At 41.3% G+C, this 144,179-nt stretch overlaps 1 protein-coding gene and 1 pseudogene across 2 annotated transcripts; one reads left to right on the forward strand and one right to left on the reverse strand.

Moving 5' to 3' along the window:
- Positions 1-43,483: 43,483 nt before the first annotated feature.
- Positions 43,484-91,750, forward strand: LOC306793999 (dual specificity calcium/calmodulin-dependent 3',5'-cyclic nucleotide phosphodiesterase 1A-like). The gene is made up of 17 exons (XM_079291845.1): positions 43,484-43,589; positions 46,691-46,741; positions 47,360-47,519; positions 49,949-50,062; positions 51,590-51,772; positions 53,873-53,939; positions 57,798-57,914; positions 75,228-75,368; positions 76,320-76,420; positions 76,613-76,741; positions 77,284-77,385; positions 81,226-81,346; positions 83,205-83,286; positions 86,431-86,551; positions 87,825-87,988; positions 88,437-88,721; positions 90,881-91,750. Exons 1-17 carry the CDS (start codon positions 43,505-43,507, stop codon positions 91,039-91,041), a joined length of 2,184 nt encoding a protein of 727 aa, XP_079147971.1. The 5' UTR covers positions 43,484-43,504; the 3' UTR covers positions 91,042-91,750.
- A 1,368-nt stretch (positions 91,751-93,118) lies between these two features.
- LOC306794282 (tripartite motif-containing protein 16-like) lies at positions 93,119-95,931 on the reverse strand (annotated as a pseudogene). Its single transcript has one exon. The product of its transcript is annotated as a tripartite motif-containing protein 16-like (transcript).
- Between the last annotated feature and the right edge of the window lie 48,248 nt (positions 95,932-144,179).

A 144,179-nucleotide genomic window follows, 5' to 3' on the forward strand; every position in this document is an offset into this window, starting at 1 on the left:
TGATAGTGTAGTTACAGCCCTATACTGTCCTTTACCTTTACAGATACAGCCACCGGCAGTTATTTATACTGAAAGATACTTTTTTATTTTATGCGGACAAAAATCTTAAATTTTTACTGACTCCAAAGGCCCACTGCTCTGTTTCTGTATGACCTGCAGGTTTTCTGACACTTTTGATGCATATAGTCAGAGTGGTTCAGAAGCTACAGCCATTTTAATTTGGGTCTGTCATTTTAGGCGGTTTTGCTCCAAAATAGGGGTGAAGTTGAACAGGTAACAACTATTGAATACAAATCAAACCAAGAGTGAGATCAATTAGTTAAACTAATGGTGTTAATATTTGAATGGGCCCCGGGTCACTTTGTACTTGAAAAGTTGGGCCCCGAGGTCAAAAAGGTTAAGAACCCCTGGTCTACAGTGTCGAATGCAGAACTGAGGTCCAGAAGAACTAACACAGAGCAGTCACCTGCATCAGCACACATGAGAATGTCATTTGAAACCCTCAGGAGAGCGGTTTCAGTGGAGTGTTGCTTATGAAACACAGACTGGAATTCGTCGTACATGTTGTTCCTCTCCAGTGCAGCAGTGAGTTGTTTGGCCACCACTTTCTCTAACATTTTGGACAAGAAAGGCAGTTTTGATATGGGCCTGTAGTTCATGGGCAAAGCTGGATCTAAGTTAGGTTTCTTTAATATGGGCTGGATCGTGTCATGTTTGAAATAGGAAGGGACAATTCCTGTAGATAATGAGGTATTGACAATAGATGTTACTGCAGGGCCAATAGTTAGCAGAACTTTCTTAAATAGAGAGGATGGAATTATATCCAGAGGGCAAGATGATGGCTTTGTTTTGTTAATTAAGTCCATCAGGTCTTGAAGGCTGATAGGCTGGAAAGAGTCCAGAACAGCAGGAGATTGCGAGGAGCTACAAGTAGATGAACAAATCCCAGGCTGAATGCCAGACCTAATACCTGTTACCTTATCATTAAAATAGGTAAGGAATTTGTTGCAATTGTCAACAGAACAGCATGGTAATGTAGAGACAGACGGTGAAACAATTCTTTTAATTGTGTCAAACAGAATCTTGGGATTTCTCTTTGAGGAAGAGATTAAGTTGGCAAAATAAGCAGTACTAGCTTCCTTTACTCCAGTATTAAAGGAAACTCTGAGGTCCTTGAGATATGAGCGATGCACTTCTAGCCCAGTAGCTTTCCAGAGCCGCTCTGTCCTGCAACACTTCTGTCTCAGGCTGCACACAGCGTCCGTCATCCACGGAGTAGTGTTGTAGGCAGCCCTGGTCCTTTCCTTAAGAGGTGCCACTTTATCCAGCAAAGTGGTGCAATGTTCATTAACTGACTGTATCAAGTGTTCAACATCATTGAGATTTGTGTTAATATCACAGCAGAAGTGCACAGAGAAATGATCAGCTGTACTCTGAGTAATAATGCGGGAGTAGAATGTTTGTTTCAGACACAAGGGGTCAGCATTGACAGAAAGATCAAAGAAAATACATTTATGGTCACTGATCAGTAGGTCCTCACAACGGGTATTATCAATATCAAGACCCAGAGAGAACACAAGGTCCAAGGTGTGACCACCCCTGTAAGTGGTGCCAGAAACAATACCGGCTTTAATCCCAATTAAGTGACAAAAAAGCCTTAGAATTTTAATGCCAGCGTCATGATTAAAGTTTACAAGCATGCAATTTGGTTTAGCCCTAGGATTGTCTTATCGTGATGAGTTCCATATTCTATTTCCTGATTAGAAGGGAACTCTGTGTACTATTTGTCGCTGTCCATTGAACGGGGGTGATGAATTAATGCTGTTGTGGAATATTGAGAAGGGAGAAAAGTGGTCCTTGGCTGGTGGACACTCTGCGTCCGCCATTTCCCAATTCCCTGTCCCATCAGCAACTCCATTTCACTGCATATGAGTGATACACTGAAAAGTGTTGCTGTGTGTACCAAGCAGACATGCATCGTGAACTCGCTTATGTAGGCTAGGCGCATCTTGCTATCTAAATAATGCATCCTTTTAAAGCAGGAAAATACTTGTCTTGACTTTAAACTAAGTTTTGTTGGTCAATGGCACAATCCCTTTCTGCTGCCTCAAGAAAACAATGCACCAACAAGGGGCCTGAACAAGCCTAATTGTAAGACCAATATGCCCATGAGCACCACATAGGCGCAAGTATATTTTGTACTTACACAACCTGGGGGCTGGGCAAAAAAATGACAAGTGTATAGGTCTGAAACTATCAATGACAGTTGTACTGCGCTGTGTGCAGCTTGTGGGCAGTGAGATAGGGCCCAAAATGTCAAAAACCCTTTAAACCCTTTTGTGCCCCTTTAAAACTGCAATGTCTATTAGATCCAGCAATATAAAAAGACAAAAAAATGGCAAATGGTGTTTTAGCAGGTGCCTTACATTTGTGGCGAGAGGTGGACGGGCCGTCGTTCAAAGTTACGTGAACAGCCAATAGTTTAGAGAGCACAACAACGCCACCCTAGGAGTTGCACCTAAGGATTCACTTTTCCCCACACAGTATCAGGTCTCCTAAGACACTCAGGTTCACGATACAAATTAGCATGAGACGTGGTTCCAATACAAAAATAATCTTTATTCTATTAAAAATTTACCGTTACGGTTTATACACAAAATACTAAAAGAGCCGTTATACATTTATTATCCATTGAAATCAAACAAAAGAAAATCAAACAAAAGGGAAAATAAGCAAAAGAGAAAACAACAAAAATAGCTCGGGTTGGCTGATCAGCCAGGGGGGGTGATCAGTAACCCAATTTATACAAACTAAAGGCCAGAGTGGGCCTTAACATCCCTGGTCAGAATACACAGAATGAATGGCTCAGGCTAAAAAGAGGTTGTTAAAACAAGGGTGCTGCAAACAGCAACCAGCACAAGACAGGGGCGCAGTGCTGACAATAGCAGCGTCAGACCCTGTGGGCGACACAGCGCAGGTCAGAGTAGACGAACCCGTAGGCCAAAGCCGTTACTTGAGCAAGGCCGTAGGTAAAACACCGGTAAACAAAACAGCAGCGTCCTTCATGTATGCAGAGTTATCTGTAGCCGCTTTCTGGCGGTGTTCCGCTCGCACCCAACCAAAAGTCCCCTGTGATAACGGGACAACATAGAATTAATATAAGGATAACGAACACAAAGTATATAAACTAACAGAATAAAATCACCTTACCGATCAGGCAATGTGCGTCGGCTCCAGAAGGGGGGAGGAGGGCATGTAGCGTAGCTACCGGCAGCTATACAAGCAAAACACGGTCACTAACAGAACACCAGAGTATACTTAAATCAGGACCCAATTGAGACTCACCGACAGATCCGCAGGTGAATCACCTGTGCAGGACGAGGGGAGCCCCAGAGATCGTCTAAAAAAGAATGAAAGCCAATATAACGCCAGAACAGTATGAACGGGAGAAACAATGCTGCTGCATTCCTGCGTACCTGCGCAGCGGCGGATGTCCGGCAAACCGGAAGCGGGACACGGAAGGGGATCTACGGATAAGACGGGGAAAATCCAGCAGAATGAGGCAGGGTAGGCAGATGGGAAACCCGGGAACAAGACGAGCAAAACAAGCAGGTAGACATGAAAATGATATGGCAGTGAGTGTGTGTGAGACTGGGGTTTAAATAGTGAATGCAGCAGAGTGAGCAGGTGAGCGTAATGAGCTGACGAGGTGGGTGTGACTGGCAGGTGCACTGAATGAACTGATTAGGTGAGAGATGGAAAAAACAGGATAATGGAAGCAGAGCTGTGACAACTGGAATCTATTTTTGATTGAATTACAGTACTTTCATTTTAGATTTAGATATTTATTTTATTTTTAACCACATTTTGGGAGTAGTGCAAGTGGCAATACTAATTTGAATTCATTTTTAAGCTGATTCCATGTTCTTTGTGAATTCTGCAGGCTCTTTCCATGTCAATGGGGTCTCCGGCTTCCTCCCACTGTACTGTAGGCACTGCAGGCTGCTGAAAAAGACCATTACAAGGAATGATAGCGTTTTTTTGAAGCTGAGGAAATATATAAATAAATGCTTGATATAAATAAATAAAGTGGCTGACACATAAAATGTGGTGCCATTAGCCAGTGATCAATATTCAGCTTAAAAGTTAAGATTTAAAGCAGCATAATGGTGTTAATCTCAATTTTTTTTAATATCACCCAGGTTCCTACGACCTAAACTTCGAGGAAATTATCCAGTCTGAAAGATAATCCAGTTGCATGTTTTTTGAATACTCCCTCAATGTAACCCCACATTAATCTCATCACACGTGTTTCAGAAATAAGGGATGGCTCCCTCAATCAGAGACAATAACTGTTCTACACTGGCCCAGACAGCAGTTTGTAAAATTACTGTTACTGAATTTTAAAGGTGTTAAACAGGTGTTAAAGGTGAGTTATTCTTTTTTTTTCTTTTTTTACAAAAACAATCAGACATTGCAATTTGAATGGGAAATACATTTACATTTAATTTAAAAAGTCAGTAACAAATTCCCTGCTATGATGTGATGATATGATATCAACCGTCAACACACAGTAATACATTTTACAGTAACCATTGGTCTTGACCAATATGAAATGGGGGCGGATGATGGCATCTTTTATTGAAGAACCATTTAAAACCATGCAACCCAATTGGGTGTCCCTTTACTGTCAGCTCAGTCTACTTGCTCTTCCTTTTCTCCAACTGTCAACCCATTGACAGGGGCTGGACATGTTGGATGAGCACAGAATCCAGCTGTGACAACCATTTATGTGTGATTAATGATCAAGCCACAGCCCGATGTGGGTGACTAAAGGTCAAAGTGACGTAAAAAAATGTGTAAATCACGGCACTTTGTCCTTGACCATAAGTCATCTATTTTCTGATGGAGATCCAGGGATTCTGATTGCCCACCTAGTCAAATTGACATTACATATGTTTTACAAAAAGATTATTTTATGACGTAACAACAGCTTATACAAAGCATAAATCATGGCTAGAATTTATGCTTTATGATTCTTTATGTGATGCAATTTGTTTCTACTGTATCATACTCCTCTAATGATTATTTATTTGTTATCACTTCTTACCTCTTTGTTTTGGTCGTTATTAGTGTCCAGCAGCAGCAGCAGGCAGATATTTAAAGCAAACAAGCTCGAATAGACCCACAGTACACCAGCTACTCAGCGTCCTGAAAAGAAACTCAAAGTCAAGTTTTCTCTTACTTTTCAACAGCTGGCAAAGAAAACAAAGAGCTAAAAGCAGAGTGAATGTTAAACTTGTATTATTATTATTTATTATCCTCCATCGCAAATGAGCCGAATGAGGCTCGAGCATGAATTCAGACAGGAAGACAATACTCTTGCATGCCTAAGCCCGTAGTTTATCTTCCATACGTCTGCCATCACTCCTCATGCAGGCACACTCATTCCGTCCTTGCTGTTATTGTTTGGGGCTGTCAACCATGATCAGCTGTCTAGATCAGCTGGTCTCTCTAGCCAGCAGCACAACAACACAAGGACATCGTTAGCCTATCATCTTGCTGCTGTCTCTCTTAAATATGACTGTCTCTCTACCTTCAGTACGATCATGCTGCTAACATGGAACCCTCCACCACCCCATCTCCGCCCAACCTTCACAGATTCATCAACTCATCATTCCATCAACCACCATCACCACCAGCGTCTGGACTCCACGAGGGGATTTATATTGTTGCCGCTCAGTACAATCACAACTCGATCACAAATCTCCTCGTTGAGTTCAAGCGCCAAAGAACTTCTGTGTAACTCATTAACGCCGCATCCGTCATAATAAGTGTTACCTACTAATCATTCACTTGTCTCTCCTGATTGAACTACATTTGCTAGTAAAAACTGAGATGTAGTTAAAAGCTGCAAAAAGAATAAGTAAGTAGACCAGAATGGGATTCATTTTGTTCTTTAATAAAAACTAGTGCTGGGCAACGATTCCAATTTTGAATCGCGATTAAAAAATTTTAATCGCATGGAGTTTTTGCGATTAATCGCGATTAATCACATTGTTATGGGAAAGTTCAATAATGAATTCAAAAGTAGTGTATTGTGCACTTTTATTTTGAAAGTACTGCTATATGAACAAAAGGGCAATAACATTTGGTTTGTAAACACTTTAAACAAATAAGGTGCTTTTTAACAGCAGTATTCTCTTTACACAGCAGCAGTTCTATCTCTTCACTATCTGTGCTCAGTGTGTGACTGTATGTGAAACGTTCCACTGCTGTGCAACATGAATACAATGTTTCAGCAAAAATGTCTGTCTTCATGACAGTCAGAGCATGTGAATGCAGCTCTACTGTTCATCACTATAATGCTGTAACTCAGAGGTGATGATGGTTACCCAGCGATCAAAGAATAAAGACACTTTACCCACAATTTAGGTGCATTTTCCCTTTAAATAACTCATGAGATGCAGGTAGCATGTTTTATACTTAATGTGAATATAATTCATACTTTGAAAACCGGATGTTCGTCTGAAGAAACCGGACGTTGTCTCACGTTACTCTTTCCGCTAACTTTCAAAGTCCTTCGCTCGCTCCAGATCTGTGCGTTTAAATGCGTTTACGGTGAATGTCAGCATATAGGCGCACTAACATGTAAGTGTCTGCTGACTTGACCACGGAGATCTGAGTGTCTGCTGACTTTACCGCAGCAATGTCCAGTAGTCTCCATTCCTCCACCGCTGCCAGTGAGCAACGCACTTTCAAAATAAAAAAAAATGAAAAAATGCATTGACGCGATAATAACGCGTTAACTTGCCCAGCACTAATAGAAACACAAACAATTGTTGGATCACAAACCATCCAACGCAAAAGCTGAATCACAAATGGCTTTATTGCCAAGAAGGTTTTTACATACAGGGAATTTGCCACTGTGGTTGGTGCATAACAACAAACATAGTAGACTTTACGTTAATGGAACGTGTGGTGTCTATGGGGCGGGATAGGAATCCGTGTCAGTGGGGGTCCCGGGCAGTGTGCAAAATACTCAGTGGCAATTGGGGGTTGCCCCCCCTCCATGCCCCACCCCTCACTGAGCGCTCCTCCCAACTAACCCTCTAGTATTATGCTGAAGTTAAACAGACTCAATATGCAATATACTAGATTTCATGGATGCAAACCAAAGCAAGTAAGCTGTACACACTTTGCACACATCACAAAGGCTAATATAAATAAGGCCACTCACACAACTACACAACAACTAATCCCTGCAAAATAATTTTCTATTTAGGCTTTCAAGGGGTCTGAAGTGTCAATCAACCCATATTTCACACACAGTTCCAGATCCTTGTTGATAAGGCCAGCTGCAGATGTGAAGAAATTGTTTTTGTGGCATGAGTTTTTGGTCCTGATGATGGTCCTTCAGGCATGATGGTCTGTTTGTCTGGTATGGGAGCCATAGGGAAGGGCAAGCCCTAAGATCCAGTGTTAAGCACTGCCTTTTTAGTAATCCAGAACTCAAAGAACCATAGTCAAATGCTGTATGTTACTCTCATTTTGCTTTATTTTAGAGAGTTAGGTTTAGCAAATATCATTTAGCTTTTTTTGTTTCACCTTGAGCTAGTCAGCACTTTGAGAATACAGGCTATTTTGTTGTTTTGGCCTTGGATCACCTTGTACTATAATTAGTACAATTTCAACAACAGTTTCACTACAATACGTTATTTCACTTCAGTGTTCAGACTTCTGCCTGGGGACTGGGGAGGGTATGACATTTAAAGTTTTATGTAGGGCTGCCCTTAAACAGGGGTTAGTTATGCTTGTTAGTAATCTGACTGTAGTAACATAATAATAATAAAATGAGCAGATAAATGATGTGTGTGTGTATGTATGAAGTGCAGGTGGTAATGCAGAGCAGGAGTGGACTGATCGAAGGTTTAACCAGACTGTTAGCATCGCTGCTCAACACGTTCTATATTGTACATGCTATACCCTCCAACAGGTTTTACCATTGGATAACCCTTCCAACGCTGTGCCTCTGTAAACCCTACACTTTGCCCTCACTGCCCAATCAAGAGGTAGCAACCACCCACTATAAAACACTAGCGCATCGCTCATCCCCCTTGAATACAGACACAGCACTTAGCAAATCATTTGTAACCTCGGATGTCACTGAGTTGTCGCTAACTGCTAGCCCACCAATAAGGCAGCAACACTAGCTAACACTCTGTGACAAAGTGGGTGAGAACACACCATTTGTCCCATCGTGAAGTCATCTATAAATCTGACCATGCTTGTCAATTGTTTGCTTACCATACCCACCATGTGTTCCAGAGGCTAAAAGGGGAGGCACCCATCCATTTCCTCTTTTTATACACTGGATGATGTCATTTGTGAGGTCATTGGGTCAGACCAAGTATGGGGGGGGAAAGTAGAGTACGTACCGGTAGAGTTGTAGGTGGGTTATGATTTGTTTTACATTGTTATTAGTGTATAGCAAAATGTAAACCATAAACAAGTGTTGGCTATCTAAAGGGGTGCTGTAAATTATAAGTTTTGTCTGTTAACTAGTGAGTCAGTAATTGGTGTCACCTGCACTCATGGTAGGAACTATATCCTGCTGATAGGAGGCTCTATATAAGGAGAGGACTTTGACTGAACAAGGGGAAGACCAGTGGGTAGCTGTGTGCATGGGATTATGGTACTGGAATAAGGGTTAAGGGTTAAGGGTTAAGGGTTAAGGGTTAAGGGTTATTCAATTAAGTTAAGGTAAGGTAAATGTTTGTATATATGTTTGGTAACACCTAGTGATGGCGAGATGAAGCCTCATGAGGCATCGCTAGTGATGGCGAGATGAAGCCTCATGAGGCATCGCAACACTTCAGCCAATTGGTTCGAGAAAGGGTTAATTTCTCGAAGCTTCATGTGCACACGATACCACCTACTGGCCAAGTGTATAATCACAGGCAGCTGTATCTCAACCACATAATGTGATGCATTGAATTTTTGTGTCTGTTATGGCTGTTGGGAATGACTATGAATTACAAAAATGTATGACCAAATAATTTCTGTACATAAATGATCACATATGTGCATAATAAAATATTTTTTGAATGTATTCTGTGTGTAAATTTTCCCAAAATGGTAGTATCATGATATGGCAGGTTGTGTAATGATGTTATTATGTCACTTTAGGAAAATGGCATGGGCTTAAGCAGGCAGAGGACAGTGAAAGTGCTTGTGGAACTAGGAAGAGGGGACTGAATATGCTTGTGGAACTTGGACAGTGATGTACAGGACACGGGACATTTTATTCATTTTTATTCAGAAATAACAGTTTCTCAACAGTTTTTGGTTTTAAACAATTCCTTTTTTTTGACACAACCTCTCCGGCCTTTGAAAACACCCTTTCACAGGCTACAGAAGATGCTGGCGTGCACAAAAACGCAAGAGCAAGTCTATATAAATTTGCATACAGGATTTTTTTCCTCTCCCAGTACTCCAGAGGCTTTTCCAGCCTGCTTATATTTGGCTCGGAAAGGTAGCGCTGGACCTCCACAGTGGCATCTGCTGTTACATTTTGAGTCTTCCGTGCCTCCATGACGCTGGTGTCTAAACGATGCCACAGTTTGCTACCTAAGAGGAAACCACAGATCACGTTACTAAGTGTTCTCATCGGAATAATTGATCTCAAAATGTAAAATAATAGATTACCTCCTGTGACATCATGAGAGGTGGAAGCCTGGGGGATTTCCTCTCTGCTTTGTTTTGACCGTATAATGGTGGCACACTTGGAGGTCAGTCGTTTTATTGCTTCGGTGGCTTTTGTTTGGCTGAAAAATCCTATTACTTTAAATCGGGATCCAGTTTGGACACAAACGCCCTGAATCCAACATCATCCACAATACTGAAGGGCTGTGTGTCCTTCACTATCATGGAGACGAGGGCTTCATCCAGCTCTTGTTTTCTGGTGGCTGGTTAAAAGAGAATAAATACAGTGTCTGTTACCTGTCTTTATTTGCACAATAAACAAAAGTGAACAGGGAAAAATTGTGATGGTGCATTTGTAATATTGTAATGACTTACAATGGCTGGGTGAAGCTCCAGTTTCCTCCTTATTCTCATGCAAGGTACGGTGATGCCTTAGCATGGATGAGGTGTTATTATTGTACCCCAACTCCTTGGAGCACAATAAACACCTCACCTTTGAATAAAATAAGAAACTGTGAAAAATACAGTTCTTGATAAGCAAACCTAATGTGTCTGAAATAGAGTTAGATGTAGCTTACCTTATTAGGAGTTATCAAATCAAAGTGTTCCCACACAGGAGAAATCCTCCTCTTCCTAGCTGGCTCCATCTTATCACCTATCCTTCTCTCCTCACTCTAACTCTCCAAACTATCTCTCTCTCTCTAAACTCTCCAAACTATCTAAACTCTCAACTAACCGCAACTCTCCACCAACAACCCACATTTTGAATGGAGCCTGAGGGGTTTATATTGCTGTCAAACCTCCCGGCAAAATCTGAACCACTTCCCGAAGCAGTCACGTGGTACAGCCGGGCAGCGAGGCTTCGGACGTCATCATTTGTGGCTCCTCCCCTAAATGAAGCAAGCCTCGATACGCGCTTCGAGGAAACGCCCCCTCCATTACTCGACACACGCTTCGAAGCGTCGGCACATCTCGTAACATCACTAGTAACACGTGTCGCAGGGCACTTTTTATAAATAAAACACCTTTTGATATTGGAACAAAGTCTCTCGTGTCTGCCTCCTACCACTTCAGAAGCCACTCAGGTCAGGTTTCACCACACTCTCATGTGGCTCAGTGAAGAGCAAAGTGGAGGTCTTCCTTCAATCAGAGGATCGGCGGTTCGACCCATTTACCATGGTAGTCCATTTACCATTTAATCCATCCCAATATTAGGAACTACTGCTATACATGGCCCGGGTAGCAGTTTTGGGCCAGTGCCTTTCTCATGGCACTTGTGCGGTGCCCAGAAGGCAAACTGTTACGCTCCATACTTGGAGATGTTACAACAGCCAGTGAGTGTTAGCCAGTGATGCTCCCTGAGCTGACTGAGCAGTCGCCCACAAATACAGACTTAATTTCACTCTGTGTTGTGTACATGTGTGACAATAAAAAGTTGATTTAATTTTGATGTGATTTGACTTGCTAGCGTTTGCTAATCACACAACCATGGTCAAGGTGGTTGGCCTCTAGTGTTTATTTCATCCATCTTATTTTTCTGCGACCGAACATCAGACAGCCAGCAGTAGACTGGGTAGTGGAGTAGCCTCAGTTCCAGCTGGGTTAACTTAGCTTCCATCTCGGCTCTCCTCCCTCTCCTCTCTGGAGCGGTTTGCTGGCTTTTGGTCCGTCTGGCTGGTTGGTCGGCCGTGGGTGGTGATAGTCTCAAAGTCCGCTGCACTTAATCCAATCCCTATGCTTTATTTTCCAATGTTGAATAATGTATTCATATGCCATTGTGCTCCAGTAATAAACAAAACAAAAAATGTAGCGATATTCATAAGAGATTTTTCATCCATGCATCCATGAAAGTTAAACACACACACACACAAGGCAGTGAGCATTGAGCCTGAGTAGAGTGCAGATCTCCGCCAGGTGTGTCTGCAACAACCACTGCTGTATAGTGTGATTGAATGAATACAACCAGTGCTGTAAAGAGTAGTCAAACAGACTTCATTCAAACTCCAAAGTAAGACACAGATTCACAGACTCGCACGGCCACACAATCAACCACATAACCAGGGATTGTTCGGCTAAGCAGTTTACTTTGGAAAGTGCATTATGGATGAATGTGTGAAAGCATTCAAATTTCAATGCAGTGAAGTTGTCTCTCTACATTTAGCATATTAATATTCAGCACATCTCAAGCACACACAAGTAGACACACACTTGCAGAGACCACATGTGCACGCACACACACACACACACACACACACACACTGTCTGGTTATTACCATCTCCCTCCACTCATTCCCACACCATCTGAACATTGTTGTTTAAAGCCCTGCCTCAAATCCAGCCCTCTTTCATGTGAAGGGGAATTACAATAATTTGTCTTTGTAATCTGCTGGGTGGCATATGGGGGAGCAGGGGGTATGAGGAGGCAATCAAACAGGAGGAGAGACATTGGAAAGAGAACAAGTCAAGGATTTTGATTCATTGCTTTGTCCCTACAACAGAGATTGATATTTGAATGTAATTATGCCTTCCCTAGCTATTACTGACCATACTAAATTAAATCATCTGAGTTATTGAGGAAAACACAGGTATTTCATTAAAGCTTCAACAGAACTGGAGGAGGTGGTATCACTTACTGGCCAAATGAAAGAATGATTGGATATGTTGACGCGGTGAGGATAAGGAGGTACTGAGCATCCTAATGAGGACAAATGTCATCATCTTGAGCAGGTGCTTTTCCTGTGATTCATTTGGCCAGTCTGTTATCATTTGGCTGATATCAAATGAGGCATAAAATAATGGCAAAGTGGAAGATTGTTTTGTGTGATTGAATTGGGTTTCACACAATCACTTCAATCACTTTCCAAAGCTCAAAACAAACACAAATGATGAGAAAGTGAAAATGTTTCAATTGATCATTCTCAGAAATCTTTTGGATTCCTGGAGCAATTGCCATTGTTGAAACCATATGCACAAAGCTATTCAGTTTTGCCAGAAAGATATGTCTTAACAGTTGCACTGCTTTTGATTGTCTTGACCTTAAGAATAAGATAACCTGCTTGGATTGACCATAGACCTTCCAAGCTCCACATATTATTAAAGTATTTGTGCGTACACCACGTACATGGTAGTTGGGGTTTGTTCTTAAACCCATGCCCTTGGAGATGATTTTAAGTACCTTATTGATTATTTTAATCTTAGACAGCACATGTGCAGACTTTTCAGCTGTCATCGAATCGTCACCGTCCAGGTGTCCTAGTCATTGTCAATATGAGCAATGACCTCTACCAGTAGGCCTTTGGAGTGAGTAGATAGAGCCCTTCTTCTTTAGACAACTTTGGCTGAGCGGTAGAGTGAGTCGTCGGTCAATCAGAGGATTGTCTCAATCCCCTGCTCTGCTAGTCCATGTCGATGTGTCCTTGTGCACAACACTTAACCCCAAATTGCTCCCGTAGGCTGTGCCTGCGGTCAATGAATGGGTATGAATGACTAGTTAGTCCTGATGGGCTTCCTTTTTCCAAGAAGAGCAAATACTCCAAAATGCAGCTAGGAGAATACACACAAACAACTGTCAGAGCATTCTTCTTGGCAACAACTTAATGTGATAATGGTGTTAAAGTTACAATTTCATGACACTGAAAAGGGCCATTGTTCTCTGTCTCAGCTGAATGAGAATGTACTGCTGCAGATGTCAAAATAAAAGTCTTCATGGGGTCTACATCTTTGCATAACCACTAAAGAAGCCATAATCACAAATGGTTACACCGGATTCATCAATGTGAGCATTTGAAATATCTCCTGAGTACAAAGGGACAAAATGAATTATCTGAAATGCTGGTTAAGCAACAACAATTATCTCTTTTTCCAACAATTTCAATTCCTGTATTTGATGACGATGCTCTTCTGTACAGATCATTTATCACATATTTTGAGCACGGAATAGAGTAAAGTAATGTGGACAATGTGCAAAATAAATTGTTCTATTTACAGCAACACACAAAAGCACGACCCAGACCAGATCTCGGTTCTGGTGAGTATGTTGGAGCTTGAAGACGCCCCACAGTGAGAGGAAGCCTGTACGCACGCGGTGCTGAAGTCTTCAGCAGCGCCGCTTCTTAATAAATCTACCAAAACTGGTTTACAATTAAAAGGAATTTAATCCTACTGAAGCAAATACAATTATACAGTGAAGTACACTTCTAACAGAATATAAAACAAAAGAAAAACCCAGCGCAAAAAAACTCCTCACTAACGCCTCAGCCCATAGACATGTGTTTCAGCTGAGGGCCAGAGCAAGAAGAAAAAAGCTTGTAGTTGGTTATCTGTCTGAGGCCTAGTCCACACTGCTCCAGTTTTACTCCATCTTTGCTACGTTTACACTGAGCAGCCACACTACGCCGGAGTTTTGGAGCACCCTAAACGCTAAATTCACCCTAAATTCATCTCTGCTTCAGTGAATGTGTTGGAAAGAGTCAGATCTCAGGTTTGGTATCAAAGGACCTTTTATTACAGTAGAATACAATAAAATACAATAAAATAACAATACAAATAAAATACAATAGAAAATAAACACTCTAGAAAAGTCAAACAGTAACATAATAAACCTAACTAAAAATAACAACTATAAAGTGTCGTAAACAAGTGTGCAAACCTTGCATTGTGCAACTAAGTAAAAAAATTAAGTAAAAAAACAAATGCTTGAAAGTGCACTACTGTGCAGTAGCTCTTTCATAGCTGGGTGTAGTCTCTGTGCATTGGTGTGCTGTTGTGCTGGAAATGCACAGGTGAGTGGTAGTGTGGCTGTGTGGATCTTCTAGGTGCCTGGTTGTGCAATGAGTGTGGGGTCATAGGCCGTGATCCCACGATGTGCTGCATCAGCACCTCAATGTTGGTGTTGAGGCGGTCCATGGAGGATGACCACCGGCCCATTATCTCCAAAAACGCGGCGTCTGTGGCTTCTACACGCTGAAGGAGCCCCCTCTTGATATCCAGATCCTCCTATGCCACTGAGGCCATGGAGAGTTTCCTCTTCAGCCTTTCCCTCCTGTGGCCACCTAGGGACGCATCCAGTCTCTGGCGGCAACTTGCCACCGTCTCCGCAGACGTCGCATTCTCTGTCCCTCTGTCATCACCCGACACGGAAGGTCATGGTAATGTCCCCTCCAGACTAAAGAGAAGGTCGTCAACAGGCTGTATGAAAGACAGCACCCCTACAAAGCAGCCGGCCCAGACTCTGCTTCTCCCTATGCCTCGAAGCACTGTGCTAATCAGCTGTCTCCAGTATTTTGACATTTTTAACACCTCACTGGAGACATGCCACACAAAAGCCTACTTTAAAATCTACACCATCATCCCTGTTCCTAAATATTATATGCAAATATAAGACATAAATATATATGATCACTCATCGTAACATGTAGCCAACATATGAAACTGAGGACATTTCAGATTATTCTGTAACAACAGAGACGTCAGGTCTCCCGAGGACAGATAAGTTGCAACGGATAACTGGTTCCATTTTAAAGGACGACTCCCACCCTTTGCACAGGGTTAAGTTGATGAGGCACTGGTGGTGGAATTAACAAGTCACGGGTAATCAAATTAGTTGGTGGTAGAAGCATGGTCTTTGTTCCTGAACATTATTTACCATAACTTTATATATGACAAACCCTGGATGCCACTCCTGAGGGCAAACATTTTATATTGTAATTCAGATGAACAATTCTACTGCTATTTATATTTTGCCACTCGCACATGTCACGCAACAGGTACACTCTCATTTTAATATCCAGCTGTCTGCAGCAGCTAAACTGTAGTTCACGGTGTTACGCTTCATGCTATTAGTTATTAGCTGTGTTCATTGACTCCTATATACTGTATATAGAGGAGGCTTTTCAACTCGCAATTGCTGTGTGAGATTGTATCACATGCAGTTGTCTGGTTATTAACCTCAGTCTTACACCTATTACTTATACTAGAAAAATACAACTGTACATACATTCATACATAAATACACGCAAATGTCTTATCTTGGTGTGCAAATCAAGAGAGGAACAATTTGTAATCCACAGCAGAAGAGTGGACAAGAGTCCACACTGAAGCAGTTGTTGATCACTTGCAGGCCCTACCAGCCAGTTAAGAGCAGTGAACAGTCAATGAAGATATACAATTGTCAATAAAGTATGTTGTCAACAAAATGTTTTCAAAAAGTGTGAATCACTGCAACCAAGTGAGGTCATTAAGCATACAGTCATAAATGAGCACAAATAATTCCAGTCTGATAGGTCTAGCAGTCTGCAAGATTATCCGTGAACAGAGAGATAGACGGACAGACACAGAGATGCACACGCACACACACACGCACACATACACACACACACACACACACACACACACACACACACACACACACACACACACACACACACTGTCACAGCATGTATGCACTAGTGGAAATGTGGACACATACATACACAATCATCATCATTCCCAAACAGAAGAAATGACAGTATTCAGTCTTCTCAGTACAGCGCTACTGTCACTCAGGAACACACACAAACACTAATGGCATCCAGCATGCTACTGTGAACACAGAGGCAGACACTGGGTCAAAATGGAACCTCATCCCTCACTTCCTGCCCTCCTTGGCTGAGCTCATGTTCTGTCAAGATTAATGAGCTTGTTGAGGGTTGAGTGATGGATCAGAGGAGTGCTGCAGGGAGCCTGGTGGATCCAGCTCCAACACTTACAGCCGCTAAAGGACTTCTGAATAATGGACAGAAATTCAATTTCACTTTTGTTTGATATATGCTGATTGAACAGGCTATAAGTCCACACCTTCAAAATAACTGTTCTTTGCCAGTTAAATTCAACAATTGCTCTTGTGTATCATAACTTCCTCACAGTTATGGTTAGGTATTGTACGGAGGGAAATGTTCCCAGATGTAAATCTGTGGCCATTTGTCATTTGGTTTGTTGCTTCACGGCCAAACAAGCAGCATGTGAAGCTGGGAAAACACGTCTCAGCCTCCCGGACCATCAGCACCGGTTCCTCCCAAGGCTGCGTTCTTTCCCCTCTTCTCTTCTCCCTGTACACCAACAGCTGCACCTCCACTCACCAGTCCGTCAAACTCCTGAAGTTCGCGAATGACACCACCCTCATTTGACTCATCTCTGGTGGGGATGAGTCCGCCTACAGGTGGGAGATTGACCATTTGGTGACCTGGTGCAATCGGAACAACTTAGAGCTCAACGCTCTAAAGACAGTGGAGATGGTTGTGGATTTCCAGAAAAATGCACCCAAACCTGCCCCTATCACCCTGTGTGACTCCCCGGTCGACGCTATGGAGTCCTTCCGCTTCCTGGGCTCCACCATAACCCAGGACCTCAAGTGGAAGCTTAACATCAGCTCCATCACTAAGAGGGCTCAGCAGAGGATGTACGACTGAGGCAGCTGAAGAAATTCAACCTGCCAAAGACAATGATGGTGCACTTCTAAACAGCCATAGTTGAGTCCATCCTCTGCTCCTCCATCACCGTCTGGTACGCTGCAGCCACAGCCAAGGACAAGGGCAGACTGCAGCGCATCATTCGCTCTGCTGAGAAGGTGATTGGCTGCAATCTGCCGTCCCTCCAGGACCTGTTCGCTTCAAGGACCCTGAAGCGAGCAAGAAAGATTGTAAGCGACCCCTCTCACTCTGGACACCAACTGTTCGTGTCACTTCCATCTGGCAGGAGGCTGCGGTCCATCAGGACCAAGACCTCACGCCACATGAACAGTTTTTCCTGTCTTCAGTTGGGCTCATCAACAAAGCCTGGGACCCCCACTGACTGACTGACTGTCATCCCCAGGGAAATGTTCCTACTCCCCTGCACATCCCTTCTATGTTTCTTATTTAAATACACTCGACACTTTACATTACACCTACTGTACAATTCACTTGTTTATAGTCCTGTTATCTGTTAGTTTATTCACTTTATTTTATATTTGACTGTACATTTTAATATGTTTCTACTTTTTGCACTGTGTTGATTGTTGTTGATTGTTTCATGCTATGCACCACCCGTCATGTCAAATTCCTTGTATGTGCAACGTACCTTGGCAATAAACGGTTCTGATTCTGATTCTGACTCCCTGGTCATTTCTATGTCCAAAATGCTCTCAGATTGCTGAGTTGAGGCTCTTTTTGGCGGGTATAAGGCTGGAGTGTTGGTTCCCTCTGAAATGTTTTCAGCAGTGCTTCAGGTGATTGACACGACTCTCCAACACACAAAACAAACCGATGTACCTACACGTGTTGTGTGACTCGTGTGAAAGGAGATGCAAGAATCAAGACATCGTAGATTTCATAGCTTCTTCAATTCTTTTGGTTATGAAACCGTGACTTATATAACCGTAGTCATGGTTAAGCGCGTAATTCCCAATTACAATAGTTTATTGATAGTTTTATATAATAAAAGGTCGATACTTGTCTTGATACAATTTTGTCACGCAAAATATCGTAATACTATGCTGTATCAATTCCCCCCCCCCACCCCTGCTATATATATATATAAATATAAATATATATATTTATATATATATATATATATTAATATAAATATATATATTTATATATATATATATATATTAATATAAATATATATATATAGTGTATATTGTATGTTTGATACATATCACAGTAGGATAATGGTTGTCTATAATAGGGCTGGGCGATATGGACAAATCTTATATGGCGATATAAAACAGTCATATTTCGATAATGCTATATATCACACTGCCGCATGTTTTCTGCTAAATTCATTCAATAGTCTACATGAAATGATCACATGGTAAAGCCTGTTTTTGTTGTTTTTCTCCTGACAAATATTTTCTAATTTTATTAAAAACTTTAGTTGAAAATGAACACAACAATTTCAAGTGAACTTATAGAGACACAATATATATTTCCAGCTATATGAAGCTTAGCAGAAGTTCAGTTCGGAAGACTCTCTTTACACTCTCATTCATTCACAAATCTCTCCTCTCTGTCTCTGCGGCTTCGACTCAATCAGCTGATAGTGGGCGTTCACTCTTAAGTTAAGCAACCAGATTCTGCCATGATCTCATGAAACCAATCCCTTTGTTGCTGTCAAATTTGAAAAGTGTTCTCTTTGCTTCTGTTAGTTGTCATTGCAGTATGAAGCGATGCCACCCTCCACCTCCCCATTCACCTTCATCATTTCATATCGTGATCATATCCGGTGCCCAGTCCTACTCCTCATCCCATCATCAGATCTTCAGCAACTCCTTTCATCACCAGAGTCTGGACTCCAGGGGGAAAATCCGGATCCAATCACAGCATCACTTTCCCTTTACTATACTTTGTCACTTTTCATCTCATAATGCTTGTGTAATAAATAATTGTTTCACTCTAAATTAAGTATTTCCTGATTGAAACATCGAAAGACAGTGAATTTGATCATTTTGCCATCACCCAGCCCTAGCCTATAAATCAGGCTGTCTCTGTAAATTGTAGACAATGATACAGTAGTGCAATGGTGCACATATGCTGGAATATATATTAATTATAATTGTAATTGTAAGAGTTTGCTTTACACATATGATGAAATGTAATCTGAAAAGGTGATTGTCAGACTGCAGCAGGAGGTGGGCAGTGACTCTGCTCTCCTGACATCAGTGGGGAGTTCAGTCCACCACTGTGGAACACTTTAAACTGAGATGAGCGACCGCTGAGTGATTGGTCGGCTACATGTCTTGAAGCTGAGGAGTGATATGGTATTTAGAACTATTTGCTGTCAATAAACTGGCAGGAAAGACACCTATTGTATTATCCAGTAGAGTTATTTGTTACAATGTGGAACATTGACGTGAGGATATCATTGAAAGAAAATCGCACGTTACCCACTTTGCAACTATGAAAACCAACCAGCCTGTCTATGTTGAACGTTTTAGAAAGATAGATGTAAAAGATTGTGTGAGATTGCCAACTCATCCCAGTGATTTTGGGAACATGCATACTTGTGTACATTTGTTCGGGCCCCCGCTCTTCTGTGATTTTGTACATGTGTTTCCTGCTCCTTTAACCAGCAACTATTCTTGTCGTCCCATATCAAACAAGTCAATGTCCATTCACTGTTCCAGGGCTGATTTATGGCCTGCTGTTGTTGTTCTGATATTGTTGAATACTGCAGACTGTGATTGCCTCTTCAGACCCCTTGCCACTCCGTACCCTGTACTGTCACCGCAGGGGCCCCCTGAGGACCTTACATACACTTTAATTGGTTTGGGAAGGATTTGGCAGCCTTTGAACTAAAGAGAGACGGAGAAGAAAGTGGAGAGTGAGGCAGAGAGATGGAAAGAAAGAGAAAGAGCAAGAAAAAGGGAGGAGGTGGCGACAGTGTTTGTGTGGATAGGTTTGTATTTTCTGGGCGGTTCTTTGTCCACATTCCTGTTGTGAACAACAACACATGCAGCAACAACACTAACAATTTAAAACAGTATGTATTTTATTCTTGGATAAACAATATTGACATGCGCAGTAATGCTTGTCGCATGCAAAGTAGCCCTCAAATTGGACAGATTGGGGTGGAGTGAAAGGCATTCACACACGGACACAGAAGGGGCAGATAAAACGTGTCAACCAGTCAGAAAACTGTCAATTAAAAATGATCTCTGAGAGCGGAAGCTATTTTGAAGTCAGACCTACTACTGCCCTCTCCCAATGCAAGTCTGATGAGCAGAGTTAGTTATGAGACACAAATCTCTGTTTAAAGTATTAAAACAGCACTTTTTAAAAAAGTAACATCACTTCCTAGGGAAATGAGTGGAACTAAGATACATTATTGTCTTTAGGCAGGAGACTTCTAAATCTGTAAGTGGTTTCATAGATGGGGCGTTAGTAAGTCACTTTGAAGGACAAGGCTGGTGAAATGCCACCCAGTCATCTTCACTCTGGGTGTGTCTCACAGTTCCCTGCTTCAGTGAGCAGTGAACTGACCATTCCCTGAATGATCCATCCATCCATCAAATCATCCATCCAACCATCCAACCATCCATCCGACCATCCATCCAACCATCCATCCATCCATCAAACCATCCATCCAACCATCCATCCAACAAATCATCCAACCATCCAGCCACCCATCCAACCATCCATCCATCTATCCAATCATCCATCAAATCATCCATCCATCCAACCATCCATCCATCCAACCATCCAACCATCCATCAAACCATCCATCCAACCATCCATCCATCAAAGCATCCATCCATCAAATCATCCAACCATCCATCCACCCATCCAACCATCCATCCATCCATCCAACCATCCATCAAACCATCCATCCAACCATCCATCCATCAAACCATCCATCCATCAAATCATCCAACCATCCATCCACCCATCCAACCATCCATCCATCCATCCATCCAATCATCCATCTAATCATCCATCCATCAAACCATCCATCCATCAAACCATCCATCCATCATCTTCCGCTTATCCGCGGGGGCTTAGGAGAGTATTCTAGACGTCCCTCTGCCCAGCAAAGCTTTCCAGCTCTTCCTGGGAAACCCTGAGGCGTTCCAAGGCCAGACGAGATGAAACATTTAGAATTCGTATTACCTTGTCATTTGAAAATGCCTTCATCATTTCAAGTGTTTTTTTGTAAAAATAAATGTGAGTTATTGCACTTATGTTAAAGTGTAACTGCAGTTTTATTTCAACCTGGACTCTATTGATGATGTTTTTTGTATTTTTTCCAAAAGAGAAGGTGACGTTTGATTTGATTTTACAAAGCTCACGTTGCATAGCATTGAACTATAAATCATCATTGATCACAGTAGGTGATTACATTCTGTTTTAATAATCTGAATCAGTAAAGAAACTAAAGGTCTTAGATAAATGTAGTTGAGTAAAAAGTGTAATATTTACTTCTGAGATGCAGTGGAGTAGAAGTAGAAAGAAACATTAAATAGAGATACTCAAGAACAAGTACTTCAAAATTGTAGCCTACTTACATACAGTAATTGAGTAAATGTACTTAGTTACATTCCACCACTGTTAGCTTAAATACATTTAATAACTGTTTCCAACTCAAGGCAATACCCTTTTAACTGGATATTTTTTAATTCAATACTACTACTACTGTTACTAACAACTACTAATACTTTTAACATTGCAATTCCGAAACATTTTTGTATTTGTCAATGATTAATACATGCACTTTAAATGGCTATAAGGCACCATGTACATTAAAAAGCATCAAAATAGAGCTTGTTTATAAAAATGACTCATAAATGACTTTCCAGTGTTCTTCCTCTGTGGTTGGAGGGTCACAGCAGCCACAGGAACAACACCATTTACATACGATAAACATGCTTGTTCTATTTCATCCTTACTGACCGCCAGAGGCAGTGCTTCACACTGGATATCTTCCGTCGCGCGCATGCGCAGGTCGAATATGTATATCAACAAAGTCACGTGTGACCTCGGATGACCCCCGTCGTCTATAAGTTCCGGTGTCATCCTGAGCTCAGTCCTTTTTTTCTTCTCGCGACGCAGGTTAGCTACCATGGTAGCATAAACAAGGATGTGTCTACGATCAAGACATATTAGAGCTTGTCGCTGTAGCCTTGTGACTACCGGTCGGAGTTGCGGTTCTCTCGCCCTCCAAAGGCTGCGACGAGCTGTCCCTCTTCGGAGGGAACGGTGTGTTCGCCGTTCGGACATCGAGCCCCGGACTGGTGGACGCCCCTATCATCGGTCGTCACCAGTCTGATAAGGGCCAGCTAAGTCGTGATGACAGCAATCGGTAAGATCGATTAACATTGTTTTCTATAACAGTTGTTTGTTCCACGGTTGGCAGAGCGCTTCCGCTCTAGTTAATCGAGTGGCGCGCCAACGAGAGCGTAGAATTACGCTGTCGGCCCGCCCTTCACAGTGTTACGGCTATCACAGTTAGCAGAGTGTTCCTGCTCAGGCAAACTTTGTGAGACACTAGATCGGCATTGGCGTTGTGTCCATGGAGATTTAATCTTTACATCTGACGTAATTCGCAGTTAGCAGTGTCTTCTCTCAGGCTAACTTGGTGAGATGCTAGCTGGGACTGCGTCCATCAACTTTGTAAACCTTACGGCCGTCACAGTTAACAGAGCATCCCCGCTCAGGTTAACTCAGTGGGAAGCTAGCTAAACAAAGCTGGTACTGGGGCTGTGGCCATCAACTTTGTAGCATTACAACGATCACAGTTAGCGGAATGTGCTCGCTCAGGCTAACTCGGTGAATGCTAGTTATACTAAATCAACATTGAGGTTGTGCCCATTGATGGTTTTTACGCATTACGGCTGTCGAGTTCGCTCCGGCTAACTAGACTAAGCTAATACTCGGATTGTGTCCATTGATTGTTGTAAACATTATGGACATATCGGTAGCGGATATCAGTTAGCAGAGTGCCCTCGCTCAGGCTAACTGGTAGCACACCAAGAGTTACAGCAACTGTCCAAGTGAAGAGTGTCCTCGCTCCCCTCTCACTATGAGGACTGTTTTCCTGACCTGTTCCACAGTGGCAGAGTGCTCTCGCTCAAGCTAACTGGTGGGACACCAATATCTGCAGCAGCTGTCTTAGTGAAGAGAGTGTCCTCGCTCCCCTCTCACTGTAAGGACTGTGTTCTTTTTGTCCGTTTTTCACAGTAGCAGAGTGCTCTCGCTCAAGCTAACTGGTGGGACACCAATATCTACAGCAACTAGCTGAGTGAAGAGAGTGTCCTCGCTCCCCTCTCACTAGAAGGACTTTGCCTGGCCTGTTTCCACAGTGGCAGAGTGCTCTCGCTCAAGCTAACTGGTGGGACACCAATATCTGCAGCAACTATCTTAGTGAAGAGTGTCCTCGCTCCCCTCTCACTGTACGGACTGTGTTCTTTTTGTCCGTTTTTTACGGTAGCAGAGTGCTCTTGCTCAAGCTAACTGGGGGGACACCAATATCTGCAGCAACTAGTTTAGTGAAGAGTGTCCTCGCCCCTCTCACTATAAGGACTTTGCCTGACCTGTTTCCACAGTGGCAGAGTGCTCTCGCTCAAGCTAACTGGTGGGACACTAATATCTGCAGCAACTATCTTAGTGAAGAGAGTGAGCTTAGAGAGTGTCCTCGCCCCTCTCACTATAAGGACTTTGCCTGACCTGTTTCCACAGTAGCAGAGTGCTCTCGCTCAGGCTAACTGGTGGGTCACCAATATCCGCAGCGGCTGGCCAAGGGAAGAGTGTCCGAAGGATCACTCGCCACTGACTGCCCCCTGCCTGTTCTCTCAACATTCAGCAGAGCGCTCCCGCTCGGACTGATTTGGAATTCCGCATAGACTAGTGGGACAAGGGTTCCACCAGAATCGCGGCCATGTTAAACTCTCCCGGCTGTAGGACCTGTATAGCTCCTCTTCAGCCGGAGGACGGCCCTGACCTCTTGCCCTAGCCTCGAGCTTCTGAGGCAGGGCCTCTCGGAGAACCCAGGCAGGACCTGCGGCAGCACGCCTTGAGCAGTAAGGTCTGCTAGGCTGGCCGAAGTGGAACACCTGATGCGGGAGGTCTACCTCCCCCTGTCAGGGCAGCTGAATCCAGCCCAACCTACCCTGGTCATTTGTATGGCGCTTGCACGCCTGGCATACACAGCAGCTGGAACATCCACCTGTGAGTGCCTTCTTCAGGCGCCTTCCCGCCCTCACCACCTTTTCTGTTCCTCCCTCCGAGGAATATCTGAGGGAGTTGCGTGCATGGTGGAGACACCAGGGCTCTCTCCCGCCTTACATCAGACCATGCAGGAGGTGGCAAATCTGGCCTTGCACGTATGCCAGCCAGTTAGACGACTATGGCGTCCATCAGTTTCCCCTGAGGAGACTCTGAGGCCCGATGCCAGGTGCCCTCGACCCAATGTCGGGTCAAAGATGACCTGCTATCCAGGGCTTATGACACAGTGCTGTGCACCATATCGACAACTCCCTCTCCCACCTCATGCTTTCCCTCGCAGATTCTCTGCAGCGGGCTACTTCGACGCTTCTGCTCAGTGATGCTTCATTGCAGGCGTTTGCACTCATATTGAGGGAACGTGGATGTATGATGTCCACCCTGGTTCAGACTCGCCGCCAGGTTTGGCTGCCGCAGTCACCCCTATCTGAGACATGTAGGAGGACCCTCCATACTGTCCCAGTGGAACCTGGTGAGCTGTTCGAGTCAGCTTCTGTACAGGCGCTTCAGCGGACTGTTAGAGCTAGCCAGACCAGGCAGCAGTTATCTGGTCTTTGCAGGGACATGCCTGCACCCCCAGACCTAGGGGTCCCACTTTGGCCCACAAGGCCGTTTTCTCAGCCTCCAGCTTACCCTAGTAGCCGCAACAGGCCTCGGCGTCCTGCTGAGAGGCCGGACCGCTACCTATACAACCCTACTTACGTCCCCGTCCCCCCGGCAGGGGTGCCAGGAGATGTCTCCAGGCCGGCTGTTGGGGTTCTTTCTCCCATCAGCGGATTTCCAAGGGAGAGTGGTTCACGTCTATCGACGCCTGTTCCCATGGTGCATCACCACAACTTTCAGTCCTGGGTGCTTCCATTCGGACTCTCCCATCTCCCCATTGGTGTTCACAGTGTGTTACTGCTGTCCTTTCCCCCTGCAATCGCAGGGCGTGAACATACTGCCGTACTTAGACGACTGGCTGACCTAGGCGCCATCCCGGCTTCAGGCGCCACAGGACACTGCTCGCCTTCTCTCACGTGGCCCGGTGGGCCTCAAGGTGAACATGGAGAGGAGCTACCTGAGCCCTTCTCAGAGCATAACCTTCATTAGTGTGGCCCTAGGAGGGCCTGTCTGTCGCCCCAGCATGTGGCCAACAGCCCCCACAACCTCTCCCTCTTCCGAGGGGGCAGACGGTTGCCCTACATCCTTTTCTCCGACTATTGGGTAAACTGACAGCTGCCTCAACTGTCGTTCCCTTGGGTTTGCGGATGGCTGAACAGCCTTCACTTGGATGCCAAGTGGCACAGATACAGGGCAATAATATTATCGAAACAGTGCCTATTCACTATCCCCATGGAGGGAGTGCATATCTGGCGAATAGTGTCACAGGAACTGAGCCCCAGGGGCTCGGTTCCATTCCACCAGGAGATTGTCACAACAGATACCTGCCTCTCAAGGCGGGGTGCAGTGTGACAGAACAGGACAGCCTGTGGGCAGTTGTCTGCTGAAAGACCGCAGGTCCAGGTTCTAGAGCTAGCACTCGAGCACTTCCTTCCATGTTTGAAGGGAAAGCATGTGCTTGTCCGGTGGACAGCACCTCTGCTGTGATTTCCCATGAACTATCGATGGGGCACCAGATCTGCAGAAGTTGCTACGGGGATCACCGTGGCCTTCTGACTTGGGAGGCCCCTCGCCTGACCAGCCTGTGGGCAATGTACCCACCAGGAGAATGGAACAAGGTTGTGGTTTTCCTGTTCCGTTACAAGCCTCCACCGTGAGAGTGGCGGCTGCATCCAGACGTGTCGACCCACTGCCCCCACTGGGTCTCCCTGATGGAGAGGACCAGCCCTCTGGGTCAAGATGCCCTGGCTCACACGTGGCCAGAGGATCTTCTTTATGCCTTTCCACCATTCCCTCTGCTTTTGCTATAAGCTTGTCAGAGTTCTTCCCCGACAGGAGGGATCTCCTGTCGCAACTAGAGGGTCGGATTTGGCATTCCAATCCCTGCCGCCTTCAATTAGGGGTCACGGGAGGGCCCGACCGGATGCTGAGTGGCTGCATAGAACCAGTCTGACGGACTATTCTGAATGCCAGTGCGCGGTCTACCTGCCTGCAGTACAAGAAACAGGTGGAAGCTGTTCTCCGACTGGTGTGCGGCTCAGAACAAGGTCCCAGTACAGCGCCCCGTGCCTGCTGTACTGAGTTTCTACAGTCCCTCCTGGATAAGGGCCGGTCTCCCCTGCATGGGACCTACCCTTGGTATTGGACACCTTATGCTTGTCTCCTTTTGAACCCCTGGCACAGGCGGAGCCGAGATGGCTATCGGCAAGATGGTTTTCTCCTTGCTGTCAATTCAGCTCAATGTGGGGGCGAGCTGCATGCCCTATCAGTGGAAGAATCATGTCTGATGTGGAACTCAGATGGCTTGGGTGTCACTTTCTGGCCTAAGGCAGTGTTTCTCCCAAGGGGGTGGATACGTTCACATATAAACCGGCCTATCCAGCTGGCAAAGTTGACCCCCCCTCCCCCATCGGGAGAGGAGAGGTCAAGGCTGCTGTGCCCAGTGTGGGCCCTCAGAGCTTATGTGGAAGCCACCGCCTGCATAGTCAGTTATGGTGAGTTAAGAAGGGCTGTGCTCCTTTTTTAAAAAAAGGAAAAAACAGCACCTGTCCCACTGGATAGTAGAGGCCATTGCCGATACATACAAGGCGAGCGGCTGCGCTCGGCCATCCGGGGTGAAGGGTCACTACCAAGAGTGTCTCCACACCGAGGGCAAGCCTGAGTGGTGTGCCTGTGGGGGATATATGTGCGGCGGCCTCATGGGCATCACCAAACACTACAGAGTTAACGTTGCTAACCCTCACCCACTGGGGAGGGTTCTTTGGCCAATTTTCTCTGCCGGAGCTATAAGAGGTAGTTACTGTGCTTCCTCGTGACTCTTTTGGTATAAGTCATCCAGTGTGAAGCACTGCCTCTGGCGGTCAGTAAGGATGAAATAGAACGAAAGTTACGAATGTAACTACGGTTCTATGAATCCTGGATGACCGACAGAGTTCTTGGTCACTCGGAATCCCGTGAACTCGCGAGAAGATTCCATAGGACTGAGCTCAGGATGACACCGGAACTTATAGACGACGGGGGTCATCCGAGGTCACACGTGACTTTGTTGATATAAATATTCGACCTGCGCATGCGCGCGACGGAAGATATCCAGTGTGAAGCACTGCCTCTGGCGGTCATCCAGGATTCATAGAACCGTAGTTACATTCGTAACTTTCGTTTTTGCCACTGACAGATTCGTAAATAACGGTGCCATCTTGCCACAATAGGAGTACATTGCAGCCCATGAGCGGCTGTTTACTACAGCAGTCTGCACATGAGAAATTTGCCTTCTGCCAGGAATCCCCTTAGATTTAGGGAACAAACCTACTCTGTATGGTTTCGGAACAGATCATGGTTTGGGTTCAAATAAACCCTTTCTGGCAGAAAACACTGAAGGAAAACTTCTGCTGTCTGCAGCATTCTCCCTCAACACTGGACCAATTTCAGAAATAAAATAAAAATGATCCAGGTTGAAAAATACCCTTTAACATTGTTGGCAGGTAGTATGGCATAAATGAGCATTAAATGGGGACATTCAATGAAACAAGGCAGCAGAGGTCAATCACACAGCAACTCTGGATTTCAATGTCAAAATGGCAGAAAATATGTTCTAATTTCCATTTCTCAGTGGCAGAGCACGCTATGCCCACGTTAGAGCCTATGTGGGACACACAAAACACGATGTAGCATATAATGTAGTGTAGTGATATCTCATGCATATCAGCCTCACTGTTTACTATTCATTCTCCTACAGCCATATCAAAGCCACACTAACAACCAACTCCCGTTGACTGTGTCCTGTTGTTGAGTGAAATGGCTTGTGCTAGACAAAGGCTAACTACTACGACTTCTTTATTAAACCAACGTACGTTTGTTTGGCTACACTATACACAGTGTCGAGAAGAGTTGAGCTCACAGAGAAAGCCGCCTTGGATACATGCATACACGTTCAGGGGAAAGTCAGGATATAAAAGCACGAAGCATATACTCAGAAATCAATAGTGAAAGTATCATCGAAAGATAAGGTTTATGATCATTATATAACGAATGTTTAATGCATAGAGTGATTTAACAAATGTAAAAACTGATTATAATAATGTTCTGTGTACCGGAGCTGAGATGTGGAAAAAGTGTTTGTCATGGTGTGTCAGCAGACCGAGTGAGTCAGGAACAGATGTTTTGGGCGTAAGTCAGGAAAACAGTCATGGGACTTGGAATTCTGTTGCAAGAGATGACTCATAGAAGCAAGAGGAGAACTCCGGTACTTTACATACATAAGCACACACACACATAAGGGTGGGATGAAGATCATGTGTTCAGAATAGGTGGGGGGGGGGAACAGATAGCCCAAATCAAGGATAAAAGGAGACGCTTGCAAGCCCCAAACTGGGATTTCTGCACGGCCGTCCAGACGCTCTGAGAAGAAGATACGGACGATTGCAACTGAAGTATTCGAGGACTTCGTCTCGGTTCACGGAAAGAAGGCCGCTGTTCGTGGACAAAGAATTGAAAGACGGAGATTTTCCTCTCCCCACTGCTCGACTTTAACAACTGAACAACGGAGGAACACAGCAGCCCTAGAAAGACTTTGTACTGAGCCTTGAGGACTGTTGGCCGAACTCCGCTGCGAGAGCAGGAGGAGTCCGAGGGTCTGGCCAGACCTTCGCTCCTAACAACTCCAAAATAACCTTTTCATCACACCATTGAAGATCCAGCTCCAACCGAGCCGTCTCGGCATCTAAAACCAATGAGTATAACCTAAGAAGAAAATCAAAGTAACGAATCAAGTGTAGTAACATTTTATGTGAGCTGTAGCTTAACCCTTGCTAACTAACTAAATATAACCTGCAATACATATCTAATCTGCATTTAAAGTAAATTTCTCAAGTGCATTTATTTGCTCAAGTAGTAAAAGTTCCTCGTGGCAGTAAAAACTTAAATCCATTGTATGTCTAACAACTGAGTTCTGTAAGGTTATCCTAGAGACCGAATCCACTTAACAATCCCTTACGGTTTTAGAAAGAAGTAATCCTAGCCGTTAAAACCTAACCTGGCATTTACCAAGAGCACGGATCTAGAAGAGGGAAGCTGCCATAACCGACGCGACTGGTAGGAGCGCCCGAGGTCAGGGTGGCCCCTCGGCCGAGTGCACTCAGACCGGAGAAAGCAGGGTAGACGTCGGGAGTAACGGCAGTTAGCAGAGCCAGGCGAGTTCCCTCGCAAGAACACCAGCTCAACAATCTTTTAATAGAGAGCTGAGTTAGTAAGTAGCCCCGTATCGGGCCAGAAGTACCCCAGGATCTAACAACAGATACACCCAATGCTCTGCTGTTGCATTTCTGACAAAGTAGCTACTTAAGGAGTGTTTGCTGCCCTTTAGAACCTGTCCGTCAGCTTATTTTGGGTGGTTGACTTTGAGGAATTATTATTTTTACAATTAATATTTTCCTAAAAAGACACAACAATTGAACATGAATAAACACAAGGCAGTAGGCACAACTTTATGTTGGTAGTGTTGGGAACGTAAAGGAGCGTATTTGGGTTATCAGCGTCTAAGAAACTAAATTCTTGACATCAATAGAATTATTAATGTCAGTAACAATTATTAATGATTATTAATAATAACGGGGCACCACCCTGCGAACAGGAACCAATAACCAAACGATAAAACTAAGTCTCATAATTAGTGTTCACTCACAATGTCAGTAGTCTGAGTACTATTACACATTCAGAGTGAAAGTGAAGGTTTAAGTTAGAGCACAGACCACATATACAGCTATTATCACGATGCATGCACAAAGTAATCACAGACAGCTGCTCTTTAAAATATAAGAGTTTATTTCGTTCTAATACTAATGATCTAGTCAACTAATATCTAAACTAACAACGATACATTCATGAGTACGCTATCTAAAATCAACAGACTATTGAAAAGAGGGGGGGGGGAGTGTGTGTGCAAAGGGGGGGGAGCGAGGGAACAGCTCAGTGACGTGTGACGTAGTTAGGACGTGGTGACGTCTCTCATGCGCGAGACCCAAAATGGCAGATAGCCAACAGGAGACCCGGCGTCTACACGCCGGGTTTGTGTGCGAGTAATTGCAGAATTGCGGCAGTGTATGGTTGATTGCGTACAGCGTAATGTCTCAGGGAGACATCAATTATTGTTTCAATGTATGTTTTAAATCTCCTTTACTTTTTACTACTGAATTTTATTTTATTTCTTACACTGTTTCTTTAATTGTTTTTAAATCTCCTTTTCTTTTGCCTTATGTTTTGATGCTTTTAATGGTTTTATGTGAAGCACTTTGAATTACCTTGTTGTTGAAATGTGCTATACAAATAAACTTGCCTTGCCTTGCCTTGCCTTACACGTGCCGGTAGCCGTTTAGCACGTAGCTACATTAGCTCAAAGCTATATGTGTGTGTGTGGGTTAGTAAAAGAGAAGGGACAAAACAAAATGAAATAAAACAAGCGATTACGATCCTCTGCGCCGCGCGGGAGTACGGAAGATTGCTCTCTCAGCCAGGGGAGCAAGAACAGTGACTCTTTGTCTTAGCCGGCGGTTCTGACCTCCTGAACTGATGAGAAGCAACTTCGACCTCACTAGGCGGCTCGCTCAACACAGATCACGGCAGCATGAAATACACTAGCTTCTCCACATGTTTTAACAGTCAGTGTTCATAGTTCATAGAGGCTCAAGATGTCTGGGCAGACACTAAGGCGGCATCTGGGCAGATGACTAACTAACTACATTAAACATATACACAAATCATAGGTAAGTGTGGTGAGAGACGGACGAACTGTCTTAGAGTGCACAACAACGCCACCCTAGGAGTTGCACCTAAAGATTCACTTTTCCCCTGATCTGTATCAGGGTCCCAAAGACACTCAGGTTCATTATACAAATGAGCAGGAGACGTGGTTCCAATACAAAATAATCTTTATTATACTAAACAATGCACCGTTTACAGTTCATACACGAAATCCTAAAAGAGCCGTTATACATTTAAAAAGAGGAGGACTGCGGCTTACCAGTGGCGAGGTGGACCAGTGCAGGTGAGGATCCCGAAAGAGGAGGCACCCCGATCACCCGTGTAAACAACACTCACACACACAACCACACGTGAGGGTCTCAACCCGGGGCACACCAAACGACACAGCACACAAAGGGAGACACCACCACCTGGAAAGCACCAACCCCACCACCTTGGCTTAGCAGCTCCTACAGGGACAAAGAACACAATTACAAAAAGGCTCTGTTTCTCAGGAAAGGAACACAAAACAGGAACAGGAAAACAAAAATAAGCAAAAAGGAAAACAACAACAATAGCTCGGGTTGGCTGATCAGCCACAGGGGGGAAAAGCATTGAGGTGGGGGCTGCAGGTAATTTTGTAGAACGGTTGCTGAACCACAGGGGTCCTGGGGTGTCTTGGCCCTCGGCCAATGAGATTGCAGCGGTGCTTTCAGGTAACTTCAGTTTTTGGGGGGAGGAAACTCACACCCTAATGTGAAATTCCTTCAGAGGAGGTTTGGTGCTCATCAAACCACAATCAGGATGAAACATTTGCTTTCAAAAAGGAAGACCTGACTCTCTCTTTGTTCCACAGCACATGTTGAAGCCATATAGTCAGATCCCAACAGTAGTAACAAGATGCAATTATATTGTATTTCGCTTATTCGTTAACCCGAGGTTGGTGCAGTATCCATTATTGTAGGAAATCATTTTCATCATCATTTTTTTGTTTGCTAAATTGATAAATGTACAGAAATCAGGATAAAATGTGTATTTTCATTGTAATTAATTCATGTAATTATGGCCTTGCAGACATTATTGTGCATGATACAGTGCAGGTTGACTAGGATGTTCCAGGTGCCTGCCGGTTAGTTCCTCAGACCTGAAAAACACTGGAGTCCACGTGCTCCAGCCACAGTGTGAGGGGGGGGGGGGGGGGGGGGTGTAGGTCTTGGTGATGGATGGCAAAGCCCAGCTGAGCATATTGCTCCCTTAATAAAAGCTGCCCTGCAATCCACATGCAGCTAAGGGTGTATTTTCTCCTGGTGGCTCCCTCCGCTCTCCTCACTCCACCATCATTTTGAAGAGCGAAAACTGGTTTAGGTGTCAGAAAGAATGATGCCCCTCGTCAGACTGCGACTCACCTCTGAGCGGTATCCACGGCTATATTCACACCGAGTGGCTCTCTGTTGGCGCGCGCTGTTTTCTTTTTCGCTCATGTTTTGACCAAGGGTCCAGAATAAACACGAAAGACAGAAGACATCATCAAACTTTCACCTGCTGACTTCAAACCCAGATGATGTTGGTGTCTTTATGTGGCTGTGAGTAGACAGACATAATACATGCAAATAATACATGGTGAGTTGGTGATCATGAACCAGGAAGTTTGATATTCACTGATATAATAATGGATGCTGTTGAGAATGTTATGGACAATCACAATTTATTTTAAACAATGAGAGTTAAAGTTACTGTGAGGAACATTTAACTGGTTATGAAACCTCTCAATTTAATGCTGATGTCTCATCAGCAACAAGATGCAGTCTTCGACCAGCAGTTGGAGCTCCGCGGCAAGGAGCAAAGCTTTGCCACGCTGCTCCACCGGTCCTTGCTGAGAGCTATCCCTGACACCATGCTGCTGGAGACCCAGCTGTACATGGAGGGAGGGGAGGACTGAGCGGGGTTGACTGTCAGACATTGCTGCAGTACAATGAGAGGTTTTCTAAAGGGACTCTGGTGCTCGGAAACAAGAAACACCATCTTTGTCCACAGGGACCGCCAAAATCAACACAAAGTGAAAGTTCCTCCTAGTTGCTTGAAATACAATACATGGTAAATAGGGTATGCAGTAAAACAAAATCAGTCAACTTCAGAAATGATAAGCAAAGGAGATCAATTCAACAAGCTCTTGACTGGTCACAAAGTAAGGGAACCTGAAAACATGGCAATTGATTATATTAACATTTGATGGAGATTTTTCTTTTAAACACTACATTCTATGACAGGTACCTGCTGCATAATCCACTGCTGGTTGATTACTATTCCTTATATCTGACTCAATTTGATGAAATCATAAGGTATTCTAAGGGCCCATCATAAGACTGAATGCCTTTCATCATCTCTGTCAGCAGATTCCATGTCATAGTTGGAATAGGTTTAAGGTGGTCCTTTAGCTTGAATTAACTTGTATGATTAGTGTGTCAAAGACATTCAATCACAATACTAAATAATGTTTCAATGTATTCATTATGTATTTATTCCTCAATGGAAACTCCCAAATGCAACAGTAACCAGCAGCATCAAAACGTCGACACTGTAATAGATTACTGTTGGTATACTTTGATGGTCTTTGGTGATCCTAAATATCCAGTCAGTAGACGGTGCAGTTAGCAGAGGATCGTTGGGTACACAGGAAGTCACTGGTGACCTCATTGTAACCTCTGGCTTCAGTTAGACCACTTCCTGTACAACAAAGGAGACACAGGTATGAGGAGCATCTGTCCACAGAGGAAGACAAGACCGAACTGTGCATCACACTGTATGTTTCAATGCTGTAATATTGTGTAGAGCTCTTTTCATATATGGAATGTGTAACACGTCTAGCACTTGCTGCTCAGAGTCAACTCCTCCAGCAGCAGCGTCTCTCCTCTTTCCTGTGCGCATGCAGGCAGTTACTATGGTTACAGTAATCGCTGTCGCTAAGGCAGTTAATCGAGGATTAATAACGAGTATAGAAATAAAATTGTAAATATATGATAATTCTTTTGTACTCGTGAAATGGCCACGGTACTCCTATTCTATTTCTGTGGCTTTGAGTCGAGCCCCGAATATCAGATCAGTGAAAACTGGAATGCGTATTTACTAGATATAAATAAGAATAATTGTATCATCAGCTTTTTGATATATTTTAAAGCATCCTGGATTCAAATGTTTACATTTACATGTTGACATTGATTGATGTCTGCTTGAATTTGATGTAAATGTTTCTTCTGTCTAGTGAATTTCCAGGTACATTTCCTCAGACGTTTCCTCATTTCATTGATGAATACATGCTTGCATGCATCTAAAGCATTTTGCATGACATTCATTTATTTGTCCATGCAGATACGAGTTAACCAATATAAGGAGACAGCTGGTCGGACAGTTATTGTGGTTGAATAAGTTTTTCTTTGTCTTTGGCTCTTGTTGGTTGCACCACAAGGGGGAAGTGGTTTTTATAGAGTAATCTGACATGAGGAACATCTCCCAAACAACGTTAAAGGAGCTGACTCAGTACATTTGTGACTCTGATTTTATTTCTTTCAAGCATAATACGAATACTTCTGTGTCAGCTGTCCGTTGTTTCATCAGCATACTCTTGTCTGATCTTACCTTCTATGAGGTTGTAGATGTTGCAGTAGTTGGTGCCGTGGTCTTTAATGGCATACCAGGTCTCAGAGATGGACATGGCCTACAGACAGTTACAGCTTTATGTGTTAAAAAAAAGACACGGCTGCACAGAATCAGACTCAAGAGAAAGAGGCGGACGCAGGAATAGGGACAGACACCATGAAAGGAAAAACTTTTCAGTAAGAGGTTGAGATGGAGAAGACGGTGAATGAAGGGAAGAGAAAGTGGTTCGTTTGCAGTGAAAACCTACCGAAACGTGACAGCTAGTGAAGAAGTGACAGGAGACCAGCCGGAAGTTGATATCGTCCACATACCTCTTAAAGGGAGTGGTGTGTTTGGCTGCTATGAAGTGGACAGAGGCTGACTGCAGCTGCAGAGAGAATACATTGTATTTGATTAAAAGCCAGGGACATACAACTTTGTTCATTTTATAAAATGATAAATACATTTTTATTTGATCTTTTCTTTGTTTTTGGTGAAACTTCTCAACCAGCAGGCCTCTATTGAAAATACAAAAATTTAACCATTTCAATATATACCTAGAAAATGCCTTTCCTGCGTGAATGTGAATGCTGACGCTGAAATGAATGGCAAAGCATTGCTGAACATATAGATCTATTAAGGAGCAAATTCATTGCACTGTACTGCTGAAAAACTGAATTGTAAAACTGGAGTTGAACGCTGACAACATTACATAAAGAAACTAACAGCTTAAATCCAAAGCTGGAAAAGCTGGAAGCTAAACTATTATACTGTCAAAGGGGGAAGTCGAAATGTATTTATTCGACAGACAGAAAATAGTATTTGGCTGTAAAAAACCTTTAACACTGTTGGAGTGATTTGGACAGAAAGCAGTTGGGAGGAATGAACCTTTAAAGCAAGTCTTTGACGGTATGAATAAGTAGAGAAAAGCCTGAAAAGGTGCAAGTCCTCAGTGTATGTGTGTGTATGTGTGTGTCTCTAACCGCACTAACAGCTCATATGAACACTCACGTCGGCATTTCGAGTCAGCCGGCCCAGTCACAGGCGGACATGGTGTCACATGCTTCCACGAGGTCGCTGACGGTCAACCACATTAGTCCCATTAGTTAAGCAATGTGCCGTATCGTAGCAACTTAGAAGGAGAATGGCGTCAAACTATAGGTTTCTACAATTACAAAGGTCAGATATATATATATATATATATATATATATATATATATATATATATATATATATATATATATATATATATATATATATATATATATATATATATATATATATATATATATATATATATATATATATATATATATATATATACATACATGTAATGTTAGCCCTTTAATGTTTGTGTACGAGCCAGAGCTAGCTTTGTGTCAATCACTGTTGTTCTCTCACTTCTTTTACACATTCTGCGTTCCTTGTTACTTTAAATGAGTAGGATGAGATTAATCATGATTTGGCTACAATTTTAGCTTTTACCCGTCATTTAGTATAAAAGCTAAAATAGCACTCCATCCCCAATTAGCCTGTCTGCTCGGGGACATGACTATCCTCCCCGAAAACTGGTGGGGAAGCAGATTAAGCTACGGTACATATTGAAATCTATGAAATATTGTGATGCATAGTCATTATTAAGAGTGTTTCCATGTTGTAATAATACAGGATGTGGCCTCTGAAGGTCCTGAACTCCTTTCTCTCCCTCACACTGTAAATTACGTAATTTGTAAAAAGTAGCCACAGTTCAACATGTTGGTGACATGACATTAGCATGATGAAGAGAAAACAGGATGGTAGTGTACTTATTGTTAACAATTTCTGCGAGCCAACCATGACAATCAGGCATCTAAAATACATTTCTTCTTTGAGCAGGAAAGAGAAGGCAAGTCTGTGGGTCCAATGTGACAACTGCCAACATAGACAACCCAACATCCAGCAGGTGGTGGTATGAACATACAATGGAAATGAAGCAGGTTTGACCGCATCATTTTAATTTTAACGTTGTCATGTCATTTCCATGTCATGTTGTAAAGGACGGTCTGGGATGTGTGTTTCCGTTATATGCTGCTTTATACTTTATACTCCACTACATCTCAGAGGGAAATGTTGTACTTTTTACCCCACTACATATATTTGACAGCTTTAGTTATTTACATATTTTACCGCTTGACGTTTGTGATCTGTTGTATATGCATGTCTCTGGATACGGTGCACCACAGCACTCTGAGGTTTGTCACAGGCGGCAAAGCTCTCACCCACATAGAGGATGTGGGTGCACATAGAAGATGCGTTCAGTGGCCTTCATTGGTCTTGGCAGACTCACTCACTGGCACATTTTTTCATTTGGCCTGCTCTCCTCTTTTCTCAGTGAGTATCTCTCCCCCCCAAACTAGAAATTATTGTTTGCGCTCAACTGACACCGTTGTACAGTCTCGAACTGCCTGCAGATCGACTTACAGCGAGGTAGGTTGATCCCATTTAGCTTTGAAAAACTTAGTGACGGGTGTAACTGCTTCCAAAGCTAGATCTGAGTCCCCCTGTCTGTCTTCCTGGGGATATGACTTTAGTTGATACTGTGTGTTCTGTTTTACGCTTCTTGAACTTTTGCATGTTTGTTGTTTGAAATAGTTTAGTTTAATTGTTCGTTTTATGTGTATTAAATATTTGTGTGCATCTCGTTCGAGACACCCTTTTGCTGCTGTCTTAGCTCATCTTTCTGGATCAATAAAGGTAAAATGAAGTTTAATAACAATAAGCTAATATATTTATATGTGTATATATTTTCTATTCTTAATCTGAATCAACTAATACATTATGATAAATAATTGTAGTAAAAGCTGCCCAGTATTAAAAATTTGCCACATCATAACCAGCTGCAATATTTACATGTTTACTGTATGACGATATATACTTTCGATTTTGAATCCAGGATGCTTTAAAATATATCAAAAAGCTGACTTTAAAGTTTATAGCAGAAAGTATGCTAAAGCAGTAGCATTTCTAAGTGGAGTAAGTTTGAGAGGATTTGAATATTTTCTCCATTGAGTTACATTGTTAAAATGAAGATAAATAAAAAAAGCTCCGGATCGCCACAGTCATTAGGATTGACTCTCTATAGGCAACATGATTGTCTGTACAAAAAGTTTGTGGCAATCCATCCAATAGTTTTGACTTGTTTCAGTGAAGACCAAAGCTCGGGACCATTGCTGTCATCCGTAGAGCCATGCTGCTGCCATGCTGCTACTACACACACACACCTTGTACAGGCACTTCTGTCCTCCCATGGTGCAGCCAGCCATGCTTCTCCACTTGTTGATCTGTGAAACCAGGGATTCATAAACCACTCGACATGGTATCCCAAAGTACCTGCACGAGAAAAACATTTCAGTACAATCACTAAATGTGTGTTTATGTCCATGTGAGTACTCTGGCTGTCTTGAAATGACACTGCACATTGTAAATGAAATGGCACCATCCAGTGGACATGACCTATAAGTGTTGTTCTTCTGCTTAATGACAGCTCTCTGTCGTCCTTATTGGGAAGGCTTTGAAAGGCTGACTTAATATAACCGCTTATATGGCAGCAATGTTTTAGTGACAGCAGTACCTTCTTTTTTTGTGCACGACATAATCTCTATATTGTTCATTTGAAATATTTTGTCTTTTATTTGATTGAAATCTCAAATAAAATACAAATTCAAGAAAAACAGCAAAGTAATATCGTTGCATCATTGTGTAATCACAGCTAATATGCTAATCATGTTCTTTCCTAAAATATTCCCAAATACATACAGTACACAGTGGTTTTGACTGGAACATTCAGAAATGTCTAAATATTTGATATAGAAATGAAAGAACGTGTCAAAAACAATATAATGCTATCAAATACCAACAAGGCAAGGCAAGGCAAGTTTATTTGTACAGCACATTTCAACAACAAGGTAATTCAAAGTGCTTCACATAAAACCATTAAAAGCATCAAAACATAAGGCAAAAGAAAAGGAGATTTAAAAACAATTAAGAACATTCATTAAAACATTAAAAAACAGTGCAAGAAATAAAATGCAGTAGTAAAATGCAGAAATGCAGGAAATTGATTAATATATTCATTGAATGTGGTTCAATTAAAGGCAGCAGCAAACAGAAAAGTCTTCAATCTTGATTTAAATGAGCTGAGGGTCTCAGCAGACCTGCAGCTTTCTGGGACTTTGTTCCAGATATGTGGAGCAGAAAAACTGAACGCTGCTTCTCCATGTTTAGTTCTGACTCTGGGAACAGAAAGTAGACCGGTCCCAGACGACCTGAGGGGTCGGGATGGTTCATAAGGTAGCAGCAGATCAGAGATGTATTTTGGCCCTAAACCATTCAGTGCTTTGTAAACCAACAGCAGGATTTTAAAGTCAATTCTTTGTTGGACAGGAAGCCAGTGCAAAGACATCAGAACTGGAGTGATGTGATCCACCCTCCTGGTCTTAGTGAGGACTCGAGCTGCAGCGTTCTGAATCAGCTGCAGCTTTCTGACGGACTTTTTACAGAGACCTGTAAACACACCGTTACAGTAGTCCAGTCTGCTGAAGATAAATGCGTGGACAAGTTTTTCCAAATCCTGTTGAGACATAAGTCCTCTAATCCTTGATATATTCTTCAGGTGACAGGAGGCGATTTTGTAATTGTCTTGATATGGCTGTTCAGGTTGAGATCTGAATCCCAACAGCAAATCCCATCCACGGTCTGTTTTTGTTGGGAAGGTGTCAGAGAGGAGATGATCTCTAGCGTGATTACACTGTAAAAGTTTTCCTTTGATCCATTTAGCTGCTTTAGTAAGTGATAACTTACACGATACTAGTGCTTTGTGCGTCATGAGATGAGATTTACGGGCAATACTTATGGTCCACACATGGCCTCAAGAGCCTTTAGCAGGCCACAGCTTCCAGTTGCACGCAGCTAATATCAACATCTGATGGCAGATTGCCATGAAGTGCTCTGGCTTTGAATGACATCATGCCCCATCCAAGGGACAGCAGCATGAAACAATAGTCTCTTTGTGTTTGGAGTGTGATGACCACTGCAGGCTCAGGCGGGGCTTTTCTTGTTCCTGCCTCACTGGTATTTTGTCCACCCCATCACAATTGTAATAATGCAAGTATTAAATTCAATACAAGTTGATCGTGGCAAGTTGCTACAGGGATGGCAACCATTTAACAATTCACTGTGCAGCATTTATACTGTATTGTAAGGTTTCCTGATGAGTCGTGATGCTAACTGTTGGTGAATTTAGGAGAAAGCTACAGACTTAAATGGAAAAAGTAGTAAAATAAACACATAAATGTGTATTTTGGATGTTTTCTTTCCACGAGTCTGAAAGAAGACATGCTGTGAAAGCAAAATAGTCACAAAATTGAACAATGTATAGAAAAAAAGTTTTTGCCTGTGGTGTCTTCCCTAAATGTAAACTGAACTACCTGGTAGAGAAAGCATCGCTTCAATCCACACCCATACAGAGTGGAGTACAAAGTCATTCTCAATACAGTGGGTCAAATTCATCCGAGCCATAAAATACTGTAGAGGAAAATCTGCATTATAACTGAACTGCCCTTCAATTGAACTAAAAACAAGTTACGTAACGTGTTATTGTGATTCGAAGCACAGTTTTCGGGAAATGATTCTCTCGGACAGATAAAGTGTGATTAATCTCAAAAGCACCAAAACAACCCCTTACATGGAGTTGTTTTCTGTGAACGAAATAGAATCCTGCCCAGATTAGAAGTCCAGATGTGTCCTGTTTTAATTGAACAGACAGGTTTGATTGATGAGCCACACAGCTAAAAGAAGGCGTGTATTTAGACTATAAAGGTGTTCCTCGGACAGTTAGATGGTGAATCTGTTTCCATATGCCAAGTTCGTATGTTGTTAACGAATGTGCATTAAACTAATTCCCGCTGGATTGCAAACTCCGATTCGTCCTGTCTACTCCTCATTTACGCTTCTACAATACGAGAGGAAATTCATACTTTCGTACATTCAATCAGTAATCATCAATCTGCAAATGCTATTTTATAAATCATTCTATGTTAGAGATACTTGAGATTTGCAATATTAAGTGGTTTTGCAATGAAAACAAAATACAACAATAGAGATATATATGGCATACCATTCGACTTTGCACTGGGCATGGAGAGGTCCGGCACAGCACAACTCAGAGGCACCAACTGCCAGGAGCACGAACACGAAGCAAGGAACTGGATGCATTTCACTCCAAACTGACTCTGCAAAGTTCAGCCGGGATTATATGCTCACAGTTCTGACCACAGTTCAGCTGACTGGCAGACATAACATCACAGGATGGTCATGTGAAAAGGAAACAGCCTAAATTCAATTGACTTCAGAGAAAGATTTAATAAAGAGAGGAGACACACACCACGCTCTGCCTCTGTCTGTCCCTCCATGAGTACTACTTCTGCTGTACTACTGTAGTCTCCACCACTGGCAGCATGTCCAGTTGGGTCCAGTTCAAGCCCAAGGGGGCATGGGCTTTTAAGGTTATTTCGTAAATCATGTTACATTTCCACAGCAAAGGTTATTTACAGTGTGCCAACTTCTTTGAAACAAAATCCCCTACTTGAGCAAACAATGAGGAAGTGTAAATAAAGAGTCATTCAGCCTGTTTCACGCGATACACCTCAGCGAGCATGCAGCTTCATTTCGGTTTGGTTTCTCAACACTCGGCAGTCTCGACAAAAGAGAAAATGTCCGACCCCATCTCATTTCTCTCTTAGAAACTGGAAGAAGTAATAATGAAGCAGAGCAGCACTCTTCCTCCCTGTCAGCTCTGAACAGACCATGTCCTACACTCATGGGTAAACACGGACATAAACTGTACAATTTCATATCTACAGTCAATGTATGGATCTCATCTGTCCAGTGCCTTCTTCTGTTTTTAAAGTATTGCTATGGCTGCAACTACCCACGCAAACTGTTATTATTAACAGTAAGAAAGTAAGCACAAATGACTTATTGCTCTCCTGAAGTATTAATAAGATTCCCTTGTTACCACTTGGTGTGCAGTGGGAATGCAAAGGGGAACACTGCTGTACACAGCACCTATAAAGGCTGGGTTACACCCACAAGGATTCATTTCGTCTAAAATTTGTTCTCATCTAAAAAAAATAGATTTAAAATGAGATAATCCAGATTGAATATTAAGTAGAGCTCTGTTGCACAATAAACAACGAATCACCATTTCGTAAGTTTAAATCAACATTAAGTAGAGAATATTAAGATGCTTCCTGAACCCTCAATTAAAATGAGTTATGTTATAATAACAGAAATGTGTTTAAATATCATTTTTCATTTATATAACTGCATGTACAATATTTTTACACTTGAATGAACAATAATCAAATGCAGAGAGAGTTATTTAACAATATGTTAGGAGAAGTTAGTTATACAGTCTTACAGTTGCAACCGGCCCTTTGAGGGCGACCGTGATGCTGATGTGGCTCAGAGTGGAGATGAGTTTGACATCCCTGCTCTATACTATAGGCCCATTGTGAGTAACAATATTCAAAAACATTCCTCCATTTATTCACAAGTCCCATCCTATACAAGTAAATATTGACTGTATGCTTGATGAAAGTATGAGCATGCATTCTTCAGCAAGCTGATAGAAAGATAGAAACATACTGTTACAGCAGCTCAAGAGTCAAAGAAGCAAAGACAAATGTGACTGAGTGATGAATACAAATGAAACAGGATATGTCAGTGGAATCATAATTATTGCTGAAATACTGTTGGACTGATGAAGAAATGCAATTAGTATTGATTCTATTCTCTATCTTTTAACAGAGTCAGCAGGTGCTAGTAATTCATATTTTATAGATTTATTGTCTATATTATGTTGCAGAAGCAGAAAGGGGCAACCGTGGCTAAGTGGAGAGCAGGGCCGTCCTTCAATCAGAGGACCGGCGGTTCGATCTCCGGCTCCGCTTATCGCATGTCGATGTGTCCTTGAGCAAGACACTTAACCCCAACATGCTAGGTGTGATAGAATCTGTGTGATAGAATCTGAACTGTACGTCACTTTGGATAGAAGCGTCTGCTAAATGACTGTCATGTCATTTACATGGTCAGACTTTCATTGTCTCACAGACACAAACTTCAACATTGTATATAATTTACACACCATCGGCCTTTGGCTGCAGCTTTGTGGAGCAGTATGAATAACAATGTTCTCTGGGGAAGAAGTTTCTCCCTTTGGAGAAGGATTTATCGCGATCCACACTGGTTGACACGGCTGTTTCACAACTATGAAGAGAAGATATTTGTCGACAAACAAATAGAGTAGGTGTTGTGAGTGAGAGCTGCTGTTGTGAGCGCTCTTGCAGGATCACACTGGCCTTGAGGGATGCAGAGCAGGGAGGAGGAGGAGGAGGAGGAGGAGGAGGAGGAGGAGGCCAGCATTCACCCTAAACACGATTGCTGAAAGCTCCGCAGCAACTCCAGCCTCCAGCGGGACTACAAGCACTGCCAGGGTTACAGAGGGAACACCCCCCCCCCTCACCCACTGACGGACGGAGTGCACATCAGGAGCCACCATGACAGAACCAATGTCTAAAAAACAGGGATTTAAAAAGTGTCGGAGTGCTACTTTCAGCATTGATGGCTTCAGCTTCACCATCGGTAAGACACTCTTTGTTTCAGTGTGTATGATGCGTGTGTGTGTGTGTGTGTGAGACAGGGAGGCTTTGCTTGGTGCTGTTGCTGAACAGATGGTGTTCTTTACTTCAGGTTTATTGTTTTTGAATTGTAGCTGCTCACCCGTCTGTATGTAGCGTGTGCTTCAAGAGAAACAAACAAATATAAAATATGTTTCTGTACTGACAGCTTTAAAGCCACAGTTAGTAACTTTTATGAAAACAAAGTGTCATTATATCCTGACAGTAGTACAAGAGACAGATAATCTATGTAAAACCTCTTTTATGGCATTTACAAGTTTCCACCACGCCCAATCTACCTGGCTTGACTGTTTCCTACATGGCGGCTTGTCACACATTTTTTCATTTTACAGCTAATCAGTAATTAAAATATGTGTCTGAAATAGGCAACACAGTATTTTGATCAGCGTTGCCTAGTTTGATGGTTTGATCAGAGTTGGCGAGGTTCACGAGCAGTGATTGACAGCTGTGTTAGAGACTCCAGGCTCTGATTGGTCGTTTTCCTTTGGGCGTGGTGAAATCTTGCAAATGCTATCATGAGAGCTAAGAGGAGGCCGAGGATCCTGCTTATCTGTCTCTTGTACTACTGTCAGGATGTAGAGACAGCCTCTGTAGTGAGCTTTTATAAAAATGACCAACTGCAGCTGACACACCGTCACTATTATCTTTACTTCATCTAGGCGTTATTTTTTCAATGTTTTTGATTTATTACCTTGTGATCTTACTCTTTATGTTCAATAGTCAGAGTTGCATTCTAAGCATGAATTGTACTGTATAAAGCAGTTTGAGTGGTTGATAATTCTGTGTTTGGTTCTTTCCTGTTTCCACATGCTCAAAGCCGCTCCACAAAGAAATGGGTTCCCAGTTGTTGAATTTGTAATAGACTCGTATTTATATTTGTATTGCATGAGACCTTTCAACTCATTCACATTCACATGTATACACCGATGGCACAGCAATTGCCCCAGGACATATCGGCATGGATGGATATTCGAACCGCCCGTTTTCGGATTGGTAGACGACCCGCTCCAACTCTGAGCCACATAGAGCACTGAACTACAAAGCAGGCCCTCATACCAGCCTACCTACCAAGGGCAACTCTAACCATGGTTGGAAGTCTGGGCTACAGTAAGGCTTGTCTGATAGAGTCTATGTTTTAATAGGTCTGTGGGTAAAAATAGATCTCAAATGAATGAAAAAGCAACCTGCCACGTGCAACAGAACTTTTGATGCCATCCAGGTTTGCCTTCACTGACAAGCCCATCAAGACCAGAGCTGCTCTTTTGACATTTTACAGTGTGTCTGTGTTTACTGACTGCTGTTTCTATGGGAACCAGAAGAGATTGGGAAGTGCCTGTGAGATCATTTTGACTGGTGTGTTGTCAGTTGTTAGGGTGCGGAGCTCAGGGAGTCATTATCGCTAATGAAGTGGCTGTTCTTGATTTCCTCCTTCACTGCCTGATTACAGCTGTACTCCCCTCCCCCATCACTTTCTCACACACACACACACACATACACATGGTAATCCTTTGCTCGTTCTGGGCCAAGGGTCGGCAACCTTCAGCCCCTCTGTTGCGGCTCCCTGAGTCTACGTCCACATTAATGCGTTTTCATTTTAAACGATCTCCGTTCACACGGCGTTCCAGCATCGTTTTCTAAATGATCTCCGTCGAGACTTAAACGTCTGAAATAGAATATCACGTGACGTACAGTGGGCATGCGGGTAGGTGCCGGTGTAAACAGGAAGTAGATTGGTTGCTCCAAGCCGCTAACGTGACTTCAGACGGCCGCTCCGTAGGGCTGATAACGCCGCTGGACACGCTGCTCGCTGCTCGCTCCAATAACAGCTGCTTCCTCCACAATAATGCAGACTTTAACTGAACAACAGCTGCTAGTAAAGACAACAAGGTCAGTAATACCTGACCTGAAATGAAAATGTTTTAATATTTTGTCAACTAAAATGTGCGTCACATCCTATTACACCTGTCACGAGCCTTTCCCTGCAGGTGGCTAATCATGATTTTCAGACCCTCGCCCTCGGTAAACTATCAATGGATAAATCCAAAAAAAGAAAAGTCACGGAGGAAAATAGAGTTTAATTCTGTGTGGACGTATTCATTTGCTTTCACTGCCAACGATGCTGACTTACCTGTATGTTTGATATTTGCAAAAAATGTAATGTTGAATGTCACTTCCAGAACAAGAACACAGCATGTGCTGAAAAGTGTCACGCTGGAGATGAGCGAAAGAGAGCAATTTCTCAACTGCTGCAGAAAACTGAGCAAGTTTTTTTCGCCTCTTCATAAGTTCATAAGTTATTGTTATATCAGGTAAAATAGCAATAAAATGTCAAGAATTATCTTTATACTTGTTCTATAATTTCATAAATACAACAAACTATAGTTTTTGTAAATACAATATAACTATATACAAAACTGTATAAGCTGTGGTATGAAATAGCTTTTGCGGCTCCAGACAAATTTTATTTGGTGGAAAATAGGGCAAAATGGCTCTTTGGATAGTAAAGGTTGCCGACCCCTGTCCTGGGCCATACATTATTCTTTATTTTTCCTGGTAAAACTCATGGTGACTTATTTTCTTGAACTTATTCATTCTTTTGTTCTTTTTTTTCTTGTCTTTTCATTCTGTAGTTGATTAATCTTAAACTGACTTGGTTGGCCATATGGTATCCTTCATGCTAAGAGTCACAGACAAGCAAGGATACTGACATAACTGGGTGAACAATACATTTAAAATATAGGATTCCTGGTTACTGTTTGTGATTAAACCTCTGCACAGGTTGATGTTGGGTAGAGCTATCCTGGGAATGAACATGAGGTCACTAAACTGAATGTACTAATGAGAATTATAAAGGTGAAGGTTACCCTGCGGTAACACGTGCACCAGGGGTTAAACAAACAGTCGAACTCTAGCACAGTCCCGAGAAGATGTCTGATCAGACAAGAGAAGTGATGCTGAACCATGGCTGTTGAGGCCTTTAAACATCTGACTTCAATTACAAATGCGAATATAAAGTGAAAGCAATTCTAATTCTTTTCTTTTCAGTTGCCAATGAGGTGGGGCAGAGCAACCGCTATCCAGTGGCCCGCTTGGCTCGTGAGTTTACCAAAGTTCACCCTTTCTCTATTTCAAGTTGTTATTGTGACGTGTGTAATAGAGACGAATATGATGTGATGCTGCGGTTGAAGCAAGGGCGCAGGTTTCGTCTACACATGAGGGGCCATTGTGTTTCGGATCAGGCATGAATCCGTCCCTCGCAAAGCTGTGTAAAAGCGAGGGGACACTGAGCCAGCAGTCAGAGGACCGACGCTGAAGTCCAAACTGTCAAATAACTGTAGACGATAAAAAGTTGGCCTATGACCTATTATTACCTATTATGACTTCATTCTTGAAATGTTACAACTTGCTTCTCGCAATATTCTGAGTTCATTCTCTGACTCTCAGATTTGTATGTTTTTTCCAACAGTGGCCCTAATCCTCCGTCATAGTTGACAGATCTTATTCTCTGACTCGTGGCTGTATGAGAGCAGCTTGTACTGTGTTCCCTCCAGTCCACGTCCTGCAGCTACGAATCTGTCAGTCTATTGAAGCGCTTCCCCTTCTCTCCGTTTTATGGCTGATTGTAACCACTGCTTTTGTGGTTGATTGAATGGAAGCATTGATGTTTTACACACATGGAAATGTAAGCAAAGTTTCTTTATGAAAATTGTTCAGGCTCACGGTCCCAGAATGCACTATGCACCGCTGTAACAGCTGACGTTGGCATCAGTGAACACAAAGGAATTTTGATTGACCCGCGGAGCGCCGAAGAGATCCTGGCTGATGAGCTGCCGATCCCTGATGCCCCCGATGCCATGGAGAAGACTGCTATCAGGTCACCCTCACACACACACACACACACACACACACACACACACACACACACACACACACACACACACACACACACACACACACACACACACACACACACACACACACACACACACAAACAGAAACACAAAGTGACAGACATAAACTGGCCTTTGGTTTTCCTTGTCATTTCTGATATGTGCTATGTAAATGTATCATCCACATGCCCTATAAAGTTGTGATGAAGTGAAATGTGAAAGAGGAGCTTTGCTTGATGATGTTGCTGAAAAGATGGTGTTCTTTACTTCAGGTTTGGTATATTTGAAACAGAAACAGGAGGTCTCCAAATCTACATTTGGGTGAATATTTTGCAACCAAATAAAATTGTTTACAGGATACTCAACCTTCACATAATTATAATGCATGTTGGTTTAAGGCGTTCGGCCGGTTACACTTGTTGTCTTCATAATTGTTCACAGTGCATTTTGTTTGTACGTCCTCTGGCATCTAGGATAAGGCAAGGCAAGGCAAGTTTATTTGTATAGCACATTTCAACAACAAGGTAATTCAAAGTGCTTCACATAAAACCATTAAAAGCATCAAAACATAAGGCAAAAGAAAAGGAGATTTAAAAACAATTAAAGAAACAGTGTAAGAAATAACAAATAAGGCAACAAACAGCGCGTTGAGCATAAATGCCTGAGTGCGTGCTCATAGCTCGCCATCTTCGAAGGCTGGTGGTACGACGGCACACAAGGGTATAAACAAACTTTACACCTCGTGGGTAGAAACAACAGATCTACAGCCATGCTAGCAGCTCTGTGGAGCACAGCAGTGCTTTGAGCTGAATGCTAATCTCAGAATGCTCACAATGACAATGCTAACATGTGGTTGTTTACCATGTTCAAAATCTCAGTTTAGCATGTCAGAATGCTAACATTTACATTTTAACAATGTTATAGAACTTACGATTCGATTTGCAGGTGACATGGTCAAAGTCAGTGGAACTCATCCTCTGCAGACAATGGATGTCGAAACCAACTTTCATGGCTTTCTATCCAATTGTTGAGAATTTTCAGTTGGGACCAAAATGGTGTACAGGGCGGGGTACAACCACAAGGGCTACTTCTCAAGTCTCCGAATTGTCGTTTCCTCGCTCCTCGCATGGTTTCCTCCATGCATCCATGGGAGGACTAAGACGCAAGGAAAGGACCCAAGTGAAGGAAACGGGGATGCAATTAAGAGACTTGAGAAGTACCCAAGGTTGGCGGTTCGATCCCTTGCTCCTACAGTTTGCATGTCGAAGTGTCCTTGAGCAAGACATTGAACCCCAAGTTGCTCGCCGAGCACTTCACAGCAGCCCACTGATCCTAAAAATGCTTAGGATGGGTAAAATGCAGAGGTCAAATTTCATGTATGTAATGTAAAAATTACTATTGTAATAAAGATTAAGTTTAAGTGTACAGACCGCCTGGCATTACCGTTCCTAGAGCCTTGACGCTAGCAAAGCTAAAAATGGTAGCCACAAAGTTGTCTCATTTATAACATCTATAATCTCTGTTAAATGCACACCAAAGTTTTGAGTATAAAAAAAAAAGAATACATTGTCATGACCCTCACCTACACATGTCAAGATTTGAAGTTCAAGGGGGGAAATTTCCCCCCTTGAACTTCAAATCTTGATGTGAGTCTGACACCACACAAGAAAACAGTCTTTAAGCTGAATTCATACTTCATTCACGGGCTTGGATCACTCCGAGTGTAGGTTTGATTTAAAGTTCAGCATCAGAATACAGATGTATTGTACATAATAAGACCGTATTATGTGTTTTACATTCTTTTGAGAATGGAAGGGGAGGAGAATGTGGCTTAAGACCGACTTCTACCCACAGTCTGCATCCAGTGAGTCAGACTGCATCCAGCATGGAATGGAGTTCTCAAAGAGTTCTGTATTTTTCTTTGTGGTGAAATGAACTGTGACACTGCTGCTTTGACATTAACATTGCGAACATGCTGTCTGCACTGATATTGAGTTTCTCTCAAGGTGCACATATTGTCTTGCCAAGTGTGAGCTAATCAATCCCAAATCATGTGTGGGAAGTGGCCTCAGCATAGAGATTTTAGAGATGAGTTCAGAGGAATTAGTTCCATGTTAAAGGACAGATGTAATGGATAACAACCGTGGCTCCTATAGCATCTCTCTCCTTCTTTGAAATAGAGACAGGACAGTGTTTTCAGCAGTATATGTAACGGTCAAACTGATTATAATGAGAGGTATTGTAAGATGAGGCATTAAGATCTTTACATTATGGATGCAAGGTCAAAGGTTAAATACATCATGACAATGTAAGGGATGGGGGGGTATATTTATCTCTCCCCCTGAAATCAAGCGTTTGGGTTTGTTTAAATGAAGTGATGATGCTGATACTGGTGTGACGCTACGTGTTGCAGGTTGCGCTGTCTTGTAAAGCAGCTGCAGAGGGGTGAGGCTTCTGTGGTGGACCTGAAGAAAAACCTGGAGCACGCCGCCTCAGTCTTAGAATCCCTATACATAGAGGAAACCAGGCAAGGAGATTTCAGCTCAGTTCTGCTTTTATCAAATAATCCTTAAACATGTACTGTGCTATACAAAAAGGTCATTTTTTGTTTGACAAAGAAGGGATTTTAAAAGGCCTGTCATGATTAGTTATAGACTTCTGAGCAGTGGTGGAAGAATTATACGTACTTAAAGTATCCAAAGTGTAGTATTGTATTTATTGACTCTTATAATATTGGATTCATATTGCTGATGAATAATGATGAACTAATTTTAATTACAATTTTATGAAGCATTGTGAATTTTCTAATCTGTAATGAATTATCTATCATAGGCCGCTGTTCTGTGGAAAACCTTCAATTTGTAGCTGTCAATGAAAGAATAAATAATGTCCTCCAATTGTAGTAGAGTAAGAGCACAATGATGGTGACACTATCGGGAATAGTATGAAGGTATATTTGTGTCTTTATTACGCAAACAAACACAATTTAAAAGCAAATTTCTCGCACTGCAATCAACAATCAAGTTTGTAAGTGAAAATATATAAACTGAGAAAAATGTATTTGTTAGTTTTGCTTATGAAACTAGAATTGTTGGTTAAAATAATAAAACCTTTGGTGAAAAAAATAAAATATTTTTGTATGTGTAATAAAGACACAAATATACCTTCATAGAATAGCATTTGTCAGTTGCAGTTTAAACACACAAAACTGAAATTTGGCCCCTCCTCCCTGGCTCACATACACCCAAAGCCCCGCCCCCTGACCACAGTCAGGGTTCGGGTGCTGGCCAGCACGTGAAAGCCAACCCGAGATTCAGCCTGGTGTTTTGCCTTGCTACATTTGTTTACACTTCGTCTTGGCTGCAAGCTGCAGTGTTACTACTTCAACCACATTTCTCAGTATAGCGTGGCGGCAGCATCAGTAGATTAACTCTTTTATTGATCAAGTATTGAGATACTGTCCACACAAGCTACATTTTCTTAAGCATTCTGAAGCTCAGCAGAGCTCTCTGATTATATTTACAGATGATATTAATCTGTTATGCACTGTAGTACACTGTACATCAGTGACAGGCAGGTGGATATTGATATAGTAGTAATGTGCATGATTGTCCATGGATGTTAGAAATGAGTGACAATATACATTATAATTTATATTATTCATCCCACTATAAAATGATTATATTAAGCCTATGTGTATATTTATATTATAATATATTTTTCATAATGGCACTGACGTGACTTCAATGTAAAAGACTGCTTTGATGTAGTTAAATGACTCACCATGTTGCTGTACCTTAGCTTGCTACATATCTCTGGGGGTAGTTTCAGTGTAGTGAAGCTTATTTAAAGTAATGAGTAACTGGTAGCTTAGCTCAGTGCAGTTTCCAAGTAGCTAACCCAACAAGTTTTTACTTATATCCGTCTACTGTGCTGATGAAGTTAAATCATCAATCAACAACTGTGGAGAGAAAGTGTGATAAATCCACGGTGCAAGTAAAATGATCATTTTTTCATGACCTTCAGTTGTTTGTGAATGTGTCTCTCCCTGCAGGCGGCTGGTGGATCCAGAGGACGCGCTGAATGACATCCGGTCAGACTCGGTGCCGTCAGAGGTTCGGGACTGGCTGGCTTCCACTTTTACCCGGCAGAGGGTTCTGATGCCGCGGCATAACGAAGACAAGCTACGCTTCCGCAGCATTGTCCATGCAGTGCAGGCTGGCATCTTTGTGGAGAGGTTTGGCTTGTTTCGTGCACTTGATGTAACAGTCATCTGGGATTTTAGGCCCTTAATAATGATTTTGTCATCATCTTTTCTAAAAAATGTTTGAAGGTTTTCCCCATTTACCTCCCATGTACTTATTCAATGATATAAGAATTTAGGTTGGTATAAAAAGTGCATTCTCTTATATACCGTATGATAGGGTTCCAACCACAGTCTTTTACGATCAAATTCAGTTTGCCATCAACACTGAAATGCAATAACAGAAATCTGACTCATTACTGGTAACAATCAAAAAAACTGCATTATCCTCACCAACCAGTAAGAGAAATGGTTGAACAGGGTGTTGTGACAAACACCAAACCACCAGGATCAAATTATAACGTCAGCTTTTAAATCATGGCAAATATTTTCCATTCAACTTAAATGTGATCGATAAAATATAATTAGCTTATCATGTACTTCATCATCATGTAACAAACTAATTAGATCAAAGATGATCCGTTAATCATCTGAAATACAACATAATCCCAATAATAGAAATAAAGTGCTACTTACATGGAAAGTAATTCAAAAGACAGTGTTTGGAAAACAGCAACAAACACTCATTCCAGGTGAAGGTGTTTGGAGACAAAGAAAAAAACTCAAGCTTTATATTTGATTCGTTTTCTGATTCACCGTCTGGTTTAAATAAATGTTCATTATAGTCTGAACAACAAAAGGACCACAAACAACTTTCTTAATTTATTAGAAAGATTTGTGTTTTCATGATCTGATATTTCCCTCAATGACTTTTATTATGGAAACAATTAACATTTACAGAGAGAGCTTTTTACATAATTTATCATCATTTCATTCACATGAGGCTGATCATTCCTGAATGTCGGGTTTGATGAGTTTTATTATTTAAGTTTAATCTGAAACATGGAGCCTAATAAAATAATTCCAGTATTTAAGAGAAACCATAATCATATTCTGGGTTAATTAATAATAACTCCACAGTCACAATTTCAAAATGTATATACGCAAATAATTCATAAATAAACTCATTCTGACACACAAACAGGACACAGTTCCTCACTCCGAAACCTCTTAAGTACAGACAGCAGAACCATTAACTCCGGACCTTATGATACTCGTTACTACTGTCTTATCGCTTCCCGTTTAGAGCCGGGTATCGGGGGGCATCTCTACTGACTCCAATGTAAACCCATCTGTGTCGTTATCACACAGTCTGAGCATCCGACGTAGTCGGAAGTGTGTGATAGGGCAGTCAACGAATGTACTGAATGTGATTATATATTTCAGTAAGAAAAAAAATAAAAAGATTATGAAATGAATATACAGCAGTATCTCGGCTGTCTGCACCACAAGCAAAAACACAACGTCACTGTCATTGATTGAAAATGAAATGGAAGAGGAATAAGTCAACAAGAACCGTAACAATGTCAGAGAATTCAGCCGCAGAGAGAGACACACACACACACACACACAAGTCATGTAAACACACTACGTAGCTGTCAGCTGTGTGCTCCACGATCAGATTGGAGAGGTAACCACTTCAAAGACAGATGACATTTATACTTTTTAAACACATAACACACCTTTTATATCCTGCCTCCTTGTCAAGGTGTTTGTAGTGAAGTGAGGAGGTCTCGTATGGAGAACTCCTCACTTCAACTTCAGCGCTCAGCCTTCCTCGTCCACTGTGGCCTTTCAAAGCAAGTCTACAGGACTAATAAGGAAACATCATGGACATAATGCGGAAAAATAGATATTAAAATTTTGTGAAACAAACATTTTAATTTTAATTTATTTCGGCATGTCAGTTGTTAGTCAGTCAGTCAAGTTAACGTCAACAACACTCTTTTCTTTAACCTAACTTCTTGAGAAGACAGACGTTTATTTTGAGGAGACATTGACTGAATAATGGATAATGGTGGATAAAAAAACAATTCCAAACCCTTTTTGCACGTTTAAGGGATAAGAAATCATTTGTTTGAAGAAAACAGATCAGAATGAAGTTGTAATTCTGACCATACTGGTCAGTGTAAGCTTGATTTGACACTGTGTTGTGGAATGTGTCTATGTGTGTGTGTTGTATCTCTGTGACAGGATGTACAGACGAACCTCCAACATGGCCGGTCTTAGTTACCCCCAAGATGTCATCACTGTTCTCAAGGTATTAATGTATGTTTGTATGGTCATTTGTGTACAGTGGAAAGCTTGTAATAGATTCATCTATGATAGGAAAATGCATTCCTGCATTTTCAAAATGTGTGTAGTACATAGGTTTGCCAAGCAAATGCTGAGTTTTAAAATCAATCCATGATTTAATTGTCAGGTGGAGGGCTGAATGAGGCTTTAGAATGGATGGCTGATATGGATTTTTTTTCATATCTGTATTCAAGAGTGTGTTCTTTCAAATTGAGAGCATGACTCACTGATTTCACTTCAGTTCTTGTGATGGTCTGCCTTTAATCCCTGTCCTCACACTCAAATAGTCCCAGTTTGCGCTGTGATTTCGGCTCAAACTGTACGCTTGCACCCAGACATGTTGCTTGCACAGACTTCCTGCACTCCAGCTTCAGCCCTTCTCCTCACACTCTACTGCTTCTCTGTGCTTGTGAAATGTTTGCTCACGGATTTCTCACCTGCTCAGATTTTTGGTCAAAATGATCCAACCAATAGAATGCCAGTTGTAGTGTTGGCCAATGAAATGACGCCTGCCTTGTTGTGGGTGTGTTTGCATTACCTGTTAGAACGTTCTGGACGGGCGGTTACTCTTTAACCGTGTCCTCCAAGGCTTCATTATGTACTTCCTTTGAATTATGAGCTAGAAAGTTGAAATGATGTGATAGCATGTTGTCTGTGTACCGACATTAAAACTATCACAGCAGGTGGACAGGAGAGTGTCAAGAAGAGTTGAGCCCACAGAGCTGCCTCGGTAACATGCTTGCACATTCAAGGGAGAGTCAGGATATAAAAGCACAAAGTATATACTCAGAATAAAGTGTAATCAAGAGATAAAGTGTATGATCATTATATAACAAAATGTTTAATCAATATGTAACGAATGTTTAATGCATAGTGATTTAACAAATGTAAAAACTGATTAACAAATGTTCTGTGTGACCGGAGCCGAGATGTAGGAAAAGTGTTTTGTCAGGATGAGTTAGCAAAAAGAGTGAAGTTAGGAACAGATGTTAATGGGTGTGGTTAGGAAAAGACTGTTGCAAGAGATGAGTCATAGAGGCATAATATAGGATAAGCCTGGACTTGTTTGGACTTGTCTGGACATGTTCAGGACCAAACGCCCACTCAAGTGGGTGGGGAGATGAGATCATGTGTTGGACAGGAGGGGGCAGAACAGACATCCAAATGATGGATAAAAGGAGACGTTTGCAGGCAGCAAACTGGGATTTCTACACGGGCACCGTCCAAGAGCGCCGAGGAGGAGATATGGACGATTGTAACTGATGTATTGAGGACTCCGTCTCTGTTCACGGAAAGAAGACCGCTGTTCGTGGATAATAAGATTTAAAGACGGAGGTTTTCCTCTCCCCACTGCTCGATTCTTAACATCTGGACAACGGAGAAGACGCGGCAGCCCGAGAAAGACTTTGTACTGAGTTTTGAGGACTGTTGAGCGGACTCCCCTGCAGAGCGGGAGGACCGAGGGTCGGGCCTGACCTTCGCTACTAACAACTCCAAAAGAACCTTTTCATCGCACCATTGAACATCCAGCTCCAACGGAGCCGTCTCGGCATCTAAAACTAAATGAGTTTAATGAGTATTGCTCAAGTAGTAAAAGTTCCTCGTGGCAGTAAAAAATTAAAGCCATTGTATGTCTAACAACTGAGTTCTGTAAGGTTATCCCAGAGACCGAATCCACTTAACAATCCCTTACGGTTTTAGAAGTAATCCTAGCCGTTAAAACCTAACCTGGCATTTACCAAGAGCACGGATCCAGAAGAGGGAAGCTGCCATAACCGACGCGACTGGTGGGAGCGCCCGGGGCCAGGACTGGTCTCTCGGCCGAGCGCGCTCAGACCGGAGGAAGCAGGGTAGACGTCGGGAGTAATGGCAGTTAGCGGAGCCAGGCGAGTTCCCTCGCAAGAACACCAGCTCGACAATCTTTTAATAGAGAACTGAGTCAGTAAGTAGCCCCGTATCGGACCAGAAGTATCCCAGGATCTAACAAGAGGCAACAGCCCGAAAAGAGGTTTTCCAACAATTGAAAAAGATCGACAAATAATCCCAAAATGTCCACGAAGAGAAAAATTGATGCAGAGGGAAGAAAATGTGATGAAAGATGGGAAAGCGAATACATGTTTGCGCTTCAAGGAGAACAACGGGTCTGTCTTCTGTGTTATGAGGCGTGTCGGTGATGAAGGATACAATTCACGTCTGCATTTTGACACCAAACACGGAGCTAAATTTAGCCTCCAAGAAAAACATCAAACTGTCCAAGAATTAAAAGGCAGACTGCAATCACAGCAGAATATATTTACACAGCTACAGCCCAGTGCATGCTGAAGGTATGTGAGCAGAGCTCCGACCAGATACAGACTTTTACAAATGTCAGTTTGTGAAGAAACACCATCGCAGACCGAGTTCATGAACTAGCAGCAATCTAACAACACAGCTAGCTAAGAGACGAGCAGGTACTTGTGTTTCTAATGAACTGTTGATGAAAGCACAGACAACACGGATACATCATCTATCCATGTTCATCAGACCTGACTCTCAGTGAGCAGCTCTTGGATGTAGCTGCCATGCACAGGACGACGACAGGGAGGAACATTAGTGATGCAGAGAGGTGACACAAACAGCTTTGAACAACGTTAATGTCATAACTTGTGTTTGATATTTGTCTTTGTTATTTTCTTTAATAGTTTGATCTTTGATAGAGTCATGTGGGTTTCTTAACCCTCAATTAAAATGATTTATGTTATAATAACAGAAATGTGTTTAAATATCATTTTTCATTTATATAACTGCATGTACAATATTTTTACACTTGAATTAACAATAATCAAATGCAGAGAGAGTTATTTAACAATATGTTAGGAGAAGTTAGTTATACAGTCTTACAGTTACAACCGGCCCTTTGAGGGTGACCGTGATGCTGATGTGGCCCAGAGTGAAAATGAGTTTGACACCCCTGGTTTAGAGGGTATGATTTCTTCCCAAGATGATCCTCGTTGCTAGTGTACATTTTGTAAAAAAGAAAAAAAGTTTAAAGCTAAAAATGAAACACCAAAGTATGGTTTGCATTTTGTACTACCTTTTTATTTGCAAGTGGCTTAATAATTTCAAGTGTTAAGTGGTAAAAATAAATGTTATTTCATCCACAATGGTAGAGCAGGGTCGTCCTTCAATCGGAGGATCAGCGGTTCGATCCTGGCTCCGCTAGTCCATGTCAACGTGTCCTTGGGCAAGACACTTAACACCGAACATGAATAAGTATGAATGAGTAGATAGTCCCGATGAGAAGGTGGCCCTTGCATGGTAGCTCCTGTCATCACATAAAACGGCTCATGTTGCACTGACTGGTGCCACTCCCTACCGCCATAAACAGGTTGTGACGAGCTAGTAAGTGGACAAAGTAGGGCAGCATGCTGGTTTACATATTGACTGTCGTTTTATTCCAAAAGTGGTGACGAAAGCTCTATAATAAAGCCTTGGAGGGAGGAAGTGGATCAACCAGGTTAAAGAGTAACCGTCTCACAGCAACGCTCCAATAAAGGGAACGCAATTCATTAGAAACCGTCACCTGATTCGTATCTGTTGCATTTAAAAATAAAAAAATGTCTGTCGTCTTAAATATTTTTTATTCATAAAGAACTAACAATTAGGAGGCCCACACACACATCCATATATTTTTGCAGGTGCAGGATAACAATAATCTCCGAGGAAGAACAAAAAACGTATCTATGATACCTAAAAAAAAGGAAGAAACCATAGCAATTAACCAATGAACGGGTATATAGACATTCATGTGCTAATGAAACTTCTTTCTGTGTGTCTGTTCTAGCATGTGGACATGTGGTCCTTCGATGTGTTTGCACTGAACGATGCTAGTGGAGACCACGCTCTGAAATTTGTCTTCTATGAGCTGTTCACCAGATATGACTTGATCAATCGTTTCAAGGTATGCCAACAAACTTCCATTGCCTCTATCAGATCCTTCAGATATGTGATTGTGTGTGCACCAACCCTTCCTCCCAACACGTCCAACAGCCACACAAGCCAGTGCCCCAAGGAGCACTGGCTTGTGTATGCACCAGTGGCATTACAGGCAGAGCAACTGACGTGGTATCAAGTGTGAGACAGTCCACACATGACGGCAGGGGGGGGGGAGAATGTTGGACACATTGGGCTGAGGTGTATTTATAGTTTATGAGTTATAATTGTTGAAAAAAATACATTATTAAACACTTGAAATACCCTGATAACATAAAATAATGTGTATTATTTTATTTCCAGACATTTGCTAATACCATGTTCAAATGTATCAGGGGGAAACTGGATGGTAGTCATTTGAATTCCTCTAAGGTTGCAGAGCAATTGTTTGATCTTTTGCACAATGAATGTACAAAACATGAGGTCAGCAAAGTCTTCATTCTGTGGAGGTTTCTCTACGTTTGGAGTACGTAGCTCACATGAACTCTAACCTTGTTTCCAATGTAGAGCTCGGTTAAAATCTGCAAGTAAAAAAGTTAGCGTTTGGAAGTATGACAGCAAATGTAAAAAAACGTTATGAGCTAGAGCAGGTGTGTGCAACATTAGTCACACGTGCTACCACTGGCAGCAAAACGTTTTTTTTGAAAAGCTGGAATGCCCAATTAATCACATGCCAAATTACCTCTTTCACATTAAACTGGATGTTTTGAATTGCAGTTCACCGTCTGTCATCATGGAGGATAATTGAATTTATTCAGGATGTCCAGCCGGGACAGAGAGGAGACAGGGAAGCAGAGTGAGAGAGAAAGAAATCATCTATTGAGTTCTGTCAAAAACGGATTTTCTATAAAATTACAATAGCAGCCTATGATTTGTTTTTGTTTTTATTCTTGATATAGAAAGATTCAGCTGTTGGGCTGAAACAGCAGCGATAAAATATTCCCTGTCCCCGGCAGAAGCACCTGAAGTTTTTCTTTGACCTTTTCCTCAACCAAAACAAACTGTTAAAAAAGTTAAAAAGAAAATGTAATTGTAAAAACAGACAACCCATACAAAACTACTGAAAACCCATGAAATCTACCTTTACAGAACCTTTTCAAATTGTTCAGTTTTAGTTGATATTTGGTCTGAGACGTGTTTATGTTCATTTTATGTTCATCATTGAGGTCATAGTTAGTGTTGGAGCTGAATGCATTACACTGAGAGCTGTTTCTAATATTTTATTAAGTGGATTTTAAGTTTGATCAGTTTGCTAAAACATGTCCAGCTAATGCTAGATTTGACTGTGTTTTTCGTTGTAGATGCAGCAGTACTGTCTGCACAAAACATACTCAGCCATGAAAGCTAAGGCTAATTTTGATCTGTTTCTTGTAAACTATGGACTTCATGTCCTGACAGGCTGGACTTTGTGCATTCCGAATAAATGCAATAATTTTCCACGATGACAAAAGGTGAACAGTTATTCAAAACTACCAGGAAAACATTTATCCCCTTAAGTATTGACAAACAAAATTCTGCATTAAGTTTTCAAATGGTCATTTCCGGGAAAGGTTAAAAGAGCTCTCTGCACATTAACATAGCAGCAAACTGCTACTGTCGATGTAAAGATATAGTGAAGTGATGTCTACCTTCACCTTTAGTGCATGTGAGCGTGCCCCACTGGTGGCTCACAGCTGCCGCTCTGCACTGCTGTCATACACCGGTTACAGCTAACACCATCCAGACAAACACTCGTAGCTCTTTCAGCACTTTCGCTGTTGTTTGCACTGTGAGCACTGTCACTACCATGTCTTTACATTGTCTACCATGTCTTTATATTGTCTACCATGTCTTTATATCATCTACCATGACTTTATATTGTCTACCATGTCTTTATATTGTCTACCATGTCTTTATATCATCTACCATGACTTTATATTGTCTACCATGTCTTTCTATTGTCTACCATGACTATACATTGTCTACCATGACTTTATATCGTCTACCATGACTTTATATTGTCTACCATGTCTTTCTATTGTCTACCATGACTATACATTGTCTACCATGTCTTTATATTGTCTACCATGACTTTATATTGTCTACCATGTCTTTCTATTGTCTACCATGACTATACATTGTCTACCATGACTTTACATTGTCGACCATGTCTTTACATTGTCTACCATCTCTTTATATTGTCTACCATGTCTTTACATTGTCTACCATCTCTTTATATTGTCTACCATGTCTTTACATTGTCTACCATGTCTTTATATTGTCTACCATGTCTTTACATTGTCTACCATGACTTTACATTGTCTACCATGACTTTACATTGTCTACCATGTCTTTACATTGTCTACCATGTCTTTATATTGTCTACCATCTCTTTATATTGTCTACCATGTCTTAACATTGTCTACCATGTCTTTATATTGTCTACCATCTCTTTACATTGTCTACCATGTCTTTACATTGTCTACCATGACTTTACATTGTCTACCATGACTTTATATTGTCTACCATGTCTTTACATTGTATACCATGTCTTTATATCATCTACCATGTCTTTACATCGTCTACCATGACTTTACATTGTCTACCATGTCTTTATATTGTCTACCATGTCTTTATATTCTCTACCATCTCTTTATATTGTCTACCATGTCTTTCTATTGTCAACCATGACTATACATTGTCTACCATCTCTTTATATTGTCTACCATGTCTTTATATTGTCTACCATGACTTTACATTGTCGACCATGTCTTTATATTGTCTACCATGACTTTACATTGTCTACCATGACTTTACATTGTCGACCATGTCTTTATATTGTCTACCATGTCTTTATATTGTCTACCATCTCTTTATATTGTCTACCATGACTTTACATTGTCGACCATGTCTTTATATTGTCTACCATCTCTTTATATTGTCTACCATGACTTTACATTGTCGACCATGTCTTTATATTGTCTACCATCTCTTTATATTGTCTACCATGACTTTACATTGTCGACCATGTCTTTATATCGTCTACCATGTCTTTATATCGTCTACCATGTCTTTATATTGTCTACCATGTCTTTATATTGTCTACCATCTCTTTATATTTTCTACCATGTCTTTACATTATCTATCATGTCTTTATATTGTCTACCATGTCTTTATATTGTCTACCATGACTTTACATTGTCGACCATGTCTTTATATTGTCTACCATGTCTTTATATTGTCTACCATCTCTTTATATTGTCTACCATCTCTTTATATTGTCTACCATGTCTTTCTATTGTCGACCATGACTATACATTGTCTACCATGTCTTTATATTGTCTACCATGTCTTTACATTGTCTACCATGACTTTACATTGTCTACCATGACTTTACATTGTCTACCATGTCTTTACATTGTCTACCATGTCTTTATATTGTCTACCATCTCTTTATATTGTCTACCATGTCTTAACATTGTCTACCATGTCTTTATATTGTCTACCATCTCTTTACATTGTCTACCATGTCTTTACATTGTCTACCATGACTTTACATTGTCTACCATGTCTTTACATTGTATACCATGTCTTTATATCATCTACCATGTCTTTACATCGTCTACCATGACTTTACATTGTCTACCATGTCTTTATATTGTCTACCATGTCTTTATATTCTCTACCATCTCTTTATATTGTCTACCATGTCTTTCTATTGTCGACCATGACTATACATTGTCTACCATCTCTTTATATTGTCTACCATCTCTTTATATTGTCTACCATGACTTTACATTGTCGACCATGTCTTTATATTGTCTACCATCTCTTTATATTGTCTACCATGACTTTACATTGTCGACCATGTCTTTATATTGTCTACCATGTCTTTATATTGTCTACCATGTCTTTACATTGTCTACCATGTCTTTATATCGTCTACCATGTCTTTATATTGTCTACCATGTCTTTATATTGTCTACCATCTCTTTATATTTTCTACCATGTCTTTACATTATCTATCATGTCTTTATATTGTCTACCATGTCTTTATATTGTCTACCATGACTTTACATTGTCGACCATGTCTTTATATTGTCTACCATGTCTTTATGTTGTCTACCATGTCTTTATATTGTCTACCATCTCTTTATATTGTCTACCATGTCTTTATATTGTCTACCATAACTTTACATTGTCGACCATGTCTTTATATCGTCTACCATGTCTTTATATTGTCTACCATGTCTTTATATTGTCTACCATCTCTTTATATTGTCTACCATGTCTTTACATTATCTATCATGTCTTTATATTGTCTACCATGTCTTTATATTGTCTACCATGACTTTACATTGTCGACCATGTCTTTATATTTTCTACCATGTCTTTATGTTGTCTACCATGTCTTTATATTGTCTACCATCTCTTTATATTGTCTACCATCTCTTTATATTGTCTACCATGACTTTACATTGTCGACCATGTCTTTATATTGTCTACCATGTCTTTATATTGTCTACCATCTCTTTATATTGTCTACCATGTCTTTATATTGTCTACCATGACTTTACATTGTCTACCATGTCTTTATATTGTCTACCATCTCTTTATATTGTCTACCATTACTTTACATTGTCGACCATGTCTTTATATTGTCGACCATGTCTTTATATAGTCTACCATCTCTTTATATTGTCTACCATGTCTTTATATTGTCTACCATGACTTTACATTGTCGACCATGTCTTTATATTGTCTACCATGTCTTTACATTGTCTACCATCTCTTTATATTGTCTACCATGTCTTTATATTGTCTACCATGACTTTACATTGTCGACCATGTCTTTATATTGTCTACCATGTCTTTACATTGTCTACCATCTCTTTATATTGTCTACCATGACTTTACATTGCCGACCGTGTCTTTACATTGTCTACCATCTCTTTATATTGTCTACCATGTCTTTACATTGTCTACCATGTCTTTATATTGTCTACCATGTCTTTATATTGTCTACCATGTCTTTACATTGTCGACCATGTCTTTATATTGTCTACCATGTCTTTATGTTGTCTACCATGTCTTTATATTGTCTACCATGTCTTTATATTGTCTACCATCTCTTTATATTGTCTACCATGTCTTTATATTGTCTACCATGACTTTACATTGTCTACCATGTATTTACATTATCTACCATGTCTTTACATTATCTACCATGTCTTTATATTGTCTACCATGTCTTTATATTGTCTACCATGTCTTTATATTGTCTACCATCTCTTTATATTGTCTACCCTGACTTTACATTGTCGACCATGTCTTTAGATTGTCTACCATGTCTTTATATTGTCTACCATCTCTTTATATTGTCTACCATGTCTTTATATCGTCTACCATGTCTTTATATTCTCTACCATCTCTTTATATTTTCTACCATGTCTTTCTATTGTCGACCATGACTATACATTGTCTACCATCTCTTTATATTGTCTACCATGTCTTTACATTGTCTACCATGTCTTTATATTGTCGACCATGTCTTTATATTGTCTACCATCTCTTTATATTTTCTACCATGACTTTATGTTGTCTACCATGTCTTTATGTTGTCGACCATGTCTTTATATTGTCTACCATGACTTTACATTGTCGACCATGTCTTTACATTGTCGACCATGTCTTTATATTGTCTACCATGACTTTACATTGTCTACCATGTATTTATATTGTCTACCATGACTTTACATTGTCGACCATGTCTTTACATTGTCGACCATGTCTTTATATTGTCTACCATGACTTTACATTGTCTACCATGACTTTACATTGTCGACCATGTCTTTATATTGTCTACCATGTCTTTACATTGTCTACCATCTCTTTATATTGTCTACCATGTATTTATATTGTCTACCATGACTTTACATTGTCTACCATGACTTTACATTGTCGACCATGACTTTACATTGTCGACCATGTCTTTACATTGTCTACCATGTCTTTATATTGTCTACCATCTCTTTACATTGTCTACCATGACTTTACATTGTCGACCATGTCTTTATATTGTCGACCATGTCTTTATATTGTCTACCATGTCTTTATATTGTCTACCATCTCTTTATATTGTCTACCATCTCTTTACCTTGTCGACCATGTCTTTATATTGTCTACCATGTCTTTATATTGTCTACCATCTCTTTATATTGTCTACCATGTCTTTATATTGTCTACCATCTCTTTATATTGTCTACCATGTATTTATATTGTCTACCATGACTTTACATTGTCGACCATGTCTTTACATTGTCTACCATGTCTTTATATTGTCGACCATGTCTTTATATTGTCTACCATGACTTTACATTGTCTACCATGACTTTACATTGTCGACCATGTCTTTATATTGTCTACCATGTCTTTACATTGTCTACCATCTCTTTATGTTGTCTACCATCTCTTTATATTGTCTACCATGACTATACATTGTCTACCATCTCTTTATATTGTCTACCATGTCTTTATATCGTCTACCATGTCTTTATATTGTCTACCATGTCTTTATATTGTCTACCATCTCTTTATATTGTCTACCATGTCTTTACATTATCTATCATGTCTTTATATTGTCTCCCATGTCTTTATGTTGTCTACCATGTCTTTATATTGTCTACCATGACTTTACATTGTCTACCATGACTTTACATTGTCTACCATGACTTTATATTGTCTACCATCTCTTTATATTGTCTACCATGTCTTTATATTGTCTACCATGTCTTTACATCGTCTACCATGTCTTTATATCGTCTACCATGTCTTTACATCGTCTACCATGACTTTACATTGTCTACCATGTCTTTATATTGTCTACCATGTCTTTATATTCTCTACCATCTCTTTATATTTTCTACCATGTCTTTCTATTGTCTACCATGTCTTTATATTGTCTACCATGACTTTACATTGTCGACCATGTCTTTATATTGTCTACCATGTCTTTATGTTGTCTACCATGTCTTTATATTGTCTACCATGTCTTTATATTGTCTACCATCTCTTTATATTGTCTACCATGTCTTTATATTGTCTACCATGACTTTACATTGTCTACCATGTCTTTACATTATCTACCATGTCTTTACATTATCTACCATGTCTTTATATTGTCTACCATGTCTTTATATTGTCTACCATGTCTTTATATTGTCTACCATCTCTTTATATTGTCTACCCTGACTTTACATTGTCGACCATGTCTTTATATTGTCTACCATCTCTTTATATTGTCTACCCTGACTTTACATTGTCGACCATGTCTTTATATTGTCTACCATGTCTTTATATTGTCTACCATCTCTTTATATTGTCTACCATGTCTTTATATCGTCTACCATGTCTTTATATTCTCTACCATCTCTTTATATTTTCTACCATGTCTTTCTATTGTCGACCATGACTATACATTGTCTACCATCTCTTTATATTGTCTACCATGTCTTTACATTGTCTACCATGTCTTTATATTGTCGACCATGTCTTTATATTGTCTACCATCTCTTTATATTTTCTACCATGACTTTATGTTGTCTACTATGTCTTTATGTTGTCGACCATGTCTTTATATTGTCTACCATGACTTTACATTGTCGACCATGTCTTTACATTGTCGACCATGTCTTTATATTGTCTACCATGACTTTACATTGTCTACCATGTCTTTATATTGTCGACCATGTCTTTATATTGTCTACCATCTCTTTATATTTTCTACCATGACTTTATGTTGTCTACTATGTCTTTATGTTGTCGACCATGTCTTTATATTGTCTACCATGACTTTACATTGTCTACCATGTCTTTACATTATCTATCATGTCTTTATATTGTCTCCCATGTCTTTATGTTGTCTACCATGTCTTTATATTGTCTACCATGACTTTACATTGTCTACCATGACTTTACATTGTCTACCATGACTTTATATTGTCTACCATCTCTTTATATTGTCTACCATGTCTTTATATTGTCTACCATGTCTTTACATCGTCTACCATGTCTTTATATCGTCTACCATGTCTTTACATCGTCTACCATGACTTTACATTGTCTACCATGTCTTTATATTGTCTACCATGTCTTTATATTCTCTACCATCTCTTTATATTTTCTACCATGTCTTTCTATTGTCTACCATGTCTTTATATTGTCTACCATGACTTTACATTGTCGACCATGTCTTTATATTGTCTACCATGTCTTTATGTTGTCTACCATGTCTTTACACCTGGATCCCCTGTCCGCTGTCACTCTTCCTCTACGATAAATCATCAGCCGCATTCATCCCCTACAAGCAACACCAGCTCCCCCTGGCGGCATGGAGGATCTCCAGCCTCTAACGTAACTTCCACTCCACGACCCATGAACATTCCCGTGAGAATCACAGACTCGCGCTCACGCCCTAGTTATGGTCGGTTTCGAGGTGCTGCACGAGTGATCCGTCCTATTGCACATACCCCCAAAGCTTCCTGTGCTGATGACGACACAGTGTCTTCCCCCATCAAAATGTGTCTGATTAATGCACGCTCTATAACAAACAAGGCTCACATTTTAAATGACTTGTTCACAAGTCATAATTTGGCTTTTTTATTTCTGACCGAGACCTGGCAACAGAATATGGAATGCATCCATTTCAATGAACTCTGCCCTGTGGACTGTTCTTATGTTGGGACACCGCGTCTGACAGGCCGCGGTGGAGGCCTCGCCGTGGTCTGGAAGAATCAGTTTTCCTGCCACTTGGGGAGCACAGAATCCTATGCTACTTTTGAACTCCAGCTGACTAAAGTGGGCCGGCAAAAGCCGTTTTACTGTTTTTTAATTTACCGACCTCCAGGTCCTGCAGGTCAGTTTTTATCAGAATTCACAGACTTTCTGACCTCTATTATCAAGCTAGACAAAGTGCTTCTGGTTGGTGATTTTAATCTGCATGTCAATGATACCACAGACTGTATAGCTACTGAGTTTCTCAATATTACTGAATCTTTTAATTTCACGCAACATGTTTCTGGCGCCACTCACAGGGGTGGTCACACCTTGGACCTTGTGTTTTCTCTGGGTCTTGATATTGATAATACCCGTTGTGAGGACCTATTGATCAGTGACCATAAATGTATTTTCTTTGATCTTTCTGTCAATGCTGACCCCTTGTGTCTGAAACAAACATTCCACTCACGCATTATTACTCAGAGTACAGCTGATCAGTTCTCGATGCACTTCTGCTGTGACTTTTACACAAATCTCAATGATGTTGAACACTTGATACAGTCCTTTAATGAACATTGCACCACTTTGCTGGATAAAGTGGCACCTCTTAAGGAAAGGACACGGGCTGCCTATAACACTACTCCGTGGATGACAGAAGCTGTGTGCAGCGTGAGACAGAAGTGTCGCAGGGCAGAGCGACTCTGGAAAGCTACTGGGCTAGAAGTGCATCGTTTATATCTGAAAGACCTCAGAGTTTCTTTTAATACCACAGTAAAGGAAGCTAGAACTGCTTATTTTGCCAACCTAATCTCTTCTTCAAAGAAAAATCCCAAGATTCTGTTTGACACAATTAGAGGAATTGTTTCACCACCTGTCTCCACTGTACCATGCTATTCTGTTGACGATTGCAACAAATTCCTGATCTATTTTAATGATAAGGTAACAGGTATTAGGTCTGGCATTCAGCCTGGGATCTGTTCATCTACTTGTAGCTCCTCGCAATCTCCTGCTGTTATGGGCTCTTTCCAGCCTATCAGCCTTCAAGACCTGATGGACTTAATTAACAATACAAAGCCATCAACTTGCCCTCTGGATATAATTCCATCCTCTCTATTTAAGAACGTTCTGTTAACTATTGGCCCTGCAGTAACATCTATTGTCAATTCCTCATTGTCTACAGGAATTGTCCCTTCCTATTTCAAACATGCCACTATCCAGCCCATATTAAAGAAACCTAACTTAGATCCAGCTTTGCCCATGAACTACAGGCCCATATCAAAACTGCCTTTCCTGTCCAAACTTTTAGAGAAAGTGGTGGCCAAACAACTTACTGCTGCACTGGAGAGGCACAACATGTATGACAAGTTCCAGTCTGGGTTTCGTAAGCAACACTCTACTGAAACCGCTCTCCTGAGGGTTTCAAATGACATTCTCATGTGTGCTGATGCAGGTGACTGCTCTGTGTTAGTTCTTCTGGATCTCAGTTCTGCATTTGACACTGTAGACCATGACATCCTGATTAAGAGGCTACGTGATTGGGTGGGCATATCTGGCATAGCGTTAGACTGGTTTACATCTTACCTCAGTGACAGAAGTTTCAATGTCTCTGTGGGTGCTTTTGTGTCTGTTACCTCTCCACTGTCTTGTGGTGTACCGCAGGGCTCGGTTCTGGGGCCTCTGTTATTTTCACTTTATCTGTTACCTTTGGGACCGATCATAAAAAGCTATAATGTGTCCTATCACTTATATGCAGACGACATCCAACTTCATCTGTCATTCAAACCCAGCGAGGCATTCACATTAACTAGGCTCCTGGACTGTGTCAATGCCATCAGAGACTGGACGGCAGAAAACTGCCTGCAACTCAACGACTCTAAGACGGAGGTCCTAGTTATTGCTCCAGAGGAGTTTGTCCCCATGATCAGGCAGATTATTAGTCCTCTCTCCTCTGCTTCCCATTGCAACCTGCGCAATCTTGGGATTTTCTTTGATCGCTCCATGTCATTTGACCCTCATGTTAAGCAGCTGTCCAGGTCATGTTTCTTCCATCTAAGAAATATCAGTAAACTGAGATCTGTATTATCAACGCCTGAATTAGAAATGATCATACACACATTTATCTCCTCTCGCATTGACTACTGCAACTCACTTTTTACATCACTCAGTGTATCTGCTCTTAACCGTCTGCAGGTCATCCAAAATGCTGCCGCCAGATTACTCACCAGGACAAACCGACGGTCTCACATCACCCCCGTACTCCGATCTCTCCACTGGCTTCCTGTAGCATCTCGGATACACTTCAAAATTCTCACCATCACTTACAGAGCACTTCACGGTCAGGCTCCGACTTATGTAGCTGATCTACTTCGCCCCTATTCACCCGCCCGCACTCTCAGGTCAAATGCTCTAGGTCTTCTGTCAGTCCCACGCACACGATTTAAGACCCGTGGTGACCGAGCCTTTGAGGCAGTGGCCCCGAGGCTCTGGAATGCTCTGCCTGCAACTCTACGCCTCGCCGATACTGTGGATACTTTTAAAAGCCAGCTAAAAACCCACCTGTTTAGGCTGGCGTTTGTGTAAAAGTAAACCCATGTCCTAGACCTGCTCTTAACATTTGTTTTACATTTTTATTTTATTTTTATTTTATTCTTTAACATTTTTTATTCACTCTGTGTATGTAATTTATTGACCGTAGGGTCACATTGTGTTTTTTATGCTTTTAAATGTCTGCTCTGTTAAGCACTTTGTGATAGTACTGTCTGTGAAAAGCGCTATATAAATAAAATTCATTCATTCATTCATATATTGTCTACCATGTCTTTATATTGTCTACCATCTCTTTATATTGTCTACCATGTCTTTATATTGTCTACCATGACTTTACATTGTCTACCATGTCTTTACATTATCTACCATGTCTTTACATTATCTACCATGTCTTTATATTGTCTACCATGTCTTTATATTGTCTACCATGTCTTTATATTGTCTACCATCTCTTTATATTGTCTACCCTGACTTTACATTGTCGACCATGTCTTTATATTGTCTACCATCTCTTTATATTGTCTACCCTGACTTTACATTGTCGACCATGTCTTTATATTGTCTACCATGTCTTTATATTGTCTACCATCTCTTTATATTGTCTACCATGTCTTTATATCGTCTACCATGTCTTTATATTCTCTACCATCTCTTTATATTTTCTACCATGTCTTTCTATTGTCGACCATGACTATACATTGTCTACCATCTCTTTATATTGTCTACCATGTCTTTACATTGTCTACCATGTCTTTATATTGTCGACCATGTCTTTATATTGTCTACCATCTCTTTATATTTTCTACCATGACTTTATGTTGTCTACTATGTCTTTATGTTGTCGACCATGTCTTTATATTGTCTACCATGACTTTACATTGTCGACCATGTCTTTACATTGTCGACCATGTCTTTATATTGTCTACCATGACTTTACATTGTCTACCATGTATTTATATTGTCTACCATGACTTTACATTGTCGACCATGTCTTTACATTGTCGACCATGTCTTTATATTGTCTACCATGACTTTACATTGTCTACCATGACTTTACATTGTCGACCATGTCTTTATATTGTCTACCATGTCTTTACATTGTCTACCATCTCTTTATATTGTCTACCATGTATTTATATTGTCTACCATGACTTTACATTGTCTACCATGACTTTACATTGTCGACCATGTCTTTATATTGTCTACCATGTCTTTATATTGTCTACCATGTCTTTACATTGTCTACCATGTCTTTATATCGTCTACCATGTCTTTATATTGTCTACCATGTCTTTATATTGTCTACCATCTCTTTATATTGTCTACCATGTCTTTACATTATCTACCATGTCTTTATATCGTCTACCATGTCTTTATATTGTCTACCATGTCTTTATATTGTCTACCATGACTTTACATTGTCGACCATGTCTTTATATTGTCTACCATGTCTTTATGTTGTATACCATCTCTTTATATTGTCTACCATGTCTTTATATTGTCTACCATCTCTTTATATTGTCTACCATGTCTTTATATTGTCTACCATGACTTTACATTGTCGACCATGTCTTTACATTGTCTACCATGACTTTACATTGTCTACCATGACTTTACATTGTCGACCATGTCTTTATATTGTCTACCATGTCTTTACATTGTCTACCATCTCTTTATGTTGTCTACCATCTCTTTATATTGTCTACCATGACTATACATTGTCTACCATCTCTTTATATTGTCTACCATGTCTTTATATCGTCTACCATCTCTTTATATTGTCTACCATCTCTTTATATTGTCTACCATGACTTTACATTGTCGACCATGTCTTTATATTGTCTACCATGTCTTTATATTGTCTACCATCTCTTTATATTGTCTACCATGTCTTTATATTGTCTACCATCTCTTTATATTGTCTACCATGTATTTATATTGTCTACCATGACTTTACATTGTCGACCATGTCTTTACATTGTCTACCATGTCTTTATATTGTCGACCATGTCTTTATATTGTCTACCATGACTTTACATTGTCTACCATGACTTTACATTGTCGACCATGTCTTTATATTATCTACCATGTCTTTACATTGTCTACCATCTCTTTATGTTGTCTACCATCTCTTTATATTGTCTACCATGACTATACATTGTCTACCATCTCTTTATATTGTCTACCATGTCTTTATATCGTCTACCATGTCTTTATATTGTCTACCATCTCTTTATATTGTCTACCATGTCTTTACATTATCTATCATGTCTTTATATTGTCTACCATGTCTTTATGTTGTCTACCATGTCTTTATATTGTCTACCATGACTTTACATTGTCGACCATGTCTTTACATTGTCTACCATGTCTTTATATTGTCGACCATGTCTTTATATTGTCTACCATGACTTTACATTGTCGACCATGTCTTTACATTGTCTACCATGTCTTTATATTGTCGACCATGTCTTTATATTGTCTACCATCTCTTTACATTGTCTACCATGACTTTACATTGTCGACCATGTCTTTATATTGTCGACCATCTCTTTATATTGTCTACCATCTCTTTATATTGTCTACCATCTCTTTATATTGTCTACCATGTCTTTATATTGTCTACCATGTCTTTATATTGTCGACCATGTCTTTATATTGTCTACCATCTCTTTATATTGTCTACCATGTCTTTATATTGTCTACCATCTCTTTATATTGTCTACCATGTATTTATATTGTCTACCATGACTTTACATTGTCGACCATGTCTTTACATTGTCTACCATGTCTTTATATTGTCGACCATGTCTTTATATTGTCTACCATGACTTTACATTGTCTACCATGACTTTACATTGTCGACCATGTCTTTATATTGTCTACCATGTCTTTACATTGTCTACCATCTCTTTATGTTGTCTACCATCTCTTTATATTGTCTACCATGACTATACATTGTCTACCATCTCTTTATATTGTCTACCATGTCTTTATATCGTCTACCATGTCTTTATATTGTCTACCATGTCTTTATATTGTCTACCATCTCTTTATATTGTCTACCATGTCTTTACATTATCTATCATGTCTTTATATTGTCTACCATGTCTTTATGTTGTCTACCATGTCTTTATATTGTCTACCATGACTTTACATTGTCGACCATGTCTTTACATTGTCTACCATGTCTTTATATTGTCGACCATGTCTTTATATTGTCTACCATGACTTTACATTGTCGACCATGTCTTTACATTGTCTACCATGTCTTTATATTGTCGACCATGTCTTTATATTGTCTACCATCTCTTTACATTGTCTACCATGACTTTACATTGTCGACCATGTCTTTATATTGTCGACCATGTCTTTATATTGTCTACCATGTCTTTATATTGTCTACCATCTCTTTATATTGTCTACCATCTCTTTATATTGTCTACCATGTCTTTATATTGTCTACCATGTCTTTATATTGTCGACCATGTCTTTATATTGTCTAACATGTCTTTATATTGTCTACCATCTCTTTATATTGTCCACCATCTCTTTATATTGTCTACCATGACTTTACATTGTCGACCATGTCTTTATATTGTCTACCATGTCTTTATATTGTCTACCATCTCTTTATATTGTCTACCATGTCTTTATATTGTCTACCATGACTTTACATTGTCTACCATGTCTTTACATTATCTACCATGTCTTTACATTATCTACCATGTCTTTAAATTGTCTACCATGTCTTTACATTGTCTACCATGTCTTTATATTGTCGACCATGTCTTTATATTGTCTACCATCTCTTTATATTTTCTACCATGAGTTTATGTTGTCTACCATGTCTTTATGTTGTCGACCATGTCTTTATATTGTCTACCATGACTTTACATTGTCGACCATGTCTTTATATTGTCTACCATCTCTTTATATTGTCTACCATGTATTTATATTGTCTACCATGACTTTACATTGTCGACCATGTCTTTACATTGTCTACCATGTCTTTATATTGTCGACCATGTCTTTATATTGTCTACCATGACTTTACATTGTTTACCATGACTTTACATTGTCGACCATGTCTTTATATTGTCTACCATGTCTTTACATTGTCTACCATCTCTTTATGTTGTCTACCATCTCTTTATATTGTCTACCATGACTATACATTGTCTACCATCTCTTTATATTGTCTACCATGTCTTTATATCGTCTACCATGTCTTTATATTGTCTACCATGTCTTTATATTGTCTACCATGTCTTTATATTGTCTACCATGACTTTACATTGTTTACCATGACTTTACATTGTCGACCATGTCTTTATATTGTCTACCATGTCTTTACATTGTCTACCATGTCTTTCTATTGTCTACCATGACTATACATTGTCTACCATGACTTTACATTGTCGACCATGTCTTTATATTGTCTACCATCTCTTTATATTGTCTACCATGTCTTTACATTGTCTACCATGTCTTTATATTGTCTACCATGTCTTTACATTGTCTACCATGTCTTTACATTGTCTACCATGACTTTACATTGTCTACCATGACTTTACATTGTCTACCATGTCTTTACATTGTCTACCATGTCTTTATATTGTCTACCATCTCTTTATATTGTCTACCATGTCTTAACATTGTCTACCATGTCTTTATATTGTCTACCATGTCTTTACATTGTCTACCATGTATTTACATTGTCTACCATGACTTTATATTGTCTACCATCTCTTTATATTGTCTACCATGTCTTTATATTGTCTACCATGTCTTTACATCGTCTACCATGTCTTTATATCGTCTACCATGTCTTTACATCGTCTACCATGACTTTACATTGTCTACCATGTCTTTATATTGTCTACCATGTCTTTATATTCTCTACCATCTCTTTATATTTTCTACCATGTCTTTCTATTGTCGACCATGACTATACATTGTCTACCATCTCTTTATATTGTCTACCATGTCTTTACATTGTCTATCATGTCTTTATATTGTCTACCATGTCTTTATATTGTCTACCATCTCTTTATATTGTCTACCATGTCTTTACATTATCTACCATGTCTTGATATCGTCTACCATGTCTTTATATTGTCTACCATGTCTTTATATTGTCTACCATGACTTTACATTGTCGACCATGTCTTTATATTGTCTACCATGTCTTTATGTTGTATACCATGTCTTTATATTGTCTACCATGTCTTTATATTGTCTACCATCTCTTTATATTGTCTACCATGTCTTTATATTGTCTACCATGACTTTACATTGTCTACCATGTCTTTACATTATCTACCATGTCTTTACATTGTCTACCATGTCTTTATATTGTCTACCATGTCTTTATATTGTCTACCATGTCTTTATATTGTCTACCATGTCTTTATATTGTCTACCATCTCTTTATATTGTCTACCCTGACTTTACATTGTCGACCATGTCTTTATATTGTCTACCATGTCTTTATATTCTCTACCATCTCTTTATATTTTCTACCATGTCTTTATATTGTCTACCATGACATTACATTGTCTACCATGACTTTACATTGTCTACCATGTCTTTATATTGTTCTTTAACAATTGACGCTACGCATTAGTGATTTTTATTCCGCATGCATATCTGTGTTCCAGTTACGTGCACTTCTGGTTATATGCAATGCTAAATAGGTGGAGTACTTTTTTACGTCTCACTTTATGAAGTGAGGAAAGGTCAAATATGTTTGAAGTAATAAAATTGAATTCAGAAGACCTGTTGTTGTATTGCACCTTCTGTGAGCTTGAACGAGTCTGAATTGGAAATTCAGGTTTGTGAATAAATACATAGTTATGGCCTACACAATTGAGAATAACCTGGAGTTATCCTTCAAGGGGATGTGACCGTGGTCAACTCACATTAATACTGCAGTATTTGTCAGGGTACCTCATTGCTCCTTTTTCCTCTGTTGAAGGTCCCTATTTCTGCTCTCATATCTTTCGTGGACTCATTGGAGGTGGGCTACAGCAAACACAAGAATCCCTATCACAACCTGATGCATGCTGCTGATGTCACACAGACCATCCATTACCTGCTCCTCAAGACTGGCATGGTGGTATGTCTTGGGTTGTGTTGAAGCAAAATGCAATGCACTTCAGAAGTGAATGCAGATTTTCAGTGAATCTCACAAGTTGATCAGCACATAGAGCTTTTCATGATTCAAAACCCAATCGGGGCGGTATAAATGATACTTGATTGATGATAGGTCAAGTTTGAGCCAATAATAATGATGTAATAGCGATGTCTCTAGAGTTGTCTCAGCTTGGGCTATAAATGACAAACTGGAGGTTTAAGGGACTTTGGTTTGTTGTGACTTTTATTGGGTACAATGTGGGGTTGTTACAGCAAAGAAAGAACGACAGAAAGAAAGACCGTTCAGTGAAGCAGTGCAGTAAAGCAAGACACAACCATGGATTTAAGTCATCGTTCAAACCTAAATGAGACATCATCTCTGCTAACCAAGACTATTAAACCATTAAAGTAACTTGGGCCCCAGGTGACTTTTTAAAGTCCCTCCCCCAAGCGCAATCACAACTCAACTATTGCCCTGTCTAACCTGCCACACATCAGCCACGCCTAATTTGCATAAAAGAATGCATCAACAATCACTCATGACTGCAGTTTAGTGTTATGACTATGACATCGCCAAATACAAGTCATATAATCATCATAAAACCATACTGAAGCATACATGTACAATACAGACATTGCATTACCAAAAGGTAGATGGCTCATAGACTAGGGCTGTATTCAATGTCATTTCTTTACATTCATGCTTAGATTGAGGTTTACGAAGGAAGCTTTGAATGTCTGTCGTCATATTTAATTACATAATCACCCCAAAACATGATTTTCTATCACTGTGGTTTATATTTTTATAAACGCCAACTAATATGAATTAAAGCGGAATATACATAAGGTTAGTTTTTTCCTCTTCCTGTGAATTTGATCTTTATCTTTTTCTCACATTCCTCTGTGTTTGTCTGTCTGTCTGTCTGTCCCTCAGCACTGGCTAACTGAGTTGGAGATCTTTGCCATCATTTTTGCAGCTGCCATCCATGACTATGAACATACAGGGACCACCAATAACTTCCATACCCAGACCAGGTAATTCCCACTCAGCATCATTTTGTAGCATTTCAATCACTGCAGTCGCTGAGGACATTGAGGACAGTTTACAATAATTTTAAAATAATTAGCTTTGCCTCATACATTGATATTGTTATTATTATTATGATGATGATTATTGTTTCCATTTTAATCCAAAACATTTTGTAAGTAGCTGTGTGGGATTTGCAGGTCAGACACAGCCATGTTGTATAATGACCGAGCTGTTCTGGAGAACCACCACGTCAGTGCTGCATATCGCCTTCTACAGCACGATGATGAAATGAACATCCTTTCGAATCTCTCCAAAGATGACTGGAGGTAAGAGGAGACAGCTGAGCTGAACATGGCATCATTCTCACAGCTATATAATAATTCCTGCTCTTTGATCAGCATGAGAAATGTTGCTAACATTGTACAATACAACCCTCAATTTACAGTGTAATTCCACTGTAGGAATCAGTACATATTAAATACTGAAGACTTCCTACTGGTGCTTAAATGGAGCAGCAGCTGAAGAAACCCAGACTGTGGGAAACAGGGAGTAACAAATTGGAATTTTAGAGAAAAGGAGAATTAAATGATACTTTAAGTATTTTGCAAAAACTGGGTAACTTGGGGGCTAACCTGGAGTTGAATGGTTTGGAGGAGAGTTGCATCGATCTAGCACTGAATTGCTGTCAGGAACAGAGAAGGGTTTTCAAATTTGATAGCAACGAGATGAATACATCTCAGACTGTCTTCTGTGATGAAACTTTCCTCAGGCTTTATTTATGATTCATTTTAAAGGGAACATGAACGTTTGTGGCAATACATCCAATAGTTTTTGATATACAGTATGTTACTGTCATTCACTCTTTCAGAGAACTGCGGGCACTGGTAGTGGAGATGGTGTTGGCCACAGACATGTCCTGCCACTTCCAGCAGATCAAAGGCATGGAAAGCGTCCTGCAGCAACCTGAGGCGTGAGTAGTGGATTCACTCAAGTCATAAACCGGCCTCAGGTCCTTCACAATGCTGATGCTGACACTATCAAATCAGGACGCAAAGTTGGGAGACCACCATTATAATAATTTCAGATATCACTTGAGTGAAAATGTGTTGTGTTGTAACTTGTGAATTTCTTGGTCGTGGTGTTGTTTTAGCTGAATACAACCTGATTTAACTTGCACTGACTTTGTCCACTAGCTGAGTGAACATTGTCCTTGCCTGAGAAAAATGATTCTTTGGCCCCTACTAATTTTGCCTTGGCTATTTGTTTACATATAATCTATTATTAACACCATTAATAATTACTATATCAGTGCTTTAACCTCTACTTGTAAGTTTGGGATGAGAGTGGCTTTGGCAGGAGGCCTGAAGGGACGGCTGTCGGTGTTACAAATTGCAAGGTTATTTATTGTCATTGTACAACAGAGTTGTGAAACAAAAGGCTGTTTGTCGTCCCATTTTGCTATATGAGAAAAAAACATACACAAGCTATATTATATGTGGAGGGTGGATGTAAGGGTTTTACAGATCCAGTCTTAAACCACCCCAAACACTCACAGCTTCATCGGTGCCTAATCATTTTAAACATTTGTGATAATTACGGCAGCAGGGTGAACAGGTTGTGACTGGGAGGGTATTGCCTTTTAATATCCTTTTGTACTCTTTACAGGTACATTTGATTTCGTTTGTTTCCTCTTTTATTTTGAAATTCCCTGCCTCTTGTGTCCTGTGGTTTGACTTCCTGTCTTTGTGGTTTTCCCTCCTTTTTTTCTGTGATGGCCTGTGTTGTATTAGTCTCATCAGCATTTCTCTTCAATCAGCATTCACCTGTGTCTTATTGTCTAACTAGTTTCTTGTGTGTTTATAGTCCTCTCTTTTTTCTGCTGGTTGTCAGTTACTGACTTTTGGACTCACCTGCCGAGGAAGTTATATAAAGGCGTTGCACAGATTGTTTGGATTGACAATTTTTCATCAATGCTAATGTTGTATTTTTTTTTTGCGAAACAACAGCTGATCCATGAAAAATATATAACAAAAAATGATTGGTTATTGGATCTTGCTAACAGGTCGCAGTGGTCCATGCTTTACCAGTGCAGAGAGGGAGGGGGGACTTTTGATTTATCCAGTTAATTCAAGCACGAGTTGCAGTGTGCACCAGCGACCACCAGATAGCACATGTGAGCAGTCCAGACACAGTGATGTGAGCGAGTGAAAGCTGAGCCTTGCATTTCTGCTCCTCATAAAGCACAATAACCATTTTAATGTAACATAGAGGAACTTAGCGTGGAGTCAACCCTGTTTCCAAAAGTCATCAATTTCCATTAATGTATTCCTTTATAATTCCCATATCCCCACTGAGTAAAACAGCAAGATTTCCACACACCGGATCAGAATGGCACTACAACATGAAGTTTCTAATGTTTTTCATTAAAACAAGAAGTTTTTCACGTTATAACATATTTAAGATTATCCTGTTTTGTTTTCAATGACTGAAAGGAAACCGATATGCCTCAATGTAGATTTATTCATGATCTTAAGTCTCTATTAAATCATGTTGCTCATCACATCTACCTGTAGGCTTTTCGTGGAGCTGAGTGAACTTGTATCACTGTTGTCAGTGTTAAAACAGCTGGAATACCGGCGTGAAGTGGTCAAAGGAGCGGCTGTAAAATGGTGGATAAACACATTTCATTTCCTATATTCTTTACAACAAAACTCCCCCGTTATTTAAAAGCTTATGGTATTGGGAAATGTTGAGTTTTCACCAGCAGCAACTTAACATGACTCCTATAGAGCTGCAATTGTAACAGAATCACAAAGTTACAGCTATTTTATAATTAAATTATTTCATAAATATACATGTATTGTAAATAAATACATGCATATTTTCCCATTAGCTTATTATCTTATTGCACAGCTACTGTCTTCCTCAGTTGCTCTGCTTCCAGTGCAGCAAGTAGAGCTTTTATCCAATCAGATTTCACCTCTGTGTCTCTAGGTTAAAAAAAAGAAACTTGTATTAGTAAGAGTTAAAGTTTAAAGATATGTAAGAAGTTTTTACGTGACATTACATTTTTAGCGTTTTGCCATGTTGGGCGGTGACAATCCCAATATCTGCTGCCTCTGTCGAGCGGACATTTTGAGCCCTCAAATGCATTAAAACGTATTCAAGAAATACAACTGGGGAGGCTCGACTGTCATCACTGGCATGGCCATGAATCGAGGACCTCTTACTGGAACTGAACCCATGTACTGTACAACCGTGTCATTGAACCCTTTGTAAACAAAGAAAGGAGGATGGACTTTGTCTTTAAATAGTGAACAGCAGCTTTGGTAAGTGAACTGCTTTTGTGTTTTTACATCTGCAGTAGCGTTACTACTGTGTTTATGTTTCTATCGTGACATTTGTATGATATGGTTAATATTGTTCCCTCTGATGTGAACAATATTTAAATGGTGCTCTTGAGTGAGCGGTGGAATGCGTGTTTTAGCGCCGCAGCTTTGCTGGATTGTGCAGAGGCCTGTTGAATCGTGTTATTTGGGTTTTATGTTATTCTACCTGCTTTGTTGTCATATACATGTGACTGGTTATTGTCATTGTGTTAATTATATTGATTTTGAGTACATGCATTGTCCGTTAATGACGAAGCATCCCGCCATGCTGGCATCATAATGAGGCACTGAAGGCCCAGGTATAAAACACACGGCCCGCCACTGCAGAAACTAAAGTTTAAACCACAGATTTTCAGTAAGAAACTTCAAAAGTACTGAGAGCTGAACTTCCCTGGGAGCCTAATGGAAATGCAAATCTGTATATTCTGTAATAAATCCAAACGTTCATCTTTAGGAGTGACATTTGCACTGAGGAAATTGCAGAGACGAGGAGCGCCGTGTGTGTGTGTGAGAGAGATTGAATGTAGTCTATTGCATGCAAAGTTTCTGTAAATCATGAATTATAAGAATATGAATGTCAATGTTATGAATGAAGTTTCGAAGCCTGGATCCATTCAGTACAGGCTTAATACACTGTAAAAAGAAACACTGTTTAGGTAGTCCAACGTCATATGCTTCTTTTTTTCCCATGTTGTACACAGTATTGAATCAGCCAAATGTGAAGATAGAAATGCTAACATTTCTAAGACTATTCTTGAACGTAAAGGGCAGAGGGATGGATAGGAAGGGGAGACAACATGCAGTAAAGAGCCACAGGTTGGATTTGACCACCCAGCAGTAAAAGGGTCTACCACGGGCGACTGTGGTGTAGTGGTAGAGTCCTTGGGGGTTAAGTGTCTGAACTTAATTGCTCCCGTAGCTGTGCCTGCGGTGTGTATGAATGTTCGAGTTCTGATGGGCAGGTATATGAATGGCTGACTGATGACATGTTGTGTTCGGAAGACTAGAAATGCGCTATACAAGTACAGTCCATTTACACAGGCACTAGCTGCTTGAGCGCCATATAATGCCTGCTTTTTAGTGCACTTAACAATGTCAGGACTTTGAAAAAATAGATGAATTGAGCAGTAGTTGCACACCTAGGTACAAAACAAGAAACATACATCCGCTCAAATACACGCAGGTACACGTTGTCTGTTCTTACCGGTACCACAGTGCTGTTTATTAAATGTCAGATATATCATGAACAAACTTGCGGAATATTATCTCAAACAAATAAAGGTCTTTCGAGTTACAGTCACTGTTAATATAACAACACAAGAATATTTCCATAATGTACATGAGCCACTCAAGCAAGTACTTCTGTTTAGCAGTTGCACAGCAGCATGTTGTGTCCTTGACTGACTGGACTGTACTTGCAGGATTGACAAACCAAAGGCCTTATCCCTGCTGCTGCACACTGCTGACATCAGCCACCCTGCCAAACACTGGGACCTCCATCATCGCTGGACTACATCCCTTCTGGAGGAGTTCTTCAGACAGGTAACGCCCTAAAAACATGCCACCTACTTCTTGCGTTACTATCAATGAAGCAATATTCGTGGGTTAGCAAGCAAACTGTGTTTCAACGTTACTCAGGCTTCCTATTATCACAACACTGGCTGACTTTTAATCGATGAGCTGGCTTTAATTTGTGATATATGATAATTTGCTCTGCAACAAGGATTAGGCCTACATTAAAAGGGGGGGGGAATAATTTATACCACAACCAGATGAGTGCTCTGGGTGTTAATAAAATGTTTCTGACATCAGACATCATCAATATGTATTTCATAGGCAAAACTGGCCTGATTTGCAGTCTCCGCGTAGCTCGACTCCGCCCACATTGAGCAGCTCTCCCAGTCTTTCCTTTCTAGTTTTTGCATTTTGGTAGATCTTCAGTAATATAATATATAGTAACCGCACAACGAGAGTATATTAACATATTTGCTACAACATTCGTCGGGTGTTTGTTTTGTGCTATACATCTCAAACATTGATACAAGCTACTCATATTTGTGTTCAGCGAGAACAGTGATTCGAAAATCGATGTGTAATTACTGTTGCTATTTTGGGACTCTCCATAATAACACACTAAGGTGTCTCTATAAGTCCAAAGAAATATGCGTAGACATAAAAATGCATGATAATTAAAAACGTATAAAATAAACAACCGACATTTAATTCTATAATTGTATATACTCTGTGTATTTTGCACCCATAGACTCAAAGAGACGCTAACTATAAGCCTTGTCAATAAGCCTACTCTTATATGTGGTGAGTGTGTCTGTCCCCTGGACTGAAACTGGAAGCTGGTTCCACAGAAGAGGAGCTTGATAACTGAAGGTTCTGACTCCTGTTCTACTTTTTGAGAAACCACAAGTGACCCTGCATTGTGGGAGATCAGCTCTCAAGTACAATAAGCTCCTTAAGATATGATGGTAACAATAGCCATGTTAATTGTTTACATTCATTATGATAATGTTCAGAGTTTTTTTGATTGTAAATGAGGCATGAGGTAGTTGGACGTGGTCTGCAATTGCAACAAAGCGCTGCGCTCCTCTGCCGAGCACTTTCTCATGGACTCGTCCTCCAGTAGCAGGTAGGCAGTGCTCGTTGTTGTGTTTTGGGGGAGTGTCTTTGGAGGGAGGCCTGTAGGGAGGGGCTGAGATGGCCGTGTGAATCAACAATACATGTTCAGAGTCGGAATAAATAAAGAGAAAAAGGCCTACATTGAAGCAACACAGAAAATCAAAGGTCAAATCGATCAGATAAATATTTGTCTAGGTTCACTGCTCAAGCAGCCACATTTGTCCAGATAAGATTTCATCAGCCACCAATTAGCTGATGTACAAAATGAGGCTGGTACTAATGTCTGGTCAGATTATCGGTGCAGGAGTTGTTTTTTAAAACATACTATACTACTGCACTGGTCCAAGCTATTACAAAGTGAGCTATGCATGCCGGTCTCACATGGTCACTTAGTCTGCAATAGTCAGCATTTCATTACGATTTTTGAAGATGTAACTTCCATTTTATGGAACATTTACTTTAGTTTCCATTTCTTCAGCTCTACGTCAACCTCAGAAATAAACGTGGGTGGCATCAAACCTTTGGCTCTGCCCATGAGTCACGGCCCGAAATCCACAATGACAGGCTTCTATACATAGAAGACGTTATCTTATCAAGTCTTATTCTGCTGTTCAAATGCAACTCAACATTATATTTACAAATGACATAATAATATAAGATGGTTGAATAAGTAAACGAAGATGATGAAATTATGTGTAAGTGAGCCTGCCCAAGTGTCCCTGAGTGTCCCTGTGCTGACAGTACCTTGTGATGCTGCATTTGTTTTCAGGGTGATAAAGAAGCAGAGCTGGGTCTACCTTTCTCCCCTCTCTGTGACCGCAAATCCACCATGGTGGCACAGTCTCAGATTGGTAAGGTCTACAAAGGACACCACAAACCCAGTTAATTCATACGTAGTTGTCAGGGGTCATTGTCTTTGTTCTTTAGTATTTTCACGAACAGTCCTGTCCAGCGGACTATCTTCTCTGTTATGAAAACCGTTGTTTTACTGTGTCTCGAGATTTGATCCGGCATTTTGTTCCGTTTTGTGGATTGGGGGTCATGACCATAACAATCATGCAAACAAAACCTGGTGTGTATTCATTCATTTGAGCTCTGGTAAGTTGTTATGTTTATATAGTGGACGAACAAACTGGTGAAACTAAAGATTAGTCTGTCACCTGAGGTGAGGAAGAGAGGTAGAAACTGCTCAGGGCTTCGACATCAATCCAGGGATTAGTAGATCTGGATCTGATTGCTGAGTGGAGGAAGGAAAAGGCAGGTTTTTAACAGACAAGCACCTCAGTGAAAAACAAGCCTTCATTTAATCTGAGCTACCTGTGGTGATCCCAATGGTGGTGCGACCAGTGATACCAGGACAACCACTTCTCCCTGAATGTCGCCAAGACCAAGAGGTCATTGTGGATTACAAGAAATAGGGGTGGGACTGACCCCCCATTCATTTGGCCTGAGGCCCCAAATGTTCAGGGACTTCTCCTGGGGCACGACAGAGAGCTTCCTGACATGTTGTTTTGTCACCTGGTAAGGCAGCTGCACCAGCATGGACCGTAACGCTGCAGAGGCCAGCTCACATCCAGCACATCCCTGGAGCAGTTTCCTGAGTGTCATTTAGGAGTCACCCACCAAACCAAACAACAAACTGTCCACCAAAGGGATGTCCTTAATGTCGGCGACCTGGTAACATGTCTCGAGCAAAGCACAGTACTTTTTCTGTTGACAGGTGCAAAAAAAAAACCAGAAAAGTCCTCATGTACCTCTGCTGATGTTTATACTAGATTCCTTCTGGAACATGTGTGGTTTGAAGTTTTTGGTTTTGAAGCAATGTTGCCAACTTTATTCCAATGGAAGTAGCTAGCAGTAGCTCCAAAAAGTTGCCAGATGACTTCATCTGTACCCAGTGGTGGCTGGTGGAAAATGTTCTAGGTAGGGCCATCCTATCAATTTCAGCAAACATCCCAGTATGATTTAATGCTAAAAAATGTAAGTAAACATGCATTATTACTTGGCAGTTAAATATTTAACATGTATTCCAACACGAAAACAATCAGTAAATAACACTTATATAATATAATATAATATAACATGTTTATTTATTGAGATGTCCTATGGACCTTGTTATAGGAGGTAAAGATCAGGAGAAGTAAACATGAAGTGTAATTATGAATACTGATGTTAAATTAAGCTATGATGAGTTTTCACTGTTAATTTAACATCTCGATTACATGTTGATGCCTCCATGACCAAGTTAAGCAGATGAGACTGAGGACAACTATGTAGAAGAAAAGATGTTCACTTTGTCTAATCTGTAGCTTGACAGAGTTCTCATGTGTGTCCTGGTGTTCTCATGTTTCCTTACCTCCTCATCCCTCACTCCCTACCCTGGTGTTCTCATGTTTCCTTACCTCCTCATGCCTCACTCCCTACCCTGGTGTTCTCATGTTTCCTTACCTCCTCATGCCTCACTCCCTACCCTGGTGTTCTCATGTTTCCTTACCTCCTCATGCCTCACTCCCTACCCTGGTGTTCTCATGTTTCCTTACCTCCTCATCCCTCACTCCTGTAACTGTCCGTGCTGGATCTGTCCCTGTTGTTTTAAAAAGCTAAATAAATTATTAGCATGATGTCATCCAGCTAGCCAAACCTGTCTGGTGTTCAGCTAGTACAGAAGCTTCGCATGTACTGCTTCCCTTTCCCGCGAGTCTGCTGTCTGATTGTGAGGTCAGGCTGATCTGATATCAGCTCTTTGGCTGCAGAATCTCCTCAAAGTTCTCCTCTCAAACGGGTCTTGGAGGAGTAGTGCTCGCGCTGGCGCGGGCGCCTGTAGAGACTTCTCCTGACGAGAACGCGCAGCGAGGGGGGCCTGATCGTTCTGGCCCCAAGCTGAATCTATTTGAGGGCGCTGATTGGCTAAATTGTATGTCACTCATTTATATCTTGAATCAGCAATTGGCTAAACTGCTTCATAGACCCGCCTCTTTTGGGCCAAAACGATCAGGCCCCCCAAGCTGCGCGTTCTCAGAGTGTCGTGCACACAGACAGAGAGCACGAGCAGAGAGCACACAGGGGGAGAGCACGAGCAGGAAAAGCATATATTTTGCGCAGATATCATATTTTACACACATTACTGGGTACATTCCATAGTTCAAAAACACAAACATTGACAATTTGTATAATTTATGATTATTATCATTTTATTATTTTATTATTTTTTTGTGTGGCTGATGGTGGGGCCATGCCCCATGGCCCTCTATTGACCTGCCGCCACTGTTTGTACCGTATATTTGTTTACATTAAGTATTGTATGTCGGGCAAAATGTCGGTTTCTTTGTTTGTAATCTGTGAAGTGTTCTGTGACAATAGAGTTTTGTGAATGGTGCTATAAAAATAGATCTTAACAGTTTGATTGATTGTAGGAAAGGCATTCATTTTGGGTTTTCTCCTAAATGAAATGAAAAAGTGCCTCTTTTCCACTTTCCAAATTCACTGAATTAGATTCAAAAGAAAAAATCCTCCACAAAACTTTTGATTGTCATGAAAGCAATATACTATACTTATAATACAGTGCACCATTTTCTTGCAGTTGGAAAAGTTCCGATCCAGAGTAAGTTTCAGAGCCACAGTGTCAATGTTACTCGAGGGTCTGAAAAGTTGCTAAATTCAGCGAGAAATCCGGCAAGTTGGTCACACTGTTTAGAAAAGAGGTCTGCAAGCCAACCGGGACCCAACACTGAGTTGATTGGGGTCGGGCTTGGGCCATTTTTTTCTTTTTTGATAGACTGGGCTCGGATAGGTCTCAGGCTCATTGAAATTCTCTCCTTTAATTGTGCCCATATTTGCCTCCGAACTACACTGTATAAAATATTCTTATATTGATTGTATGATACATATGAACCATCTGACCCTAACTCAGGTGGTTTTGCCCTCATCTTTGCCCTCATCTCAACAAGCAGAAGGTAAAGTGAATTTGAATTGGGCATGTCTACCTTTTCCTGCAGGATTCATTGACTTCATCGTGGAGCCGACATTTACAGTGTTGACGGAAATGATCGAGAAGATTATGACACCGCTTATTGAGGAGGCATCTTGCTCTGGATCGGCTGGCTTCAGACGCTCTAGGTGACACACAAAAGACCCTCATGTTCTGCATGACAGTCCTGAGACACTTATGTTGTTAGCTGATACTGACATTATCCTGTAGTGTAGAAAATACCTCCTGACACGTATAGCGTACATCTTTCTCTGATGAAACTCAATCACAATGTTATGGAAGTGTGTTATTGATTATACACAGTGTCATACCATCTAAATATGTGGTTTCATATTAACATGCCCCGCCACTCTAATAACAATATCAATATTCTCCTGCATGGTCAAGACGGGCTGCACTTACAGTTATTAAAGGTCCTGCTCACCCAGAGTCCACCCACACAGGTGATATCACCTCTCTGGGCTGGACTGTGAGTGAGCATACAGATGTACCTGTTTAGGGTGGGACTAACACCTTTAACATTCTTACTGCCAGAAGATTAGTATATAGTTCATACTGTAGTATTCGTTTATAGGGTGTTGCATGGGCTGCAACATGTCAAAAATACTTGTGGATTGCTTTAACATGAATGTAGTCTGTAGTCTAGTTTCTTTTTTCCTGACAGACATTTATAATCCGTAGTCAAAAAACATAAAAAGATCTATGACACAAAAAAACTCATCAAATACCCAAGTATAATTTTGACACTATATGTCAGTGTGGGCTGCGAGATGAGTAAACAACAAGACCGGCTCTTTACATGAACTAGATTTAGAATTAACATTGAGGTGATATATACTATTTAGTCTTTTTAATGAAACAATTTACTACATTCACTACAGTTGGGTCAAAAACTGACATTTAAACTTGTATGGTTTGTTGTTTGCAGCCGGGATTCAAAAGCATCACTGAATTCAACGTCTGATCGAATGTCACGGCTGCATCATCATCTAAACAAGCTAGCAACTATATTTTCACATCTTTACATGTTAACAAGTTATTATTATTACTTTTAAGTGTAAACAGACTCATCCAGCTCCACTGTCACAAGGACAGATGCAGGAGAACATTCCTGTCCACTGCAATAAGACTTTATAATAAATCACCTCTAGTTTCATATTATTCTATTTATTGTATATATTGTGTTATTTGTATTGCTTTACCTGTAGCTATAAATGCTGCTGTAGCGAAAAAATGTCGCCTTTCGGGATTAATAAAGTAACTGTCTATCTATCTATCTATCTGATATGAAAGGTGTCGCTCACTCCAACAAGAGGCACTAGCTTTATAACTCCCAACATGACTGAAAGGATGTGTGTGAATGTGTTTGTGTGTGCACATGCATATCTACACTGTCCACAGTGGCAACAGTATCAGTGGCAGTGATGGAAAGCTGTCTAGTGTGAAGAGTACAGGTTCAGAGAGCAGCTGCCCTCTGAACCTGGTGGACTTCAAGAGCTTCAAGATCACATGGAACGAAGATATTCATCACAACAGGGAGACATGGAAGGCCCAGGCAACCAAAGGTAAAACCTCACTCACCACTCACTATCGCTCACTCTTCACATGGCGCCTTCCAATCTACAACTTCAAGTAGAGATCTGAGGACCAGCTCCAAGCGTGTTAGCTCTGAGAAGACATCATGTGACCTGCAGCTAACCACAGTGTCACGAGAAATAATGTTGTATGATAGCACAACATTACAACATTACAACAGTACTATAGATTGGTAGTGTGTAATTAAAAGGGACAAATACAGGTCCAGTGTACTAAGACCAGAATTTAACTTCTTCTGAGTGTAGTGATGTCAAATGAAGCAACACTATAGAGAATATTGTGTGTGTGTGTGTGTGTGTGTGTGTGTGTGTGTGTGTGTGAGTGTGTGTGAGTGTGTGTGTGTGTGTGTGTGTGTGTGTGTGTGTGTGTGTGTGTGTGTGTGTGTGTGTGTGTGTGTGTGTGTGTGTGTTCCGGTAGAACTGGAGGAAAAGGTCAAGAAGGAGGCAGAGGAGGGTGGCCAGCAGGAGGAGAACACAGAAGAGGAGAAACAGTTGAAGAGACCCAATTCAGGACAGGAGATGAAGACAGATGTGGAGGGACAGGTGGAGGTGGAGGTGGAGAACAGGATGCAGGAGGTTCAAAAGTCCAAAGAGGAGGCAGGAGACAGTATTACAGGGGGACCTGCAGGATCAGGCCCAAATAACACAGACAAGAAGAAGCCTGAGGACCACACACAGAAGCAGCAACGGCAGCGTCAGAACAGTAAGCATCCCGACAACTTCCTCACTGAGAACAATTACACAGTATAAAAGTAACTAAGTACATACAACTTAGTAGTACTGTAGTACTGTGCTCAGGTACGCTTAAAATGTTACTCGCCCGTTTCAGTGGTGAATACTGATACTGGTACTCTTTACAAATATAGTTAGTTGTTACTTTTACGGAAGGCAGATTTTGAATATTTACATTTTTATCTTATTGTAATATGCACAACAACGACAGGGACTGTTGGCAATAAAGAATCTCCTTCCAACAATGTTCATTGAATATGTATAAAGAGAATCTAATCGGAAAATAGAGAAAGTGTTTAAATATATATATACCCGATGAACAGTCAAAATATAATCTTTCTCTAATGCTCCTTGGTTGCATTTACATGGCTTTAACAAAATCACCATCCAAGATGCCGAGTGTTTAAATGGTGCATAATGCTGACTTTGTAGATTTTGTTGATTTTTAGAGAGTTGCACAAATTGCAAGAAGTTCTCACAGTTAAAATAAAATGTGATACATGCACACAGAGACACACAGCTCAAAGACTACAATGTTTCAAGGATCATTTATTGTCACTATGCAACACAGTGTTGAACAAAGCAAAACCAAAACAGGAGTCCATTCCTGTAGTACGTATGTTTTTAAATTGCATCATAAGGAATGTAAACCGCATATTACAGCCACAACCACATTATATGGCCTACATCAGGAAAACATTGTTCATCAACTTTGACTGTTTGAGCACCGAGCATCATGAAGTGAACACAGAGTCCTTCATCTGGTCCACCAGAGTCCTGCTCTCTGTCCTGATGTCCTCCCATAAAGAAGTGGACTCAGCAGTCACCGACCTCCCGTTGCTAGGTTCGCCTGAAGTCTAATTTCAACCATCCTATTTTCCTGCGACTGAACATCAGACAGCCAGCAGCATGCTGTGTAGTGGAGTAGCCTCAGTTCCAGCTGGGTTAGCTTAGCTTCCATCTCGGCTCTTCTCTCTCTCCTCTCTGGAGCAGTTTGGTGGCGTTTTGTCCAGCAGGTTTGGCTGGGTTGTCGGCTGTGATTGTCTCAAAGTTTGCTGCAGTTAATTCAGTCCCCACGTTGGTTCTGTCCTGGGAGTGGAACTGGAGTCTGGAAAATATTCAATATTCTGGACAATGCCTCTCATCCCCTGCACGTCCCACTGAAGTCACGGCAGCGCACCTCCAGCGTAGACTGAGACCACCGAGGTGCTCCACAGAACGCCACAGGAAGTCTTTTCTACCTGTGGCCATCAAACTACATAACTCCTCCCCTTCTGCAGGAAGGACAGCTCAGTCATTAGACACTTACAACAATAATAACCACATCATGTGCAACATTACATCTTTCAACATCGTGCATAATTTCATTTCAATTTAATGTGCAATATATTTTCATACTTCTTTTCAATATCACTGACACTATCACTCTCAAGTCATGCTCCATATCACTTTTCTATTGTAGTCTCTATTATGCACTGGTGTCAGTATTACTTAACTTACATTACACTTAATATTTGTTATTTTATTGTTCATGTTTCAATTTTTATTCTATGTTTTGTTTTTGTTATTATTCTGTTGTAATTTGTGATCAAACTCTGGCACAAGAATTTCAAAAAAAAAAAAAAAACGAAGACAAAATGTAGCAACATTTGTAGAGCTACCGGCATGTAAACCGGCAATGTGTAAACCGGAGTCCAATGCCAATGAAGCTGATTCTGATTCTGATGTAGATGCGCTGTGTGGTGGGAAAAAAATGTTTTTAATCTCTCTGTGAGAAATAATCACGATGGAACTTCTTAAAGTATTAAAAACATATTTAATGAACAGACACTTCAATCAACAGTCAGCTGAATGGATAGAGCTCTTTCCCCACGAATGGTTCGGAGGTCTAACAAAACAGAGTGTATATGCGCGTTATCTCGTCTCCTCTCCCTTCACCCTCCCCCTCGCAGATGTTGTTGGTCGCTGCACCCACCAAGGCCAGCTTCCCAGCCTTTTCGTGGGAAGAGGGTTAGGCTGGTATATGCAGGTTTAAGCGATACACGTTATAACTAAAAGAACCATATGATAAATTTCCACAACACGCTGCTGTTGCCATAGAATCTAACTTCAATTTTGCTGTCTCTGCAGGCCCTCAACTTGATTGCACTCTGATCCAATACTGCAAAAGACCCATCTACTCTGCCGGGTCCTACCAGATGGTCAGGTCAAAGGTCACTGAGATGCGGCCCATTGATGCCAGGGGGAAAGCTAGGAGACTGCAGCGCATCTCCCTGCGTCGCCGAAAGTGACCTCTTAGTATAAAGTCCTCACATCACAGCAGCATGATGTCACATCATAAGATACTATCACATGATAATACGTCTTTGTTGATATTTGACTGTTGCAGCCTTGTATTCCACCTGCTGTTCTGCTTCATTTCAATCATGTATCAGCAACTGTTGCTGCATTATCTCTACCCTGTTTAGGTGATGTCTCTCCCCTTTATCACTGCCAACGCCTTCTTTTTGTGGACCTACCACTTCTTTTAAATCACTTCTTGAACTATGACTTTTTGCAAAATTTTGCATCATTTCTAAATTGTATTTTTGGTTTCATTATTGAAATATCTATTGATGAAATGTTTAGGATTATACTGTATGATTCATTTGGCTATAGGCTTTTCCTATTCTGTATGATTGTCATTGTGTGTCTGTCTATTTTTCATATTTAAGGCTGACAAGGCACTGCTGAATTGTCTCTACAAATATTTTTACCGATCTCAAAGGATCTTGTCAATACAACTCATCACAATGTTACCAGCGAGACCGATAAAGAGTTGGCAGCTTTGTGTGCTTTTGTCTGTGGATTGAAGCGGTTAGTGTTATAGTTTAAACACTGCAAATACTGAAGAATTCAAAATGTCTTTGCTGAAAATAGAACCTATATCAGTCAACTGGTATATTTTAATCTCAGTTGGTAACGTGTAGGTTAACTAACCCTGAACTCTGATCACAGTTTGTTATCTCTGAGTTAAGCTCGTGCATGGTGAATAAAAAAAGCCATCAATGGAGCTCTAGTTCCACGAATCACCATGGCAACATATGTTTTGCTACGTTTACACACTACGTCGGAGTTTCAGAGCAGACAAAACGGATACGTGAGAAAACGCTCCCGAGGACGCATTAAGTTTGAAAACTCCGGGGTTACCTCATAGTGTGGACGGTCGTAAACGCATACGTTTAGAAACGATGACGTAGACGCCCGTGTTCGCTACTTGATTGGTTCTTAGCGGTCACGACGTGTCCTTCCCTGATTCGTCACGCCCCTATCACGTGACCCTTTCCCAGAAAATCACAAACAACAGCCTTGATTATCGATCGACTACCAGGTTAATTCAAGATGGACAACTGATTACAGGCGTTGCTGACCTTGTTGTCGTTACTAGCAGCTGTTATTGGAGCGACGAGTGAGCGGCGTGTCCAGCGCTACAGAGCGGCCGTCTGAAGTCACGGTTTGAGGCTTTGAGGAGGACGATGGACACAAAACGGAGGACTTTCCTTTTCTTTCTGTTTATTTTGTTCTGCACAACTATTGTGAAGTGCACACACATAAACTATAAAGGAAGAAAACATGAACTGCTCTCCAGTAGGACAGAGACTTCAGCTTTAGCTCCCATCATTTCCAAAGGCTTCTCAAGCAAAGATGTACATGTCCAGTACAGACATTACGGGAGCCATTTGTGGACTGTCCATCACAAATACAAGATTGAATCCAAGAGTATAATCTAAAATGCAGAAAAGAGAAAAGCGATATATCAATCGAACCTCAACGATACTACCGGTAATTCTTGCGAAATATTCTAGTTAGTTATATAATACATCATAGTACCTCTTTTGTATCACGATTAATAAAACAACAAGAACAACATTTAATCTGTTATAGAAAATAAACGTAATTTCACCGAAATAAATCTTTACAAAGAGTGCTGAGAACTGAATATCTTTGATAAAAGAAGCTCTGGTGATTTCTCTCTTTAAGAGCCATGCAGTGGAAGAGAAACAACTAACAAATACATCAATACATATATTTATCAAACATTTAAACCTCAGAGCAGTTTACATTTTCATGAAGAGAAATATCAGTTCAGGTCAGCAAAGATCATCATGAGCAGTGATAGCCTCCATGGCTAAACAGACACAGGAAGGAGCTCCACCTAAAGACACTCAAACATTTACACAACAACAATGAGAAGACGTCAATGCACCGCCCACAATGGTTGATTGACAGCTGAAGAAAAATCAGCAATTAAGCGACAATGATGTAGACAAAATGAGTTTCAGGATCAAAACACAAAAATGTGTTTGCTGTTCCTTAAATCACTTTTGACTATTTTAGTTTACAGAACTCAGCAGTGTTTGCATAGCCATACATCACAAGTCCAGCATAGAGAGGCTGAGTGAATGTGGTCTGGACTCTATGGAGGAGAGTCATGGTTTCAGAGATGCTGTAGAAAGACAGAATACCTGCTCTGTGATCCAGGTACACTCCTACTCTGGAGGACTGAGGACCAGAGACGGGAGTTTGGATACTGTTGTACACAAATGTAAAACTGTTTTTGACACATTGTAACACCCAAGATGTGTCATTCAATCCAAATTCACATTCTTCAGAGCTCCCTGTTCTGCTGGTATTCTTGTATGCGACTGCTACATAAACTCCTTCTCCTCTCCACTTCACCTCCCAGTAACAACATCCAGTCAGACTCTCTCTACTCAGGACCTGAAAACATGAAGTGAATCTGTCTGGGTGACTAGAATAAGACTGTTTTTCTCTTATAGCTGTTGCTTTTCTCTTCCCCTCAGATAATAACAGATGTGTGAATGCTGTGTTTGGATCCAGTGTGATTCCACTTGAATATCTTAAGAACTCAGCTCTGGTCTTGGGCTCTGCTTGTGAAGGTGACAGTAAAACGTCCACTTCAGTCACTGCCAGTGAGACGTTTGTCCTCTTCTCTCTCAGAACGTCCTGTAGTTTATCTCTGACTTCTAACACAGCCGCCGTCACGTCCTCAAAGTAGCTCAGAGGACGGATATCGATGGCGGACGAGTCTGTAGCTTCTCTGAGTGGTGGCAGTGAGGGGTAGTTGTGTAGAAACTGGTTGTGATCCTCTGTGTGTGAGAGCTGCTGCAGCTCAGCGTCTCTCCTCTTCAGCTCAGAGATCTCCTGCTCCAGCTTCTCCTGAAGCTCTTTGACTCGACTCACTTCCCTTTCCTGCTGGGATCTGACCTGCTGCTTCACATCGGAGCTTCTTTTCTCCATGAGACGGATCAGCTCGGTGAAGATCTTCTCGCTGTCCTTCACCGCTTCGTCGGCAGAGCGATTGACGGCCTCCACCTCCTGCTGAAGCAGCTTCACGTCTTTCTCTCTGTCCTGGATTCTCTGCTGGATGTTTAGTCGACTCACCTCCAGCTCTCTCTGCCTCTCAGTCCTTTCTGCTGCAGCTGAGACTGTGTCGTGGCCTTTGTGTTCATCCACGGGGCAGAGGTAACAGATACACTGCTGATCAGTACAGCAGAACATCTTCATCACCTCATCGTGACGAGAGCAGATGTTCTCCTGGAGCTTCTTGGAGGGGTCCACCAGCTTGTGTTTCTCAAAGGCAGGGGATTCATAATGAAGCTGGAGGTGTTTCTCACATAAGAGATCACACCTTGCAGACAGGACTTGAGGGCTTTCCGTTTCCTCCCAGTGCAGACATCACAGGACACATCTTCAGGTCCAGCATAGCAGTGATCAGCAGGAGCAGCTTGGAGTCCAGTCTTCTTCAGCTCCTCCACTAAAACTGCTAACATGGTGTTTTTCAGCAGGAGAGGCCTCGGTGTGAAGGTCTGCCTGCACTGAGGGCAGCTGTGGAGTTTCTTCACATCCTCTTCATCCCAGAAGCTTTTAATACAGTTCATGCAGTAGCTGTGTCCACAGGGAGTAGCCACCGGATCCTTCAGTAGATCCAGACAGATGGAACAAGAGAAGGCTTCCCGATCCAGCTGAACTCCTTTCTGCGGCATTTCACCTCTCAGTGACGACTGTCTGAGTTTCACTTCACTAGAAGTGACTCTGCTTTGACTTCTGATCTGAACAACATGTGTTTGTTCAGTGAATGAAGGCTGTCAGCTCTATCGCTGCACCACCATGTTGGTTACACCCATCTTTAAAACTGTAGATCTGAAGGGGAGGGAACAAGGAAATATGTGGACAGAGTGGAGCCGGAGAGGAGTTATAGACAAACTTGAAGCCATCAAAAGACTAATTCTGTTCAGTTTTCTTTTACTGCTTAAACATCTGGCTGACAAAAGAGTTATCAAATGAAACTAATATGAAACGTTTAAATTGTCGTATAATACCTTTCTCTCATATTTAATGATAAACTTTTAAACACTTGTCACAAAAGAGTAGTTTCAGGATATAATCCTGATGCAAAGCAGCGTTTCAAGATTCACATTTATTCATTTCATGACTTCATGACTGGACCTGATATAAACTGCACATTTTCCATTTGTTGTTGATGTTAAAATATTCCACCTGTTGTAAAAGCTGAGTCACTCACTGGTTGAGTGACGACTGAGAAAACTCCTCAAGAACTGTTATATGAATCTCCACCAACCATAAACTGGTGGACAGGAATGAGGTGGACTTTCCTAAAAACCAATGCATGGACTCATATAAAAATAATGTCTCTCAATGATCACTTATGACCCACTAGAAGTGGTTTACTCTGCAGAGAGAGTCAACCTCTAAATAAACTTAGCCACCAGGTGTATGAAGGCAAATCACTGTCAAAATCCGAGAGCGCAAATGAGATCCATGCACGCGCGAAAATCAAACAGCTGCGCACGTATTTTACTTTGACGAGCACGTTTACATCACTCCGCGAGCAAAGTTTCGTCTCGCGAGAGCAAAATTTTGTCAAACCCGCTCGCTCGTGAGTCTTTTACCTGCTCGCTCGCGAGCATCTAATTGGTTACAATCCTCGTCTTGGGATAGACCGGATATCACTCTGACACAGACGCTAGTGGGAGATTTTCAGATTGCAGGTCAGGGGCAAATAATGTACATTTAACTGCACGGGTACTTTTACTTTCTGTACTTTGATCTTAATTGATTAAAACATGATGTGATCATATTAAATCATACTGTTGTGTTTACAGAAGAGATATAATATAGTTGTATATAATATGAGCAACAATTTGGACCTGCTCAAAGATCTGGAGCTAAGATTAGGGACCACTGTTTGTATATTAACTGTTAAATCACTGACAAGTAATTAGTGGATGAAAAAGTATTCAGATCCTCACTGCAGTAAACGTACTAATACCATACTGATGGAACAATAATCCACTATGAGTAAAATACCTGCATTCAAAACCTTAGTCAATGTTATTATAAGCAAAATGTACTTTAAGTAAAATGTAATGTTTGGACAAAACAGCATTTAATGAGACTGTGAACATTCATTGACAAAATAAAAGTGAAATAAAAGCTTTAATCCTTCACATCTTTCTCCTCATCCTCTAAGTGGACCATCTGCTTCTCCGCTTTCAGCAATCTCACTCCTAAAGAGAGGGGAAACACAGGTGGTCAGCTTTAAACCAAGAAGCAGTTCATGCTGTGCATGCTGTTTGGTTGGACAGGCGATATCTGAGGACAGCATACAAAGTTGAATAATCACAAATTAGGCGTAGCATTCTTAAATGCACATCGTGTGTTGATTTTGTGGGCCTTACAACATGAACATTTATACATCGAACTTCCAGTCCATCATTTAATAGAATCTCAGTCAAACCTTCAACCTCACTGTGTTTGGTTGAGTCTGTGCTGACCTGGTATATGTGGAGGAGAATGGAGGACGGGCGTGTCTTTTCTGCGAGGTTTCTTCTTCTGGTCTGCCTCCTGATTCTCTGTGCAGAGAGCCTCCTTGTCCTCTTCATCATCCTTCATCTCTGACTTCCTGTCCACTAGGCCCTCCTCGTCTGTCACACAGTCAGACAAAACGCTGACATTGTCAACCAACTTCACCATACCCGTCTCCATAGAAGAGACAGACGTGTACACAGAAAAGACCTTAAATATTCCTGTTCCATGGGGATGAAACATGAAACAAATATCTGGAAGCATTTATTCATACGTCTGTTCAGTAGGGGTGTAACGATACGCGTATTCGTATTGAACCGTTCGGTACGAGGCTCACGGTCCGGTACGCATGACGAACCGAACAATACGTTTGAATAAAAAAAAGAAAGAAAAAAAAAAGATTTTTTTTTTTTTTTTTAAACCTTTATTTAACCAGGTAGTCCCATTGAGATTAAAAATCTCTTTTGCAAGATGTAAGTAACAATACTACATAACATTAAGGAGCAGTTTTTGTTTTTTATGCTTATGTGTTGCTAAGAAGACACCCCAGAAGATGGGTCACTCAGGTATAGTTCCATCATTGTTCAAAGTCAAAGAATAACTTCATGATGTTAGTTGTAATGAATACATATATTTTAAAATCAAGTACATTTCTCTGGCATTTATAGTTTTCTACTGTACCGAAACGTACCGAACCGTGGCTCCACTGTATCGTACCCAACCCAACCGTGAATTTTGTGAACCGTTACACCCCTACTGTTCAGATGATGTCTGAATTCCTAGGCTGCCATTTCTGCTTTTTTTAATCTAAAACACAGATGTGCTCTTATGCTTTTTAGAAGGTCAGGCCTTTGCACACCAAGTTATTTTGGTCCAAAAAGTTGCATGATTCAATATAACCTTACATTGTGTTAATCACTTATACTCCAAAAAGCTTTCAAAATGTTCCCTTGCTTCTGGTTCAACAAGAGAGAGAGAGAGAGAGAGAGAGAGAGAGTCACAGAGAGAGAGAGAGAGAGAGTCACAGAGAGCGAGAGAGAGAGTCACAGAGAGAGAGAGAGAGAGAGAGAGAGAGAGAGTCACAGAGCGAGAGAGAGAGAGTCACAGAGAGAGAGAGAGAGAGAGTCACAGAGAGAGTCACAGAGAGAGAGAGAGAGAGTCACAGAGAGAGTCACAGAGAGAGAGAGAGAGTCACAGAGAGAGAGAGAGTCACAGAGAGAGAGAGAGAGTCACAGAGAGAGAGAGAGTCATAGAGAGAGAGAGAGAGAGAGAGAGAATGAACAAGGACTACAACAACAGCTGGACATAGTAGAACCGTTCTGTTAGAACTGGGCCCTGACAATAAAATATGAAGAACATTACCGTCATTGTTTTTTCAAAAACACCCCAGATGTCAGGAGAACAAATACCAGTTTACCATAACCAACCATTGAAAATAGTATGAGTTATGGCTACCTCGGTACAACCATAACAGCATCAGGGAGTTCCAACACGGCTGTGAATGGACTTAAAGAAAAACCTTTAAGATCTCTAAATGCAATTATAATTGCATTTAATTGCCTAAAATGTTTTCCTATAGGAAAACATTTTATATATTTTAACTTATTCATTCCTATTAAAATGTGTCTTAAAACATTTGTTGGTGTCTGAATATCAATTCAATTTAATTGTAGCTTCATGGCATGAACAAAGATACACATAACAAACGCATCATATGCAGGTTATACTGATACAGCCCAATATAATACAATACAGCACACTACAATTGTATACAGTTGAATATAGTGACTGTGCGTCCCTCAGGCTGTGGCAGGCAGCCTGAGGGACCTCACCGAGAAGAACAGACAGTTTCTCCTCTGAGCTTAACATGAGGAGGTTTCATACTTTTTTTGTTGTTTCCCCAAAGTGGAAATCTCTTGTGAAGTGCATGTCTGTCTCTACCTCCCACATACCTGCTGGTCTCTGGGCAGTCATGTCTGTCTTGTCCTCCTGTCTCTACTGCCGGTTGGTGGTCACTGAGCTTGGTCAGGATCAGTCTGTTTCTCTGACACAGTGCAGATATTCTGCGTTTAGAGTCACACAACCATTTAGTCTACTTTGGCCTGTTGTTTAATTTGTCCAATGTTCTGAATATAGATCTTTGGACTAATCCATCATTTATTTTATTCTGTTGTGTTGTTCTGAATCAGTGCTGTTGGGATCCTGGTTGTTAGCTTCCCCATCAGCAGACTGAGGGGACTGTTTTCTGGATTTAGTTTTGGGGCTTTTAGTGCTTGAAAGGAGTGTGTGTCTTTTAGGTTTCTATTTAAAATGATGTCCAAAATGTCATTGCCCGTTTCTCAATGTATAATTGCAATGGGAACCGTCCCAGTTCTGCTCGGCAGGTGTTGTTTGGCGTAATTATTCGTTAAGTTTTGTCTCATATTGCCAGTTAGAATAGGATAATAAAAACCATCAGATTCAGCGTGCAAGATTTCAGGGCATAACATTTTGAATCAGATGACAGCCTTAACGCTAACCCAGACAACAACCGCCGGTTCTGCTGCGTGAAGCCGATGCAGAAGTGTCTTAAAACTTACATTCTCTCTACTGACCAGCAGGGGGCGCCTCCACTGGGTGCAAAAAGAAGTCCGATTGTATAGAAGTCTATGAGAAAATGACTCTACTTCTCTCTTCATTTATTACCTCAGTAAACATTGTAAACATGAGTTTGTGGTCTCACTCTCCAGTTTCAAGTCTTCTTCAATACAGCATGATGTTGATGTGGTAAATTATGGTCCATTTACAGTCAAATAGCCCTAAAGCAGGGGATGCTTTAGGGCAGGGGTCACTAATAGGCAGACCGCGGTCCGGATCCGGACCCAGACGACTTATCTGGACCCTGGTCCTAAAACTACTGATAGGTAATTGAGAATTATTTTTATTTTAACGAAGCACTTCAATTTTAACCGACGCAGCTTTTCTAGCCAAGAAACACACCGACCAATTACATGCATTGTAAATCACATCATGTGATGCTGCTCAGCCAATCAAATAGGTGTATTTTTATAAATTTTGCGGCTCGAGTGAGATTCACACACACGGGAGAGACGGGAGAGAAACTGAGTAGTCAGAGAAGTTATTTGACCTGGTGTTCTCTAAAAAGAGAAATGTGGTCAGAGAGATCAGACTCTTATCGGTTAATTGTTCCCGCGGGCAGTTTAAAACCAGGATGTCTCATATGTTCAGAGACCGTGGCGATAATTAAAAGCGGTAATGTGTAGCGCCGCTACATGACAGAGCACAAATCTTTTTAGCAAACGTACCCACTAAACATGATCAGAATCATCACACAGTAATTCACTGACCAACAATGACGTTAACAGAGAGGAATAGAGCTGAAACAAGTGGTTTATTAACCACAGATAAAGTCCCTGCTCACAGATTTCTCTTTTTAGAAGATAAGAATATAATATTGTGGCTTTTTTGGGTGACATCACTTGAACAAACTAAGTTTAAAGCTTGAGGGACAATTCAGTTCAGTTCATTTTTTTTTATTCAGTACTTTATTTTAAGAAGCACATTTTTTAAAAAGCTTTCTGTTATGTATTTTATTTTTTAATCCAGTACTTATTTTAATTGAAATGAGAGAAGATCATTTTATATTAACAAAGTATGTTTATGTATGTATGTATTATAATTCATCCAGTTGAATTTGAAGAGAGATATTATTCAATACAGTATATGGCGTCTCTACGTCACTCCAAAATTGGAGCTTTTAGTTTCACATGGTGTACAGTACAATGGTAGGATCTTTTACAGTAAACTGATCCTTAGGGAGATTAAATCCAGGTGAAAGTCTATGTAAACTCAAAACAGTCTGGGTATTTCTTTATTGAAAATTGGGGAAATAAATAATTTCCATGATTTGATCATTCTTTATTTTTTTTACTGTTTATTAGGTTTTCATTATCTGTGTTTGAATTGAAACCTTGTATTTTTACTCTGTGAAAGAGACTTACTGTTCTTACAGTGTTTGCTCTTCTGTGTCATCAGTCCATGGTCAGGCTCCAGGGTCGACCTCACACACCCTGTCGTCATCTCTGAGGCCCTCTGGGCTTTCTGCACAGATCACATAACACACACACACACATGCACACACACACACACAATCCATTATTCATGAGTGGACCTTATGACACCAACAAAGGATAAAGCACTTCAGGGCTGTGTGTGGGTGCTTTTAGACACAAGCTTTGATCTCAACACATTTAAACATCAGCACTCCACTACCTCCATCTCCACCCGTCATTGCTTTGTAAACCTTTAACATGTCCAAATATAACACACGTTTTAACATTTTGTCAAGTTAGTAGAGGCAATCTTGTGTGATTTTCCAAATGGACAAGAATAACAGCAAACATGGTACATGCTGCAACCGCAGGAAACAAGAAGATTTACAAAAAAATGGTGTCAAATAAATAAGAGAAGCAAAGAGAAATGAAAGAAACGCATAGAGAGCTTGAGTTCAAAAGAAGAATCCAAATAAAATGAAGAGAAAAGAGAGCAGCCCTGACCAATAAAGAATCAAAGGGGGTTCTTACCTCAGGCTCAGCAGCGTCGCGCAGACAGCCTGGAGCAGTGCCTCTGGCTTATAAAGCTCGTAGGAGGAGCATCAGCCCCCCCCCCCCCCCCCCCCTGCCCCAAGGCTCAACACACAGCTTCCTTTAGAATATACAACAAACTCATTGATATTCTTTTGCTTTGGACGTGAGTCCGTTTTGAGTAGATAAGACAGGTTATTATTTAATCTAACATATCTATTTCGGTCCTCAAAACATAAAGAAACTTAAAAAGAAGACTACTGGGGGACTTCCTAGGATACACTGAGCTCCTCTCTCCTCTTCTTCATCTCTTTCTGTACAAATTCATGTCCCATTAATGCTCATTACTAACTCTGCGTCTTCACCGGAGTCTCTGTGCCTCCTGCCGTGGCCCTGCTGACTCCCACTGCTAATATCACTTTTATTATTACTATTTCTATTATCGATGCCGTTAACTCACATGACTGACTTTGCTTCTTCACCAGAGTCTCTGTGCTTTCTCGCCTCGCAGGTTTCCGTGGATCCTGGTGATACCTGGACCCTGGTCTTGCCTCCTGCCGTGGTTCTGTCATATGCATCTTAAATGTGTTGTAACTCTGTTGTGTTGTTCATTCTCTACACATGACATCTATCACACTCTGTGGCAAATTTATGATTTTGGGCTCTACAAAAATAAATTGAATTGAATTGAATCAAACAGAGGTCCTTCTCCGTGCCCGTACGGTGCAAAACAGCCTCGGTGTCTGTATGTTCGATGTTAAAATGCAAGCACCCTTACACTCAAAAGAATGAAAAGCAGCTTTCAGAAACCTCTTCTTCATAGAAGTTTCATGTGAACCCACATGGTGCTCCAGGTGTAAAAGCAAGCAAGAACAAAGATGAATCCAGGTAAAATCCACTCCACCCTCTTTGTCTCATTAGGTCTTTCACAGTAACAACAGAGGAGATAGAGGTCACTTCAGGGACATTTTGCTCATATTTGTTTGACATTTAATGCAAAGAAATGTCAAAAACATTGACATTGAATGGGAAGTGGATGTGTCCATGGAAGTGAACAGGAGCGACACATTGTTTCTGACCATGTTCTTTCTACAGCAGGTTATATAAGCTCTGCTGTGATGCTCCAATCAAATCACAGCCTTTTGAAGTCTCTGAGGGATGCACTCTGGTAATTGGTGCTTCCTGCTCTGAAGTGTGCGCTGTGGTCCTCAGCAGCACGACACATTCAATGTGTTTTAGACAATGAAACAAAGACTCAGAGAGTACATGAACATACACAAACGTTTTTATTGTGGTGGTATTATTCATGGGTTGCTTTGTGCAGTCACTGAACAGAGGCCTAGTGTATAATAACATATTCACCAGCTCACCTTACATTTATATTAATCTACCTTGTGAATAAGCATCAAACACAGCCATTCATTTATTTTAGGTCTGAGAATTATCAACCAGAAAAAACGTTGACATTGTATGTTAGACACGATGTATGTTGACGTTTCTGAACCAAAAACACGTTTCATGGCAGCTTTGTATCACGCTAGCAGACACATAACGTTAGTTGACAAGCGTAAATACAATGTTTACTTTTGGTTTCACATGGGACATGAACAGCCGTCTCCTCGGTTAAAGCCCTGTGTTTGACCCATACCCCCCCGCCCACCTACCCTTAGTGGACTTTGTTGCTTGTTGTACTTGTACATCACTTCCTCTGTGTTTCTACTACATCAATTACTCCTAATGAATGCAAAATCCTCATTGATTGTATCTGTTGTTTGCAGAAATGTACAATGCCACCATTATTTAAAGAAGACTGGGCTGAGGACAGTTTAAATACATAGTTTTCACAGACATACATCACAGAGTGCTTAACGAGGGGCATTATAACCTTTTTGTTTTTAGAAATATGATACGTTTTCTTTTACAAAAGTCACCCAGAAGTCAGTCTGCTTGTCGTGAAACATTTATACCAAAACTTAATGTGACAAGATAAGTGATATTCTTCAGTGAATGGAAGACTTCAGGCCACTTCAGGTTCTCACGAGTCAGATGTAGTGTCACACCTGAAACACAGGATGATATAAGAGTTGAAAAAACACAATAGTGCATAATACAAAGGAAAATAAAGTCCAGCTTCATTGATATAATAATACAATAATTATTAACTCTAGCGTTTGACATTTTGAGTGTGAACTAGGGTTGAGGTTCCATTGCTTTATGCTTCGGTAGGTTGCAGCTTTAAACATCTCGATTGAACTTTGTTGGTTTTAAACCAGAGTGATCCTTCTTCTCTTTCAGGATCTTTGATGGACACAGGTTTGCAGAGAGCGCATTAATCAGACAACAAGCATGTTTAATTTGAATAATTACAGAATGAATGTTAGGACCAGACAATAAAAGTGTCCCTTGGGCCCGGTTTCACAAAGACAGACTTTGGCTATGGTTTAATTCAAACTAAAAGTCAGACTTCAGAGGGTCCTGTCTGAAGTCCTAAAGTCAAATGATATTGGTTGTATAGAAGAGACATGGACACATATGGTGACAGAGATCATGTTCAGGGTTCTATTTCAGTTGTTCTCATCTATGTTGATGTGTCCTTGGGCAAGACACTTAACCCCAAACGGCCCCTGTATGCTGTTCCTGCGGTGTGTGAATGGGTATTAATGATTAGTCTTGATGGGCAGGTGCAACCTTGCATGGTAGCCTCTGTCATCAGAGTCGTGTTAAAGTACTTTGAATGGTCGGAAAAATAGAAAAGCACAATACAAGTACAGTCCATTTACCATGTTGTTAGATGCCAAGTCAAGTATTACATATACATATATACATAGCCCGATACATATACAGTTTTGTTTAGTTTTGCTGGCCAGCAATTGATTTTTTCAATGATAGGACCTCTTTGGATTCCCACTGAGACACGCATTGCTTCTGAATTGAAAATCGTTACGTTTTGCTATTTCATGGACGCATTAAGTTTAAAGGGTAAGTTATTACCTTTATATAGGTTTAACCTGTAAGTGTACTGATGAAGCCAAATATTGTCTTCGACTCTCATTTCACTCTCTGCCACTATGGAGAGTAAAGTGGTTTCAATGCGATTCATTGACAATAACATTTCCACCTTCATCCGGTTCCCAGTTACTAAGTTACTCTACGATGCATTTATCAGGTTTTACCATCAACAGCGCACATCTCAAAATCCAGAGTAGACTGTAACAATGATAAATGATTCATATAAAAACTCACCTTTTATTCCTGTGAGTCTGTGTTCACAGAATGATGCAAAGACTCCTTCAACTGCAAAACAGGACACGCAACATTTAGACAGTAGAATGATTTCAAATACATTAGATCTCATGTAAAATGATATGTCTAGTGTATCAATTATATATAAACTGTAACAGCAGCTGCCATCGAGCATGATATTCTGCAGATACCGCACTCACCACGAGACATTTTTCTAGTTAGCCTACATATTTTAAATGCCATTCCATTTGCTTTCGATGCTTGTATGCGACCCTCAGCGTAGTATACAGTGTCATTTTCACAGTTTGTAAGTCTGCTGTGGTTATTGTGTTTAGCACTGTCACATGCCGGGATAGGTTTGCATATTTACCAGGCAGATGGGACAATTTGATTAATAGCTCGGTGAATACACTGACTGCCTACAGCCTCATACAATGCCCACTGACACGCTGAGGCATACTGGGAAAACCTGTGAGAGGGCACCAATTTACAAAATAATATAAAATTAAAAATGAAAGTTTTTAGGTTGAATAAACTTCAGAGAACACCACCACCACTTAAGTCTTAAATGCAGCAGGCAACAGTAGACGATTCCTCACTCTCTACTTGCTTCCCTACAGCATGTTCTTACTCTCTGGAGGAAACCAATCATGTCCAGCTTTTCCGCCTTAGTGGGAGAACAGCCTGGGCCCTCACAGATGCACTTTGATCCAGCAGGTGACTGACTGAGGGAGTCCACATTCCAGGTGCTCCAGGAGAAGGCGGGGCCACGCTGCTCTTCAGCTGGATGGATCCAGGGCAGCAGACAGCACTGAGTGGCTACTGTCCTGTTGGGGGCGGGGCTCGACGATGTGGGCCCCGATCCATGTAGAAAGAATTTGAGTTGAGAGCAGAGCAGAGACTGCTCATCCAACAGTCTGTGCATCTTCTACTCAAAAACAAAGAAATATAATCAGAGTACACAAAGCAAACTCATCCACAGTTAAAACAAATACCACTTTACGGATGTGGGACAGAAAAAAAAGAGGTGATGTTTTCAGTTTTGGTGGAATAAAATATCACATATTTTGAATTGTCGGGTGTATCGAACATTGTTCGCTCAAGGTACCATTACTGTAGTAGCACAATAATAACAGTATAACTATAGTATTTAACTACATTTTTAACCCATATAGTTTACAGGAACAATCAGTTATCATCAGTGCATTTTGTACTGTGAGGAGTTTTCTCAGTACCATTTAGATTCCATGATGACATCAACATACACTCTCTTATTACTGTTTGCATACAGTTTTTTGTTCATATTGCTGTGAAAACATCTCCTTCAATCTCTTTTAAAGTTAGCTTACAGCTAACATTAATTAGCTCCCCTACTGCCAACTTCAATACAGATTTGTTGTTTACAATGTAGCATTATCAGGAATAAATAGAATCAGTGAGTTTTCTGCATCCCAACCATATTTACTACTGTGTGATGTTAGTCTCCAGCCCTGACAGTCCTATACGATACTTTCAGAATTTTTGCATTGACTTGGTAGTTCGGTTCTCTGCACATCCCTAACCCTACAGGTCACTTTTGCTCACAGGGTTATGCGTATTTCTTGACAACGCTGCAAGCAGCACTTCCAGGCCCAACAATTTCCCGTTCAAAACGACCATGCAACTGAATATGTGCCGCCACAAATAACTCCATGGACAGGAAACACTGCTCTTTCAGCGGACAGGTATGAGTGTGCAGTGCGACAGGTATGCTACCATTTTCAAGTTGTCATCATAGTGATCGGCCAGTTCGTTCAACTGCATCTCCAGCTCTCCAGCCTCCTGTTTCACTGCTCGCCTCAGTTCCTCTATGTCCCGAACCGTCTCCCTACAAACACACACACACACACACACACACACACACACACACACACACACACACACACACACACACACACACACACACACACACACACACACACACAACACACACACAGGTATTGTTTGCTTTCAAGATTTTCTTTTAATAAAACATCTTGCTTATTGCAAATACATTTCAAGAGAATGATGAAGTGTTATGATGGCAACAGACTTCAGTTCAGTAAAAGTGGTTGGTGGAACAGACTGGCTCTTGATCAAAGTTCACTTTATAAACATTAACTTTCAAGGATGAATTGCACATTTTAGAATTCATATTTAAAAGTACAGACGGTGTATTATTATTGTTCACAGCAGAGATCAGCAAAAAAAAGTGTGTCAACACGTTCTCTCTCCCAATTGTCAAATGCAGCAGCTTGGTCAGAGACCCTACGCTTCAAACTAGGACCCACGCACCCCTCTAGCATCAGTTTTGCATGTGTCAATTCAACACAGTCTCACGGCAGTGAGTGAAATAGTCATAAGATGCAATTGATTGGTTTCGTGTACAGGGACACAAATTTTCTGCATTTTTAGTGTCGCTTGAATGATGTTGAAATGAAAGTTAGGTTTAGGCAACAAAACTACAACTGTGTTAATTGTGTCGTCCTTCAATCAGAGGATTGGTGGTTTGATCCTTGGCTCTGCTAGTCCATGTCCATGTGTCCTTGGGCAAGACACTTCACCCCAAGTTGATGCCGGAGCTGTACCTGCGGTGTGAATGCTAGTTAGTCCTGATGGGCAGGTTGCACCATGCATGGTAGCTCCTGTTATCAGTGTATGAATGAGTGTGAATGGGTGAATGATGACATGTAGTGTGAAAACACTTTGAGTGGTAGGAAGACTAGAAAAGCGCTGTACAAGTACAGTCCATTTATCATGAAACCACCATAGCGTGGTTGAAAGTCCTGTGTTTGTTGGACCAATCCTCCTCAATTGTAGCACAAAGTAATCACAGAAATTTGCTCTTTAAAGTATACGTTTATTAAATTCCAATAACACTGATCAGGTCAAATAATATAAACCTAACAACAACTGCTGTACAATTACGAGCCTGCTCTGCAACATCAACAAATAATCTGTGCTGAGAGAGAGAGAAAACTACCAAAATGGTGGATGTAGTCTCGGACCTGACCACGCCACGCGAGATTACAAAATGTCGTTTGAGGGAATACTGTGAAAATGGCGGATGTAGTATTGACTACAAAATAGCGGAAGATAGATAGGACTACCAAAATGGCGGATGTAGTCTCCTACGTGATCACTCTAGTCAAAACTACAAAAATGGTGGCAGCACCACGACAGAGGCCGCATGTGTCTGAGATGAGTAGCAAAACCTGTGTGTGTGGGTTCCTTGAACAACAAAGGAAAAGAAACACTCAAAACATGGCAGATCCTCACCGCTGCAGTAAAATACAGAAACTGTTACTTTATCACACAGAAACACGACTGGCAAACTCAGATTGAGTAGTCGCGGCACTGGTGTTTTAATTGATAAAGTTAGTTAACAACCTCACTCGCAGTGACTGATCTAAGACAACACTATTACAGCAGCATGGAATACAACAGTCATTTCTAAACAGCACTAACAGAACTCGGCGGTCCATAAAACAAATATACAATAACCCTAACATTACAGTAAACTTAGGACAAAACAAAAGAAGGTAAGAAACACACTATGACCTATCTCTGCCCAGACACAAACCTCTAATTCCTCTGTATGGCAGCGGGGATTCCTCGGAAGTTAAGGGAATTTTCCTCCTTACGATCGGTAAATGTCAACTTTAACAGGAAGAGAACGGGGCATAGAAGTTATCCGTTCTCTTCTTCAGGATCCAAAAACAGTCTATTGTTTGTCCGGCGAATGTAGAACTATTCTTAGGTTTTCTTAAAAGCAACAACGTTGTGCTACCTTTACTAGGGCTGTCTTAGCGCTATGATTAGCCCCAAAGCCAGATTGAAACATTTCCAGCTCATTGTTTTCGTTAATCAAATTACTGAATTGAATGTACACCAGTTTCTCTAAAATAGTAACTGGAAGATTGGAGATTGGTCCGTGGATACTGGTCATTGAGGGATCAACTTTTTTTAAGAGGTTTCTCAAGTGCAGTCTTGAGTGCTGTGGGGAAAACGTCTCATTGCATTGAGTGATTAAGAATTGTAAGAACCTCCTCAGATACAAAATGAAAACACTCCAAAAAAGAAGGTTGGGATTGGCTCATAGGTGTATGTGGAAGAGTGCAGTGATGCTACTACTTCCCTGAGCATTTCACATCAACCAGGCTAAACTGTCCAGCAGGGTCGCATTCTAATAAAATTGACAAGCAACCTCAATTGCTTTGTTGTAAATCTAAACATTTTCTGATAAAATTGCTTTATGCACCATCTACGCCCCTTTAATGATTTTCAAGGATTCAAGGATAATTTATTATCATGATGCAACATAGGGATGCACAATGAAATGCAGTTGTCGCCCATTTGATGAAGAAGAAAAACATACAAATGTACAAGAGTAGTGCGTTTTTTTGAATTGGCTACAGGACAAGTACAAACAGCAGCAACAAGACAATTCTCTGGGCAATGTGGCCGACATCGTAACATTAGCAATCCAACATCAGGACATTGTTCATCAGATTTGACTATGTTAGAGCACCAAGCATCATTGATGTAGGTAAAGTCCACCTCTTTTCATCCCATCTGAGTCCTTCGCTTCCAATTTCATGATTCTACCATGCATGCTCCTCATTTCAGACATTCTTTAAATGTAAGTGATGCAACAGAATCAAAGGGCCGTAGCCTTTTTGTTAAATGCATCATGGAGACTTGATTGAGAAGGAGTAGATGTAGTCTGGTTACTGGCAATATGTGCTAAGTTTGATGTCACTTCAGGAGAGTTTTTTATTTTTACCACTTGCCCGGTAGAAGTTGTACAATGAAAGACTTAATGAGTTCAGAAATACAATAAAAACATGATCATGGTCTACATCTGCACTGTAAGAAAATTAAAGCTTTCAAACACTTTTTTCTGTACATTTATCAGTTAATGTTATTTGAATTGTTTTATTCTTTGTTGAATTGTAGAAAATGTACAGCAAAAACTGTCAATTTAATTACAGCTAATACTATTATGTAATAAAAACTGTAAATGTAATATATGTATTGCATTGGTTTTTTTCAATCTTTTATTGTAAAAGTACTTAATTTGACGGTATTAAAACAACTACATATATTTATCGAACAGATAAAAGACAAGTCAACAACAGATGAGATATTTCTGTTCAGCCTATATGAAATGACCGCACAGCTCCTGTCTTCCTCAGTTGCTCTGCTTCCAGCACAGCTTGTTTTAAGAAGAGCTTTTATCCAATCAGATCTCACCTCTATGTCTCTAGTTAAGAAGAGAACCCGAGGCCCGCTAGGAAGCCTTTGCAGTTTAAGTGAATGGGGACGATATTGTTGATTGTCATAGTGTTCAACCAATCAGACCTTTAGTTTGACGTGTTGGGCGTATTCTTTGACGTGTCAGAGCTGACTAGATGGCCAACAAGTACGTCAGCATTAACGTGCAGCTCAGCAATAACGTGCGGTGTGATTGGTCAGTGGGCTAGCATCACTTGTCAAACTGAAGCTAGCTAGCAGATCTTAGTTGTTGTAAGAGTTCAATTTCAAAGACATGTAAGAAGTTATGACATTGACGTGTTTAGCATTTTGCTTGGTATAGCTTTGTTTTTTAACACTCAGTGGCTGAAGGAGGAGAAATGGATTTGGGAGTTACTGGCAACACCTTTCTGGAGGAGGACATTTCCAGATAAACTGGACATCGTAAGAAAGGGTCGGCCAACCCCACAGCTAGCAGTCCTGACCCAGCCAGGAAAAGGATTCGTACGAACAGTATTCCTGGATAACAGCGTCGGAAAAGCGGTGGACATGTTATGGCTGAATACGTTTTATTTGCGACTGAGCGTCTTGGTGTTTGGTGCTATGCTGGATTTGCTAACCAAGGCAGCAACACGACACCATAGCACGAGGATTTGAATGGCTCGTGCTCTTGAGTGTGCGGTGGAATACGTGTCTTAGCGCCACAGTGCTGCTGGATTGATCTGTCATGCTTTGTTGTCATATAAATAAATATATGTGACTGGTTCTTGTGAGTTTGTGCTTGTCATTGTGTTAGTTACATTGATTTTGACTATATGCATTGTCCGTTAATGACAAAGCATCATGTCATGCGCGGGGTTAGGGTCGGACATTTGATTCTCTGTTTGCGGTTTTGTTTTCTTTTACAAAGCAAGAACTATGGTCTGGAGAAATGGGGATTGTGTGGCGATTGCTTTCGCCTGTTTGAATCTGTAGAGAACAGCTAAACGCTGCGGGGAGAGTTTGTAACTTGTGTGCTGATGTTATTTTCCTGCTAAGCTAGTTTAGCATAGTGTGCCAGAACACACGCGCCTCAGCAGAGTACGTTTTTCTTCCGAGGTGGTCAGATAGTACGTTGGGTGGGTTGCCAGGTTGAGTGCAGTGCCTCCACCGAAAGAACATTATATTTCCCACAATTTAAGCTTCTGCATTTTGTAAATGCACTACTATTATTCAAACGTATTGTTCGGTTCGTAAGCCTCGTACCGAACGGATTAATACGAATACGTGTATTGTTACACCCCGAGAAACAAATAATAACCGTTGCTGTGGCGTCATAATGAGGTTATTAGGAGGTGGTTCAACTGTAGAAGGACAGCACTGAAGGCCCAGCTATAAAATGCACGGCCCACCACTGAATATCACAGAGATTCTTTGTACATGTCAGGGCCAGACAGCCTCATATACTGAAGCCCATTGTTGACGGAGTGTAAACTACAGCCAAATATACATTAGACTACAGTCATCATGTTAATAACCTTAATGTCAAGGTCCAAACAGAATACCTGTCCTGGTCAGAAAGAGCGCTGTAAACCGCTGCCTGGTCTTCAGAGAGCTGCTCCTCCATGTTGCTGAGTACAGAGCAAAACTGCTGCAGACACAGCATCATCTCCTCCAACTCATCCAGAGAGTACTGTGGACAACAAGTTAAAGAGTTACCTTTCACACACCATTTCATGGAAAATATGGAAATTCAGGATGATTTAGGCTTAGTTATATCCAAAAATACAACAAAACAATTATCATAGTCTAGATCTGCACTGTAAGAAAATAAAAGCTTTCAAAAACTTTGTTCTGTACATTTATTTAACAGTTAATGTTATTTTAATTGTTTTATGTTTTGTTAAATAGTAGAAAAATGTCAGTACAATTACGACCAAAACTGTGTCAATTTACTTGCAGCTCATGAAATAAAGTAGTACATCTGTAAATGTCATAGATGTACTATGCACAACCATCATTTTTTTTTACAATATCTTATGAAAGAAAACTTAATTTGACAGTATTAAAACAACTACATATAGCTTTACTAAGCAGACATTTCTTTGTAATTCAAAATAATTGTATGATAAGGATTATTCAAGTTTCATGGATAAATAAATGACCATCGTCTGGTAATGTAGCAAAATGTTCTGTGCAAGACATTGCTGTGGTTACCCGTTAAAAAACTGTTTTATGACAAGTAAATGATGACTCACTCACTTCTCGCGAGCTAACTGAGCCAGATTACAAGAGATATGGGAGAGTGAATGTTGTTTGCGGAGGAGGAATATAATATAAGGATGACAAAACACCAAAACGAATGGGGAGCAGAGGGAAGTGTCACAATTAAAGAGACACAGCAAGGCGTGTTTCAGAGTGATGCTGCAGTTTAAGCCAGATTCATGTTGGCAGAAGAGAAAGCCGCTCCAACCATTTCCTGAGCGGTGATTTTTGGGAAATACAGTTCCCAGAAATATAGGGGAAGCATTTGCAAATGTCAGTCTTAGCAGTAAGTAGTGCTACCCATCGATCAAGACATTGTAGATATTTGCATGCTTGAAATGAGAGTGCTGATGCTACAGATACGACTCAGTTGACAGTTGTCACCCGTGGGGTGGATTACAAATAATCTGTTACAGATGTGCTTCTGGATGTTAAATGATAATTTGGATGATACGACCACCAAAATTGTGTGATAAAACAAACCACGCAGCAGGGAATATATACATATGTACATATATATTTATCATTGTTAATTATTATGTTATTTTAAAAAGAGAACTGTATAAGAAATTAAAACATATTTTGTGGATATTTTCCTATCTATCTCAATAAAAAGAGAATAAAGAAAAATATGTCGTTAAAAGTAACTAGCAAGAAGCTCAAGTAACTTAGCATTTAAAAGGCTTATCGAAAATAAAGATCCTGACCCTGTTCTTTCTCTAGGTTTTCTGTATCTTCTGTGCAGTTTGTGACAGAAAGAGCTTGTATTGATTTGGTGTGAATGCGGCCTAGTGCTCATTCACACAACGATGGCTCACTCATTTGGAGCGATGTGGGGATCAGAATCGTGCCAAGGGACACCTCAACATACGGACCGGAGGAGCCGGGGCTCAAACCACCAATCTTCCTGTTCGTGGATGACCCGCTCTACCGCCGCCCCATGCAGCAGGACGACATCAGTCCAGTACGAGTCAAAGAATTGATTTGAAAATACTGGAGTAATAATACTGTTCATTTTTAAAGCACTGAAAGGTTTCTGATCTGTTGCAACATTAAAAAACATTCAGACCTCTCAGGTGGTCAGGTATGGGTCACATTGTCCCTTGGGTCAGAACTGGATCTGGTGATTCCGTGCACCAAGAGTGCACTCAGAGTGCTCCACAAGATCCACATGCAAATGAGACATTGATATGGTAATATGATCCTGGCTTTCAGAGGCCTTCATCTCAAGAGCTATGGTAACGTGACAATACACTGTTTATATTAAAGTGCAAACATGGTGACTCATTGGAAGACGGACACGTCATAGCTCACTCGTAATATAATCAAGATCAATAGAAGAAACAGTTTACGGCTGATGGGTTTATTGTTCATTTGTATAGCAACTGCAACATTCATTACAAGCAGTGTAGCATCAATATTCCACTTGTAGCGCAGTTGGAGCATCGGACAATGACCAGCAGAACTAGCCTGTGTGTGTGTGTGTGTGTGTGTGTGTGTGTGTGTGTGTGTGTGCGACCGGGGTCAGTGTGATTGAAGCATCCCAGTGTACATAATCTCTACATTTTTTGATGAATTAAATGAAATTAATTTGTAATGGTATACACTGGTCTGAACAGAGAGAGAAAGAGAGAGGAAACTTTCAGTGTTAAAATACAACCATGAAATATAAGGGTTGCATGTCCCAACCTACTGCCAGAAGGGCACAGCATTACCATGTTTGTGTAGAAGGTTGAAAAAGAGAGGACATTAGCCCCCCCATGTTATGCCTCTGGCCAAATTTGACATTAGGAAAGTTTAAAGATGGGCAGTTGAGTTGTAGGGTGACCGTGGCTCACTGGATTAAGAGGGTCGTCTGAACCGGAAGGTCAACGGTTCGATCCCCGACTGGGGCGTGTCACGTGTTGAAGTGTACCTGAGCAATACACTGAACCCCCGGCTCCCCGGGCGCTGATCAATAGCAGCCCACTGCTCCCTGTATACAGGGATGGGTCAAATTTCATGTATGTGTAAAAAATGTATATGACAATAAAAATGGTTTCTTGTAGGTGAGAAAACTGTTAAAATTAGCAAAGTGTTGTACCGCTCATGACCAGGAAATCTCCCACACCTCCATTAATCTTGATATGACAATGGACAGCCAGGATATGTAGGTAAGTAGTTCCAGGACATTACTGGTGTTATTTTTGAGTTGCCATTGTTTAGAAGTTTCTAGAACTTTACTTGAATATGACTTTGCCTTTTTGATTGTGCATTAAAAATAAAATGAAACAGGAGAATACTGGGTTTGATGTTTAGTTTTCCAGTGTCCATATGATGGCTGATAGTTTATGTTACGGTGCTAGAGAAGAAAATTACTCTGCAATTATTATTGAGTGTTATAATTTGTATTCGTAACAAGTAGTGAGATGATGTAATAACCAGATAGTAACCAGAATTCACTTCAATGGGTTCCTTTGTTATTGCAGGGTGCATTATGACCATAACATAAATGTGGCTCTTTGTTTCTGTATTTTCTTTGTTTTGGTGTGAACAGCTAGCACCTGTCTGATCTGCCCTGAACCACGGCTCATTCTGAGAATTGAGTGGTCCAGTATAAAACACAATCTCTACTTCATAGCTTAACTTATATTATCATAACTTGAAATACTTTTACTACATTTAGCTGATTGTATACTTTTACTCATGTTAAGTTTCGAATGCAAAACTTTTACTTGTAGTGGACTATTCTCACGGTGAAGGATCAGAATACCTCCACTGCTGAAAGGACAGACTCTCTGATCAAACACATCAACAGCTTGACCACAATGACGATGTCTCCTTGGTCTATGGAGTAAACATTTGAAAAGAGGCGGAGGCAGACACTAAAGATACAGTGGAGAAAGGTCGCTACAATGGCAAACGCACAATTAGATTCCAATTTAAAAACAGACTGTTCCTGATCCCCAACTCCAATGTCCCAAATAAGGGCAGCAGACACCTTGAATATAGTTAAAACAAATATTTTTAACGAGGGTGTCTGCTCTGCATTACACCCCCTTCTGTTGCTGTTCTTCGCCGAAAATTGTATTATTCCAAACTAAACAATACTACTGAAATAAAGTGAAATATGCTTGTACACATCACATTCATGTTAACCAACCGGTTAGCTTGTTAGGCTAATGCTAATAACCTCACATTCAATAGTTTTCTACTAAACAAATGACTCAAAGTATATCTCTAGACTTCACTAAGAAGCATACCAATCTTGAACAATGTGTGCCTTTCTAATTCAAGTCTCACCTTAATTGAAACAAATGTTTAAATGAGGGTGCAAAATTGCTCCCGTAGCTGTGCCTCCGGTGTGATAGAATCTGAATTGTCAGTCGCTTTGGATAAAAGCATCTGCTAAATGACTGTAATGTAATGTGCCAACTTTGAGTTACACACTCTTCTCCTGCTGTTCTTCTTCTACAATGGACGGACACCTATTGGTGAAATGGCAGACATCTGCTGGTTATCCTCAATATTACACACATTAAAGTGTCAAATTAGTAATACTTGCAAACTAAATTAAAACAATGTGTACACAACAGTGTTCAACCTAGATTGGGATGAAATGACATTCTTACCACAAATTAAAAATGTATTTTTCTCACACATTTGTGTCTGCCTGCAATAATTGAATGTGATGAAAGACAACGGGTAACCAGTGGACGCATGCGGGCGTAAAAAGAAAAAGGTAAACAAAGAGTCATATTCAATTTACACTGAAACATTAAGGAATACAGATTGAACAAAAAACACATGAACTCAGAGGATATTTATTTATTTAAACATTTGTAGTTTGTCATTGAAGCTGTTTTGACAAAAACGAGTAAATAGATGATCTAAAATTACTTCTAATCCTGTGAGGAAAGAGCCTGGAAGTTGCAAATTGCTGTCCTCATAGTCTCTCACACTCAACCATTTACCAAGTGACGTCAGTAAGTCTCTGAGGGTTGAGGGTTTGAGGCTTTAGGGGGGACATTGGGACTGCACCTATGTCTAAGTTTCAGTGGGTGCAATGCAAACTATAGCTTCAACAGCAGGGAACTAGCACGTCTGCAAAAACCAGGACACTGACTTTTCAAACAAGGCATTGTGGATTTCGGGACAGTGTATACTTTAGAAGTGACTCTAAATGTGTGAACCTTCAGATCATTTTGTACAATGTCAACGTTTCTGGGGTTGGGTTATGGATGGAGAAGCGCGGTGGATGGATATAACAACACTTTGAACAAATGAAACATTACAGAGGAGCCACTGTGGGCTTTTCTGGACACGCCAGAGAGAGGGCGTGGCTTATCGCCCTGGAAGGTTCAACTGTCGACCATCAACCATGGAAAAAATAACCTGTATTTCTGCTTAGTACGTGTTGTGGAAGTCCCAGATATCCCGGGAAACTAAACGCTGTCATGTCTGGGTTCATAACATCATCCAGAGGAGCTCCGTGGATTTCACCGAGCTGTATTCACTGTGGCTAGCCAGCCACACGTCGGCTGGTGTACTACAGCTGTATGAACACAAAATAAACTGATTTGGCTGTGATTTAACGGCAATAAACCGTCAAAAAGGGATGCCGAAATAACTACGTAATGATGCAGATTTGTAAAAAGTCTGAATTCATGTTTAGTTAGTTCTCTCCGCAAGACGACAAGCAAATAACTTTGTTAATAACTGTTACTAACTTTTCACCATATGCACAGCAGGTCTATCGCAATTCAGTCACAGCGTACTGAGTCCCCATTTCTAACTGATGTAACCATGATGTTTTTTTTAGATTGTACTGGGTAATGTTAGGTTTTCTGATCCACACAACATTTGCATTGCTGAGAATTTGCAACAGCATCACTCATGGAAGAACACCTTACCAGAAACAACGAGGTTTCCAATGGCAATAGAAGAAGAAACACCATAGCAATAGTTTCTGAATTCATATTTGTGAATAAATGTTTTGTAGTCATAGTTCAGCTTACTATGTTCCGCAGTATTCACAGCTTTTAAAAAACATTTTTAGTGACAATTGCAAGTGATTGCAAGGTTTTTCCAGAGACCTCCAAAATGTTTGCTGTTGAGGCTTTCAGGGGGTTTCAAGTGTCAATCATTTTGCACACTGATGACGGCAAAACAACCTTAAACTGTATTATAAATGAGTGTCCACTTCTAAAACGCTTCCAGGGGAGTCTGAAACCTGACAGACCCATGACTGAACCGGATCACAACTGTAACATGACACAGTGGGAAGCTATCAATGCTTTTGACTGAATACATAAAGCAAAAAAAGGACAGACCATAGAGAGTGTGGTATTACTCACAGGAATGTTGTATCTCTTCTGAGTGAGGCAGGTACACTGGTGGTCACAGGAGCAGCAGCATGCCATGGTGGCTGTCTGATCCTCCTTCCAAAGCGTACCCTCTTCTTCATTTCCATTCCCATCCACCTCTTCCTCCTCATCCCCATCCACCTCTTCCTCCTCATCAAGCCACAACCCTTTATCCACAGAGACTGACAGAGTGCGTTGATGTTTAGTCTTCTCAGGGAGACAGTGATGTGACTGCCAGTCATTAGACAGCGTAGGAAAAGATGGAGACAAAGAGGAGTTCAGCGTAGGTCCTTGTGTTGTTTCTGTGGCACCAGTGGATAATGTTACATTCTTTGGGGCAGTATGAAGAGCCCCATTTAACGTCTTGGTGACAGGGTTTCGTTGAATCTGCAGGTCTGTCCATGACTGGACAGCACGGAAAGGGGTGGAAGTGTCCAAAGGGAGAACACTAGGCAGAAGGGTGCATTTTGAATCAGTTATATAGGGAACATCCTTCCTCTGGACGATATGAGAAGATAGAGATGAAGACATCTGGACAGAAACAGAGCGGCTTGACGTCTTGATATCTGGGGTTGCGGAGGGGGATGGGAATGGAGCTAGGGTCAAGGAGGAGGGTCTATCTGAGGAGCCAGTTGTATTTCCTGACATCTGGTCAGTGTCCATTGTTGTTGAGGATGACGGAGACAAAAGCATAGCTCTACCTGTGGATGGCAATGAGTCTAGAACAGCTGGGCCTCTAGGTAACTGAGAATTCCCAGGAGATCCGTCTGAGGTTTCAACGCGAACTGACTCTTCAAGCACAGGGCTTGGATTGGAAACCTGGATAGGTTCTGCCCAATAGGCTCGCCCTTCAGTATCAAGCTGCTGCAAAAAGGCATCCACATCTCCAGTTTCACTTTCCGAGTCATCCACTGAAGTTTGGAATACCCAATCTAAGCTCTCAACCTTGATTAGATCCTTTGGTTCCACTTCAGTTCCACTGTCTGCCTCCAGCACATCATCATGTGAAACTAAAGAACTTCTGAGTGATTCATCTTCTGAGCCATTAACTTCACTTTGACACTGTTCCGGTTGGGTTCCAGTTGAAAGCTCGTCAGGCAGACTACAGGACAGGAGCTGCGGATCTATTTCTGTTTGATTACATATTTCCTCAGAGACTAATCTACAACCTTCTGACAGGTCTGCAGAACTCTCTGTATCTGAGATGTAAACAGTCTTTTGAGTCTGCACAGTGTCACTATGTCTCTCACCCACTGCTGCTGCTCCCTTTTCATTCCTCTGAGTGGTATCTTTAAAGTCCAAGGAGAAGTGATTCATCTTAACATGAATAATATCTTGGACAGGAGGGGTCAGAGCAGGGTCTGTGGTATCATCATGTTGGCAGATGGACTGCTCTGACAGGTCAGAAATTCCTCCAGCAGCTGGATCTATCAGACCCTCTAAATTTTGTGAGAGTGATGGCAAAGCAGACTGACAAACTGGAAAGGAAGGGTTCGGAGGAAGGCAGGGCAGTGTGGGACAGTGCTCCTCAAACTCAGAGGACACCAGCACGAGAGAGGATGAAGCTGAGGTGTGAAAGGAGAAAGAGGAGGGTGTTTCTTCCCCATCCTTGTGTGGATTGATAGATGAATCAGAGAGGCATATTCCATCTGAGTCTTGGAGAAGGTAGTCTTTATGATTGTTTTCTGGATTCTGTGAGAGGGACTCGTTTAGTAGGGGGGAAGCTAAAGAGGCTGGAAAATGAAAACCAGGAGGGGCAGATGGGGAAGAGGGAAGCAGAGACGATAAGCCAAAAAAAGCACACAGGGAATTTCTGTGCGAAGCCAACTCACTGTGTTCTGACTGAGAGTTCCCCCCAGAGGAAGAGTCAGACTGTGTAGAAGACGTCGCAATTGACAGAGAAAACAGACAATCCAAATTTGGAGAGGGAAAAGGAGATGAGGCAGGAGGAGGGACATGGATTATAGCAGAGAGGTGGGGGGACGGAGTATCCTTGTCCTCAGTTTTAATCTCCTCTGGTTGCATGGGGAAAGATGTAGGGGAGAGAGCGGTAAAGACACAAGGAGAACGGAGAGTGACATCTTGAGAGTGAGTTACGCTCGGTAACTCGGTTGAGGAAGAGCAAGGAGGAAGGTACTCGCACACCAATGCAGAGAGTGAAGCAGGTGGAGACTGATCCTGATCTGGTGGTGTCTCCGTCTCTGACATTTGCCGGTCAGATTTTGGGAGACAGAACAAGACAGGAGATGGGGAACGGCTAAAGACTACTGAATGCTTTGGTGAAGGACCGGGTGAGACAAGGAGAGATTTGTTAACAGAAGAAGGGGTCAGAGATGAGGAGAGCTGGGGAGATGCAGGGGTATGAGGGGAAGAAGGAGAGGGGCCGGCTGGCCTCTCATTGCTCTGTATGTCAGTGCTCCCTCCTGACAGGCCGGCCAGAGCCTACAACCAAACAGAGAACACAGGCAGTTACATAAACTGTTATATGATACATCACATTTCAGCCACTTTTGCACATTCTCTCATCTAGTTAGTACGGGCGATTTAAATGGTACAGTGATTTAGCATTGCATGTCGGGGGCTTGTGAGTGTGCATTAGTAAGACCTTGATGAGATCAGCTCCTGGTGAGGCATGCTTAAAAAGAGGGGGGATGAAGGGCTCCTCTAAAAAACCACTGCTGTCTGACTGGCAGCTGTTGCTCCGTATTACTCCCTGCGCTGCTCACACACAAGGTAGGAAAGGGAAAACAAATGAAAGGAGAGACAGTGCATTATAATCATAGCTTACCATCCATTTTGCGATCGTCTTAATGCAACAGTCGAGTGTTTTTGGTTACGAGGTTGTATTCTCTCTTTCCAAGAGGCATATGAGAGGATATCCACTCATAAGTTACACAGACCTTTTCAGAAGTAACTGTCACAAACAGTTCACTGATAAAAGCACCATTAACACGTGTGAGGATTTTACCAAGACCACCAATATGTTTTTAAATGCTTTAGAAACAGGAGGTCTTAAAAAGCTTAATATCAGTGTGTCTTTTGTCAGCCTTAGGGTGGCTCCTAATGCCAATAATGTCCTACTTTATAATGTGCATTACACAGTAGACAGTTCTTCTATCACACATTAGTACTGCTTTTGAAAAATCATGACATCATTAAGGTTGACATGTCTGACTGGAAAATGTCTGACTGGTAAAACTCACCTCCCTAACATCTTTCCCAGACACAAAACCATCACATGCAGTAACACCAGCAATGATTCCAATATGAAAATGACCAAAGCCTCGAAAGACTTTGCATTTCTGCATCACGCTAGCTTTTTACATGATGTTGAAACTGTATGCAAATGATTTATATATTTATTTGCTGATTGATTGCATATCAAAAACTCTTCAAAGCATGTGTTGTATAAGATGATAGAAAGCGAGCGAGAGAGAGAAAACCTGAAAACTGTATTATAATATAATAATGACATATGCTTAATGACCCACCTAAATGTTCTGCTCCTCCTGTGTAGCTCCCCATGACACAACTTTCATCAAAACTGTGGATCTGGAATAATTTAAGCAATAAGACAACATTAATAGTAATATGACTAAAGCAGAGAAAATAGTAGAACACACACCTGAGTTACCAGCTCATTGTATTTTACTATCTAATGCAAGCCAACTGCAAATGCGCTGCAACAAATCCTGTCTTAGTGAAGATCTAATCTTCAGTGTTGTTGATACAGAAATGTTTTGATTCATTCAAACCTTTCATCATTTGGGGGTTGTCATTAATTCATCATGTCAAACCTGTCTCAGAGTAACTGCAATAATATGCAACTAACATGTTCAGTACTGTTTTATTCTTTTAGAGGATAACATGTTCTAAAGCAGGAAGCAGTGTGATGTGATTAAGTGTGATGACTGAAATAATTTACGTGACGCTTTATTGTCATGGAGGTAAAACAAATTAAACACATTTAAGTCTATCATTGTTAAAAAAGAAGTGTGGCCACTGGCCAGTATATGCTGCAAAACGTGAGTCAATATGAAGTTGTTATATATATATATATATAGTTGCAAATCACTGAAGACACATGCACATGTACATGAATGGGGTTGGTCAGAAAATCAAAACAGGATTAAATGTATAGCAATAAAGCATTTTTCTGTCGAATCATATAGCAAACAGATACAATGTTTTAACACCAAGACAGAAGTGCACTAAAGTGTTTTGGTGAAATGAATGGTTTGAACTTTTTGGTAACCACTCTGAACCCAACCTCTGTTCTCCTTTAGGGAGTAAGAACAAATGTGTTCCATTCTACAGGCAGTGAGGGTTTAGTGTTCCAAAGCTAGTCTTAAACATTACTTCATTGCTTTTATTACTACTAGAGTGATACCCACATGTGCATGGGCCTTATGTCCTACCGACAAACCACCCCGATATAATCGTGTTTGTGTTGCCTTTGATGAACTTTGAGAACTGTTGCAGTTTGACTTGCCTCTTCAATTTCAAATGATTCCCTGGCCTGCCCTACGCTCTTCTTTCTCAGTAAAAAAGTGTTGGGTGTCAGGGGGTGACCTTCTGTCCAGGGCCGGTGACTGAGTGCTCCCTCATGGGCTACAAAAGGGGCCACGTTAGGCTGGGGCTGAGGGTCTGGACCAGCTCCTTTCTCCTCTGCCAGAGGACTCAGACACCCAGTCTCCAGAAGTCCAGGTTTAACTCTTTTTGAGGGGACTTTTTTGTCTCCAAGGTTGAATGGAGGTTGCAGTGACTCAGGTGCAGCACAGGGAGAATATGTGGCAGCAGGTGTGGTTAAGTCCTGTGTTTTATGCTTGTGGATTTGGCTGAGTGACTTCTTTGATGCTCTTCTGAACAGGATGCCCATGCGCCTCCTCCTCTCCTGGGCCTCAGGAGACAGGGCCCCCAGAGGTGCTCTGAGAGGTGATGGGGAGGAAGACCTCACCAAGGACGAGAACGCTGTAGTTACTTGCTGGAGAACCTCGAGCTGTCTAAAACGATCTGAAGGAGACAGGAGAAAACAAAAGACAAGGACACAAGTACAATAAGCAGATCTGTTAATAGTCTTGGAACAAAAAACTCACTGACACCAGTCTCTGGACCACATCTAATATTTTTAAAACCAGGATTTCCTTCCAACACCTAATGTCACTGACAGAATGTCCAAAATCCATCAGCACTGCAAAACCAACCTAATCCAAAAGCACCACCCCCTCTGCTACCCCATAACACCCACATTATTTCAATAAATCAGGGTGGGTTATCAAGCAGACCCTATGCAGCCTCTGATGGGTGAAGTATGCTTCCTAGTGCCAGTACTGTAATCAATACATTCATTAGAGTTAACACAGACTGAAGGAAAGACAGACCACTGAAATTAAAATCAGTAAAAGAAAAAATACCTGCAAACTGATTAAAAGACACTAAATTAATGTTGTAAAACTAAAACCATCTCCCTTCTCATATAAATTACAACTATATATATATTTCGTTTTGTGTGGGTAAATCCATGACATATCTTCTGCCTCTAATGTTTAGCTTCAATTTACACATTTAACATGTTGTTTTCCAGGCAGCATGGTGCTGTAGTGGTTAGCACTGTAGTCTCTCAGCAAGAAGGGACGTTTAGGTTAATTGATGACTCTAAATTGCCCGTAGGTGTGAATGTGAGAGTGAATGGTTGCCTGTCTCTGTGTGTCAGCCCTGTGATAGTCTGGTGACCTGTCCAGGGTGCACCACACCTTCACCTATGTCCAGTGGTGGGCCGAGTATTTTATACCTGGGCCTTCAGTGCTGTCCTACTACAGTTGAACCACCTCCTAATAACCTCATTATGACGCCACAGCAACGGTTATTATTTGTTTCTAGGGGTGTAACAATACACGTATTCCTATTAAACCATTCGGTACGAGGCTTACGAACCGAACAATACGTTTGAATAATAGTAGTATGTTTGGAGAATGCAGAAGCTTAAATTGTGGGTAATATAATGTTTTCGGTGGACTACGCCTAACCTGGCAACATGCTGTCTGACACGCCCACCCCAGAACCACAAGATTGTACTCTGGTGAGGCAAGGCAAGGCAAGGCAAGGCAAGTTTATTTGTATAGCACATTTCAACAACAAGGTAATTCAAAGTGCTTCACATAAAACCATTAAAAGCATCAAAACATAAGGCAAAAGAAAAGGAGATTTAAAAACAATTAAAGAAGAGGGGAAGAGGGGAAGAGGGGAGGCGCGTGTGTTCTGGCACACTATGCTAAACTAGCTTAGCAGGAAAACAACAGCAGCACGCACACTACAAACTCTCCCCGCAGCGTTTAGCTGTTCTCTACAGATTCAAACAGGCGAAAGCAATCGCCACACAATCCCCATTTCTCCAGACCATAGTTCTTGCTTTGTAAAAGAAAACAAAACCGCAAACAGAGAATCAAATGTCCGACCCTAACCCCGCGCATGACATGATGCTTCGTCATTAACGGACAATGCATATAGTCAAAATCAATGTAACTAACACAATGACAAGCACAAACTCACAAGAACCAGTCACATATATTTATTTATATGACAACAAAGCATGACAGATCAATCCAGCAGCACTGTGGCGCTAAGACACAGTGCACCGCACACTGAAGAGCACGAGCCATTCAAATATTATTCACATCAGAGGGAACAATATGAGGCAGGAATACCGTTCCTACAAATCCTTTTCCATGCTAGGTCAGGGCTGCTAGCCGTGGGGTTGGCCGACCCTTTCTTACGATGTCCAGTTTTTCCTGAAATGTCCTTCTCCAGAAAGGCGTTGCCAGTAACTACGCCACTAAATTAGTTTCTCCTCCTCCTTCAGCCATTGAGTGTTAAAAAAACAAAGCTAGGTAAAATAAAAATAATCTACACCAAGCAAAACGCTAAAAATGTCATGTCAATGTCATAACTTCTTACATATCTTTCAACCTGAACTCTTACTGACTATATCCACAGCCAACTATAAAAGTGTCAACCAGTTGCTCATCATTTACTAAGAAATAACGAGGAAGAAAGAAGTAGTTTTACTCCCACAAATATGCAAGTTGTGTTTGACTCAATACATAACCATTTGAGTTTCTCTGGGATCCATTGTGTGTGCTGGGACCTTTGTGCTTACACATGGCTCAACAGACTTGAGTGTATGTTTGGTGCAGGTCTGTTTTTTCCTGGTTTGGAAAAGTTATTGCCTTCATTCGTTCCAATGAAGGGAAATCTTAACGCTTAGAGAACCTGTTCATCCAAATTAGTGTAAACAAATATTTAGTTGTATTAACATGATAGGGCCCCCATGCTCAAAGACGCTCCATAAACAAATATATTCCCCTGTTTGGTGTGGAAGAACTTGGCTAGCCTAAACAGAGCTCTGACCTCAACACCATCCAACACCTTTGAGTGAACTGGAACACCAACCGTGAGCCAGACCTCATCACCGATCAGAGATCACTAATGCTCTTGTGAATGAATGGGAGAAAATCAATGCAGCCAGGTTCCAATATTTTGCAGAACAAAAACAGATAAACAGAGGGCAAGATGCCAGTATTAAGATGCCATGATACAATTAAACATACATGCATCAGTTGCTGGTCAGTGTACCAACATACACTTACTGCTGACATCTGGGTTCTCCAGGTCCAGCCGGTTCTTCTGGGCTTCCAGAAACACCTGGAGGTTTATTCCTCTCGCCTGAGACTGATGATTAATGAATCGGGCCGGTATACGTCCAGAAAGGTCAGGTACGTCACAGCCAAAGCCCAGGTCCAAGAGAACCTCCTCTGGGTCATCATTCCACAGGTTGAGTATGTCCATCACGCTGCCAACAGAGGGCAAATGGAGCCTTACTCAGAACTGAATATGTGTCTCTACTTTGCACGAATAAAAATTTGTGTCTGTGTTTGTTTGTGTGTGTGTGTGTGTGTGTGTGTGTGTGTGTGTGAGGCAGTGTCTAACCTGTGTGGTCTAGAGGGACTTGAAGTTGCTGAGGTGAAGCTGCTCCACCTGCTGAGAGCTGGACTTGACTTGCTCCACCTGTTGATGTACACAGCAAAGAGTTCATGGTTCCAGTCACACACGATTTTCAAATAGTTAGGGCCTGAACACGGTTAGCCACAAAAAAAACTATGGCTTTTGAGGTGATTATTATTTTTCTCCTGCACATTTTTGAGGGGCTTGGCTTCAAAACCCACGTAAATTGGCACACTGGAACTGGGCTTGGGCTGGGGCCAAAGCTGGGATAAAGTTCTGTCGATATTCACAATTTGGTGGGATCATTGCACTCATCTTCAACACATTGAAAAATTCTTTAAACTGTTTTGCCTGACAGAAAGTCAGCCATGTTTGATTTTGTGCATTTATTTCCCTTTTTTAACACATTGTGAGAATAGACAGTACTTGGGTTCATACATGTTTAGCGGGCTTCATTGCGCCCCCTAATGTGTGGAAGGCCTTAGTTGGGACATAGTTGCTCTGGTATTCACCAGCTCTCGTGACTTTGGACATATTTCCCATTGGCTTTCATTACCTCGCCCAACCAGAAGTGAGCCATTTTGAATTCGGTGCGTTTTTTTACGTAAACATTTTCTAACTCCTCCAAGAGGGTTTATCAGATTTGTTTCAGATTTGGTTCGTATAACCCTCCAACTAATGTGACTCTAGATTGCAAAGGATTATTCGGTACATCAAATGATGATGTCACAGGTCATGTGACAGTATGCCATTTTAGGCACTTTATAGGTATAGTTTTCTTTTTTAAAACTGCTCCTGGAGGATTCAACACATCTACTTCAGGTTTGGTCAACAGAATCGTTAGACCTTCATGTTGCCAAGTTGTGAATGTTTTGTTTAATGTAACAGAGTTGCTTTGGCAAGTTCTTCAATTTGCTTCGCCATGACACAGAAAGCTGTTGTAACTTGACTTTACTTTGTCAAATCTGCACCAAATTTCACATGCTGGATAAAAGCCCAGGCCTGAAGACATCTGCAGGTCCATATAGTGCTAGTCAGCACCACCTACTAACAACAGGACGTTGGCCTTATGTGACAAAGATTATCGGATTTACTCGAAATATTCTGCATTCTGATGTACACATATGATGTACAGCAACATGTAATGAGCTGCAGACCACCAGCCCCTCACACTCTCCCCCACCGACGCGTGTGCTGCGCTGAGCAAGATTAATGCAAGTAAGGCTGCTGGCCCTGATGGCATCCTCAGTGCTCAGGGCCTGTGCTGGGCAGCTGACTGAGATCCTGACTGACATCTTCAACCTGTCACTGGCCCAAGCAGCTGTACCCACATGCTTCAAAACCACCTCAATCATGCCAGTGCCAAAACTCTCCACTGCAGCAAGCCTAAACATCTTCCGGCCTGTTGCACTCACCCCCATCATCATGAAGTGCTTCGAGATGCTGCTCCTGGCTCATCTCAGAACCTGCCTACTACCCACACTGTACCCCCTCCCATTTGCCTTCTGCCAGAACAGGTGTACAGAGGACGCCATCTCCACACCACTTCACTCCGCCCTCTCCCACCTGGACAACAACAACACCTATGTGGGAATGCTGTTCATCGATTTCAGTTCAGCATTCAACACCATCACCCCCACCAAACTGATCACCAAACTAGATGACCTATAGGCATCAACACCTCCCTCTGCAGCTGAATACTGGATTTCCTAACCAACAGACCCCAGTATGTTAGGTTAGGCCAGCGGTTCCCAAACTTTTTAGGCCGCGCACCCCCTTCTACATCCCGACTGGGTTCGCGCACCCCCCCCCCCCCCCCCCCTTAATAAAAAAAAAAAAAAAGAAGCAACAGAGCCTTTTAAGCCTTCATAGCCGCATAAGACCAATGAGAGAACAGTTTGCTCGCGCGTGGCATTTTTTTACAAGATTTAGTCCGCTGTTAAATGTTGCAGTGTGAACACAAACCGAACAAAGGAGCAACTGCAACATTGTATCATATGAAACCCTGAATCAGAACAAAGCAAACGAACTGAAGGTGTGAAAACGCCCTGAAACACTGCAACAAAGTTTCAATAACTTTCAGTGACACAAGGCGTCACTTTTAAAGAGCAATACGGATGCGAGGACACACGCACAGGCTCAGAGGCAGATTATCACATTTAATTTACAATGAATGACCGACTAATGCAGCCAGGATGTCTTCGGACAAAGCATCGATGCGGCGCGACACAGTGTTGTTGGACACCGGGATCATGTCCAACTTTTTTGCTTCTTTCTCCCCAATCATACATTCCACCATCTCTCTGGCAGCTGGCGAGCTCACGTCTTCGGCGATTGTGTGCGGTAGCCCCTTTCTCGCTATTCTGTAACCAGATATGAAGCCCGTAGTGCGTCATTTATAGACCAACACATGAATGAGACTCCAGTTGTTTTTGGCTGTTTTGTAACTCCTCCAATTTCGATATAAACAATGTAAGGGGCTTTTGACTTGCACTGGCATGCTTGGTGTTCAGGTGGCGACGTAAATAAGAGCTTCAGACTGTTAGCCAGAACCTCACTGCACACCACGCACTGTGGCTTTGGGCAATCTGCGTTGCCAATCCAAGTGAAGCCCAGACACACATACTTTTCATCATATTTCCTCTTTTTTCCCAGTCTGATGCTCACTCTCGTTTCCTCTTTTTTCACCTTGACTCCGCGATGGGCCGATGTGCTCCCGATTTGTCTGTGCTATCCCTTCCTCCTTTTCGGTCTCCTCCGTCTCATCTTCCTCTGACTCTGGCTCGATTTCTTCTCCCGGTCTCTCCCCAACGCACCTCTCCGTTCCCCTCGCCTCCGATTCCTCTCTCTCTCTCTGTCCCTCTCCTCTGTTACGACTGATGGCTTCAGATGTCCCACCTGACAGTTTTTAAATTAAAATTACATTTTTTTTTTATATTTAATATTATTACACCATCAGACCGCCATTACACTTTTCCTCTCGCGCACCCCCTAGAGGCAGCTCGCGCACCCCCAGGGGTGCGCGCACCCCACTTTGGGAATCCCTGGGTTAGGCAATCACATCTCCTCTACCCTCACCCTGAACACTGGGCTGTGTGCTGAGTCTTCTCCTCTACTCCCTGTTCACCTATGACTGCACGCCTGTACATGGTTCCAATACCATTTTCAAGTTTGCAGACGACACAACTGTGGTGGGCCTCATCAACAACGATGAGTTGGCGTACAGGGAGGAGGTCCGGCACCTGGCGGTGTGGTGTGCCAACAACAACCCGGCCCTCAACACCAAAAAGACCAAGGAGCTTATTGTGGACTTCAGAAAGACTAAAGGCTGCACACACAACCATCCATATCAATGGAGGTTGAGCGTGTCACCAGCTTTAGGTTTCTGGGTGTACACATCTCAGCGGACCTCTCTTGGACCCTCAACACCTCAACCCTGATCAAAAAGAAGAAGAAGAAACATTCCTTTATTAGTCCCACAGTGGGGAAATTATTCTCTGCATTTGACCCATCCCTGTATATATAGGGAGCAGTGGGCTGCCAATGACAGGCGCCCGGGGAGCAGTTAGGGGTACAGTGTCTTGCTCAGGGACACTGTTGGCGGACAACCCCCTCTACCCAGTAAGCCACGGTCGCCCCAAAAGGCACACCAGAGTCTCTTCTTCCTCAGGAGACTGAAGAAAATCCACATGTCTGCACTGATCCTGGTGAACTTCTACCGCTGCACCATCGAGAGCATCCTTACAAGCTGCATCACAGTTTGGTATGGCAACTGCTCTGTCTCAGACCATAAAGCACTGGAGTGGGTGGTAAAAACTGCCCAACACATCACCGATAGTCCACTTCCTGCCATCGAGACCGTCCCCCTCAAGCGCTGCCTGCAGAGGGCGCACAGCATCGTCAGGGACACCTCACACCCCGGCCATAGACTGTTTGCCCTCCTCCCCTCTGGGAGGCACTAAAGGACTCTCCGTTCCAGGACCTGCAGGCTCAGGAACAACTTCTTCTTACCAAACTCTGCACCACGGTGATAGCCCCCATCCCTGGTTACCTCTAAAACTGCATTTCGTTGTACTTGTGCAATGACAGTAAAGTTCAATCTGAATCCGATAGTAGACATAGGCTGTGGTACAGATTGAAATTCGTCATTTTCAGCGGCACACACTACACACAGGAAATCCTATTGCAGTGTCAGATGGCCGAAGTGTACAAGGTGCAGGGGCCAGTTTATCGTTACTTGCATCGTTAATTCAAATTTGTAAACTGATATTTACATATGACATTCTATTTATTTATTTACTATTAACAAATCCCATGTGCAGACCCAAACCAACAATTAATTAATGCCACTTTTCCTTGACCTCGATGGAAAACGTCATGAGGTCAAGAAAAGATGTGAAGGAGAGTTCATAAGGATTTAGGAAAAGACAACAAGGGTGCTCAGAGAATCCCACTGCAGGTCATTCCTTCTGCTGCTGTCACACTTTACAATCAATACTGCTCCCAGTAGTCCGCACATACCAATACTGATAATACAGTCATGATCAATATCTGCAAATTGTGAATTCAACCGTTCAGTTATATGTAGTTTACTGTTGAATGATTTATTATAGGCCTGTCTTGCTTTATTTAAATAATGCTTCTTGTTGAACTGTCCTCTTTTTCATGACTGCATCAAAAAAGAAAAATATTACTTCATTACCGAGGTTGAAACAGAAATTAAAAAGGACTATAGACTACAAAGTTTAATTTAATAAATATTGAGTTAATTGTTTGAGTTATTGAGAATAGGTATATGCGTGTTTTTATGAATACTCCTTTCTGAACATGTCATATTTATTCATGTTGATCATTTATGTTGTTTATGAGAATTAGTTTGACAGTTTGCTATATTTTCTGTTCATTTCATTTGTTATTCTTGTTTTATTTGTACTTAAATGTACTTTGTACTTAATTGCTGTTAAATCTCCTTTTCTTTTGCCTTATGTTTTGTTGCTTTTAATGGTTTTAAAAGGACTGCACAATATATCGCCATTTCCTCCGGGACCGAGTTCGTGCAAGGCGTACACTATAAAACGCAGATCGGCAGAGATCTTTTCCAGACGTGGTTTGTGTGCGAGTAATTGCAGAATTGCGGCAGTGTATGGTTGATTGCGTGCAGCGTAATGTCTCAGGGAGACATCAATTATTGTTTCAATGTATGTTTTAAATCTCCTTTACTTTTTACTACTGAATTTTATTTCTTACACTGTTTCTTTAATTGTTTTTAAATCTCCTTTTCTTTTGCCTTATGTTTTGATGCTTTTAATTGTTTTATGTGAAGCACTTTGAATTACCTTGTTGTTGAAATGTGCTATACAAATAAACTTGCCTTGCCTTAAATGTTACATGTTTGAAATGAATACATAATTATTTAAATGAAAATAAATTGAAACGCAATGGGTCTCTGTCTACTCATATTTATCAACATATTAAATGATTGTAAATCTATGCAATACAGGCATTTTGTTTGTTTCATGAACTGACAAATGTTGCATCGCTTTAAATGCCAAAGGAGATAAGAAAGGAAGCATTGAAGCACCTTTCTTTAGCATTCAGAGGATTTCACCTGCTCAGATACTTTAGGGACATTTCTCTCCGTTAGGAAACTTCCTTAGCAAAAAGACTATTCGACCACAGCCTTTGTCTTTTCATGGGATTTGTTGACAATGAGAACAGATACACAAAGTTAATCACAAAGACATGCTAAGTTGTGCGTTATTGTTTGATAATCTGTAATTACCTTACATAGTATAGCCTATTTGAACGAATACAACCTCCATGTACAAGAACAAAGACATCTGAATTAGTCAAATTCCAACATTGTGATATTTAACATGAGATTGATCTTCAATACATACAGAATATAAAGGGAATAACATCTGTTGTGTACTCACATTGTGATCTAGGTCTTTGTTGATCAGAAGCCTGTGTTCCCTGTCCTTGATCCTTTATATCCCTCTGCTCTTAGCTGATTCATATTTTCTGAACAGCTGTCAAGCATTGCAATAACTTTCCTCTTCGCTTTCTATGCAAACTCGGCTGTGCATAGGAGGAGGTGAGGCTTATTTGCCTGGTAAATGATGACTTGTAGTTATGAGTCTATGTGTTCAGGTCCAGAAGCTGCTATCACAGCCTGACTCAACTGCTGGCAGTCAAAGAAACACTGTAGTGGTACCTCGTGACCTTCTAGTGTTTAATCAACCACAGAACATGTATTTATTCAAACAAATGTAATCAGAAAGATGATTAAAAAAAAGTGAAGCACTTATCTAAAACACATGACAGGAACAGCGATTGAAATGTCTTCTAATCACTCCACCTATTTTGCACAAGCTTCTCAGGTCTCAACATGAAGGTGCTTGTGTTACCAGATGAGCGGTAAAGCCTCTATGCAGGTATGTAAATGCCAAGTAATATGTGTTTATCTTAATGATTCGTTTCATTCTAGAAACCCTTTTAATCACTGGACTGAAACATAGCTTTTGTGTTGTGTTGTTCATCTGCCTCTCAAAGTCTCTCATGATCTCAAAAAATACAGGTGGTAAACTCTTAGCAGATACAGGACCGAGGTTACATGCAACCAAACTTGATGCACACGCTACTTGAGTTACCGTGATAACATAAGGATCAGAGCCAGCCAAGCCCTGCTCTCTTTGCTCATTATGAACACTCAACCTGCCCATAAACACAAGACAGACAGTGAGCAGACAGAGAGCCGTCTGAACATGATGGTGAAATATACACCAACATTCTCCATCCACTGTGGTTGGCGAGAACACTGCCATGTCTTCCTTGTCTGCCGTAAGCAGCAATACAAAAAGCTAAATAATGAGCTAATCAGCTTTCATTGATTAGCCTGTTCTTATGGTCAAACTCCGTATGCCAACGAGAGTTCTCAGCATCTACTGGAGTAAAATGTAGCCACACTTTGGATTTTTTTCTTCTCTCTGCCATGATGCGAGTCTCACGCTGTACCGAGATGGAGTCGATGTGTGTGTGCGTGTGTGTGTGTGTGTCAGAGTAAAGCACAAAGAGAAAGAGACAGAGAGAGGAGGTTTGAGACGAGCACATCTCACTCCGGAACGTCTAATGTAAAAAGAAGAACATGTTAACTCCGGACCTGATCAATACTCTGGGCATTCACTAATTAATAACCGGTTCCCGTTCAGTGCCGAGTTTCGGGGGCATCCCTACTTGCAACCTTATTTGTGTTGGAAGGTGAACATGACTTAAACCCTGTAACTCTGTGTTGTCGGATTGTTCCAACCACCAATAAAGCATTCAAGTGAGATTAGGGATACTGCAGATTTGTTGATCCAACATTTAATTGATGTGCTTATAATCTTCACCAAACATATACAGTAGGTTGGATCGAGGGGAAGTCACAAGTATCACAGGCCTCTAAAACACTGCCGTCTATTCAAATTCATCCTGTCCAACGGGCAGTTTAAAATGTTTAAAAACTTACAAATACATTTTAAATGCAACTAGAACTGTGCTGCAAACTGCAACACAAATCTTGATTAACTCTGACCTCAAAATGAAATGTCTTCCAATTTGATTCAATATTATTAACATTTACACCTCGATTTAAACTGACAGAAGCTTTAAACTACTGAAGTTCGCTCATTTTTACTTTCAAACACTAGTATCAAAATATCCACACGCAATTCCATTCCAAACAAAGAATATCTAACAGTTGCATTCGCACTGTGCTTCAGTCTACACGACTGGCTGAAGGTTCCGTACATCTGACAGGAGATGAGAAGAAGAAGAAGAGAGGCGTCCTTACCGCAGAAACTCCTGGACCGTCCTCACCCTCTGGCTACCATATAAAGACGCTGCAGGAGAGACAAGTCATGTTATCTGAACGGGAAAGCAAACAGGGCACGTGAGGCCATACGTGACACAAGCAGAGAGAGAAACATTAGAAAAGGAGGAAGACAGAACAGAGGGAAACGTCGCCTTCATTTTCTGCTCGTTGAAAGTCGGTGCATCCTGTTCAGGTTTGGTGTCAAGGCTCCTTGAGCTATGTTAGGAAAGTCTCCCTCTCCCTCCCTCTCTTCTTTTTCCTCCAGTGGGTGTTTGGGTTTGGGCAGTTGCCTCCCACTCCCAGACGAGGACTCCATTTGACATTGGCATGGTGTCAAGAACAAAGTAGTCTTTCTCTTTCTGCAGTGTGTTGCCCTGTGTTTCTCACATGCACACATCATTTTTGTCCTAAAACAAATACTCAAACATCCAGTTAACCTGCAGGCATTACTGTGGGACATTTATCAGTTACCTTTAAAAGGTAAAGAAAAGAAAGAAACTCCAGGGTGCTGACAGTGCTGTTGTGGTCCACAGGGCTCTGATCTTTTGAAGTGCCGTGTCATTTGCTTTGACAGACACCCGATGACAGTCGAGGACACAAGGGTATTTATGTCAATTGATCTCTAACAGGTTGAATTGGATCATGAAACTGGGAACTATTCATTTGCTTTGCAATTGAAAGCAGCCAGACCATGTTTTCAGAGGAGGTTTCTACTTCTTTCCACAGTGGAATAAAACCTTTACATATTCCTGTGTGTATTTTCTTGTTGCATCACCTACATTTTTATCTTTGGTTAAATGTCATGTGGAAAGTGACTTACTTATAGATCCACCCCAAAGACCTGATGTTTTTCTTTAAATGAAAGCTAAATTAAATGAAAATTACTAAAATGACATTGACTCATTCTCTCTCATTGTTAAAATTCAAAATCTATGAACCTGAAGATCTATCGATGATGTGAACACTTTAACTGCTGGACAATTCACTGAAAAATCCATCTTTAGTTCATGTGAGTCTGGGGCTTTCAATTTCCACATCACATTTCTGTCACCATGGACCGTGATTAGCTCCAAACCTGTTGTGATGTCACAACTTATGCTTGTAGATACACGCCTTCGACTGAGATCTGAAGTGAGCGCAGAGAAAACAGCCTTCTCGTGTCAACCTCTGCACAGCCATCATTCTGTACAGTGAAGGTCAAACATTTGAATCTCTAAGCGACAATAAATGACAACACAACGAGGTAAAGACTCCCACTGAACTGAAATGAGAACATTGTATCAATGCAGACTTGTCCATGTCTGCGTCGCGATGCATCTTTTACATCTTTTCTACTTCTTAGCATGTTGATCTTATTCCTGCTGGCTGCTGCAGTTTGGTTGACAGCCTTTAGTGCCTGTTTGTGTGATTCATTGTTTTGGAAATTGATTACATTTATTTTATCGTATACATACACACGTAACATCACATCAATTATCACAATAAGTGAGTAAAGCACTTATTGAAATCATATTTTATCAGCTTTTTGTAGCCTACAGCTTCATATGTTTAGAGTGCAATGCAGCATATTGCTGTTTATATCACGTTAGTGTGCCCTGCACTCTTGTGCCCTTAAAGTTGCAACACATAATACTGGAAAACTCAAAAGACTTGATACATTTAGAGGTCTGGAGCCCGGTCACACAATACTTAACTTTTCTAACACCACTCTGTACGCTTCACAGTATAAATAGCCGACACTAGAGCAATTTTCTCTCCCCTGTTGGTGTTGGACGATACACACTAATCGATAAATCATTGGCTTGCTTTCCTAAACTGCAGAGTGTGCCTGTAAAGACTCCCTGCTGAGGATGGCACCTTAAAAGTCCAGAATAGGAGGCTGTTTACCTTCTACACCCAAGGCCAAGTCATCGTCACTGCCGGAGTTCCTCCTCCGAGGCTCTGCAGGGAACACAGGAGACAGCAACAAAAGACAATACCATTACCGACAGAAACACTTGTGTACCTCACAACATGGTAACAGTTGAGTTATTTTTATAAAGATAAAGTCATGTATATTTCAACAGAGAGGGAGTGAGGGAGATGGGGCTATAACAATAGTTACGTACCATAACTCTAGATTCTATGAGTTTAGGCGCAGCGCTCTAAGAGATATTGCTGTGGGCCTCACCTCGCCTATGAATTGAGATGAAACCAGACGATCAGTTCACAAAACAAACAGCTCTAAGAGCGATCTCTATTGGGTGGAGGGTGGAGTCAGAAGTTATTTCACATGGCGTTCTCCAAAAAGAGAAAAGTGGACAACGAGCCTTTAACCAAGAATGGACAGACTGTTATCTCCATTCTTCCCACAGGCAGTTTAAAACCAGTATGTCTCATGTGTTCAGAGACTGTGACGATTATTAAAAGCGGTAATGTGAAGCGCCACTACGAGACAAAGCATAACTCTTTTTAGCAAACGTACCCACTCACATCTGAAATGAAGTCACAGATAATAAATCTCACTCGAGTCGGGAAACCTGTCAGAATCCACATATTTCATTGGCCAAGTAGCATCACGTGAGATGATTTACAACACATGCAATTGGTCGGTGTGCTTCCTGCACCGCTGAACGAGTGCCGCAAAGACTAGAAAAGCTGCGCCGGTTAAAATAGAAGCGCTCCGTCAAAACGTTACAATTCTCAATTACCTTTCGGTTTTAGGTCCTGGATGGCGGTCCACCTATTAGTGACCCCTGGGTTAAGCCCTGGCATGTATGCGTTTCAATAATAAGCATATAGCAAGATATTCACATGCTCCTGTATGGGGCCTATTTTTTGTGAGATATTTCAATTCAATAAATCATATGACAAGTTATCTCAAGAGATAAAATGAATTGTAATTCCTCCCACAGGCTGTGAAGACCTTGCATCTTGCCAGCTAGCCACATCTCCAGCATGCTTTCTATCTCCAAGCCTACCAACCAGTGTCCCTATTTAAACCCTTAGCTAGGTCTCATTGTAAGAAGTCCCAAGGGAGAAAACGCCTCCAAATTTGCGACAATGTGTGACTCTAGACCAGGGGTATTCAATTCAAATTCCAAAAGGTCCAGATTGAGTAAATCTCCTCGTGCAAAGGTCCGGAACATGACAATGATATCTAACTTGCGCTATTTAGTGCCATATATATCTTCAAGAAGCCTAGTAGTAGTAACAACATCTCTGTGTCGTCAACAACAATAAAGAAAGTACACATCAATTATATTTTAACAATTATTATTCTGTTTTCAAATTTAACTGGATGGATTATGAATGATACATAGAAATGCATAAATAAATGTTCTTTTATCTCAAAATAAACGACACAAAAAATAACTTTTGAAAAACTTGCATCTTAAAAGAATGATTTTAGAAAAATTTATGAAAATGGAAGTGTGGCTGGAATTCACTTATTTCTTCTCTTTTGTTGAATCCATTTCACATCATAACGGTCTCAGTCAACTTTATAATCAACAATCCCTACACATCTCAATATCTTGCCCTCATTGACGTATTTAATAATGGCCACGGTATCTGAACATATGAGTGGTTTAGTAGCGCCAGCAGGAAGAATGAACAAATAAGAGTCCGGCCATTCTTTGTTAAGAGCTCTGTTTTCGCGGTCCACTTTTCTCTTTTTAGAGCACGCCATGTGACACTGCTCTCTCTCTCTCTCCAGCTCTCCCTCTCTCTCTCCGTCTCTCCCCTGTCTGTGTGCAAATCTCACTGGCTCACGATGCATTTCAAACATACACATATTCGATTGGCTGAGTAGCGTCACGTGAGATGATTTACAACGCATGTAATTGGTCGGTGTATTTCCTGGACTGCTGAATTCCGATGTAAAGGCTAGAAAAGCCGTGCAGGTTCCTCCAAAATGTACAATTCTCAATTATCCATCAGTTATACGTGTGGGTCCGGATCCGGACCGCGGTCCGCTTATTAGTGACCCCTGCTCTCGACCATCGTCAGGAAGCAGTCGTAGGAGGTGCTCTCAAGTATAAATGAGGCATTATGTTGCAGGTGAGGGGGAGGAGCAGGCAGAGGCATGAGGAGCAATTTGCCATTCCCATGGTTTTCTCAACCACCATTTGCATGCTGTTTGAATGGGCCGGCCTCAGGGCTGGGTGTAGGGTTAGATAACACACACTGCTCAACAACAAGGTTTAAATTCATCAAATTGCGGCTTTTGATTTTATTCAGAAAGAAGATTTTAAATTCAGCATCACGAAAAGGAAATGTGAAAGTAAACACCTTTTAACCAATGATGATGAACTGTATCAACTGGTCTGAATAAATAACAGTTTAATTTGGATTTGATAAAAACAAAAGTAATTCATTTCTTACACCAAAGCAGCAGGAAGATATTCTATGAGCCAGCCTGTTATGCAACTGTGTATTTCACTGCACAGCAGCTACTGTACGTCTGCATTAGTCTCCGACTCTCTGGTAACTTCTGTGACACATGCAGCTTCAACATTCATTTTCACAACTCAACTAGAACGATTCACCTCCTTCCACTCACGTGAGAGCTAACTAGACCACTGCAGAAATTACTTTTAAAAAAAGGCTTCACTTACCATCCGGCACCACTGGATCACACAGTATGAAGCTGACCGAGTAAAGACAGACAGCGCTCTACAGGGGCGCAGACACAGAGAGATTTCCATTGGAAGTACCTGCAGCTTTACACGCCGGCTCCCGCTTTGCATCCTCTCTGCAAACACAGGTCACATTTTCTTAGAAGGAGGGACACAAATGTGGGCAATATATTGTGATATTTTCAATGCTGTGCAATATCCTCTATAAACATATGGTATGGTGTCCGAAATATTTCTACGGTATCTTTCAAATATAGCACATAACAGCGAGTGTAAACGATCAGTTCATTGAAAGACAAGTCAGAGGAAGACACAGTACAACCGAAACATAACGCCTCAAACATTCATCAATATTTGACAAACTAATACAGATCATAAGGGCCACATCGACAGTCATTATTTCTACATGTTCTGACTTCAGTATCTGGTACCATGAATTGAATTAGTTACTTTATAACTTGTTATTTAAGGCACAAATGAATGATCCATTGAAGGATGACACTGGTTTTGTACTTTCAGAATGAATCAGGCTTTACTCAAACCTTTATTTGTAAACCTAGAAAAAGCTTATTTTCATGGATTTTCTTTCAGTTGAAGTTAATGTTGACACAGAGAAGTCGGGTAGATTCACAGTCAAGGGTTCATCTCACTGATACTCACTCAGTGACAGTGGTGGTGAGCCATTTCCTGACGCTGTCCTGGCTCCAATTTCCTGTGGTTGACATGATGCAACAAATTATAATAAGGCCGGTGACAATAAGCTCCGATAGCAAACACTTAAAGTGACAGAAGTAGGAAGCCTCCAATGAGAGCTGACCACTGAACAACAACAGCATGTCCTCTGAGCCTCCTGGTCTCAGCCAGGGTCCTCTACTGAATGTCAATGGCAATGACTGATTTGTCATCTTGGTGCCTCAATTTAAAATGATGATCTTTTAGTGGATCATTTTGGTCATTTACAAATAATATATGAGACAATACCTTGTCCATATGAACAATGAAGATATTAAATGAAAAATGTAGTCAATTAATCGAAGATGTATGTGGATGTAAACTACAAATTAAAATGTGTGTAAATTGAATAGAGAGCCCTACCAATACACCACCAGCCTGCTCATTTATTACAACCTATTAATAATGCTGAGGTGTCGGATCACCTGACTGCTTGTGTTTTTAACCCGTCTTTAAAGTGATGTCACTGTGTCCCCACATCTGTGACTTTGTTGAGTCTAATGTACCATGACCTAGTTTTGTCATTGTTAAGAACTTAACTTGGCCGGTGCAGGGCAGGTTGAAACTCTCCCTCATCATCATCCTAATTTGATGCTTTCATTTATAAAAGGACTACCGGTATTTGTAGAAACAGCAATGGCTTTTGATGTTTTACTCCACTGTCTCCAAAGCACCTGTTCTTCCAAAGTAAGTGTGTTTTTAAAACTGCTTCACTGTGCAACAGCCGACCTGATGTTCACTGATGTTGACTCAAGCAAGTTCAAAGTCTCTAAAAAGTTAAAAAATTTTGAAAATAATTGCAAGAAGATGATTCGCAGTGAATGTGATTTGATTTCAGTATGTATTGTGGGCTGACAAGAACGTGTTCATAGCTTCCCTACCGTGAGCCTCCTGGTCTTGAGCTGTGATCAACTCAGGAGGGTCCATTTGGTTCCAGTGGACCCTGGATGCAACCAGATTGGTCCTTTTGGCCCGAGCTCCCTTCAGACGCCATGGAAAGAAACTGGAGTGTTGGGAACCACAGCTCATATGTGGAGCAATAGATGCACAACAACACCAGAAAAGCAGAGTCATGAATGCTTATTACCTGTGTAACTGGAATGACCCGGATAACTTTTGGTTGTACATCGACAGCAGCAGCTGAGCTGATCAGTAGTGATGTGAGGAGCGTGTGAAGCGTGTGAAGGAGCGTGTGAAGCAGCAGACAGCAGTTCTCATTCAGCTCCTGTAAACATGCCTGAGCAAAGCAGGGACATGCAAATGACACGAGTAGACTCTGTAGCCCTACAAGGAAATATGAGGACATGTGTTGTTGATACGTCCATCTCTTCCTGCTCCTCTTTTATCACTTCCTGCTTGCATGTGGTCAGAGGACAATACATTTCCTCCAGCACAAAGAACTAGAGGTCCTTAATTAGTAAGAGAAAATCTGTTGTTGGTTTAATACTTTTCCACTGAAGTTGAGTCCTTTTCACAAGTCATTCGATAGCTTACAATAGAGGGTAAAATCTGTTTAAATGTGTAATGACTTCATGTTGCTCTTGTCAATGTTTTGTATTGTTTTTCCCTAACGCTGTCTCTTCCTGTCGCAATAACACCCATTTGTTTTGTGTCCATATTTATATCATCATGCAATTTGTGTGGTAGTTTAATGTTCACACACACCTTATTGTCACTGGTATTTCTGACATGTCTGATAGAAACAACTCGATTGATTTGAAAAAACCTTTTGGTAAAACTTTTGAGCAACAAACTGAACATTATATGTGATCAGATTCAGACAATAGCTTAATAGTGAAGAAATAACAACAACATCCGTACTGTACTGTTTATGTAGAACTACTTTCACTTTAGTTAACAACAAAGCGCACCAGTTTTGCAGTGACATCATTGATGATTTACTAGACTTAAAGGAACAGTGTGTGAGATGTAGTGGCATCTAGTGGTGAGGTTGCTGATAACAACATGGCCTTCAGCTCCGCCCTCCTTTTCCAAGCATGTTGGAGAACTACGGTGGCCTTTAGGTAGGGTTAGTTCTCTTTAGGATTCTATTACTACTAGGAGCTATACTCTTGTCAATACTCTGCTCTTTTTCATGACTAAATCATTTATTTTAAAAACATATGTAGAATTTTAAAACCAAAGAAATTCAGAACAGGATTAGAAGTAATTTATAATTTAGATATAACTTGTCAAGAAGAGTGGAGCTCACGAGAGCTGCCTCGAAAACATGCATACACGATCAGGGGAAAGTCAGGATATAAAAGCATGAAACATATACTCAGAAATCAATAGTTAAAGTGTAATCGAAAGATAAAGTGTATGATCGTTACATAACGAATGTTTAATACATAGAGTGATTTAACAAATGTAAACCTGATAATAATAATATGTGTATCTGAGTATAGTGCAGTCTGAGTATAGAAAGTACGGAGAAAGAGGAAGTAAGCAGGGTGTTTGCTTCAAGGGATGGGGAAATAATGATGGTTGAGAAGAAAAGACACAAAGCACAATAATGATGAAGGATGAGATCAATAATCATTTTATAAGCAAATGTGTACTAAGTAACCTGATTATAACAACTGTAACTGATTATAACAACTGTAAACTGTGATTATGATAACTAATCTGTGTTAGAAATGTGTGAGTGTAGGAAAAGGGGAAGTGCAACAGATGTTGAACACCCAGACACGCGCAGAGCTTGATTGAGTAAGCGCCCAGACAGGGAAGTTGGGGTGATTTCCTCATGCACACACACACAAAAGTTAGGTACTTTTCGAAGCAAATGCAAATCAATGATGTCATGTTAATCACGGGCTGAGGGACCCCGTGTTGAGGAAGAGGGGGGAGAGACGTGAGAACAGAGAGCCCAAATCAAGGATAAAGGAGATGCTTGCAAGCCCCAAACTTGGATTTCAACACGAGAGCCGTCCAAGTGCTCTGAGGAGAAGATACGGACGATCGCAACTGAAGTATTGAGGACTTCGTCTCTGTTCACGGAAAGAAGACCGCTGTTCGTGGACAACAAGATTTAAAGACAGAGATTTTCCTCTCCCCACTGCTCGCCTCTAACAACTGGACAACGGAGAAGACGCAGCAGCCCTAGAAAGACTTTGTACTGAGTTTTGAGGACTGTTGAACTGACTCCGCTGCGAGAGCAGGAGGACCGAGGGTCCGGCCGGACCTTCGCTCCTAACAACTCCAAAAGAACCTTTTCATCGTACCATTGAAGATCCAGCTCCAACCGAGCCGTCTCTGCATCTAAAACTAATGAGTATAATCGAAGAAGAAAATTAAAGTAACGAATCAAGTGTAGTAAGACATTTTATGTGAGCTGTAGCTTAACCCTTGCAAACTAACTAAAATATAACCTGCAATAAATATCTAATCTGCATTTAAAGTAAATATCTCAAGTGCATTCATTTGCTCAAGTAGTAAAAAGTTCCTCGTGGCAGTAAAAAGTAAAATCGATTGTATGTCTAACAACTGAGTTCTGTAAGGTTATCCTAGCGACCGAATCCACTTAACAATCCCTTACGGTTTTAGAAGTAATCCTAGCCGTTAAAACCTAACCTGGCATTTACCAAGAGCACGGATCCAGAAGAGGGAAGCTGCCATAACCGACGCGACTGGTGGGAGCGCCCGGGGCCAGGACTGGTCTCTCGGCCGAGCGCGCTCAGACCGGAGGAAGCAGGGTAGACGTTGGGAGTAACGGCAGTTAGCGGAGCCAGGCGAGTTCCCTCGCAAGAACACCAGCTCGACAATCTTTTAATAGAGAGCTGAGTCAGTAAGTAGCCCCGTATCGGGCCAGAAGTACCCCAGGATCTAACAAACTAAATATATTGTTTCTAGAGCAGCAACAGTAATATTTACAACAACAACGTCACTCTATGAAGTCATTCATATCTGGAAACAAATCTAAAATGCAATAAAATGCATAACATTCCTGAGTGAACTTTACAAAGAATGAAGAACACAGACATCCATCAGTCACTCCTCCGTCCTCTGTCCTTCTGGTCTCCTGTTCTCCGTCCTTCTGGTCTCCTGTCCTCATACTGTCCTCTGTCCTCATACTGTCCCCCTGTCCTATGTCCTCATACTGTCCTCATACTGTCCTCATACCTCAGTTCTGCATTTGACACTGTAGACCATAACATCCTGATTAAGAGGCTACGTGATTGGGTTGACATATCTGGCATAGCGTTAGACTGGTTCACGTCACAGAAGTTTCAATGTCTCTGTGGGTGCTTTTGTGTCTGTTACCTCTCCACTGTCTTGTGGCGTACCGCATGGCTCGGTTCTGGGGCCTCTGTTATTCTCCCTTTATCTTTTACCTTTGGGACCGATGATAAAAAGATATAATGTGTCCTATCACTTATATGCAGATGATATCCAACTTCATCTGACATTCAAACCCAGCGAGGCATTCACATTCACTAGGCTCCTGGACTGTGTCAATGCCATCAGAGACTGGACGGCAGAAAACTGCTTGCAACTCAACGACTCTAAGACGGAGGTCCTAGTTATTGCTCCAGAGGAGTTTGTCCCCATGATCAGGCAGATTATTAGTCCACTCTCCTCTGCTGCCCATTGCAACCTGTGCAATATAGGGATTTTCTTTGATTGAAATATCGAAAGCGCCGTGGCGGTGGCTTCGAGCGCGGCGTACTGGGAGGCTGGAGGCGCCGGAAGCTGGGCTGTCGGAGGTTTGTCCCCGAGCGCTGCGTCCGGAGCGAGCGGAGGAGGAAGGGGGGGGACTTCCGCGTCCGTTGCCCGCGTTCGGGGGCAGCGGATCGCCGTCTGCCACGGAGGCGTGCCGGTGTGGGACTTGGTTCGCTGGAAGATGACGGTCGGTCTGGGTCCCCGTACTGGCGGATTGCCCGGAGGGAGGGATTCCGGTCGATGGATGTGGCCGGTCGGCGGGTTCGGCTGCGTTGGGCCGCCGGGGCGCTCTCGGAGGCGATCGGTGGCGTCTGGAAGCCCTGCCTCGGTGGAGTGCGGCCCCGGGCTGTGCGGGTGGCGGCTGGGGAGGCAAACGGTTCGTCGTCATCGGGAGGCCCGGTTAGTAGCAGGTCCATGCTGGCGAGGTAAGGGGTTTATTTTCCTTTCCTGTTCGTTGTTTTTGCGGTGCTGCGGGCGTTCTTGCGGTTTGGTGCGAACGACGTAGCAGCCTTCTTCTTTTCTGAAGGTGTAGCCGCCTTACGGTTTGGTGCGAAAGGCGTAACAGGCGTTCTTGCGGTTTGGTGCGAAAGGCGTAGCAGGCTGAGCTATGGTGGCCGTGGGTATTTGTAGGGTGTGGCCGGAAGTGGCCCCGTGGAGGTGTGGCCCTGCTCCTGAAATTCAGCTAAGGTTTATCTCCAAATATATATATATATATATCATCTAATGTTTATTTATTAGATGCCCCTATGAACCTTGTTTGTTGGGGAAACACCCAATCACTGTGGTGAGGAAACCTGCATGTTTTTCTGACAGATTATTTGTAGAGAAATTTTGCTCTTCTGTCCTTCTGAGTGGCAAACCTCTCAATAACCTTCTTATTGAAGTCAGGAATGTCCCTGACAAGTTTCTTCTCCATGGAGATGTGGAGGCCAGAGCACACGTGTCCGGCTGCTTTGTGCCGTCGACACACGCTGCAATAAT

Source organism: Melanostigma gelatinosum, assembly GCF_949748355.1.
Source record: "Melanostigma gelatinosum genome assembly, chromosome: 20".
Classification (NCBI taxonomy): domain Eukaryota; kingdom Metazoa; phylum Chordata; class Actinopteri; order Perciformes; family Zoarcidae; genus Melanostigma; species Melanostigma gelatinosum.

What these genes read in the sequence shown, in the direction of transcription:
- LOC306793999 (XM_079291845.1), top strand. Translation starts at nt 43,505, where the DNA reads ATGACAGAACCAATGTCTAAAAAACAGGGATTTAAAAAGTGTCGGAGT. An exon ending in GCTGGCATCTTTGTGGAGAG is followed by an intron (nt 51,773 to 53,872) that starts GTTTGGCTTGTT and finishes TCTCTGTGACAG; the next exon opens with GATGTACAGACGAACCTCCA. An exon ending in GTCCTGCAGCAACCTGAGGC is followed by an intron (nt 77,386 to 81,225) that starts GTGAGTAGTGGA and finishes CTGTACTTGCAG; the next exon opens with GATTGACAAACCAAAGGCCT.